The sequence below is a fragment of the Pristis pectinata genome, chromosome 20, assembly GCF_009764475.1.
Source record: "Pristis pectinata isolate sPriPec2 chromosome 20, sPriPec2.1.pri, whole genome shotgun sequence".
Taxonomy (NCBI): domain Eukaryota; kingdom Metazoa; phylum Chordata; class Chondrichthyes; order Rhinopristiformes; family Pristidae; genus Pristis; species Pristis pectinata.
The window spans coordinates 21,363,495-21,507,673 of record NC_067424.1 but is presented as its reverse complement, the minus strand read 5'-3'; the positions used below and the strand labels follow the sequence as shown (position 1 = coordinate 21,507,673).

General features: G+C 39.5%; 3 protein-coding genes across 3 annotated transcripts; 1 reads left to right on the top strand and 2 right to left on the bottom strand.

The window, feature by feature from the left end:
• Positions 1 to 36,883: 36,883 nt before the first annotated feature.
• Positions 36,884 to 38,045, bottom strand: gpr25 (G protein-coupled receptor 25). The gene has a single exon (XM_052035097.1). It carries the CDS (start codon positions 38,043 to 38,045, stop codon positions 36,954 to 36,956), a length of 1,092 nt encoding a protein of 363 aa, XP_051891057.1. The 3' UTR covers positions 36,884 to 36,953.
• Positions 38,046 to 48,678: 10,633 nt separating this feature from the next.
• LOC127581038 (protein FAM107B-like) lies at positions 48,679 to 84,511 on the bottom strand. The gene is made up of 4 exons (XM_052035095.1): positions 84,365 to 84,511; positions 61,706 to 61,887; positions 58,598 to 58,742; positions 48,679 to 48,786 (listed from the first exon to the last, which is right to left on the bottom strand). Exons 1-4 carry the CDS (start codon positions 84,509 to 84,511, stop codon positions 48,679 to 48,681), a joined length of 582 nt encoding a protein of 193 aa, XP_051891055.1.
• Positions 84,512 to 93,790: 9,279 nt separating this feature from the next.
• On the top strand, positions 93,791 to 102,223 carry tmem167b (transmembrane protein 167B). Its single transcript, XM_052034822.1, has 3 exons — positions 93,791 to 93,954; positions 100,855 to 100,986; positions 101,583 to 102,223. The coding sequence occupies exons 1-3, from the start codon at positions 93,945 to 93,947 to the stop codon at positions 101,663 to 101,665; spliced, it is 225 nt and encodes a 74-aa protein (XP_051890782.1). The 5' UTR covers positions 93,791 to 93,944; the 3' UTR covers positions 101,666 to 102,223.
• Positions 102,224 to 144,179: the final 41,956 nt, after the last annotated feature.

Sequence of the window (144,179 nt, the reverse complement as noted above, 5' to 3'; positions counted from 1 at the left end):
ACCTTGTCACTCTCTTAATGAGTTTAAGGTATCAGCTGTGGTACAGTTGTGCATTATTTATAAAATTATTGTTCTATGATTTTGATACATCCTTGCACCAGACTCTACTGATAACTTGAGACTTACTGTCATCAGTAAAAGGTGTTTTATTTATAGATCTATCTCTGCATTTGCAAGAAGCAACACAAAGGAACATTACAGACACTCCAAATTGGTTGCATTCTTGTCTGTGAGCTTGAAGTCCAGAGAACTTGAGAGCAAAATTCCCAGCTAATTTTCTTGTGTTTCACTGTTGAGATGCTTTTTTTGAGACGTTAAACCTGTTGGCTCAGGTGGATGTAAAACATCTAAGGTACTACAGTACTTCAAAGAACATGGGGTCTTATCCCCAGTGTCTGGGGAAATATGTATCCTTCTCTCAACATTATTGAACAGATTATCCGGTCATTATCACATTGCTATTTGTGGCATGCTGTGATATGCAAACTTCTGCCATACTTCTGAAAATACTTCCTCAGCTGTGAAGTATTTTGGGACACCCTAAATGGTATATGAAGGATATCATGTAATGAAGCAAGGTTCTGTACAATCATACCAGTAGATCAGTCCTGGTTTAATGAAGAGGGCAGAAGGGCATGCCAGGCACAGCATCATTGTGTCTAAAAATGCCAATCTGGTGAAGCTGCAATATACAATTAAATGAGTGCTAAACAGTAAAAATAGCATGCAGTAGACAGAGCTGAAAAATCCCACCACCTACAGATCAGATTAAAGTTCTGCAGTCCTTCCATATTCAGTGGGAAGTTTGTTGGTGATGAGGTGCAGAATTACAGTGAGAATGATTGATATAAGTATCTGGAGAACAACACAGCCTTGCTTGAGACCAGTCTTCACTGTGGACCTGCTTGTTATGTCATAATGAAGCAAACATAAAATAAAGACAAATATCTGGAAAATTTGAGGTTGCTCCACAGTCCCTCTCGAATGACAGATTCAAAGGTTTAGTGGGATTGAGGAAGGCCATATACAATAATTGGCGCTGCTTCCTGTATTTCTCTGGGAGTTGTGTGGTGAAGATCATGTCCAATGTGCCACTAGATGGACAGAACTCACACTGCAATTTGGCCAGTAGGAGAGGGCAGTTGAGGCGGACCCTAAGGATGACTCACGCATCTGCCCCTACCCCCACTCCCCAATTTTACAGGTGAGGTTACAGCAATGGCACTTTTTGTCGTAGTTGCTCCTTGTCACTTATGAGCCATGTATGAATGTATGAATGTTGTCTAGGTCGTGCCAATGTTGTCTAGGTCTTGCCTGTGAAATGAAACTGCACATTATTCTGCCAACAGGGATTATCCCTACTTCTGACCTTACGACAGAAGGAAAATCATTGATGACGCAGTTGAAGATGGTTGAGCCAAGATACTACCTGGAGGAACTCCTGCAGTGGTATCCTGGGAATGGGATGAATAACCTTCAACAGCCACAAAGCGTATGATCATGTTTGGCCCTATTCATCCTTCCAGTTTGCAATGCATTCACAATAGAAGAAGGTTTGGCTGGGGATAAACTGATTAAAGCCACCAAGACCAAGAACACATGGAATGATGGCATGACCAACATTCACTGTTTCAAGAATTAATATGCTTTCTAATTGCAGATTTCTATCTGCAGGTTGTTCTAATCAAATAATTGCAGACTGGTAATTTGCACTAGTAATAATAATTTGATTGAGATTTATCTTTATTTATTAACTCAAAATTATGAAATAAGAGATTTATTTATCAAAATCCAAATTGGAACAGTATAATTGTCACATGTCTCACATTAAGTTGTCAAGCACTCTATATATTTTAAGGGAGAGCCTTATAATTTGTTATTCAAGGAACCTAAAATAAATAACTACCCATTAGATCCTCACAAATCAATAAGCATCTGCTCACTTGATTAAAGAAATCACTTACTTGAACCAAATCAAAAGTACTTTATATTATCATTATAAAGCAAGTTATGTCTCTTGTGTCTGTGTGTCTCCTGTTAACAGCTCAGCTAGGAATTCTGATACAACAGTAGATCACAAAGACAACTTTGTTCCAAATTCACATTTATCTTTGTTGAAGGTCAGATGGACAATAAATGACCCAAGATAACCAACACAATCTGTATTTCTGTGTGCCGTAAGCACAAAACCCCTTTGTTCAGTAATTGAAACAGAGAGAAACATGTTATTTTTCTGCAGCATCCCAAAGACACCTACAATATTACCTAGGTGACTCATATGTAATATATGGTTCTTATAAAAGGGAAATAGGTAAAGCAATCACCTCTGTTCTGTACTGCCAAAGTTGCAAAAGAACATTTATTATCCTACCTTTAAGAAAACGTACATATGCAAATTGATTTGACTTTATTTTATCCAAAATAAAACTCCACCTCTCAGAGCTGAAGAATGTCAATGTTGTAACAGTTCAATACTCAGGTCAGCACTTATCCTACAGCAATTAGAATGGTCATATTGCCATAATTAAAAATTAGGATAAATTTAGTTTGTTAGTTTGTTAATGTAATTGTTAATGACTGATAAAATACAATTTTAATTTTAAGTGTTCTTAAAAACAAGTAAGTCATTTTGTTAATTGTTTCCCATATTGGAAAATTATCATAATACAGAGAAACATTCAAATTTTATTCACCCTTACTTTTTCCAAACAAAGCATTGTCACCACATGCAAGTTTGCAAGGAATCAACCAAGGTTTGTTGATAAGGAAGCTTTTACAACACCAAATGTTGTAGGTATTTCCCAAATTCTTAATTCCATGTTAAACATTATAGATTTTTTTCCATTTTCACATGACTCTGATTCATTGGCCCATCTATCTACACCTGTTACATTTACACATACAGCTCTCCCATTTTCCCGCATGAATGTTGGACCTGTTGCCTTCTTAGCAGCCACCTGAAAGTAAATACTGGAATAGTGGGCTAGTAACAACAGGACTGGGAATGGGAGCAAGACTGGGGTGATTGTGGTCATGAATGCTGTGTAGTTAGGGGTACAAAGCAGCTTCAAAACTTCATAATGGAGTCAGCATAAGCCACGACGGTTGACAACAGGGCTTACTCACAATTAAGGTGATCAATGATGTTCATTTTGGGGTCTGCCAGCACCACCTAGCTCTAGATCTCAACTTTAACCTTGGATGTAAACTAAATTCCTGAGATAAGTAGTGTCGCACGAAGGAGAACTGCTGGAACTGAAGTCAATAAAAATCATGTGGAAAATTCCCGAGTTGTTAGAGTTAAATGATTACATTTGTTGGATATCAATTATCTTAGCCCCAGTACATCACTGCAAGAGTTCCTTATGCTTCTGACTCCAACTGTATTTAGCCCCCACTGCAATGACCTTCCCTTCATCATAATGTCAGAAGAGGAACTGTTCACTGTTGCTTTCATGTTTGCAGCCCCATCAATAACTCCTTCGATAATGAAGCAGTCTGTGCCTACATGAAACAAGATCTGGCCACCATCCTGGATTGGGTTGATTAATGGAAAATAATGGTCACATCATGGGCAATGATCATCTCCAACAACAACCAGTATATCCACCATATTCAATTGCCTGACCATCACAAAGTTTTTCAAGGTCAATGTCAACATTCATGGGGGTAATAAGGAGAATGTTCACCATGGAGAACGTTCACCACCGACCAGACATTCAGCTGAAGCAGCCACATTGCTATTAGTGAATGTTAGCCGCTTAATAATAAATGACAAATGGCTCATGTCCTGATTTCTTTATATGTATCACCATCTATAACACAAATCAGGAATATGATGGAGTCCTTTCCATTTGCTTGGATAGTAGCAGCTGCAAAACTGCTCAAGAAGCTCACTGCCATCAAGAAACAGACAGCTTGGATGGAATCCTTTCCACTAGATTAAATATCCAGCCTATCCACCAGCAGTGTACCAGGCTATAGCCAGCAGTATCTACACAATCCACAGCGTCATTTCTCCTGAGCTTTTATGGTAAAGTCTCCCAAACCCTTGAGCTGTTTCATTACCTAGAAAGATAACCACAGCAGCTGCAAGGGGATATCAATCCTTTCAAATTTCCAAGCAAGTTATGTGTTATTCTGACTTTAAAAAAATAACTTGAATATCCTACAAAGAGCATTCAAGACAATATTGTACTTTGGAAATGTAGCCAATTAGCCAAGTGTTTCTGCTTTTTATGCCATAGACTAACCAGGCACAGTATGCTCAAAACTGGACCTGTTTTAAAAAGTCTTTCATTTGTTGAAGTTTAGATTCAAACTCATTTGCATCAGGTAGCACTTTAGAAATTTTTTTAGGTTTGCATGGAACACGTAAGATCCGTAACCTGGTGGAGTTTATATATATAGTTGAAAGTGAATTTATTAGAAAATGTAAGCATTTTTAACCAGAGCTTCTAAACCCTAGTGTGAGTTATCCCATTGTGTGTGTGTGTGTGTGTGTATGTGTGTGTTTGTGTGTATGTTTGTGTACATGTAAGAAATATTAATGTGTTAATTTCTCACCTGCTGTAACTATTAATTAATAGTGTATAAATTTTAAAGTATGTATTAATATTAGCTAATCATGCTGATACTAGTTCAATTGACTGTAAATAAAAACCTGCTGATTTTTAAAGATTACCTGTTAGCTCATCTGTGTTTCACTTTGTTGAAGGCTTACACATATGAGGCAAAAATTCTAATTGTACCTCCTTTGGGACAGATAGAGAAAGCCACAGGGGCAGAGTTTTTGTTTCTTCTTATGTGTTAAACTGGACCTGTAGATCACCCCTTATGTATAGAGTCCACCTGAAAAAGTACTATTAAGTGTCTCATTCTACTTTGATTAGTTTTAAAGAAAATTGTAGGATAAATTCTGCAAGTTAACAAAACCTCTGGCAAAATAGATGGGAAAATGGGAAAGAGTGAAATAGTTTGAGAGTCAGTCAATCTCTGGACTTCTAATTTCTTGATGCCCCCACTTTAGGAGAACAAGTAATATACGGAAAATGCATGGGTGTTTGAAGATGACAGAGGTGTAACAGTAAATTGAGAGGAAGATGGTAATATTGAAATCGCTTAAGCAGCTAAAGTAGGAATAATGATGTGCATGAAGAACAGAAGAAATCATGAGTGACTGGAGGAAGGAGTGGGATGAGAGCTGCTGAGGCTACATGTGCCATGCAATTCCTGACCCAAATCCAACCAGCAGCCATTCATGGTTCTGTTCCCTGGTGTGCTTATGTGATGCATGCTCATACCAGGTGGGAAAGAGGGTAAGAAAAAGAAAGGAGAAGTGAACAGGGAGAAAAACATAACAAGTTTTAGTGAGATTGAAGCAGAAAAGGAAATGACAGGGACAACAAAGGAGGAAAGGCAGAGAGAACAGGGAGAGAAAGACTTCACCTCATTTAACAGAGATTCATACAGCATGGAAACAGACCCTTCAGCCCAGCTCGTCCATGCTGATCAAGTTGCCTAATTGAGCTAGTCCCGTTTGCCTGTGTTTGGCCCCTATCCCTCTAAACCTTTCCTATCCATGTAACTGTCCAAATGTCTTTTAAATGTTGTAATTGTACCCGCTCTACCACTTCCTCTGGCAGCTCATTCCATTTACTCACCACCCTCTGTGTGAAAAAGTTGCCCCTCAGGTCCCTTTAAATCTTTCCCCTCTCACTTTAAACCCTTGCCCTCTTGTCTGGACTTCCCTAACCTGAGGAAAAAACTTTGGCTATTCATTTTATTTATGCCCCTTATGATTTTATAAAACTCAATAAGGTCACCCTTCAGCCTCCTACGCTCCAGGGAAAAAAGGTCTTAGCTTATCCTGCCTGTCCTTATAACCCAAACCCTCCAATGCTGGAAACATCCTCACAAATCTTTTCTAGACTCTCTCACATCTAAAACAGAATGAGGGAGCAACTGGGCTATAAAAACAAGACAGAAAGTCACATAAACTGAATGGCAGGGCTGGAAAGAGCAATGTCCTGCTGAAAATGAACTATTAGTTTGTTGGATTACTGGTCCAGCTGAGCTGGACATAATATACTCCAGAATTTCTGAGCTAGTGTGGAAAACATCAGTTCAGTGTTCTACTGTTCACATACTTTGTCAAACATCCAGTAACTTTGATTGCACACAACTGGAATGTTCTTGTTATGTTAGGATCTTTCCGACAAAGTTGCTAACGTCTTCTGGACTTACAAGGAGAATGTGAGACACCTATGGGTGGAACATGCTTGAAGTGATTGCTGGTGAAAGTCAGAGGTTACAGAAGTGGGTGGAATCAAGAGAAAACTGGAATAAATACAGGAGAAGTAAATGCATCAAAAAAGTATATCAGAAAGCAAAATAGAATTGGACAATGTGGATTAACAACACGGAAACAGGATAAGGAAAATGTTTAAAGAAACTAATAAGGAAAATGATAAAGAAGCAACCTTGTAGTCAAGATCCTGACCAGAGGAACCAGTTGCAGATTCAATAACCAAACTGTTTTGACACACACATATCAGTATTAAAGAATCCCTGTGAAAGTACTACATTCCATAAACTTACAGATCCTAAGTATTTCACCTGGGGTTAAAGAAAAAAACAATCTTCTTTACCTCACCTCTCCATGTGCATTGCACCCACCGAGTGATCAACTGATATCATGCACAAACTGACATATCTTCAGGGCTTTTCTAAGGTCAGGTTTACTGACATTACTTCCAGTTACATTGGAGCTCTGCCAAGCCAAATTTCAGCCAGCCCATCATCCATAATAAGCAGTAAATGAAAAAGACAAAAGGGCATTGTACTTGTACAAAACTTTGAATAGCTAGTCAATAACTGAACATTACTTTTATTTGAAGAAACACTGAAATATCTGTTCTAACTGAAACTTTTCACAGAAATTTAAACTAGTCTGTTATTGCTTGAAAATATAGGTACAATGTTTACAGTTAATGTTATAAAAGAATCAGGTCTCCTCTGTCAAGCAGACATTATTATAGGTTCAATTTCTCTTTTATCTGACTACCAGCTAAAAGCACTTTCTTTACAGGCAAGCAAATCTTACCGTGGAAAGACTTCAGTACTCTTCAGTAGATTTGGCAGCACTTACCTGACACACTAATGAAATTATTTGAAGGTTGCCATCAATTTATATAAGTTTAGTGAAGGGGAGCAAAGCAGTCACATCACTGAGTCAAGACATTGTAATGCACAGTTGTTCATGTGCTGCATCCCAACTGGTTTGCCACTAAGGACATCTGTCTCTGGAATGTACCGTGTCCCAGAAGAGGGGGAAGGGATCTCCAGTATGTGTTGCTGTGCATGCAAAATTGTGTATACTTACTATTGAAGAACAACAACCCCAAGGTCAACAGCGTTGAATCACTTCATTAACATTCTACAACTTGTCAGAAATGTATCCCTGCATGAGACAGTGCCAGGAAAGATGTCCCTCCACGTTACTGAAAATCTTCTGTTCCACAAGAACACAACTTACTGATTGAATGAGATCCTTCAAGCAGCACCTAAATCCCCTAGGGAGAGAATTTTCTTCTTTAAAATTAGTACAATAAAAAAGAATGACATCTAGCAAGATTATGAAAGGTTTCCCTCTGTGTGTTGTGAGGTAGAGTTGGGTGCAAGAATAACCATACTGATCTCTGGATTAATATTGAAAGCTGTATAAATTTCTGCTCTTTTATATAATATTTCTGCATTGAAGATTCACAAAATGAAGCATGTAGTTTGATCCAGAGATCACTGAGGTGTCATCAGGCACTGAGCATTTCAGCTGACCTTCAGAAATCTAATACTGCATCATTACTTAAGTGTAATGCCACTGTATTTTTACAGTCAAAATGATGCAGTGAGCTAGGGAAGTGTAGAGAGGTGCGTGACATCAAAGCACATTAAATACTTGCATTCTAGAAGCTGAGGCAGCTAAACACTACAGCCCTGTATCTGTTCTGACACAAACAATTGCCACAACAGCCAGCAATCAAATGAGGTACTGCTATAAGTAAAATCTAAGAAAATCCAGAATAGCCTGACATTTTGTCACAATAATTGATTTATCTTGGTAGGGGAAAAACCTGATGCAAATAATTTCATTGTGATAATTATTTATTTGTCCAATTATATGTAAAACTTTCGAGTATGGTTTTTAAAATGGAGATAGGGACCTCATGCTGATTAAGAAATTTGGCTACATTTTGTGTCTTAATTAGTCCTTGGTTCCCTACCCAGCCGGAAACATTGTGAACTATACTCATTGTACCCAGCACAATCCTCTATTCAAAGCACTGAGGCATCAAAGTGGAAAAGGAACAGTAAATCAACTTCAACTGAAAGCAGAATATTCTAAATGCATATTTAGTAAATGATGCTTTTAAGCAAGGTGTCAGCTAATGCAGGCTAATTCTTTTGAACTTCTGAACAATTTATAAATAGCTCAGGGATTGTAAAAATACAAATTATCTACCAATTATTGATGACAGTGGAAGTAAATAGGCTCAAAGCTACCTCTGCAACTTAGAAATCATGCATGCAATAGAGCAGATGTTGACTTTTCAGAAGCCCTACCCAGGGATAAAATTGGACAAAACTGAGCAGGTCAATGTGCAGCAGGAATTTCAGAAGCACGTTGTTTATGGAGGCTTTGGGCAAATTTATGAAACCATTCGAACACTTGAGAAAGGCTTAGAGAGTGTTTGGACCTTATGTGTTCTTTGTTCTGAAGCCCCAGTCAATTACATTTTCTAGACATACTGCAAGTTGCAAAACTTCAGCCCTTTGCCTCCTACCTATCCCCTCTTAGCTTCTTACATCTCCCCCTCCCCCACTCTCCCACTCTCCTTCCCCCTCTCACCTGGACTCACTTATCACCTGCCACCACATGTGCTCCTCCCCCTCCCCCAAGCTTCTTATTCTGGCTTCTGCCCTCTTCCTTTCCAGACCTGATAAAGGGTCTTGACCTGAAACATCGACTGTTTATTTCCCTCCATAGATGCTGCTTGACCTGCTGAGTTCCTCCAGCATTTTGTGTGTGTTGTTAAACCAGTGTGATGTTTGGAGTAGGATAACTGGTCAGATCCATTATTAAGGGAGACAACTCTCAGACCCACAGAGTTACAGAGTCATACAGCATGGAAACAGGCCCTTCAGCCCACCATGCTGAACATCAAGCACTAATCTACATGAATACTGCACCAATCCCACTTTATTCTCCCCACATTCCCATCACCTCCCCCCTCACCCGTCCTCCCAGATTCTACCAATCACCTACACTTTCACACTAGGGGCAATCTGCAGTGGCCAATTAACACAGCGACCCGCATGTCTTTGGGACATGGGAGGAAGCTAAAGAACCCGAAGGAAACTCATTCCGTCCTAGGAAGAAATCCTCACAGATGACATCAGAGGTCGAGATTGAACCTGGGTCACTGGAATTATGAGGCACCAACACTACTAGCTGCACCACTTTTCCACCCAGTGGGACATGGGAAGAGGGGGAAGGTGGTTCTAAGACCACAGTGAACAGAGGTAAACTTACTTCCACAACAATAATTCAGACTCTATTTATTATCCACCCTATTTTGAAGCAAAGAAAATGAAATCGAGCCTAATAATTTTGATAAACCTCTCTACATGTGGATCTGTTTTGTTTCTACACATAATTAATTTCATTAAATTCTACCAATGAATTGATTTCCTTCAGCTCCTTCATTCTGCATTTTCTGACATGATGTGATCCCTTCTAATAGTTTAACCTCTAAAGTGGCGTGGCTAAATTGAGTTATTTATAAAGTGGCTTTCACCACAGGAACAGTCAATTTCAGAGCTCTGACAACAGCCTTTAAGTGTGTTTGGAGAGACAGCTGTTCAGATGACAAGATTGGGAGCATTTGCAGGGAGGATGTAATGTGTCGTGGCGTGTTTGTTTTTTCCAACTCTACAGGAAAGGTCATTGAAAAATTAAATTTTCCTTTCATCAAAGACAACAGGGACCATTGAAGAAGCCTGACCCAGACAGACAAGGGCACCGGCCTCTTCATAAGCCTGCTCCCCAACCATTCAATAAGACCATTGCTGATTCAATCTTGGGCTCCACACCACTTTCCTGCTCTCTCTCCAAACCTCTTAACCTCCTCGTATTTCAACTTCAGTCAGTCTCCACTATGAGTATATTCTATGACTCTGCCTGTTCAGCTCTCTGAGGGAGACAACTCCAAACAGTCACACACCTCTGAGAAAAACTATTTCTCCTCACCTCTGTCTTAAATGGATGACCCCTTATTCTGAAACTATGTCCCCTACTTCTAGGAAAACTAGGAAAATTCTTCTCAGCATTCACCCTGTCAACCCCCATCTGGATCTTTTATGTTTATGGAAGATCACTTCTCATCTTAAATGTGGTACATATTTAAGACTGAGAGGGGGGGGGGAAGAGTTAATAAATAATAAATAATACACTTAACAAATGTTCTCTGCATTATCCTAATGTAAATACATCCTTCCCTCAAAACGGAAACCAAAACAGTACATTATCCTGTAGATGTGGTCTCACCAGTGCCTGTAAAGTTTCCCCAAACTTACTCTACTTTTATACTCCATGACTCTATTCTCATTATTCTCATGAATTCTCCCACTTTAGGTAATCCCCACACTCCTTCCCCACAAACACCCCACCCCCCAACATGATCCTTCTTTTCTTCCCTTTCCTAGCCTTTTTTTCCTCTTACCTTTGACCCATCCCCCAGTGGATCTTCTCTCCCCTCCTCCCCTGCACCTGCCTATCACTATCTCTTACCTGCATCCACCTATTGCCACCCTGTGCCCCACCTGCTTCCCCTCTTTTGTCCACCTATCACCGCTCTGCTTTTCCCTCCCATATATTGGTCTTCCCCTTTTACTATCTTCAGTCCTGAAGAAGGGTCCTGACCCAAAACATTGATCGCCTGCTTTTCTCCACGGATGCTGCCTGGCCTGCTGAGTTCCTCCAGCATCACCATGTTTTTCACCTTTTTATATTTCCTTCCAAAGTGGATAATCTTACATATGCCATGTTATATTCCATCTGCAAACTTCTCACCCACTCTCTTAACCTATCTATATGCCTTTGTAGGGTCTTGGCGTCCTACTTACAACTTGCTCACCTACTTATCTTTATATCATCAACAAAGCTGGTAACATCCCAGTCTTACATCCCACTAGTGAAGTCCTCTGATTCTTAAAGCATCCCACCGCTTGTTGATTGCCAATCTGATAATGACCACTTTCCAATGGCATTAGACCCATAATTAACAATATTTAAGGTCCTAGCTATCTACTTTAGTATGCCTGCTACATGTTTCCCATACATTCCCATAATTAGACAAATGCCCACACAGACTGATTGCAGACCATTCCACTGTCTGAAGAGTAAGCCCAAGTACTACCACAAACATCCTAATACGTATTCCCAGGGCATACATTACATTTAATATTAAACCTATCAACTAATTTATGCAACACCATATATCTGTACAGGTGATTGAACAACTGTAGGTTGTAGCCACAAAGTTTAATAAAAATCCTTGATTAGGTTAATGAACATGTTACTAAGAGCACTGCCAAAACTCACCACACACATTGATATTCAATCTTTTATTAGCAAGAAGCTGGAGCCTGATTACAATTTTTTAACACAATACAGACATTCACAATATGGAACAGAATAAGGCATCCTTAGCAACAGATGCATTCAGACATTGCGATGTATACAAACTATTTCTTCAGAGCAGACTACAGTTCAACAGTTGGTGATTAACACTCTGCTTCCAGAATACTATCTTGCTTTGTTTGTTGCATTTTAATTCATTTGTTCAATCTCCTATTCATGTCCTTTGCAAGGATGACAATCACATCCATTTCTTAACATAATTTTGTTTTTCTCAATATTCTATCCTGGTGAATGATCAGCAAGAAATGTGAATTCTCCAAGGATACTGGCTAACCTGCTGTGTATTCCCTGTATTTTTGTTTTATTTTACTTCAGATCTGTAGCATCCACAACACTTTTGTCTTTATGTTGTTTAATGCTACATGTAGATATTTCCAAACAAAACAAGTGAAGAACTTGTAAAAGCTGAAAGCTTGAGGCTGCTCCTGAATTCCTGCCTAATTTGGCTGCACCTACTTTCTGTATTTGGCTAATTGTTCACCCTTATTAACTACTCAGGTTGAAACTTGTGTTTGCATTGCAAAATAATAATGATGAGTCTCAATGTGGCAAGATGCACTTAATTACCTTTTCTAAAAATTTGCAGTACCTAACCCAGTGGGGGAAGGGGAGGATTATTTTCAACCTTGGCCCTGATGCCTTAGATGCTGAGAGGGTGTTTTCCCCTCAAGAAGAATCTGGAACTGGAGGACATGGTTTTAGAATAAGGGGCCACCCATTTAAAACAGAGATGAGGAGGATTTTATTCCCTCAAAGACCCAGAAATCTTTAGACTTCTTGTCTTCAGAGAGCTGTGACAGATGACTCATTGAATATGTTCAAAGCTTAGGTAGATTTACATATTATTGGACAATAGAGGAGTAAGGAGTTATGGAACTGAGGCCAAGGTCAGATCAGCCATGTTTTTATTGAATGGTAGACAGGGTCAAAGAGACATGTGGCCCACTCCTGCTCTGTCTTCTTGTGAAGAGCAATGAAAAGAATGGAGATGTTACTTGATGCCTGTGATAGGTGGTCAAGAGCATTTGAAATTTGGACATCATTTGAAAGCAAATGGTCACCAATGGACTTCAAAGTCAAGCATTGTGGCAGCTTCCTTGTCCTGGTTTATTCCTCCTGATGAAATAATAAATGGATATAAATATGTTTGTAGCGCTTTTATGAAATGATCCCTTTAAAGGTAGCCAGTTAAGCAGCTTGCAGCCTGCTCTAAGCAGATAGAGCAGGAATGGGGCACATCCAAGCAAAATTGCATTTCAAACTCTAGCTTTCTGTCACCTCTGCTGCTCCCTCTACTGCCTTTAAGTTGTCAGACTCCTTGCCCAATATATAAAAATCTAGGTTGACACTTCTGTACAATACTGAGGGAGTTCAGTGGTATTGGGGCTTTACGTGAGTGTGGTAACATCATGGTTGTGCTCTCAGGAAGCCTGGACTAAAGACTTCCTGAGACCCAGAAAGCCCGGACTAAAGACCTAAAGTTTAGAGTCCATATAAATCTAGTATTATTAAGCTACTACAGTGATCATGAAATTATGATTGCTGCAAAAACTCACTCACAGATATGCTTTGGGAAGGACTATAGGTAACTCCAAACCCATAGCGATATGGTTGATGCTTAACTGCCCTCTAAAATAGTCCAGAAAGCCAATCAGTTAAGATGTATTAGAGATAAATGTAGTGAAATGCTGGTTTTTGATCCTAACATCCTCAAAATGAGTGTAAAGTCTTTCTCATGAGCCCTCATTGTGGAAGATCCTGAGGCACTAATTGTGAAAGATCCCGAGGCACTAATTGTGAAAGATCCCAAGGAACTAATGTGAAGATTCGTGGAGTTAACCCTGATTCCTTTTCTGAAATTTATCTCTTAATAAACATCTTGGAATATCTGGCCTTAATCACATTACACAAAGTATTTAACATATTCCTCACACTATGTCAGTGGCTACATTTTATCACTACTTCATTGGACCATACATAAACGTTCCAACATTAGCCGTCTTGCTTCAGCCACCAGGAGACTATCACCAAACCTGTCCAACTCTCCAATCCTCTTACCTCTTCTAAGACGCTCTTTGCTCAGACTTTTGGTCACCTGCACTAACATCTCCTCATTTGTGGCTTGATGCCAAAATTTGTTTGATAACCCTCTTGTAAAACACCTTGGGACATTGTTAAGTTAAAGGTGCTACATAAATACAATTCATTCTTTTTGTTTGATGATTTAATTTTATTTTGCAGTGTTTGCAGCATTTTGTTATTCTGATCAGCCTATTCCAAAGTAGCTGGAACGTGACCCCATGGCTGTGTTGCTGACTACCTTTAAACTTTGAGAACAGATGGCTCTGCTTCCTTTCCTTTGTCGAAGGTTTGTAAAGACTTAAAAGATCTTTCTCCCTCTTCTTGCTAAGCCTCCAGTTAGCAGTCTGTGAAAATTAGCATTTCAAGAAAGGTTATTAAGAGAGACCTCTTAACATGTACATACTCCTTGGTCTGCACCAAGTTTCTGAATGAAATAGGCTGAGAACAGTAAATTTAGTGAGATCTTTGTTTTTAGAAGGAACAGAAATGTGATGCAAGTGAGGTCCCAGAGTTCAAACATTATCCTTTTATTCTTAGTGATTTAAGTCATACATCTTGTGGCAGTGTCTGCCTCATTGTGGCAGCAGCTCTTGTAAAAATAAATGAGAAATAGGTCACACTTTAAATCACTCGATCTGCCATTTTGATTATTGCAGGGTGAATGCATCAGACTAGTAACCCAGTGCTGTTAAGTTAAAAGCCAACAATTATGCTTCAGTTAGCCCACAAATCTCATTTCAGCAGAGAAGCAAAAAAAAAATTTCAAAATGCAAAGCTTAAGACTGTTATCTAAAAATAAATATTGAAGATAATACCTTTTTATAGATTGGCTAAATAACCTGCTAAAATGTTCTGTTTATTTGCATGTGAAGATTAACTACTCGGGTAAGATATAGCACTGTATTTAAGAAATGTGTCCAAGCATGAGTCAATGGGGAAGGAATTCAAATCACAACCACCCATTCTTCTCAAAGTAAAGTCAGTGTTAGGCTTCCATGAGACAATGTAATCCGCCAGGTCCAAACTAAGCCAGAATTGTACCAGGTGCCATGCTGATTTGGATGAATTTTTTAGTCATCCAAGTGACCACCTGAAGCAGACATAAGCCAGCTCTGCAAATTGAGATGCTATAGTAGTTGTGGAAACCTGAATGCAAACTTAAAGTACAATTGAACACACCAGGCAAAATCCCCAGAAGCAAAGTCTAGACATTTCCTGTCCTGGCCTGCCCTATTCCCCTTCTGAGACTTAACCTTCCCAAAGCCTCCATTCCAACCATTCCTTCTATCGGCCAACAACCTCTCAGAGCTCTAAATGATGCTCCTGTCCTCCAGCTAGCTCTTCTTTGGCTGGGGAACTAAGTGTTAGGGTGCAGACAAAGCCCATGTGATAATATTATCCAGTACTTTCGTGTCATGGTCTGGTGGTTGGTTTTGCCTTGCCTTCCCTCATCATCCTGAGGGTTAATGTCACTGGATTTGTTTAATGAAACAGATCAGCTGCTGATCTGGGAAGGCAGTGAGTATTTTATTTTTAAAGGGCTGTGTTATTGTTATGAAAGAAGTTCAAGTGAACGTTTTGGCTTGTTTCATCTACATCCACGCTCTAGTTGATAGTCTTCAATTAGTCTCTTTCCCTATTACTGATTAGTCACAAACCAAAACTTTTGCTCACTATATGGATGAACTTGGCAATGATGTAAATTCAGCACCACCACCCCAACACCAACTAAAGACCTGATTGATGATTGTAAACACCCCACTGTAAATAAGCTGCAAAGAAATGCTCTGCAATTCATCTGCTGTATTGTACAAGCCATTACTAGGATTACTCGGAAGTTGCTTCTTTTAAGTTACAAATTAGGCAATGAGCATATCATCAGTTCCAATGAGGCGCCAACAATGTGAAATCAAACAGAGAGTTGCTTTTTGACTTTTGTTGGTATATTGAAAGTAAGGGTGCATCATGTTGCTATTTGTAGGTTGCTTCAGAATGTGAATGAATGAAGTGACAGTTTAATTTAATCAGGTCCCAGTAATGACTTGTAGTTTTGCACAGTGTTGAGCCAGATTTAAAATGTGCATTTTGAATCATTTGAAACAATGTTATAGTTTTGTAAAAAAAAATAAAAGTTAAAAAGAAACAAGCGCTCTGGTTAGAGAGCTCAAAACACTGGAAACGCTTTAGTTCATTAAAGCTGAGTAGGTGATTGGGTCCACTGACAGAGTTCATCTTCCCAGTTTAATTGTCTTCACTATGTTATGCCCATGGCACCCAGTACACCAAGTTAAATAAAAGAGAAATCTGTCCTTTGGGATTTGGAAATGCCCATTGCACAAGACTTGTTTCACACAGAGGTGGAGCATTGAGATGTCTCAGTTCTGTTGCATGAACTTTCCATCACAACCTGGCCAGCTGTGAAAAACAGACTTTCTATTAAAATCACAAAATATGTGCAAAGAGTAATTTAGTTCACCTCAGCTCAGCTATTGTGAATGAATCTAGTTACTTTCATTACAAAATTGCAAATTATTTGACTTCTAACTCTATTGCCTCCAGCTGTGAGCTGATTCTTACATTGACCATTCTATGTATGATGGAGAAATTTCCTGCCATCATTTCTAACTTTTGACTCATTTGAACCTTTGACCCTCAAGCCTAATGTCATTGACTGAAAGGGCCAGGATTGCTTGAATGATTGCAGTCTTGCCCTTCAACCAAACATTTCTAAATTCATACCCCATTCCAAAGGTTTGAAGCGCAAAAGCTGGGTCACCAATTCAAATGAAGGGAATACAATATCATTCAAGCCTTTCCCCATCTATCAGTTTAACTTTACAAACAATACAACTTTAAGGCATCGAAAGATGTGATCCTAATATGGGCAATTGGGGTTAGTGTAGATGGGCAAAAAGATCAGCATGCATGTGGTGGGCCAAAGGGTCAATCTTGTGTTGTACAGCTGCATCACTCTATAACTCTATGACACATTCCTCTCAATTAGAAAGTCATGGGAGCAGAAGTTCTACAGCAGAGATGAAACATATCACAGGGGGATGAAGTAATCTTTAGGCCCCATTAAATCTAAGAAAATTCTGCATCAAAAAGCTCTGCACCCAAGTTATTGTTCATGTCTTCTTACAACGAACAGCATCGTGGACAATGCCTCCATACTTGGTCTATTTTAGTTTGCATTTATCTAATCGATATTAGAAGAATTACAGCAGGCTTTGTAGCAAAGACGGAGGGAAGGGAAGGGACTGTTGAGATAGCAATAGTCCAGGGGTTCGATGGAAAAGAGGTTCCACCTCAGCAACTCCTCAATTTGATCCGAGCATCTCTGATCACAACTTGAACCTATACCACTTGAATTGTTTGTAATAACAAACTTTAAGCGATTTCCCTTTGTTGCAATAAGTAAGCAATGAAAGATAGCAGATTCAAGGAGAAACATTTGCGTTCTAAATTATATATAAGAGCATTAGAACAAAACAGAAGCTGACATGAGATGTAAGGCCCTTCAACCGTGCTCTGCCATTCTAAATCATGGTTGGTGCTCTAACTCTGTGCCAGCTCATACTCATTCTGCTCTGCCAAGTTTGCTTGTATCTTGGCCACTTGAGTTCACGACTCCATGAAGTCCCAATGCTTGTCATATCAGAAACTTTCATTTGAATGGTCCAATTAAGTGAAGGCTCAAGTGCAGTGAAAACATGTTGCACAGACCTTGATCTGTCTCAGAGAGCACTGCAGGACATTGAAGTTTTCCATTGTTAATTTTTGAATGGCCATAAGTTGCTGGAACAAGTGGCAGAGATCAGAGATTCAGTGAGGGGCACAGTGATGGAAGGGAGCAGAGAATGCAAGGGATCTGGTATTTTACTGTTCTAATAACTAAAATGTAAATTAGTTTGTAAAGTTCTGAACAGTTTAAATTGAATGAACTGTAAATAAACTATTACTTGTGCAATTTATTGCTTTATAAATGTGATTAAACTTATCAGTATCTTTTTATGAATGGATAGAATAAAATTTGTTTCCATGAAATGCAATTTCTCTGGCTCTTCATTCTGTTCTGGACCATCTGGACAAAGGAACTCGCATGGCAGGCTGCTGTTCATCGACTACAGCTCAACGTTCAACACTATTATCCCATTCAAACTCATCATCAAGCTTCAAAACCTGGGCCTCTGTACCTCTCTACAACTGGATACTTGACTTCCTCATCAGCAGACCTCAGTCAGTGAGGATTGGTTTCCACATCTCCTCCTAGCTGATCATCAACACAGGTGAACCTCAAGACTGCATGCTTAGCTCCCTGCTCTACTTTCAATACACACAAGACTGTGGCTAAGCACAGCTCCAATGTCTTCTTCAAAGTCGCCAATGACGCTACTGTTGTTGGATGAATCAGAGGTGGCGATCAGTTAGCTTACCAGACTGAGATAGGACACCTGGTTGACTGGTGCCGCAACAACAACCTCTTGTTCAACATCAGCAAAATTAAAGAGCTGATTGTTGACTTCAGGAAGGGGAAGGAGGGCAAACATGCACCAGTCTACATTGGGGGTTCGGTGGTGGAGAGAGTCAGCAGCTTTCAATTCCTGGGAGTTAATATGTTGGCTGCCCTGGGCCCAGCAATATATTGCTGGCCTCAGGACGTACCTGGGCCCAGCATGTAGATGCAATCATAAGGAAAACACGCCATTGTCTTTACCTTCTTAGGAGGTTAAGAAGGGTCAGCTTGTCACAGAACACTCTAACAAACTTCTACAGATGTACTGTTGAAAGTATCCTGTCTTGTTGCATCATGGTCTGGTACAGCAATTCGAATGTGTGGGAACGTAAGAAGCTTCAGAGAGTAGTGGACTCTGCTCAGTACATCACGGGCACATCCGTCCCCACTACTGGTAGTATCTACAGGAGGCACTGCCTCAAGAAGGCAACATTTATCATCAAAGATCCTCATCACCTGGGCCATGCTATCGTCTCGCAGCTATCATCAGGCAGGAGGTACAGAAGACTGAACTCACACGCCACCAGGTTCAAGAACAGCTACTTCCCTTCAACCATTCAGTTCTTGAACCAACCGGCAAAACCCTAATCGCTACAGTTCAGCAACACTAGGACAACTTTGATCACTTCACACTAAAATGGAATTTGTTTATAAACCAATACCAATAATTGTGTTTCTTGTAAAAATTGTGAAAAATTTATGTTTAATTGATGTTTTTCTAGTGAATGCTGCTTATCTGATGCTATGGGCCTGTGATGCTGCTGCAAGTAAGTTTTCATTGCACCGGTGCACACATGTGCTTGTGCATATGACAATAAACTCGACTTTGACTTTGACTTTGGTCCAAGGAAGGGTTTGCATCGTCAGTCTGATACTCCCCAATAAGTTGTGCACCACCAATCTAACTCAAGTCAGCATCCTTCCTCATCATCACAGCCCTTGATTTCCTCAATAACAAAGAAAACATGATTGATCTCAAACTTGAATATGCCCAGTGAATGAACATCTCCAGTCATCCAGAAGAGTGAATCCAAAGATTCACAACTCTCTGCATAAAGCAGTATCTTCTCATTTTTGTCTTAACCCTAACACTAACGCATATATTCTCCAGCTTGAAGGAATAACATCTCAGATTCTATCCAATCAGCCTTCAAGTGTGTCGTCTATCACAATGAGACCATCTCCCATTCTTCTCAGTTCCAATCAGTATGAGCAATCAAACTTAGTCTCACTTCAGCAAAAACTCTCTCATTCAGCCAACAATCTAATGAATAGATGCTGCACCAGCATATATCCGTAATTAGGTACAGTAACCAAAACTGCACCCAGTACCCCAGGTGTGAACTCACCAAAGCCCTGTGCAATTCCAGTCAGGCTTCTTTACATTTGTACTCCAATCCCCTTGCAATAAGAGCCAACACACCACTTGCCTTCTCGATTGTTTGCTGTACCCGCATGTTTACTTCATCTCGTGAACCAGCATATCAACATAACTCTCTATACCAATATCTACTCCTTGCTCCCTGATGGAAAGAGAACCACTTTTCTACCCTTTCTACTGAACTGAATAACCTCTGTCACTTTCAGAACATAAGAACATAACAAACATGAGCAGAAGGAGGCCATGTGACCCCTCAAGCCAGCTCTGCCATTCAATAATATCATGGCTATGTGACATTGGCCCCTGCTCCTGTTTTCTAGTAACCCTTGACCCTTCTATAGAATATCTTCAATGATTCATCCTCCAGAGTAGAAATCTCAAAGATTTACAATCCTTTAAGAGATTAAATTTCTCCCCATCTCCATCTTAAGTGGGTGACCTCATCTTAAGTGGGTGACTTATTATTCTGCATCTATGCCCTCTTGTTCTGGATGGCCCCGTGAGAGGAAACATCCTCTCAGCATCTACCGTGTCAAGTCCCTTCTGAATCATATATGTTCCAATCATATGTATATGTTTCTCTCATTGTTCTAAACTCCATTGTGTAGGTCCTGCTTACTCAACACCTTAACCCAGAAATGAACTGTTTCCAATGTGAGCATAGCTCAGGCTGAATATGGTGATCAAAAATACTCCAGGTGCAGTCTTACCAACATCCTGTTCAGTTACAGCAAGTCTAGTCCACTTTCATATTTCACAATATGAAATAGCCCTTCTCAGCAAGGGCTAACATTCCATTTGCCTTCCTGATTACTTGCTGTATCTGCACATTAACTTTCTGTGTGTCATGTACAAGGACAGCCAGATTCCTATCTACTGCAGCATTCCTGGTCTCTTCCGTTTAAACAATATCCCTCTTTTTTTCCAATCTTTCCTCCCAAAATGGACAATCTCACATTTCTCCACACTTTACTCATCTGACAAATTGTTGCCTACTCAACTAAACTCTCATCCCTTTGCAATCAACTTGCATTCTCCTCACACCTCACTTTCCCTGGTAGCTAACTTGGATACACTACCCTCTATCTTTTCATCTAAGCCATTGTTATAAATTGTGAAGAGCTGAGCCTGCCAACCTAAAAATCCTATTTATTGTTATTCTCTCTTTTAAATAAACCTCAGTGCTAAATAAAATATTGTGGATGCTGGAAAGCTAAAATAGTTAAAAAGGATGGAAAAATTCTGCAGATCACACAGCATCTGCGGGGAGAAAAACAAAGTTAACATTCAGCTTTTATTCAAGCAGAGATGAAGCATTATCTGTTTCTCTCCCCATAGATGCTGTCTGATCTGTTGAGTATTTACAAAGTGATCAGTGTTTAATTCATGATTTCATGCTTTCCCCCATATTGTGAGGCTTTTCTTCTTGTAACAACTTAAATGGCTGAAACAAATGTAATAAAAATTATGAAATAGTTCACAATAAAGTGTTATGGTGTTCTGTATATCCAGCAGACAGATGTATTTCGATGATTGCAGTAACTGCTAAGTTGGTGTTTCATACTGATTGCAGATAGCAGATAGCTGCACGCAATTTTCTTGTTTCAGTTTACAGTGTGGGAACATGTTCAGTCATGGAAGGGAATGGTTTGTGGCCTCTGAAAAGGTTTCTACCACTTCCTGTGCTGAGTAAGAATGGCCCTCGGATGATGGTGTTTATGTGTGGGAACCTTATAGTGAACAGCACAGGTTAGAGCTGAAATGACTATTTGCCAATCAGTTTGTTTCACTGATACAGACAGATATTAAAAAGTTCAATAGTTCATCAGTCTACGGAGCACCTTAAGTAAAAGCTGTACAGAAAAGGAGAAATTGTTCCAAAGGGATCTTGATTGGATGGTGAATGCTCTGTTACCATAGAAACAGATTTTTATATTTACCTTAAAATATATAACGACTTTAGTTGGCTCTAGCTCCACCTTTGCCATACCGCTGACTGGCACTTGTAAAGCGGTTCATTTCAAAATAGTGATTATCATAGAACAGTATGTTTAAATTCAATATTTGCATCAATATGGGAATGTAACGTAAATGCCATTAAAAGGTAAGACCGTTGACCTATTATTTCTTTGAAAGATGTTAAGAAATTAATTTTCCAAACTGCTATTTATTCTGTCTGGTTGATCTGCAGTGTCTGGGAATTTATATTTCAGGAGCCCTTTACGTTTCTTAATTAATTGGGCAAAAAAATGGCAAATAGAGTTTAATGTAGGAAAGTGAGAAGTCACGTACTTTGGTAGAAGGAACCAAAATGGAGGGAGACTGAAGATGAGTGGAGTACAAACAGAATGTGGTGCTTCTATGCATGAAACATAAAAGGGTAGTGTGCTGGTACTGCACACTGTAATTAAAAAGGCAAATGGCACATTGATCTTTATTGCTAAGGTGTGAAATTTAAAAACAGAGACATATTGTTACAATTGTACAGGACTTTGGTGATGGCTGCCCAGTGTGCAGTTTTGTTCTCCTTACTTAAGAAAAAAATATACTAGCATTGTGGGCAGTGCAGAAGACATTCACTCAGCCATTTCCTCGTATGAGGGGTTGTCCTAACATGAATGGCTATATAAAGTTTGACCTGAATTCTTTGGAGTTTAGAAGATGAGGGATGATCTTACTGAAACATATAAGGTTCTAAAGCGACATGACAGGGTCGATATTGAGATGTTTCCACCAGTGGTAGAGTCTCTCACGAGGAAACATGTAGGCCATCGCCAGGTTAAGAACACCCGATCTATGGACACTCCTACCTACAAACGAGCTATCATAATATTAGTAAATTCAGAAGTCTGAAGCATCTACAGACATTCATTCTTGCAAACGGCAGAACTTGTTTCCTCTCTCTCTCCACTTTTCATTATTGTTCTTTCTTATCAGTCTTATGTGCTTTTAATGCCATTCATTACAATACTCTGGAGGTATGGTTACAATATCGAGCAATTTTTGTGTCTATAAAATCAACTGTCTGTAAAGATGGAAGCCATTCAGTTTTCGGGGATGGCTTGTATTTGAAGATACGGAGCAGTCATTTAAAACTATGGTGCGTAGGGATTTCTTCTCATAGATGGTGGCACATATCTGGAATTCTCTATCCCTCTTGGTTGTGGAGGCCTGTTGATTAGAATATTTAAAGATAATTTTTTGAAAGATAGGGAAATAGAGGGCTATGTGGAACTGGTACAGAAGAGAAGCTGAGACCTGGGGAAAATCAGCCATGATCATAGTAAAGGTTCAGGTGGCCCACTCTTGCTCCTATTTGCTTGTGTTCTTATTTACTTTCCTTCTCCCTTGAAAAAGGTGAGCATTGAGCTTTACGTCTGTTCAAATCCTCCAGTAACTCAACTAACTTATCAATCTTCATATGTCAAACATTAATGGTGAAATAAACTTGGAGTACACAGGTTAATCCTATATTGTCCTCAACCGGCATCCATGTATGCAAAGAGTTTTCATCAGTGTTCATGAGATAGTTATCAGGAGCAAGAATTTATTTATTACAACACAGATGGAGACCATTCAGCCCAGCTGGTCCACACCATCTCCCAACAGATCAATCCTATCAGTTCTATTCTCCCTCTCTTTATATCCCTGTAGCCACCCTCATTTTATTCTCTCCCAAATGCCCATCAACTTCCCTTTGATTCTTTTGCCACTTCCCTACACTAAGGAGCAATTTAACCTAACAGGGCAACTTTAGGATGTGAGAAGAAACCTGAGTACCTGGTGGAATCCCACACAGACACGGGGAACACATGCAAGCTCTACACAACACCCTAAGTCAGGATTGAACCTAGGTCCCTGGAGCAGCAGCACCACTATCTGGTGCACTACCATGCCACCATGAAGCACTCTATTGCTCTTCTGGTTGAGATCAGCTTAACTCAACAAGACCATTACTGACCAAGATGGGCACATGGGACGACTCTATTACACACTGCTCAGCTGTATGGAATTTGCCTACATGCTGAGCCATTGTGAGCTTTTCATTTCTTTGTAATTGAAAGCAATTTTACACATTCCCTGATGATAGGTCTTGGGACAATTCTGACCTGATGGAACACACAGTATGTTTCCAGAGAGGTATGTTCTAGATGGCTATAAAAGGAGGCAGTATTGTGGCCTGCTATTAATTGGTGTAGTGTAAATCACAGCAGTGTCCCATGGCACATTACAGCCAGAGATTTTGTTTCACCAGGTTCAAGAAATCTTGGTGTAAATTGTCATTTTCACTGAAGTTTACTTCACCAGTTTACTTACAATGTAGCAAAGACAAACATCTCCCCCTTTGTATCCAACTAATAGTTCAGAGTGCCCTGGTTATAGCCTTTGGTTCAATTTGTAAATTATTGCAAGTTGGTCCAATAATGGTTCATTTAGGTTTATCCAAGTTTTCACATTTCTGATCAGCAAATCTCTTTCAATTCCAATAAATAGGACCTGGAATAAGAATAATTCCTGAAATTGACTATGAAAGTGAATCCCTTCCCAAAATCACCATTTCAAATTCACAGGAAGAATTTGATCAATATTCTGATTTTACAAACATTCTTATTTCTTATGATTAGAATTACTTCCTGTCAATCAGCATAACCCTATTACAGAGTATTTCCATTGCAAAACCAGATATCTAAAACACAGAAAACAAACTCAGCTCTCCTTTTAGTCACACCACATGGAGCTAAAATACAAAACCATTTATTTTCACTTTGAAAATTTACCATTGATAGAATGGCTGATTTAGAAGTGAAACAAAGGTTGGCAGTCAGTCCGTGTTCTCAGTTTATTTTTCAAAACTCTTCTAACAAAGCTGCAAACTTTAAAAGTCGTGTTCTTTTGAGGTGTGAATTTGTGAGAGTCGTTAAAGCTGCTTTGCTTAACCACCCAGATCCTACCACCTGCACTGATTAATTCATAAGCAGTTATTTCACCAGCTCCTTCCTGATTAATGTGCGGGCTCGATGGCCAGAATTAGCTACAGTTAGTTTGGGAGTAATGATTATTTTCTCTCCCTTCAGTTTGGGGGTTTTGGCAACACAAAGGCCAATTCCATTTCTCAACCGCCAATCTGACTAGTACCACCCGATTTAACTGGGACCAGACATTAATCATTGTTTATTACTGGTCTGCAGAATACAGTATCATACCAAAGGATTCATTAGCACATGAAATCTTAATACACCAGATTAGGTATGAGGGTAAAAGGTTAAATAAGCTTCCACGTTCCCAGTGAAATAACAGATTACACTATTATTCTTTAAAGATCATAATCATTTGCTATGACTGATTTTCTTTTGTAAAGCAGTTAATGTGCTGTTCATATCATTGCAATAAACATAATTTCACCACCACCTAATCCCTCAATGCTGTCTTTGTAGGATGTTCAGAAAGATTTAGATGGTAACTGAATAAAATGGATAGACTGAAATAATTTCCCGTATGAAAGATATGTATTGAAATAGAATGAGGGAGAACCCTAGAACAGCCTGACTAAGAAGCTGGCACATGGCAGGCTAGTGTAGTCAGAATGAAAGTCTCATTTCTGAAAGTATGCAGTCTTCACATACCTTCAGTTACTGTGCCCTGTTCATGATGAAGAGAATATATTGAATTTTTTAGAAATACCAGGTATTCATCCCAGTAATAGTTTATGGTATGGATACTTAGATGGTGCAAAATGCCTCAAGTACATGATTTCACTTTAATTAAAAACATTATTTTCCCTCCTGTGTTTCACAGACTTTTCTTCCCTAACTGATGAGATGTGTTTGGATTTTCAGAAGGCCTTGATAAAGTGGCATATAGGAGATTATTAATCAAAATTAGAGTGCTTGGAATTAGGGACAATATACTTGTGTGGATAGAAGATTGGTTAACGGATCTAGAACAGAGGAGAGGCATAAACAGGTAACTTTTGAACTTTTGTACGGAGGCTGTGGGGTGCTACAGTGATTGGTGCTGTGACCCCGACTGTTGATAATCTACATCAATTAGTTGGACGAGGGGATCAAGTATAAAATATCCAAATTTGCTGATGATACAAAGCTAGGTGGCAGTCTGGGTTGAGTGATTCAGAGATAAATAAATGGGCTAGGACAAGGCAAGTGGAACTTAAAGTGAAAAAACATAAGGTCATCCAATTTAGTGGAAAAAATAGAAAGTGGAATATTTCTTAAATAGTGAGAATTTGAAAGGAACTTAGTTTAAAGGAACTTGGATTTTCTTGTTCACTAATATTTGAAGTTTAACATGTACATACAACAAGGAACCAGGTAGGAAAATGATATGCTGGCATTTATTGTGAGAGGATTTGAGTTGAATAGGAGTCATCTTGCTCCAATTATATTGGTCTCTGGTGATCCAGCATCCTGAATTATCATGCACAGGTCTGGTCTCCTTGTCTAAGGAAGGATATATGTGCAATGGAGGAGGTGCAACAAAGGTTCACTTGATTCATTCATGGGATGGGTTTTCATGACCTGGTACGTTCATTGCTTTGATACTGAAACCATATTATCACAACATAAAATAGATAGAAGATCATGCAGAGAATTGGGGAGCAGATTGGGGAGGAGGGGGCGTGTGGGTTATGGACTGGATTGGTGTGGGAGATGAGGAAGGGGTTGCAGGAAAGCAAGAAGATGTGAGGAGGCTGCAGTGAGAGGTTCACAAGGGTTGGCAGGAAGGTCAGAGGGATGGGGAATCGGGGGAGAAGACTGCAGGTAGTTTCTTTGGGGAGATGACTGGGTGTGGGCATTCATTTGGGATAGAGCAGGGAGAAGGTCAGGAAGGGGGTGCAGAGAGAGGTTCATTGGGGTAGTGATTGGCTGGGGACAGAGCTATGTAGAGGGCAGGGATAGTTTCATGAAGGGGGGTTGGTGACAGTGTAGTGGAGGAGCTGGGAGAAGATTTTGGGGGAAGGAGAAGAGTGGGGTCGGAGCACTCAAAGGGGAAATCAGGTAAGAGGAACCTGGGAAGACAGTGAGGAGATGAGGCCCTGTAGATGAATGTTGGTGGAAGTTCTTGGGGGGACGGGTGGGGGAGATAGCCAAAGGTGGACTGTGAGGTGGGGACTTAAGAGAGCTAAGGAGGGGAGAATCTGGCCATGAGTGGTCCAAACAGTGAGGAGGGTAGCAGAGATGGGTGGATGATGGAAAGGGTGGGCAGTGTATGCACTCTTGATCCATTCACTTCTCCCATGCAACATTCTTCATGTTCTTTCAGTTCAGTAAATTTTCCCAGCACGGGTCCATCTGATGGTTGACCTCTGCTCTCTGTGATATACTTCAACGTGTCCTTTTTAATCTCAGTGATCAATACCAAACTCCATGCCCAAGAGGTGGCCTGGTCTAATGTCCAGTACAATCGGATCACAACACCTTTGTATAATAACTTGATTGCTCAATGTTGTATTAGCTTAATTAATAAGTATTTTGAATTGGTTGGACATGTTCAGCATCAAGTCTGTCAAAGAGGTCTTCCAACAACTGTACTATTTCAACAACTTTGCTATAATGACTGTGCTATTCATTTTCTCCCCATGTGCAATGTGACACCATTGTCTCCATTGAATGTTATCGTACATTTACATGTTTTGTTGAATTCACCTTACTGTTTTTGTGCTGAAGGAGATTAATGAATATTTCACGAATATAGCAAATTTTAATACATTTGTAAAAGTGAGAGAAAAAGGCTTGTGCAATGTGTCAGTAGTGTGCAAAGCTCAGACTGGTATGAGATGCCTGGGGTTATTCACAACCCTATATTAAAGGCTATTTATTTAAAACTTATCGGCATTGCCTTTCATGTACCTAACCAGCAGGTGGCATCTATAAGCAACTGATCCACAAAAGTCAGACAGTTCAGATCAAGGGTTCTTAAAACTTTTTACAACCCAAAAGCAATGGGCCAGGTGGTGCTAATCTCTGCCGTCGCGGCACAGTGACTATCAGCACCAGCACTGTGGCTGCATGAAACGTTTGCAGCCTGCACCACTGCTGCAATGAGTCCCAAGAAGTGACCACACTGCAGGGTGCAGGAACTAAGCATCTGCCCATGGACAGCCCTGTCGATTGGGGGTGGAGGCCATGGGAGAAGATGAAGATGAAGATGATGGCACAGTAGTGCAGCTGTTAGAGCTGTTGCCTCACAGCTCCAGTGACCCGGGTTCAATCCTGACGTCGGGTGCTACCTGTGTGGAGTTTGCATGTTCTCCCTGTGACCCTGTGGATTTCCCTGGGGGGTCCGGTTTCCTCCAGCATCCCAAACGTTTTGGTTGGTAGGCTAATTGGCCACTGTAAATTGCACCAGTATGTGGATGAGTGGTAGAATTGGGGGGAGTGGATGGGAAAGTGGAGAGGGTAAAATGGATTAATGTAAATGTTGTTAATGTCAGCATGGACGGTGGGCCGAAGGGCCTGGTTCTGTGCTGAGTGACTCTAACAATAATAGAGTGGGAGGGGAGAACAGAGGGAGGTTCATGAGGATAAAGTTTGACTGGGGAGAAAATAGCGTAGAAAGCAGGGAGAACTTCCTATGAGGGTTTGGTGCCAGTGTTGTGGGGGAGCTGGGAGATGATCTGAGGAGCAAGAAAAGAATGTGGGAGTGTCCACTGGGGAATATGCAATAAAGGGGATGTTTGGAGATTGTGAAGGGGTGGGACCCCAGGAAATGGAAGAGTGGGAGAAGATGAAGTGGGGGCTAAGGGAGTCAATCATGACTGGGAGGCCCGAGGGATTGGTGAGGATTGGTAGGAATGAGAGAGAACTGGGGCAGGGGCCTGGGGTGGTGAAGCTGGGGTACAGATTGGTGTGAAAGGATCAGATCTTAAGGAACACTTCAGAAAGGGGAGAGCAAAATTAGTATCTTACAGTAAATGCAGTTAGCCAAGACGATTCATTGTTTTAATCTTGCTGCTGAAAAGTAAGATTAAAAAAAATTAAAAATGTGAATCCTTTGAAAATGCAGCTGTGAATATTGGGTGTGAATTTTCTGTACTACAACTGTTGGCTGTACAGTCAGATTCTTTGGATATTGTTTTATGCCTGTATGATACATTCTAGTGGAGCATTTTCTTATGCACTACTGTTGGGTCATATCAGTTTTGAAATCATCTTGCCTAACCAGAGTGCAGTAAAGTTTAACAGCACCCAAGGAGAATTTAATCTTAACCTCAGTATAACTAGAGTACAATAAACTGGCCAATTAAAAGCATCTGTTTGCATAGTGCTGTATATGAAGGGCTAGAGTGTCACTTTTGAATTTAGAAAGTGCTGTTCACTTTGTAATAAAAATAAGTGTTAATATTATCCAACATTTCTGCATGAATAAGTGAAAAAGAGCACTCTGAGCAAAGATTAAAAATCAAAACACTGCTGATGCTGGAGATCTGAAGTAAAAACAGAAAATTTCAGATATGTTCAGTAGGTCAGGCAGCATCTATGGAAAGAGAATCAGAGTTAACGATTCAGGTCAAAGACCCTTAAATCAGAACTGGCAAAGTGATATAAAAAATAAGTAACAGAGGGTTGTTGCCTGACCTGCTTGGTCTTTCCAGCATTCTTCTTGTGGCTTCAGATTTCAGCAATAGCTCTGACCTGTTTTACATGTTTACTCTCTTTCTAACTGCCCTCATTAATCTTTGTTCTTTCACTGGGAAAACATGACCTCATCCTGTCAGAGACGTTCACTTTGCCTTATCCATCCATTCCCCACCCTCTCTGCAACTTAAAACTAACTTGTTTTTTGACCTTTTTTTTCCCAGTTCTGATGAAAGTCCTTGACCTGAAGTATTGACTGTTTCTCTTTTGACAGGTGCTGCCTGACTTGCTGAGTGTTTCCAGGATTTTATGTTTACCCTGAACAAGTATCCTGTTCATATTAGTGACATTTTTCCATGTTTTGAGTATTTATTTTGTTTCCTTCAACTTTGGTTTAATAATATGAAAATGTATAGCTCAAAGTAGTGCAGTTTGTGCCCATTTTTAAATGGGCTCTCGTATTATTTGTGGTTTGAAAAGAAAGATTAGCATTAGAGAACATTATTCACAACCTCAAATGTCCCAAAGTGTCTGACAGCTAATAAAGCATTTTGAAATATAGTTGCTGTTGTAACATAGGAAACAATATATTTTGAAAGAATTCACATTTTAAATACTTTTTACTCTTGTTTTCCGGCTGTGTATATCTTGTTATATGCAATAAATAATTATGATCAATTTTAAGATATAGATCTGCACACAGTAAGATGCACAACAAGCAAAACATCCATTTTAGTGTTGTTGTTTGCACCATAGATAGATTTTAGTATACTGGTGAAACATCTATTCCTTTTTGAAATAGGTCATGGGGTATTTGACCTTACGTAAGAAGATGGGTTGCTGACGAGGTTCAAATTCAAAATGTGTTTTGGAATATTATGGATTCAAAATTGATGTGGTGGTCAACACTAAATTAATCAGCTTCATGTAATTTTCTCATTCCTTTAAATGTACGGACTTTAAAAAAAATCAAAACCCAGCCTTCCATTAGTTGCACATGACATTTGCTTCTATACTTGCAGCAGAAACACTTTTAGTTCCAGATTAAGTAAAGCATGTAGCTGTGCTGATTCCATTGTAAACCAAGTTTTGTTAAATATGAGCACTGGTTCGTAAAAACAGCATTTATCAGTAGTCAGAATGTGGCTGAGTGTCAGCTTGTCTGAGATTCTCAGTTCAGAAAGTGTGATCTGAAACCCAACTGACAAAACGAGTATCACCAATGTTTTGTATTCTCACTGCACAGGTCTTCCACAGCAAATTAATTAAGCATACTCTCAACGTTTTATTAAGTTTATTAACTTTTGTTTTTGCTTCTCTTGTTGAGAAAAAAAACTTTATGAAACTAGCATTGAAGAAATTTATATGAGTAATGCCATAAATATAACTTTCAAAATTTATTCTACCTTGATCTTCTCAATAATTTGATTAATTCAGAATCAAAGAATATTTTAATGAGAATTTTAATCCATGGGGAAACAGTCTTACTTGTATGTTAGGTGCTTGCTGCTCGGTCTCTTCGTCTGTGCTATGTGTGGCCCTGCCTTTCCTCTTAATTTCTAAGGCAGTAGAAATCAACCTTTACCTTAATGAATAATTTTAAGATGTTCAACTTTGCATTTGATACTTCAGAACTTATTCTGACAAAAGTTAATTTTAGTTCCCACTTTACATCAATTGCATGAAAAATTTTAAAAATATAACTAATGAATTATTTTCTGAATTCATCACATGCCACTTCAATTGTGGAAGTACAATGAATGCCTTTGCATCTTTCACACTTAATCTCATAGCCAATTGCTTAACTCATTAATTTAAAAACAGAAATAATTCATAAAACCTGTACATAGGTACAGTGTTTATTAAAAAATAACATATAACAAATATAAGTGTGTTCTAATGGATATTCAAAGTTGAGATAAGCTTTACTAAACACAAGTAAGGGGAGAAACATTGTGAAAAGTAAGTTACTGTGAGAGTAAGTAAAGTACAATACTGCAATAATTATGTTTCATTTACTACACATCCCCACTGTGAAATGATTGTTGTTGTGCAATAGGTATTTATCTTGATCTTTAGAGATTTGCAGCAAAACCTTTGAAACTGTTCTGTTATTGCTGTTTTATGGAAAGAAAAAGTGTGATTTCCCCAAATGATTCAGTAGTTAAATACAATAATGAGGAAGCACTGAGGGGTGTCTAGGAATATCACTGCATCGGCTGCCAACCCAAAACAATTGATGGTAATATCAGTGGTGATATATTTGGCCTCAATATCCACTGGGTGAGGGAGTAGAGGCATTGATTTTAGATTTCACCCCTCCTAATCCATCAGCCACTCTTCATAAGTTTAAAGGTCTAATCTCCCTTGTGTCTTCTCTCTAAAAATTAAAGCCCCAATCAATTTAATTTTTTTTCCAATGTCTGTAATAACTAGACAAACAATGGTAAGGAAAGAAAACTTTCAGATATTTTCATAACTGCCTGTCGAACCAAACTATACTAATCGGACATTTCAAAAATGGTGAATTAGGTGCTTTTTTTCATTAGTTTAATTTGAATGTAGGAAATTGGTGAAGAAAATGGTAATTTGATTTTTTTAACTTTGATTCATTTTCTCTCTTTTCAGTACTCAGTATAAAAAGTAAATGAGATAACTAACTATCTATTAAAGCTGGGAATATTTACACCCTCACTCAGAAGAAAACAAGTGTTGTGCATTTTCTCTTTCTTAGTAATTCTGTAATTAAAAAGTTTTCCTTGTAAAACAGTATAAATTCCATGTAAAACAGCAGAATTAAATTAGAAGTCCAGGTGAGTTTCTGAAATCAGAATGCATTATCATGAAGAGTGAAATACATGATATTTATTAGAGAAACAAAGAACTGCAGATGCTGGAATCTAGATGAAAAACATGATGATACTGGAGGAACTCAGCAGGCCAGGCAGCATCCGTGGAGAAAAGCGGGCAGTCAATGTTTTGGGTCAGGACCCTTCTTCAGGACATGATATTTACTTTTCAGCTCAAATAAACTCCAAAGTCTGACTTCTAAAGATTGTTGTTTTCCAATTACTTTGTAATTTCAGACAATTTATTTTCAATATCATTATTATTATATAGTAATAATGATATTGTCACCTGTCCATTATTTCTTGAAAGACACTTTAAAAAGCAATGTAAGACAATTATTTGTCACCCTTTTTTTCCCAAATCACAGACCTTGATTCTCATTGCTTCACAATGAAGATCAGTCATTTCAGCTCCAGTGGTTTTTAAAATCTTCTCTCCACACCTTAACGCGAACTTCTGAACTTGTAGAATGAGTCAATTTTTTTGCCCCTGATACTTCAGTTTCCTATAATCATTTCAACCGTTCAACCTTGCATTTGATTTAATGCACTGATAAATCAGTTTCACCTCAGGCTTTAAATGCTATTCTGTTGCTCATTTTTATTGACAAAGAATTTACATTCTAGCCTAAATTCCCTTCTCTTTTGTATCCCCCAATCTTATTGACTCTTTTACTCTAGGAATGCCACGTAATCTCATTTTTTGCTTCTGGGTATAAGGTGAAAAAATTAATTCAGTGCTTACTCACAACTGATTATATTCAGAATGGCTTCATTCATTGTGAATGCTTTGTACATGCAACTAGCACTATATTAATGTAAGTTCATTCCTTATGAAAGCAAAGTTTCACTTCAAAAGAATAGCCCTCAAATTACAGTCACAGAAAAGTTAATTGAATTCTTTATAGAAACTCTGCTAAAACAGTTAAGATAGTTCAAGCTATCTATCTGTTAATCTGGTGACTAGGTATGTTAAGTTGTGTCGAATGCTGCATGAATAACATCTGCAATTATTCATGACCCCAGGTTTTCCCAAAGTACTTCACAGCCAACAAAATGCCTTTGACGGCAAGCATCTGTAATGTGGGAAATATGATGGCCAAAATTGCACACAGCAAAATACTGAATTTTTTTTTATTTACAGCATGGTAACAGGCCCTTCCAGCCCAATGAGTCTGCGCCACCCATTTTAAACCCAATTAACCTACCTGTACGTCTTTACAATGTGGGAGGAAACCGGAGCACCCGGAGGAAACCCACACAGACACGGGAGAATGTACAAACTCCTTACAGACAGCGACAAGAATCGAACCCCGATCACTGGCACTGTAATAGCGTCGTGCTAACTGCTACGCTACCATGCCGCCCCAATGAATGAGGGTTAAGCACTGGCTAGGATACCAAAGGTACTAGCCTGCACTCACTTTCATAATAATGTCATTTATGTTCACCTGAGAGGGCAGATTGGGCTTCATTTTAACATGTCTATCAGCACAGCCTTTCCTCGATACTGTGCTGGAGGGTCTGTTTTGCACAAGTCTCAGGAGTATGATTTAAATGTAAAATCATCTGACTCAGAAGCAAGATTGCAAGTAACTAAGCCATGGGTGACACAGGCAGCTGTTACATCATACATCAGGTCATAGACATTTATAAATTTTGTCTTCTAAACTATTAATGCGGTAACAGCTTTAAGTGCTGATAGCACAAAGTTGGATAGCAATGTAGTCTATGAGTAGGATGTAGATAGCTTCGGGGTGATATAGATAGGTTAAGTGAACAGGCAAGTTCATGGCAGATGAAATATAATGTCGAAAAATGCAAGGCAGAAAAGTAGAAAGGCAGAGTAACTTCTAAATGGTGATAGTTTTGAGTGCTATTGATGTTCAGAGGCACCTGCATGTCCTTGTAGATGAAAGTTAATATTCAGGTTCAGCAAGCAGTCAGGAAGACAAATAGTTGGCACTTATTGCAAGAGAATGTAGAGATGTTTCGCTCCAGTTATATTGGGCCCAGGTGGGAGTGCTTCTGGAATACTGTGTACAAGTTTGATCACCAACCAAAGGAAGCATATCCTAGTGATTGAGAAAGTGAAGTTGAGGCTCATAATATTGATTCCTGGAATAGCAGGTTTATCATATGAGGAAAGATTAAGCAGACTGGGGCTGTAGTCTCTTGAGTTTAGAAAAATAAGAGGTGATCTTTTGAAACAAAGAAAATTCTTACAGCCTTTAAATGCAGGGATGATGTTTTCCTTGGTTGGGGTATGCCTCTACTTCTACAGGAGGCTAAGGAAATTCAGCATGTCCCCATTGACCCTCACCAATTTTTATAGATGCACCATAGAAAGCATCCTATCCAGATGTATCACGGCTTGGTATGGCAACTGCTCTGCCCAAGACCACAAGAAACTGCAGAGTTGTGGACACAGCCCACCACATCACAAAAATCAGTGTGCCCTCCATGTATTCTATCTACTCTTCTCACTGCCTCGGTAAAGCAGCCAAAATAATCAAAGACACCCCCTCACCCCAGACATTCTCTCTTCTCCACCCTCCAATCAGGCAGAAGATACAAAAGCCCGAAAGCTCATACCACTAGGCTCAAGGATAGATTCTATCCCATTGTTATAAGACTAGTGAACGGACTTCTTGTACAATAAGATGGACCCTTCATCTCACAATCTACCTTGTCTTGGCCTAGCACCTTATTGTCTGCTGTATTGCTTTTCCCTTGTACTACCTCGATGTACTGATGTGCAGTAATAAACTAATTACCAATTAGTACCAGGAGTCACAGTATCAAATTCAGCAGCTGGTCACTCAGCACGGTGGTAAGAAGAAATTTCCTTAACCAAATGATAGTGAATCTTTGGAACTCTATACCCAAGAGGGTGGTGGTCGCTCAGTCCCGAAGTATACTTAAGAGATTGATTGACTTTTAGATGTCATGTGAATCAAGGAAGTTAATGCAGGACAGTTGGACTACCATAAACGATCAACAATGATCTTACTGCAAAGCAGTCACAAGAGGCCAAATGGCCTATTCTTGCTTCTATTTCCTATAGTCATCTTCATATAGCAATTTGCTTAAACTTTAGCCATGATATCTTATGGAAGACTTTATCATATGTCTTCTCAGAATACATATACATAACATTCATTGACATCCTTCTGTCCATTAATTTGGTCACCACTTCAAAATATTCATTCAGGTCCTCAAACATGGTCTATCCATTACTAATCCAAGTTGGCTGTCCATGATCAACTAAAGATCAGTCTTTCCCATTTGCACATGTTTGTAGGTGTGATTTTATATAGGGGCTGTTTTGTGCACATTAGATTGCACAATGAGTCACTTCAAAATTGATCAGCAATCATTGAGAAATAGACCCATTCTCTTATCAGCTGATATAAACCCTGTCTCTTATTAGATGAGAAGATTTGTATCTCAACCCATTTATCTCTCTTTGATCCAATTCATTTGAAAGCTTTACTCATGTTCATTAATCACACTCTTGAAAGCTGGTAAGTTTTATATGTTTCAGCATGGTGTGTAATGTCGACTGTGTGCAATGTCCACGGAGAATGGACTTTGGTGAAGGAGGAACATGAGTGAAGAAAGAGCTATTGTGCAACTATATATTCAATGAAAATATGCTAGAATTAAAAATACATTGTTTATTTTTGGTTTCATAGTTAAACTGAAAAAACTGACTGATGAGATTTTAGTTTTCTTTGTCTTAAAGAAAGAAAGCTGTTAGCTGTAATTTACTGAATACAGTTAACTTGATGAATTATAGGCTCAGTCTGGTTAAAAGACAAGCCCACCACCCCAGGAATCCATGTGGTGAACCCTCACTGCACATCCTCCACTTAAAGTACATCCCCCCCTGCATAGGGAGACCAGACCTGCACATAATATCTCAGATGTGATCCCAATACAATTGGAGCAGGAGTCTCTATTCTTGTACCTAAATCTTCCTGCAACAAAGGTTAACATATTGTCTGTTCTCCGAATTACCTGCTGTACTTGGATGCCAGCCTCATTGATTCGTGTACAAGGACACCCAGGTTCCTCTGCAAACCATCACCCTTCCCTCTCCCACTATTTAAAAAATATTCTGCCTTTTTATCGAGGTGGATGACCTCACAGCCCTCCACACAATGTTCCATTGGTCATATCCACCCAACCTGTCTATCCGTCTACATCCCTCTGAAACCTCTCTCTTCACAAGTTTATCTGATAAAGTTTCAAGGGTGCCTCAGAAGTAGAAACAAGACAAGAAAAATGGGTGTCTGATGAAAAAGGTACTTTTATTTAATTCAGTTTAAAACATTTAAAGCAGCCAGAATACATGGTATGAAAGACATCACAATTTTACATTTAAATGAAATAGCAGAATTGCTTGCATTTATAGAACTATAGAACCATAGAGCAATACAGCACAATACAGGCCCTTCGGACCACCACGTTGTGCCGCCTAAGACTATCTAACCCCTTCCTCCCACATATCCCTCTATCTTAAATTCCTCCATATGTTTATCTAAATTTATATATCATTACACATCCTATGACCTTTAATGCAATTCGTATTATCACTCAGACTCACCAAGGTTCAGATATATTGGCATGAAGATTCTACAAATGTCACTGTTTGAATCAGAGCACTGAAGGTCTAATCATGAAGTACAGAGATTTAATCATCAGCATTGGAATGTCTGGGTCCTTTCAAGCAAAAACGTTTATTTGTATGTTGCATTAGTTGCTAGAGAAGGTTTGATTTTGTAGTTTCTGCAAATGTGCTGCTCTCTGTGGCTATTGACAAAGAGGCAAAGCTGTTTCTTCTCTTTCTGACGTTGCCAAAAATACAAGAAGATAACCGACTAGTTCTCAGCCGGAAATTACGATCTAAAAGAGCATAAATGATTGGATTCATGCAGCTATTAATGAAAGCCAGGCAAGAAGCAATGGCCAAGCCATGGTTGACAATAGTCCAGCATGACAGGTCAATGTTGTTGAACTTTAAGCACAGGCTTATAGCCTTGAAAACGTTAAAGGGCAACCAAGACAAAATAAATCCAGACACAATAGCGAAGATGATTTTTAAGGAGTTTTCTCTTCTCTGGAGAGTCTTTTTGCTGTGATCATAATGAACCCTTAGTCGGTTAAGAATGGAGCAGTAGCAGAACAGTATGACAACAACAGGCAGGACGAAGGTCAGGCATATAGCAATCAAATTAAAACCTGTGTAGAAACGAGAATTTGAGTCCTCTCTGCAGTAGATTACGTTACTTTGTTCAAGTCTTCTGAAGTAGGCAGAAGGAATGGCTAGAAGCATGGATGTGATCCAGACCACAGAGCTGATTTTCATAGCGTAATTCTGCGTCCTGATATGCTTGAAGTCTAGCATTTTAACGATGGCCAAATAGCGATCTATGCTCATGCAGGTGAGAAAAAATATGCTCGAGTACCTGTTGACAGCAATGATGTAGCTGCTAATTTTGCAGAGTTCATTACCAAAGGTCCACTGGTGATTGTTGCCAGCCGAGGATGCCCATAAAGGCAAGCTGAAGACAAAAATTAGGTCTGCAATTGCTAAGTTGATCACAAAGGTATCAACCAGTCTCCTCCTTCTCTTCTCTTTGAAGGCCATGATTAAAATGACAAAGATATTACCCAAAGATCCAGTAACGAAGATCAGATAGTAGAGAACTGAGATAGAAATATTTGGTGAAAATAATTCCTCATGTAAACAGATATTTTCATTTATGTCATCGACATAATAGTAACTTGGAGCAGAAGTTTCAAAAAATGAATAGTCACCGCTCTGATTAAAAGATCCTTCTTCAGTGGACATTTTCGTTCAACTTGTCACAAACTTGCTCTTACTTTAAATCTGTGATATTGATGAAAGAAAAGCCTTTGCTATTTGCTTTGTTTTGTCCCACAGAGGTCTCACAGGCGTTGTTTGAAGACCTGAAGAGGTGTGATTTATTCACAGGAACAAAGACCGGGTGATCTTGAGAAGAAGAGTAAGAAGTAAAAGTATTGAGCTGCCTTTTTAAATTCGTTTCAATCTAACCAATGAGATGCTGTTTACAACACAAATGTGTCAGACTAGATTTGGTGATAAAGGATGTGTCAGTTAAAAAAGGGGGAGGGACGAAACAAGCACTTCATTATTTGAAGCATTAATTGAGATAAACACTTCAATTGTACTAACCTCTGTCACTCCAACTCAAAGTTAACATTTGCTGAGCAATTGTTTATTTGGGACAAAATGTGGAACTAAAGATTCTATGAAAATCAGAGAATGAACTGAAAGGAAATATTATGCCTCTGACTTTGCTATAGAAGACAGAAAAAGTGCTAATGATCTGCAATGTTAACAACACACAAAGTAGCTGAAAAGTTCAGGATACTGAAATATCCCATGAGTTGCAAATCTCTAGTTGGTCAGTTTAAACACTCAGCAATTTGCTTCCCATAGATAATATCTCACACCAAGCATCCCTGTTATTGTACAAGGACTTTACAACTTGGACATTTATGTCCATTTACCTTGAAAGCAGTGGAACTTAATAGCCTCATCATCTTTTTTAAATGTCCTGTTAATTATCAATACAATACCAAACAATCTATTGGGCTGAGGTAGAATCACAGTTAAATAGTTCTTTTTCATTCTGGCTAGAATGAGTTGTTAGTATAGGTTTTAAAAAATTAAAATGCAAAATTTCATATTTCTTTCTTTTGGTCCAAGTGTCTTCATTTGTCTCTTTCATATTCCAATTATTCTTGCCCTTGAGTTAGGTAACTGATTTGATTCGTATTCACCCTCCTTCACCTTCATAGACTTTTTTTCCCAGTTTTTAAATCTCACTGACTAAGGAGACAGGCCATTGGTTCAGTAAGCTCCCAAATACCTTTTCACCCTCAGCGAGCCATTATTACTTTACATTATTATCAGATTACAACACAAAAGATTTCAAGCTGAAAGATGAGGGAAAAGTGGCATATTTCACAAGAAATCCCACTCCTGCACTATCCAGCCCATCATTTTGTATTATCATGTCTTAATAAAGTTGACAAGAAATGCACAGCCTTCTTTGTATGTTTCTAAAAAATATTAAAATGTTAATTAATTTAAATTTCATTCTTCAAAAACTTATATTAGCTGGACTTTCAGAGTTTTGATGATATTTCTAATGAGTGTTATTACATAAATATAATTCAAGAAGCCCAAATGTGAATGTTTAGAAGACCAGATCTGAGTAGTAGTTAAAGGGCTTTGTACCAGTATCATTATACTATAATTACATTGTTGAATTCAACAAGTATTTACTTACTTCGATGAACGAAAATTTCAATTACGTGGAGAAACCTGACAAATTGCTGTTCTTTATTTTGCATTCTGTTATTGTTTTACCTTGTACTACCTCAATGCACTGTGTAATAATTTGATCTGCAAGAGCGGTATGCAAAACAAGTTTTTCACTGTACCTCGGTACATGTGACAATAATAATAAACCAATTCCAAAATTATGTAGCATTGTGTCAGAAAGTAAATAAGGAGAAACTATTATTACTTGCAGGAAGGTGAGTGGAACAAGAGCAAACAGATTTTAGATAATTGCCAATAGAATTACATGGCAGATGAGGACTTGTTTTTTATACTGCAAGTTGCAATGATCACAACTGTGCCATCTCAAACAGTTGCAGAAGCAGATTCACCGTAATTTCACAAAGGGAATCTGATTAATAATTGAAATGGAGTCAATTTACAAATGTAGGGGGAGAAACAAGTATATAGGAATAAATAGTGTTTATGAAGTGTAGACATGATTGGCTGAATCGCCTCATAATTTGTACAATGACATGATTATACCATATCTGCAAATCTCAAGACTACAAAAAAGCAATACCAAGAAATCTGCAGGAGTGCTTTAGTTATTTACAAAGCCGGAAAGTGACAGAATGAAACCTTATAACCACAGTTCATATAGCATGTTATTCATCAAAGTGTCATGAGCCAAGATGTAATTATCTGTGGCCACGAGTGCAACCTCAGTTTGGTACAAACATTGAAATGTTTGCCCTATGTAATATTTCAACTCTTGTTCACAAACGCTTTTGTTCATTAGGCAGAAATATACCTATAAGTATATTGGTGAGATCTGCTTATCATTGTCCTTTTATAATATAATGTTAACTTATATTCATATTAAGTATATGAAATCAATGTTTTATCTGAGTTCTTATTGATAAAAAACAAATGAACAAAAGACCATTGTTAACATCAATATATCAACATGCAAATTAAAAATGGATTTATTTATATAACAAAAACAACTCTGAATACCTTCTTAAATGGGGAGAAACTATAAGAGTCATAGAGGAACAAAAGAATTTAGGTTTAAAGTGAATTTGAATGTACAAAAGCTCACTAAAATATGATGCACATGTACGAAATTTAGTTAGAAAAGGTAATGAATGCTGCTCCTATCTCAGGGATTTGTAATAGAAAAGCAAAGAAGTAATTTGAGTTGTATAGAGCTTTGGCTGGTCATCATGTGAAGACCTGTGTCAAACCTTGGACACCAAATCTCAGAAAGAAGGTGTAAATGCTGAGAATTCCAGGAAACTCCTGCCAAATCCTGAAATTTGCCACTAATAGCAAGAGTAAAGGCCATCGATTCAATGTGTAATTGCAGGTAAATTGGACTAAAATTCACGCCATTAGTTTCTGACACTGTCGATTTCTTCTCCATATATACCTCAGGCTTCAACATTGCTGACAAAGCTATAATGTGACACGACATGAAATCCCTTTTAGAAGTCTATATACAACTCATTAGCAGCATTGCTGTCTTCATTGCTCTCATCTAACTCATCAAAATACTCAATAAACTTAACACAACATGACTTACATCTCACAAGTCTGTGCTGGCTTATATGCTTCCGAGTGACTATTAATCTTGTCCTGAATTAATGCATCTAAAAGCTTTTCCACCACTGAGGTTAATCTAACTAACCTAGAGTTGTAGAGTTTATCTTTACTCCTTTTTTTGAAACATTAACAATTTCCCAGCACTCTTGCACTTTTTACCACCCAAGGCTGAATAGAAGATTACAACCTCTACCTTTGCAATTTGCACTCTTGCATCTTTTAGGATGCATCCCATCCAGGTTAATTGACTAATTAAGTACAGCTAGCATTTATCATGCTTCCCCTTTATCAATTTTTGGTCTATCCAGTTTCTTACTATAACCCTGGTAGCATCTTCATCCTTGATAAAAATCAATGGACAGGATTCATTTCATACTTCATACATACCTCTGCCCCCAAATGGCCACAACCTTCCTCTTCCTACCCTATACTATTTAAATGTCTACAGAAACCTTTTAGGCTACATTTCAAATTAGCTGCAGATCTGCTCTTTCCTCTTTTTATTTCTCTTTTCACTTTGCAACTGAGTTTTCTTTATTCAATCTGGTTCTCTCATGGTGTCAGCTTTATATTTATCAAACACCAAGCTTTATTTTCTGCCTCATCTCACTCACTTTGTCCTCTGTGGAGCTCTGGGTACAGTTGCCTTACTGTTGTTATGCAGCCCTAATGTTAACCTATTATGTAACCCTAATATTAACCTATTCTTTACATGAACAAGTTGTGGTTCATTTGAAGGTCTTGCCTACCAATCTTTGATTTCAATTACCCTGGTCAGGTTCAGACGCAACCTACTAAAAAATTGGTCCTCCTCTAATTAAAGATTTTTATAGTAAACACTTCTTGTTTCTTTCTGTAGCTAACCTAAATTCTATGATGATATGATCACTGCTCCTTCAATACCATCCCCTCCCCCTCCACCTCCGCTCACCTCGACTGATCAGCCTCATTTCCCACAACCAAATCTGGCAATTCCTTCTTCCCTTACAGGACAAGAGCATACTGATTAAGAAAGCACACTTCAGAAATTATTTTCCTTCTTTGCTTTTTACATTGCTATTATTATCCCAGTTTACATTTGGGTAATTGGTGCCCCAACATCCTTGTTCTATAGTCCTTCGACCTCTGCATAATCTATATCCTTCCTACTAAACAAAACTGCAGATTATTAATTTACAAGCATAATTAGTCCATGAATTAAACTGTATCCATATAGTAAAGTTATTGCACCAGATATTCAAAACTTAAATAAAGCAACAAAGATTCGAATTATGAAAAACTATTGAAAAAGACTAAAAATAGCAAATCTTTTAAAATTTAATATTTGAGTAAGGTACATGTGAGTAATAGATATATAAAAACTCTAAAGTACCAAAAATTTCAAATTTTTAGGATTGAAATTGCACCCACATTAGTGCATTTTCTTAATTCAAGCACAATGTCTGTTTCAGAACTACTTTCCTTTTTTCAGATCCATGCCCTACTTTAAGCTTTTGTTTCCTTCATGGAACTCTCCAAATCATTCCTTTAATTTTAACCCTCTGCTGCCAATCATGGTCTTCCATTTCAACCCCTACAATCCCAGATGAATTTTCAATCATATGCTCGTTATAAGAGTTATGTTTTCTTGGACTGTGTCAGCTCAGTCCTCTCATTTTCATTTTGGTTCTCTGCTTAAGTTTCTTTACTGTTGCTTCATTTCTTCCTTCTTCAGTCTTCGTAGTCATGTTTGCAGCTCACTTTTTATGCACCAGCTTCAATCCCCTTAGTTTAAAATTTCTTAAGAACCTTAAAGATCTAATTGTGAGACACCAGTAGGCTTTAAAAAGATTGACACAAATATCTCTCAGCACAAGCAAAATCTGATCATATTAAAACCTTCAGTATGTATAAATTCAAGCATTAAACCTAAAGTTTCCTCAGAAATTACCAAGTGCTGAAAATCAGATGGAAAATTAACAACAGAATTCAGAAAGGGTTGACATGAATTCCCCAGAATTAAATCCAGCAGTAAGAAACAGTGAAATGGCCTTGACTGATGTGTAAGACAAATAAGAATGAATTAAAAAATTAAAATTATGAAGTTTTTTTTATCTAACAAAGAAAATCATAAAATCACATACATCACACAGGATGTGATTTTGTGATTTTCCTTATTTGATTAAAATATCTTTAGAATCTTATTTTTTATTTTTTTATTTGCTTCATTAGCTAAGGCTAATTATGAAGAAAGAGAGGTTATCACATCACCTCTCATTCTCAATGATTAGTCTCTTCACAGTTTTGTTTTACCCATCCAATTCTTTGGTGGTGTGACTATTGAAATAATGTTCCCTGGTTATGTGAGTTAGCTGATCTCAGTTGTTGTTTTGGTAAAGCTACTACAAATAATCTTTAGGAAGAGTTAAATCATTTAGGATTCTAATGGAGTTCAGTTGTAAATTATCAGATGAAATTACTTGCAGTATTCATGATTAAAATTCACATTAGAGAATGGGAATTTCCATGTGTCCAACTAATGAGAGAAGATGTAGATAAACAAAAAAACAACAAATAAACAGCTGGCTTTGAATTTCAGCTCACGTGATTAAAAATTTATGCAGTCACTGTCATTGAAAGAATAAGACCAAAGTATCTGTGAATGTCTTAAAATGCAAAAGAGCAAAAAATAGTGGGAAATGGAAACTTTTTGGCTGAAGAAACAGACAAAGTATGAAGACATATAATGTATTGCAAAGAGTAGCCAAAATGAGTGGTGGGGGGAGCATTTTTTTTCTTTGAAGTGATAACAAATCGTATCTGTTTTGTAATCTTGTTTACTGAAAAATGTTGAAGGATCCGTGGCATTTATTTTCCCCTACAAAACAAATCTTGTAATGTTATCTGTCTAAGTATCTAAATATCTTCCATGTAGGCTCTGCTGTGAAGTTGTAAGTTAAGTTATAGGACACATGTTAGAGATAGAGACTGACTATTTCTCCTGTGCATCCTTTCACTCATTCTTTGGAGAGAAAACATGTATTCAGTTTGTATGTGCATGAGGTAAACTGCCATTTGCAAACAAAAGTTATTTCCTGAATGATGTTGAGATGTGATTCTCCAGTGCAGACTGAAAGTTGTTACGCACAATAGCAAAGGAAAGCTGACAATCAGGAAAAGGAAATGAGAGAGAGTGAGATGGATAAGAAAAAAGATTAAGGAAGAGGAATAATGGATATGAGGTATAAGGAGAGAGGAGTTTCAGAGAGTAACGAGTTATGAAGAGTTCAGAAAGAGTAAGAGGTCAGGAGTAAGAGACTAGTTCTCCCTGATAAACACAAGGACAGTGATGAGGTGGGTGGTGGTGGAGTGGGGCTGTTGAAAGGACAATCAGCTAAAATTTTCTATTGAAGTAACACTAAGCTAATAACACTTGTTGTTACTGATATGAAGATGATGACGAATCCTCAGGCAAAACACAGATAGATGCCAATATTCAAGTTTTGCTGTCCAAGGTACACTGCTCCAATGCTAACATCACAGCAGCGTCTCACCTTTGAACATGTTGAATGTATGAAATATACAGGGTAGGCACAAACTAAACAGGCCAAAAAGTTGTCTTTTCATTTCAGGACAGATTATCCTTTTCACACTCCATTATTGGCAATAAGCCTCCTTGTTATTGTTAATTAACTAATGCATGTGAAGTATTATAGGAAAATAATTTTTCTCTATTTTACTATTGCTTTTTGTACCTCAATCCCATCTTTCTTCTCCTCCTTATTTTTCCTTATAGTACAGGATTCTAATTTGAAGCCATCCATTCAACTTTACACTTTCTTCTTGGTCATTGTACTGCTAGTTTCAGAATTCTTCATTTTGTTTCGTTAAGGGGATACTTTATGGTCATACAGGTATCCATTTTCCCTTGCCACAACATCATCAACAATTTCACGTGCAAAAAATTAAAATATTAGGCATGCAAGTGAAAATCTAACACGGTGGATTCTGTTCCGACAATGGGTCTTTGACCTGAAATGTTAGCTCTGTTTCCCTCTCCACTGATGCTGCCTGAACTGATGTTTTGTTTTAAATTTTCAGCATCTGCAGTTTTTTATTAGATGCCATTTGATGCCCTTTCTCTTAAGCTTGAATATTGTGGAAACAATATGAAAATCTTGTTTCCATAATATTCGATATGAAGAGAAAGTTTTTTTTTAAATCTTTGTGGAGATGAAGGAGGGTGCTATCCTCTGTATAGAGGGAGGTGATTTTTAATTAATTGTGGAAAGAGGTTGTGCCAATTTTATATTTGTGCCTAACCCATTTTGTACTCGATGCATTGGGACCACGGAGCACTTACAGAACTATAATTGGGTTTCCTCTGTGAGGTTTATGTAGGTGTTGAACCTGACATGTACAATGCAGTCAACGTGACTGGTCAACCAAAGGCATTTTTGAACTCTTGCCACAGGTGTTTAATATTGATTGAATGTGGAAGGATCAAAGTTTTCTCAGTTGTTGCGCTATGTTTGCCTTTATTAGAGGGTAGGTTTTAACCCAACTATTAAGGGTGAAAAATCAGTGAATATCACTGATCCCTGTTGTAAAGGGATGAATGGGAGACACTGGGATCAGAAAAGAGGATATTCATGTTCAGCAATTTGTATTTTTTTACAGATGTGCCACTTCTAGGAAGCTTGCTTTGCTATGGTACTTGTGATCATTGTGGGTGTTTGCACTTCTGCATTGCACCTGTTACTGGTTTTGGTTCTGTCTCACTTGTGTTGTTTTGATTTATTTTCAGTCCCCTGTGTTCTGTTGATTGCTAGATGAAACGGTTTTATGTTTGCAAACCACAATTTTGAAGATAGGCATCTTGCTCTGCACCCCCCTCATTCCTCCTGCCTTTTTTAAAGTGAAGAAGTTAACAAAGAGAGCTGCTCTGCATAAAACTGCACCCATGCTTACCCAACTCCCTGTATCTGGACAACTTTGAGGAGATTTGCTTTCACTAGTCAGGCAGTCATGCTTTTGCGCTGTTTCCTCAAGCCAGACCCTCAGACAAGTTCCAGGACCAGTACAGCTATTGATTTGTACCCAACATGATGCACAATTTGATAGCCAATGACTTTGATTCTACTGCAGCACAAGTGGTAGCCACCTAGTAATGCCCAATGAAAAGCTCAAATCTTTGCCATGCAAAGTCAACTTGTTACCATCATGACAGTGGATATATTGATAATCTTGAACATGTCCTCCTGCAGATTACACAGATTACTAAAGTGCACCTTGCCAATGGTAGTGAGTAGCTGGAATGTAATCCATTGTCCTCTCTCAGGAAGACTGAATTCACTTTCCTTCCACTCTCTCTCCACCAGTGTCCTTACCGACCAGTCAACTAGCCCAGACTGCCCCTGTTCAAGATGAAGTATGCAACTTTGACTAAATCTTCTTGAACCTGATGTGTTAGTGATCAATCTCCAAAGCCATGTGCAGTCTCCACCACTGGCAAAATACTGCGTTGGAGTTAAAGGACAGGAAATGCACATGTATATTTAGAAAACTTCTGCATGCATTTAAGGTAGTTTTATTTATAAATTAGGTCTGGAATATTTAAATTTGGAATATTTATTTTGTGCTGGCTTTTATTTTTCCATTGTCCTCAAATGGACTCTGTGGTCAGTGTCAGATGGAAGTTATGGTGCAGGATCATTGATGAGTGGAAAGTTTGGATTGTGCTCATTTGAATGGCATTTGGGTGAATTTTTCTTGGGAATTTCAACCAGGAAGGGGCTCTTTGGGTTGCTTCATCCCTTCCTCTTCCTCCTTTATGTCTCCTCTATCTTCACATTTATGATTCTATGCACAAGCAGTTTGTCATGTGTGGGAGCCAATTATTCTCTGCCAGCATTGCAAAGTGAAAATTCAGGACGACAAACCACCTTTAAAGCGCAGTTCATGTGGTCTTAAATAAATGACACATGTGGCATAATTTGGAGCTAAGCATTAGGATCAGGTAGAAGAGAGTGGAATGTGAATGGAGAACTAATCATCTGAGCAGAGAGGGATTGTGTGGAGAGAGAGGAGAACAGGAAGAAATAGGATTTCAAGGGAAGAAAGGATTACATGGGGAGAGAATGCAATGAATGGGAGAGAGAGGGTCACAAGGAGAGGGTGGATCAGTAGGACAGGTGGTTGCATGGGGAGAGGGGATTGCATGCAAATAGTTTCATAGCTACTGCTACAGAGTAGGGTTTTCTTTAAAATAATTAAAATGCTTATTTAATTACTCAAATTTCATGATTGTAATGATAGGATTTAAAACTTGGAAAAATGATCCAGAATTCTAGCTGCTAATCCAGCATCCTAACCACTGTTACACTGCACCTCATATATTAGCTCAGATGCATACCCTAACTGTTTTCTTAATTAACTCTTATACATCATAAATGAAAATGAAGACAAGTGGGTGCATTTATTGTTACACCCCCCACACTCAAACAAGATGATATTCACTGATACAAGGGAAAATAAATTATCACTGAAAAATCTATCATTGAAGACCAGATTGAGGGTAACAAATGATCTAAAATTCTTTGTATCAAGCAAAACAGTAAAAGCTTTTCACTTTGGGCACAGGTAGATGGTATCAGATAAAAACAAGTGTCAAGTGCACAGAAGAGTTAGATGCAGAGTAAGGAACACACTCTGCTACAATAATATTTAAATCTTACCAGCTTCTGCACTAGTGTGGCATAGTTGTATTACCAACCATTGAGCTCTGTGCTCAAAACTGAATGTATAGTACTAATTAGCATCCAATTGAGTCCAGTGTTGGTCCACTAGAAACTAAATTGAAACTAGTGTACTCATATTTTATGTAGACATTTCAGAAGAGACATTTTTTTTCTTGTCAGTTTTAGATTTCTAGTGCAATGTTGTTTCAGTCAATTCTTAACCACAGTTTGGCCATGATGTAGTTCTCACGTAATTGGAAAGCAAGACGTAGAAACGTTAATAAAGCAAGTTATTTTAATTTGTTAAAGGAGGTGTACAAACAGCTAATTATACATTTTTTAATCTGCTGAATGCTATATTTCTACATTGTTCCAATAAACCCATTTAGTAAATTATCTCATTCAGTAAACTACCCCTGCAAATAGCTATGAAATCATTGGGAAGTGTATATAATGTGGTATAATGTTGTTCAATAACAGTCATTCCTGACCATAGTAGATTATATCATTTGAAAAAATGGTTCATGCCTGTTTAAAATGACCAAAACAAAGTATATAATAGTCTGCTGCTGTGGACAAACAGACATATAAAAGTTGAGAATAACAAAAGTAGTAAAATGACTGACAGAAAATATGCTAAAAGTGATTGCTCAGTTTTGAGAACAGTTGTGTTGTAAATGAAAAATGAGCCAAATGTTGGCAGAAATCAATCAATTCATTTTTGGAAGCTGCAAGTTCCATCTTTTCCATCACTTCGTGGGCTAGAATAAATACCGATGAGGCACAGCTTAAGTTAATAACCATGTTTTTCTTGACTCGGTCATCTAGCCATTCGCTGCATCTGCTTTCTTTGTTGTCCTCAATGTTTCTTTGATTTTGACAAATTCTGGGACATTTTCTTGTTCTTCCAGCTTTTGGTGTTCCTGTTCATACTGCCAAAGAAAAGGGAAGTAATTTACATAAGCAATGCTATTCCATAGTAGGATAAATGTAAAATTTAAGCAGTTTGAAAGAACTACTTTGCATAAGTTACAAGATCCCTCTCTGTAAAGCTGAACATTCAAAATTCTTGTTATGCTTAACCTAACTCTCACCAAAATCTGTTCACCTGTCACCTGTGTGCTCAATAGTCAAGCTTTGATTTAAAAATTCTCATTCATGTTTACAAAGCTTCCCCTGGTCTCTTCCTACCAATCTCTATAAACTCGTCCAAACCTACAACTTCTCAGATTTTTGCACTTCCCTAAATCCAGCCTTTTGCACTCATAATCTGGCTTTAGAATCTTCTTCTTAAATCTCCCTATCTTCCTTTTAGCCACTGATTAAAACTCTCTGTAACTAAATATTCTCCAACTGTCCTAATCCCTCATTTTGATGGGTTATTATCATTTTGTTTCTATAAAATATTTTGGGATGATTTTCCACATTAACAATATAAATATAAATACTGGTTGTTGTTGTGTAACTAGCCAGCCAGCATTCTACAGATTAGACCTATCAACATATTACACATAACAGACAAATAGTAGTGACCAGTGGTGTTCCGCAGAGGTCGGTGTTGGGTCTGCTACTTTTCACGTTATATGTTAATGATCTGGATGACTGAATTGATAGCTTTGTTGTCAAGTTTGCGGATGATACAAAGATAGGGAGAGGGGCAGGTAGTGTTGAGGAAGCAGCGAGTCTGAAGAAGGACTTGGACAAGTTGGGAGAATGGGCAAAGAAGTGGCAGATGGAATACAGCAGATGGAATACAGATGGAATACATAGTCATGCACTTTGGTAAAAGGAATAAAGAGATAGACTATTTTCTAAACGGGGAGGATTCCCTCAAGGTTAACTTGCAGGTTGAGTCAGTAGTAAGGAAGGCAAATGCAATGTTAGCATTCATTTCGAGTGGACTAGAATATAAAAGCAATGATGTACTGCTGAGGCTTTATAAGGCATTGGTCAGACCACATTTGGAGTATTGTGAGCAGTTTTGGGCCCTATATCTAAGGAAGGATGTGCTGGCATTGCAGAGGGTCCAGAGGAGGTTTACAAGAATGATCCCAGGTATGAAAAGGTTAATGTATGAGGAGAGTTTGATGGCTCTGAGCCTGTACTCACTTGAGTTTAGCAGGAAGAGGAGGGGATCTCATTGAAACTAACCGAATATTAAAAGGCCTGCATAGACTGGACGTGGATAGGATGTTTCCAGTAGTGGGAGAGTCTAGGACCAGAGGGCACCCTAGAAAAATGTCCCTTTAGAACAGAGATGAGAAGAAATTTCTTTAGCCAGATGGTGGTGAATCTGTGGAATTCATTGCCACAGATGGCTGTATATTTAAAGTGGAGCTTGATAGATTCTTGATTAGTAAGAACATCAAAGGTTATGGGGAGAAGGCAGGAGAATGGGTTTGAGAGGGAAAAATAAATCAGCCGTGATCGAATGGTGGAGCAGACTCAGTGGACAAAATAGCCTAATTCTACTCCTATGTCTTATGGTTTTATAATAGTCACAAACAAGGTGATTACAGATAAGCAGATCCTTCCAGATTAGAAGACTTTCTGAATTTGTATATGAATGAAAAACCTACACCACATTTCCAGCCTGTAACCAAAATGAAAGTCTTTGTGCCCAATTCAAGATCTGCAGCAAGCAATCATTGCTCTCCCTAGCCAATGAAATGTTTGGAGTTACCACAAACTGTTCCCAATGTGGGAACAACTTGCAGAGAGATACTGATTCCATCATGGACTTCCTTCAATCCCCACCCTCCACACTGGGCACAGATCTTTCTATAACCCCACCACCAAGCCATGGTCTTTCTTCTCCAGCTCCATGACCCACTGTCTCCATCCCACTACCAATCACTGTCTTCCCACTCCTTGCTCAATCTACCTTTGGCAAGGCCAGAGCTCTGATAGCCCCACCTTCAAATCTCCTGAATACAACACAGCCCAGCTGGACACTTTTTGCTGACTTCCCGAGCAAGCACTGGTGAGAGGAATGCCAGGAAGTACATTTTTGACTCTCAGCTCTCAACTCTGAATTGTCCAGTCAAGGGCCAAAATGCTGCACTTGTCTGGTGCTACGAATGGAATATCTAGGTAGTTCAGTTTTTTTTTCTCTGAGATTCAGAGCTGGATGATAATTATTAAGCTCACCATAAATCTGGTGATTGTGTCCACCTATTTAACACTGATATAGCTGTCTCTGAGTTTAGGCAACCAAAGTGAACATCACCATAGAATTCAATGCAAATAATTAGGCCAACTGAAGTTTAACATGAAAGCATGTAACAATGTATTTCTGTTTTGTAGTTTGCCACAGCTTATTAATGGGGAAATGACTCTTGGTACTGAAGGAAAGGCCCAGAAATAAAACAACTCTTGAACAAAACATCTGAAACCTCAGTGCATCTTTTACATTAATTGCAGTAGTTAGAAATAACAATTATTTATACCACATTCTGAAACAGTTTGCCTCATAGGGAATGGTGTAATGCTTCAGTTATCATACTTTAAGTAAACACGAACAAAACCTCAAACACCTTGTATTTATGCTACGTTACAGAAAATGCCTTTACCACAGAATATGTCTTAAGGCACTTGAGGAAAAACAAACAAGGAATGAGAAGGGGATTGCAGAAGGTTATCTCAAATTAAATTTAACTGCATGTAAAAGATGTATAGGGTGAGGGTTTTTAAAGTCAAAAATGCAAAAGGTTTTTTTTTATTTAAATCCAGATTGATTATGAACAGCAGAGCTTTGGGAATATAAGATATAATTTGGGATAGCACATGAGCAACAAAGTTATCCATAAGTTAAGGTTTATGGAAGAGGAAGAGGAGTAGGCAGAGAAAGCATTTGAATTAATAGATAGAGAAATGGCAAAGGAATATGACAATTTCAGTGGCAAATAGAGGGTCTTGGTAATGTTAGAGCAGAAAAACATGACAGTTTTATTGACAGAAGAAATATGGGGTTAGAAGCTCAGCTTACAGTTAATAGGATGCTTACAATGCAAACTACCTGCCTTGATTACAGTGAAGTACGATATATGTTTTGTGGCCTATTATTTCTAACGAGCAACAGATATTGAAGAGAAGCCCTGTATAAATAACTCAAAAAAGAATTGGACCTTTTACTGATAGGGAAAAAAATTGCAGGACTATGTGGAAAGAGCATTTTTGATAGTCAATCTAATGAACAAATCCAGCATTTCAGGACTACATTTTTCAAAATCTATTCCTATGTGTTTAAAATTTCTCCTTTGGCTTGGGTTTGAATAAATACCTTGCAATTATACACAGTTTTCAAATAAAATGTATCTTTTATATATATATCCACGTGCAACACATTGGTAAAGGTACAGCATTTCTTGCCTTACAACTAATAATATTCTTGATCAATAAAAACATGCTGAGAGTTCTTTAATGTTTTCCATATTTTATGTAAAACTGTTTCCAACTATCACCGTAAGAGTTTATCTAATATCTCCCTAAGATATCTTATGTTCCAGATGGTAAACTGAAACCTAGATAAATGAGCCCTATTGCAAACTAAGAGCCTGCATAATTTTGCACGCTGTGTTGAAATAAACATAATGCATCCTTAATGCCTGCACAAACCAGGAATAAATTATACAAATTTAGAATCTAGCAAGAGTCTAGCTTCATAGCTTCACTTTAAATTTCCATATTTAGTGACCTGAGTAGCACTATCTTTGAAAAGAGTTGACTTGGATCACTTGGAATTCCAAACTTCTGCACATTCCTTTCTTATTGAACTTTTCTAGGAACCAAGTTTTGAACTTTGATCCTCTTGCAGCTCAGTCAGGAATTGGGTAGCTCACTTCCAATCAACAATGTCTTTGTTATTGTGGCCGTGAGTTTCCTGAGAGCCATATTATCTACTCAGCATTTCAGCCTCTCACTGCCCCTCCTGTGTCTGTATTCTCATCTCTCAGGTTTCTCTGTATCTCCAATAATGAATTTCATTCTTTCCATTGCAAGAAAAGTCAGGTTAAAATTGGGAGGAGTACTCAGGTTAAGAGTACAGGTCCTCTTCAGGTTATGAATGCCTGACTTGTGTATTGCCTGTATGTATAAACACATGTCTGGGACACCAACGGGATGGATTTGCCAACTGCTTTGGGGCTGCAGGCATTGTCTGCCATGTGGGAACTCGGTTTGCAGCCAGATCTGAATGGTTGAATGAAACACTGGTTTAACTACACATTGCCCTAGGTTGGCTTATGTTTTTATTTACAGATATTGTCAGGTGGACGCATTTCTGACTTGTGAACTGTCCTCAGGAATGGAACAATTTACCAAAAGCTGGAGGAATTCTGCTGGTCAGGCAGCATCTGTGGAAAGAAATGGACAGCTGACATTTCGGGTCGAGACCCTTCATCTGTCCATTTCCTTCCATGGATGCTGCCTAACCCACTGAGTTCCTCCAGCTTTTTGTATGTTACTCCAGATTCCAGCATCTGCGGTCTCGTGTGTCAGGAGTGGAACCCTGTTGTAACCTGGACAGGACCTGTCTTTTCGATTGTGACTGAAATTTAGGGATTAAGATTTAGGGTTTCAGGGTTAGGAGTTTGAGAACTGGAAATTAGAAATTAAGGGATGTTTTAGAGGTTAGAGATTGCTTTCAGCTGAGGAGTTGCTTTGTGCTGGATGTAGAATTAAGAGTTAAGTACATACCAAGCAATATTTTATTTTCATCAAAAGCTCTTGGACTTATTTCTATTGACTAGAGAATAGGAGAGAAATTTTCCAGGTATTTTTTTCCATTTTTTGCCTGAGGCTTTTTATGATTTTTTTTGTTCCTTCCAAGGAAGTGCGTGGCAAGCAGTGGTATGAAATCTTTTGACCCAATGCATAAGGCATCACAACTGCAAAGAAAAGGTTGAGGTTACTTCACAAAAGTTTGTTTATTAGAAAATTATTTAATAATATATTCAATTCTAAAGTATAAAGTTAAGTTCAAGGGCAATGATTTCAAATGGTAAAAGGTGCTGCAAATTTCTATGCAAAACAATATGTGGTCTTATTTGTTGCCAAGTATTATGTTAAATGTTCCAGAGGCAGCTTTAGTGAGAGGCTTTATTGAATTACACATTACTGTGTGGTTTATATTTGGAAATATGGTCATCTACAAAGCATAAGATATTCTGAAATCAATTTTTTATTTGGTAGTTTATTAAAGAATATAATAATAGGATAAAAATTACAAACAGAAGTGGAAAATATTTTATACTGTGGATCAACTTTTCTTAAATTAAAAATCCTAAAATGCTTCCAAATCAGTGCTAAATTCAAAATGATTCTGTATTACATTGTCATTCCATTTCTTTTCTCAGATTGTATGAAAGAACTGCTGATCGTAATTAGGGAGAGCCTCATCAGTTGTCTCAAGTTATGTGGATGACAACCACAACATATTAATTATTACTAGTCGAATTGAGTTTATGTATATTCAAGATATCTCACCCAGACATAAGTTAAAAATCTAGCTGTTTGTGCTGTATAAGAACAATTTCTTAATAAATTCAATCAGACAAATTGAAAAAACATTCAATAAAGCAGTTTGCCATCTCAGGTAAAACAGTTAAGCACAGATAAGCTCAGCCGATCCAGCCTGTTCCTTTCTCAGGTTATATAAAAAATATATCTAGCAATGAACTTCATTCCACTTTTTCCACAAATTCAATTCCAAAGCAGAATAGTGTAAATTCTGTTGATTCAGTATGGCTGAAATAAACAGAGCTGATTAGTGAATGAAACTCAGTGGTGAGCCAGGATACAAATCTTTCTCCTTTTATGGGCAATGTTGACTTCCAGTTCTTTTGTGTCTTCTATGGGAAGTCTTATTTTACTTTCCATTTTTGGCTCCCTATTTCTGCCTTTATTGCACTGCTATTTGCTCAGAATTCCCTGATTTGTTGCCTCCAAATCTTACTCCTTCGAAAGCTCTCTTGCTCCCTCCTTATCTACATTTCTTCCATTTAGAACATAGAACATAGAACATTACAGCACAGTACAGGCCCATCGGCCCACAGTGTTGTGCTGACATTTTATCCTGCTCTAATATCTATTTAACCTTTCCCTCCCACATAACCCTCCATTTCTCTATCATTCATATGGCTATCTAAGAGTCTCTTAATTGTCCCTAATGTACCTGCCCCCACAACCTCTGCTAGCAGTGCGTTCCATGCACCCACCACTCTGACCTCTGACATCCCCCTTATATCTTCCTCCAATCACCTTAAAATAATGCCCCCTCATGTTAGCCATTTTTGCCCTGGGAAAAAGTCTCTGACTATCCACTCAATCTATGCCTCTTATCATCTTGTACACCTCCATCAAGTCACTTCTCATCCTCCTTCTCTCCAAACAGAAAAGCCCTAGCTCGCTCAACCTATCCTCATAAGACATGCTCTCCAATCCAGGAAACATCCTGGTAAATCTCCTCTGCACCGTCTCTGAAGCTTCTACATCCTTCCTATAATTAGGTGACCAGAGCTGAACACAATACTCCAAGTGTGGTCTAACCAGAGTTCTATAGAGCTGCGACATTACCTCACGGCTCTTGAACTCAATACCCCGACTAATGAAGACCAACACACTATACATCTTCTTAACAACCCTATCGACCTGCATGGCAACCTTGAGGGATCTATGGACATGAACCCCAAGATCCCTCTGTTCCTCCACACTGCTAAGAGTCCTACTATTAACCTTGTATTCTGCCTTCAAATTCAATCTCCCAAAGTGTATCACTTCACACTTTTCTGGGTTGAACTCCATCTGCCACTTCTCAGACCAGCTCTGCATTCTATCAATATCCTGTTGTAATCTACAGCAACCTTCTACACTATCCACAACACCACCAACCTTTGTATCATCAGCAAACTTACTAACCCACCCTTCCCCATCCTCATCCAAGTCATTTATAAAAATCACAAAGAGCAGGGGTCCCAGAACAGATCCCTGCGGAACACCACTGGTCACCGACCTTCAGGCAGAACATGCTCCATCTACCACCACCCTCTGTCTTCTATGAGCGAGCCAATTCTGAATCCACACAGCCAAGTTTCCCCGGATCCCATGCTTCCTGACTTTCTGAATGAGCCTTCCATGAGGAACCTTATCAAATGCCTTACTAAAATCGATATACGCCACATCCACTGCTCTACCTTCATCATTGTGCTTTGTCACATCCTCAAAGAATTTAATCAGGCTCATGAGGCATGACCTCCCCCTCACAATGCCATGCTGACTGTCCCTAATCAGCCTATGCTTCTCCAAATGCCCATAAATCCTGCCTCTAAGAATCTTCTCCAGTAATTTGTCCACCATTAAAGTAAGACTCACTGGTCTGTAATTCCCATGGTTATCCCTACTCCTTTCTCCTGTGGCCAGTGAGGACCCAAAGATCATTGCCAAAGGCGCAGCAATCTCTTCCCTAGCTTCCCGTAATAACCTTAGATATTTCCTGTCTGGCCCCTGTGACTTATCTATCTTAATGTTTTACAAAAGTTCCAGTACATCCTCTTTCCTCACGTCGATATGCCCCAGCATATCAGCCTGTTGTATGCCATCCTCATAATTGTCAAGTTCTCTCTCACTGGTGAATACTGAAGCAAAGTATTTGTTAAGGACCTCCCCTACCTTTTCCGACTCCAGGCACACGTTTCCTCTTTTATCCCTGATCGGTCCTAACCTCACTCTAGTCATCCTCCTATTTTTCACATATGTGTAGAATGCCTTGGGGTTTTCCTTGATCCTACTCACCAAGGACATCTCATGCCCCCTTCTAGCTCTCCTAAGTCCATTCTCAAGCTCCCTCCTGGCTACCTTGTAACTCTCCAGACCCCTGTCTGATCCATGCTTTCTAAACCTCAGGTAAGCTTCTTTCTTTAGCAAATGGTTTATTTCTGTATCCATCTTGGTCAATGCCATTTTTGTACACCAACGCACACGTCTGTCAGTCTCCATTATTTCTCTTCAAAATCTCTTAATTTCTGTGATTCTTTTTTCTACTCTATTTTACTATACATGCACTTTAGTTTTACAATTAGATAAATGGCTTTGACATTAAACTCGGCCAAAATTTAATATATTTGCATGAAGTTCCTTTGTCCTTTAATGCTTCAGTTAAAACAGCAGCAAGTGAGTCACATAAGCAAATCGGCTAATCTTCAAAGAGTGGAGTTTAATAGGATTAATGTTCAAATTTCCTAATCAATGCTCACAGACACAGGAGGGTGTAGAGAAAGGTTATTTGGATTTGGCTGAAGAATGAAGCAGGTGAACATAGTCAGTTAAAGCCTTCTTGGAGCAGTGTGGGGAAGTCAGCAAAATAATGCAAAGCCAATTTACTGAGAGAATAGGCTGCATGGAAGTAAATGGGGGACTGGGACAGGGCTGAGAGCTGACCCAGACTGCCTATGTTGGGTGAATATATGAAATATGAAAAATAAAACAGAGGACATTAAAAAAAATGACTTGAATGGCGAAGTAGGATCTATGCTTTTATGGTGATCTCAGATCATGGCTCAGTGCACAATGCTGAAGGCTCATGAAAATCATGCATTTATAAAGAGAGCTTTTAATCAAGAGGTATGTTGTTTATTGCATTGCTCAATGTACTAGGTACTAGGCATGTTTGGTTCCTTAGGAATCCTGATCTCTCCAGACTAATTTTCTTAGTAAATAAAAATGATAAATAAATACTGTAAATGGACACATTATTTTAATACTTGATACAAAAATCAGGGGTAGAGTTTTCATTCTGGGCACAGCTAGGAACATGAGCCTAAAATGTGCTTAAAATTATGCTTGTTAGATTCTCACTACATCTCAAGTTTCTGCAATATCACTTTCCATTAACAACTTCACATGACCAAGAAAATGAATTCAATTTGAGGAACCTTCCTGATTCAGTACAACTGCTGATATCTCATGATTTTGATCTAGGGCATCCATTTTGTGGAGGGTGGATCATTGTTAATACTAAATTTCAAAAAATAAAAGACAGTTTTCTTAGAACCCTACTCCACCTAGTTGTTGACAAAAATAATTAATTCTACTCATTTACATTTGTCTGAACCTCAGCAGTTCTTGTTCTTCTTATATGGGTAGAAATGTTTTTGCAGAATACTGATTTAATACAGGGCAGTTAATTTTTGATCTAAATGCAGGTTGTCCCTTCAGATATAGCAAATGTAGGATCATGGGATAAATGTGGGAAAGTTTAATAAAGCACCAGTGTTAAATGGTCACAGAAAAAATGAGCATTAAAAAATTTTGGGTGCAGCTCATTGAAACTTCTGTGATTGTATGTATTGATTTGGACACTTCCACTAAATAGCATTGATAGCATGGAAACAAGTGGAAACTTGATCCTGCGTACTTACTTTTGTACACTTGTTGGTAAAATCCAGAAAACAATGTATACACAAGTGTAAATTGATTGCCTTTGGTGACTTATTCATTCGTTAGTGAATGACACCAGATTGTTAAGCATGCATTTGAGAAGAACATTTATTTTACAGTGTGGTTGGAAGTGAAGCAATTTTTACCATAGCTAGCAAATATAATCTGTATTAATGCATACACAAATGTAGACACACCTGCACCTTATTACTAACTTTAGTTGAATGCATTGCCATAGAAACTTTGAATAATTGATACTAGATTATTGATATTAGATTTAGTGAAATGATACAAAGGATCAAAACGTACCTGCTCTAGTTTCTGGTGCCTTTTATTAAGTTCCTGTTCAAAATCTGTTTTGGGTCTCTGGGCTTTTTCCTGTTCCCTTAATAAATTGTATTTTCTTTGTTCCATCACCCGTTGGAGTTCAGGTTTGTTTGGTAGTGCAAAGCCTCTGAGAGGAAGTAAAAAAAATATTCTATTCTATATAGTAACTTCTAAAATACTTTGCTTCAATGGACCCTTAAAGTCCAAATTCAAGTTTTGTTAAGTCAATGTTAAGTTACACAGTAATGCTGCAAACTTCTCATTTTTGTTTTTAAAAAAGGACATTTAAATGTTGAACAATAAAATAGAATTCATGGTTTCTTGTTTACTCCATCAGAGACAAAACCACACCCTACTATATGAGATAATAGTTGAGATATGTGCTGTTGCCATACGTTCAATCGCCCCCTTCCACCAGTGTCATTATATTTACAAAGGGAATTCCAGTATTAATCTTATTTGTACTGTGATGAGTGAGAAGCAACTACATTTTCCAAGAATTCTATAAATGGGGCACATTTTCTACCCGGGCATTAATGTTCACACTAAATCATGCATGCATTCCTCCATCGAAGTCCCGAAGCCCAGTGCTGGTGTGACTATAGTCTTTGCTTTCTGTGTCACTGGCTTCTCCTGCACTGGCTGGATGGACTTCCCATGGAATCCAATGGAACTTCTACACATTTCCCAGCTCTCAGGCTGAAAGACCTGCCCACTGAGTCTGTGTGTGAACCTCATCGAAATGAATTGGAAGAAATGACTAAGTTCTAACAGACAATTTTATTTTGTTTAATTCCATTACATAAAATGAATTTTTTAAGTGTAAGTGTTTATTACTGTTTTTCTTAATTAATTATTTTAAGTTTTGGTGTGCCTCAGGAATCAAGGACACTAACATTCAATTTTTTTTGGATGTTTTGACAGTTAATAAGCCTGGAACAAGGTCTCGCCATCTGTGGGTACAGCTGGTCACTTACTCCAGCAGAAGCCCTGCATGCCCTATGCTGCACTGGGTCGGGGAGCTGCCTCCTAGCAGAAGGCTGCACCTGGGACCATTCTGGAAGAGTGTTTTTTGAATGTCTTTGGTGCTTTATTCTTTATCTAGTAAATGAAAATCTGCCATAATTCATAAGTGGTTCCCAGCAAATCTTCTCATAGAGAAAGAGTAGCAACAAACGTCGAACCAAGCCATCTTTCACAAGGTCTGCCAGTTACAACAAGACTCCACTATCATACATGTACTCCTCTACCCCTTCCCTCTCAGCATTTCAAAGGAATTGTCTCCTTCACCACTCCTTGGTTGGCTCTTCAGTCCCCACCAGCTACTCCCCATCTTAACACACTTTCCCACGCAAACCAGGAAATGCAACACCTGTCCTTTCACTTCCTCCTTTCCCACCATCCAGAGACGCAGACAATCTTTCCAGTTGAAGCAGTGGTTTACCTGTGCTTCTTTCAACCAAGAGTATTGCATTTGGTCTTCATAATGTGGTCTCCTCTACACTGGAGAAACAAAATGCTGTTTGGATGATAACTTTGTGGAGCACCTGCATTCAGTCCGCAAGGGTAACTCTGAGCCTGCCACTTTAATTTGCCATCCCACCCCCACTTTGACCTATGTGTCAGTAACCTCCTGAATGTCACAATGAGGCCCAACACAAAAACAGCATTTCATCTTTCATCTGAGCACATTGCAGACTTCCAGAAGCAATATTGTATTTGCCAATCTTCAGTAACTTGCTCGTTCTTTCTGCCGTTTCTGCCAGTCACCTATTTGTGATCTTGGCTCATTTTTACTCTCTCTGCTCGTGTATCCTCGCCTGTTGGTCATGTCCCACAGCCCTGTTATTAGCAATACATAACACAGACAAAGAAGCATAATCTGCTTCTAACTGCCACAGTAATTAATTTGGTCTCACCATTTCAGCACCAGAACAGTTGGCCCAGTTGGTGTCTGTTTGTGTTTATGCTCCAAACCTGTCTACTCTAGCCCCTCTACAACCAACACCATCAGCATATCCTTTCTTTTGCCTGTTCTTTTCCAGCTTTCCATGCAATGCATCCATGCATTTTGCTTCAACTGTTCCTTACACATTGTATATTCTTACAGTAAATGAAAATTATGCTGCATATTCTGGAAATCTGAAATAAAAACAAAGTGCTGGAAAAGACTCAGTAGGTCAGGTAGCATCTGCAGAAGGAGAAACAATTGACATTTCATATCTGATGAAGGGTCTTGAACCTAACATTTTAACTCTGTTTCTCTTTCCATAGTTGCAGCCTGACCTGCTGAGCATCTCCAGCACTTTATGGTTTTATTGTATATTCTAACCATTCTTTGAGTAGAATTTTTTCCTAAATTCCCCACACAATTTATTAGCGAATATTTATAGCCTCTGGTTTTGGTCCACCCCATGGATGGAAATGTTATTTCCAAATCCCTCCTAATAATGCTTTTACTATCATAGATGCTTCTATTACATCACTCCTCAACCAGTTCTTTTCAAAGGAAGAGATAAAACCTCTTTAGTCTTTCCCAATGATTCTAATCTCTCAGGTGTCTGGATATTTTCTTCCCTTGTCCATTGACTTTATATTACTTTTTATAATGTGCAAGCTAGAATGTTTCAACAAACTGCATCTCTGATCCAACCAAGTTTAATATGAATTCCCTGCATTTCTATTTTCTGCAAATGTAACTAGGGGTCAGTTTTCTTTTTCCATGATCATGTAACCTGCATCTCTACATTAAGTGACTTATGAAAGTTTACCCTTTGTTCTGCACCCATATTAACTTCTTATTTATTCTTCTTATGTAAATACACATGTTGCAGTTCCCTTTAGGAAAATTAATTTGCCAATGAAATTCAAATTCCGAAAGTTTATTTACTTTTTGTGTGGTCCTCTTCTTCTCACTATTAATGGTATTACCTGATTTAGTGTTAACTACTGATCTCTGAGTCATTTATGTAAACTGTGGGAAGGACCAAAGGTAATGGTTCTATCTTTGAAATGCTTAACTGGGAAACATTCAAAAAATGAAAACTTACTATAAGATTTTTTCAAAAGCGTCTATTAAACAGGACTCACCTCTTGTGGCTTAACACTAATTCACGATGAAGAGCCCGATAACTCTTGGAATCTTTCACAGGATTATTGAGCTTCCGGGGCCTAATGAGCTCAGTATTGCCATCTGGCTGAGTTATATCAGTTTTCTTTAACCCCAGTTCTGCTTCCCTGTTACCACTCCAGGCATATCCTGCAGTGAAGAACTAGTGTTATGCAGACATAGAGAACCCGTGTCACGCACATGTTACTTTTGCTATAGAGTTGGTTAAAACCATTAACATAGATAGAAGACTTAGCAATAACTTTAATAACATCAGTTCAATTCTGTTTATGAAAGTTGCTTATCTTGTATTTAATTAATCTTATATTTAATCAAAGACCTCACCCACCCAGAACATTCTCTCTTCTCTCCTCTTCCATCGGGTAGAAGATACAGGAGCCTGAAGACACGTACCACCAGACTTGAGGACAGCTTTTACCCCACTGTGATAAGACTATTGAACAGTTCCCTCATACAATGAGATGGACTATGACCTGACGATCTACCTTGTTGTGACCTCGCACCTTATTGCATTGCACTTTCTCTGCAGCTGTGACACTTTACTCTGTACTTTTATTGTTTTTACCTGTACTACATCAATGCACTCTGTACTAACTCAATGTAACTGCACTGTGTAATGAATTAACCTGTACAATCGGTTTGTAAGACAAGATTTTCACTGTACCTTGGTACAAGTAACAATAATAAACCAATACCAATACCAATAAAATCCACTAATAACTTTGAAAAATTAACATTCCTTTATTAACAAATTTATAGAAATAATGTGTAAACCTAAAATATTGGTGTGACCCAGTGTTCTTCATTGCAAGCCACCCTAAAGCCAATAGTGGCTCCCTTCAACCCCAAGTACAACTCAAGAGCCAGGGACTGCAGTACAGCAAAAATTTACCATGCTTTTTGTATTCTCTTGCAATGAATTACTTTTAAAGGGAAAACATAGTTATGTACTCGGATGTGGTTGCAATTTATGTAAGTTTTCCCAGTAAAGTAAGTTAAGACCTGGTAATCTGTTGGCAGAGCTGTTAGGTGAGGAATAGATACTGGCCAGGGTAGTAGGGGAACAACCTGACCCTTCTTCAAACAGTGAAGTAAACTCTTAATGTCCATTGAAACATGCAGATGAGACTTAAGCTTACATTTCAAAAGAAGTCACTTTTTGCTATTCTGACTGCATAGAGGAGTCAGCCCAAGTTATGTCCTCTAAGTAATTTTTTAATGATATTGGCAGTTTGACAACATAACTTTTGACTCAGCCACAGAAGGGTTAAAATTAAAAACAAAACCGAAGATGCTGGAAATTTGAAGCATAATTTCTGGATACACTTGAGAAGAAAGAAAGGGAAAACGATACGAGTGCAGGCATGCACCTTTGCGCACAAACGCGCACACGTACACATATACACACATTCATGTACACATAAATGCACACACAAATAAACACACTTAGACATGCACAGTGCAAGAGAAAGAGATACAGCTTTTTGTAAATTGCTTTAATTATAGTCAAAAATGATATTATTAAAGAAAATATGCCACAGAAATAAATGAAATAAGACATTTAATAGACTCAGCTTGACCAGCAGCATGTGCTTTTCACTTCTTCTTTGTTTAATTTGAATTATTTTCAATGGTAACATCTCATCAATAACAAAAGAAAATCAAGAAAAAAATTGCAGATGCTGTAAATTGATATAAAAACAGAAAATTCTGGAAAAACTCAGCAGGTCAGGCAACATCCATGGAAAGAACAGTAGAGTTAATTTTTAAGGTTGAAAACCCTTCATTAGAACTGAAAAACTAATCTCATCAAACAAAGCCCAATGTCTCCTGATAAAGAAAATAAAAGTCTCAGTTGGTAATTACCGTGGACTCCATGGCAGACCATGCATTGGGGATGCTCTTGTTGGTTAGGAGTTGCCAAATTGGTTATGAAACATTAACTGAATATAGCTTTCTTTGCAGGGTCTTTGAGTCGTTTGATATTGAATTGCTTATGGCTACATTCTTGAGCCTTTTCTACTTAGGGGCTAGGTTGATTGAAATGATTTGCTGGAGGGAAAGAGAAATGGAGGGAAAGAGAGAAAAAGAGGCAGTAGAAGAAAGGTTATGAGAGGAGGGAATGTTGTCCCTGAAGGATGCAAATTTAACTCCAGTGAACTGTGAAAGCTTCTTGATGGGTTTCATTATGTAAGATATTTTATGTTAAGTATATCACACTGAATAACTTTTGCATTTGCTGAATTTGCTTCTTAGCAATCCAATACATGGCAGTGGTTTGATAAATATTCTCTGTCAGATTGGTATTTATTCATTAATCCTAAATTGGGAATTACTGTTTCTACTGCGCATTTAAGGTTAATTGTTGCCCTAGGACACTTTATCCATTAAGGTGACATTTGTTTCAAAAGAGACATCAGCTTACTCAAGGGGAAAAAATACCTGCCCTGAGAAAACAAGGAAAAGATGATGTGCTCCACATTGTAATAGCTCATTTGCCCTTAAAATTGTGCATATAAAATATTTTGAAGAGGCAGTAATCGCATGAATTAGAATAAAATATTTATATTAACAGAAGCATAAATATAAATTCATCTAGGAATTGGATTAGATCAGTGTATTGACCAAGAGTCCTAGTCAGGTTACTTCTAAGATCTGCTCACAAACTGGCTGATGTCCCACCCCTGATATTAGGAAACAGTGATTTCCCGCTTTATTTGATTTGATTTTTGATAAGGCAAATTTAAAATGAAATGCTATGGACCTTAGGGAAAATTCTTTGTTCAGGAGCTGCATTGCAAATGTACTTCACCAGCTCACAGCAGGAGAACTTTTTTTGCACACTGATTTGCAACCCTTCTAGGATATGGAACAAATGTAAGATGTAATTTTTCCTTTGATTAAGTATCACAAGCTTTTACAACCGGGGAAGCGTCACTGCCACTGAGTAAAACCTATTTCCCAAATTAGCAAAGTTAGATCTTTCAGAAAATCAAAGAGTCTGTTTTTACTTTATATTGAAGACAAGATGGATGTACAATTCTATGGGAATCCTGTGACCATTTTGTATTCTATGTCCATTCATGTGAAATGTGAATAAGAACTGCAGGAAGAACTCTTCAGTGGCTCTCGGTACTTATTGAAAAGAATCGAAATGATTAAGTTTCTTTTTACTTGCTTTCAAATAGTTTACATGTTAACTTTGTTTTATTGTATTGCACTATCACTTCTACTTGCTTCTGGGTGTTATCTTGAATATTATTGGTTTGGTGGCTTGTTATTTTCTGAGGTTATGAGGTGAACTACATACTATCAAATTTTTAAATCTGGGCACAATAGCACTGAAGAATGAAGATACAGGTTTCAGTTCATAAGAAATTTAATGGACTAATCCTAAGTTTTTGCTGTAATAGTATTTACAGAAACTAACATCCAGTCTTTACCATTTCTACAGAGGTTAGCATGGACAAGAAGTTCTGAGCACTGTACTATACACTGTCAGCCAAAGTGGGATAACTATCACATGCAGAAACTATTGAATGCTTGGATTAAAATAAATGTATGTTACTAACCCAGGATGCTACAGGTCTTTATATTTGTCCACGTTAGGAGAGATATGAGTACAGGTCTCAACATTATGGAAAACCATATTCACACATGGACATAACCTCACACTACACAACCATTACCCTGCGAGGCACATGCCTTGTTACTAACACATCATGACCTAATTTCTCTGGGCAACACTCACTGCTGTGGAAAGATCCACTGAATATGCATCTTTCACAAAATGTAGCTTATCCACACAAGCGTGATTTGCTAGAGCAAGAGATTGAATTTCTTAAGCGGTAATTTAGCTTTAGAACAATATTAAAAACAAATTGTACTTCTGCTCCAAAACATAATATTTTTTGCACAAGTGTCTCAGCCATCCTTTGCAAAACTTGACTGGACAACAATTGGAACTTGCACATGCGTCCAGCCTTAGTTTCTTAACCTTTGGAATCTCACAAAAATATACTTCGGCTGTCCTCCTCTTCATCAGTACACTCAGTTAATTGTTTAGCCTTTCTGTTGACATTGACTCCTGATCCCCTGGTACTTTCAATTTAAAATTTCCCTCCAAATTTAAACTCTGCCTCTTCATATTCCTCTATAATCTATTTATTCATGGCCTTCAACTCCCTCTGTGCTTTAAGCACAGTAGACCACACACTATAATTCCCTCCCATGCTTCTCCATGTCTCTCAGTTCTTTTAAGATTTTCCATCCACAATGGATGGATGACCAATAAATTGATAAGGAAAGGGAAAGTAGACTACAAGAATACTCTTGCAGACTGTAAAAGCTTCTATAAGTATGTGAAAAGATAATAATGGTAAATGTGGATCTGACCAAGACAGGAGAAATTATATTGGGGAGAAAGGATATGGAAGAGAAATTAAACAAATATTCAGAGATCACAGAAGAAGCCACAGAAAACATCACAGAAATAGTGGAAAACTGTATGTCTGGAGTAAGTGAGGAGCTAAAAGAAGTTGGTATGTGAAAAAAGAAGTACTGGAGAAATAAATGGGACTGAAAGCCAATTAGTCCCAGGACCTAATGACATGTACACAAAGGTTTTGAAAGAGATGACTGCGAATATAGTGGATTCACTATTTCTCATCTTCCAAAGCTCAATAGAATCTAGAATGGTTCCCAGAGATAAGAAGATAGCAAAGGTGACCACACTACTTAAGAAATGAGGGAGGAAGAAAACTGGGAACTACTGACCAATAATCCTGACATCAGTAGTTGGGAAAATGCTGGAATCTATTAAGGAAGTGGCAACAGGGCCTTTAGAAAATAACAATAAGTTTAAGCAGAGTTGACAAATCTGTTGGAATTTTTTGAGGTTGCAGCTGGCACAGCGGATATGGTTAAACCAGCTGATATGGTGTTTTTAGACTTTCTCAGGTCTTTCAATAAGGTGCCACACAAGGTGATTTTGTGCTTAAGTGGTGAAAGACTAAAGGGTGTTGGCATTCAGAAGAACCTTGAAGTCATTTAACATGAATCACTGAAAGTTAACATGCAGGTACAGCAAGGAATTAGGAAGGTAAACGACATATTTACTATGATTGCAAGAGAATGTGAGTGCAAGTATAAAGAGATTATACTGTATTTATATGGAAGCTGGTCAGACTGTACCTGGAATATTAGGCTTGCAATGGGAGTGCAACAAAGATTCACCATACTGATTGCGGGAAGAAAAGGGTTTGTCCTATGAGAGATTAAGGCAGGATAAGATAAGATAAGGTAAGATATATTTATTAGTCACATGCACATTGAAACACACAGTGAAATGCATCTTTGCGTAGGATATTTTGGGGGCAGCCCGCAAGTATCACCATGCTTCTGGTGCCAACATAGCATGACCACAATTCCTAACCCGTATGTCTTTGGAATGTGGGAGGAAACCGGAGCACCCAGAGGAAACCCACGCAGTCACGGGGAGAACGTACAAACTCCTTACAGACAGCGGCCAGATTTCTCCGGCCCTAAGTCTTGAAATCCCTGACTTCCTGAAACTGCCCAATCATCCTGCATGAAGGAACTGGCCATTTAGAATTCCTACTGACTTTGCTGCAATAAGCCTGGGACTGAAATGGTACCCAGCATACCAGGTAAGGACCTGGTACCATAACTTTCAGGATGCTTATTTGGTTTTCATTGATGATGCAGTTATTCATTCTCATCAGTAGGTGGTGATACAAACCAAACCCCTTACATTATCCTCTTCGTCAAAATCTTATGTTGTTTTTTTGAAGGAGAATGATTCAAGTCTTTGAATTTGAATACAAATAAGGATTACAACTCATGAAATACATTAATAAGAGATAATATTTTCTGCAATTGACTTTTAATGAGAGGATGAAGAAAATCATTGCTTTGGCATCTAAAACAAACTTTTTGAAACCCTGATGCCAGGTCTTGACCTGAAACATTGATAAATTCCTTCGCACCCCCCCGCCCCCCGCCACCCCTGACAATGCTGTTTGACCTGCTGGGTTCCTCCAGCTGATTCCAGCATCCACAGTATCTTGTGTCTCTCTTTTTTGCAAACATAACTTGTTGCTTACCAGATCTTGGCCCATCTCTCATGCTTTTGAACCCAGTCTATAATGGGTGACAAACAGAAAAAGAAAAATTAATTATACTGATTACTTTTAACACTAGGTCAGAGTTGCTGCTGATACCCTTTGCAAAACTACCAAATTATCAAAGGTTTGTGGAATTTTGAATTCGAGTTACCTCCAGAGTAATTTTTAAATTCTGGTTTAAAAGCATTGTGCTTGTAGTAAGCTTGGTCCATAAAATGAGTCAGTCCTTAAAATCTGTATGATGAATGTGGCCAGTTTCAGCTGACTACTTTGTTTGCAATTGTTTGAGGAAGTTCTTTAAATTAAACTATTTATTTTAGATTGACAGGCAATAGCAGAGACATTTAAACATTTTAAAATATTAAAATATATTTCAAATATTTTAATATTGTCATAGAACTATAGAGTCTTAGAGTCATGCAGCACGGAAACAGGCCCTTCAGCCCAACTGATCCATGCCGACCAAGATGCCCTATCCAAACTAGTCCCATTTACCAGGGTTTAGCCCATAACCTTCTGAACCTTTCCAATCCATGTACCTGTCCAAAATGTCTTTTAAAAGTTGTTATTGTACCTGCCTCAACCACTTCCTCTGGCTGCTCATTCCACATACGTACTACCCTTTGTGTAAAAAGGTTGCCCCTCAAGTTCCCATTAAATCTTTCCTCTCTCACCTTAAACCTATGCCCTCTGGTTCTTGATTCCTCAACCCTGTGAAAAAGACTGAGTGCATTCACCTTATCTATGCCCCTGAATGCCATCAATTTATTCTCCAGAAACAATCAAAATTGATAGAGGGACCCTCTATGTTATCAGTTTAACAATGCAAAATACCTTTTCAGCACTTTATAACCAGTCAATTGTCTGTAGTCAGTGAATGGATATTACTATTATAAAGGGAAGTTAAGCAATTCAGTGAAGAATTTGGACAGTGTTATAAGTTTGGTTTGTATCACCACCTACTGATGAGAATGAATAACTGCATCATCAATGAAAACCAAATAAGCATCCTGAAAGTTATGGTACCAGGTCCTTACCTGGTATGCTGGGTACCATTTCAGTCCCAGGCTTATTGCAGCAAAGTCAGTAGGAATTCTAAATGGCCAGTTCCTTCATGCAGGATGATTGGGCAGTTTCAGGAAGTCAGGGATTTCAAGATTTAGGGCCGGAGAAACTTGGATAATGAAGGGGTGATCCAAGAGGTGAGAAGAGGTGGATAGTGTGGCAGATAATTAATGGGACTTACATGAGTGGAGTTCCTGTCCACCATAGTGCTATTCAAACCTAGTGGCTTTCAGAGTGCCACGTAATGGGCAGTTTTCAGTGCAACATTACTAATTTTTCTGAACGGAGATTACGTCATTTGATGCATATCTGAAGCAGATTATTTTTCAGATGCACAAGGAAGGTTCACAACAGGATGTGCCCTGTTTAATTTCCAGAGTGGCTCAATTCAACCCGGAAATGGTCATAATCACTTTCCACAGGAAAATAATTAATTTTTAGATGCACAGCATTGAAAGAAAACACACAAAATATTCTTGACCAACATTTCTAATCTCTTGCCTACAATTTGAAAGTTACCTACTTAGTCACATTAATCAATCCAGCATGAATCACCAACAAATACTTTGTCTGAGGCCCTGCCAAGCCTTTTAGTTTAGTTAGTTTAGATTAGTTTAATTTATTGTCAAATACACCAGGTACAATGAAAGTCCTTGCTGGCATGAAGCTGACAGAGTAAACAGTATGCACGGTGATAATAAATACCACACTAAATACAGTGAAAAGTGAAAAAGAACAGAATGGTGCAAAGATAGAAGTGCAATCGCTAGTGCAAAAATAAATGCTACAGTGTGCCAGTGAACAAGCCTTGCGCAAGGAAAGGCCTATTCTTAATATAGAACAGTACAGCACAGGAACAGGCCCTTCGGCCCATGATGTTGTGCCGAACGAATTCAGCTATTGACGGCTAAACTAATCCCTTCTGCCTGCACATGGTCTATATCCCTCCATTCTCTGCAAATTCATGTGCCTATCTGAGAGCCTCTTAAATGCTTCTATCATATGCCTGGGGCCATTCCTTACCCATGTGGTCGTTCCCTACCCCTGTGGCCATTCCCCTCAATAACAGGTATACCGCTTTGGATACTGTTGGGGAGGACGACCTACCAGGGGAAAACCAGAGCAGTCAGGTCTCTGGCACTGAGACTGGCTCTGTGGCTCAGAAGGGAAGGGGGGAGAAGAGGAGAGCAATAGTGACAGGGGACTCTGTAGCTAGGGGAGCAGACAGGAGATTCTGAGGACGTGAAAGAGACTCCTGGATGGTATGTTGCCTCCCAGGTGCCAGGGTCAAGGACATCTCAGATTGAGTCCACAGCATTCTAAAGGGGGAGGGTGAGCAGTCAAAAGTTGTGGTACACATTGATACCAACGAACTAGGTAGGAAAAAGGATGAGGTCCTGAAAGATGTATATGAGGAACTAGGTAAGAAGCTGAAAAGCAGGACCTCAAGGGTAGTAATCTCTGGATTGCTGCCTGTGCCATGCGCCAGTGAGGGTAAGAATAGGTTGATTTGGCAGATGAATGTGTGGCTGAGAAATTGGTGCAGGGGCCAGGGTTTCAGATTTGTGGATCATTGGGATCTCTTCTGGGGAAGGTACGACCTGTACAAAAGGGACAGGTTACACCTGAACTGGAGGAGGACAAGTATCCTTGCGGGCAGGTTTGCTAGAGCTGTGAGGAGAGTTTAAACTAGTTTGGCAGGGGGATGGGAACCCAAGTGATAGGTCAGGGGATGGGGCAGTTGGTGTACAGGTTGATGCAGCATGTAGAGAGACTGTGAAGAAAGATAAGCAGTTGATAGGGCAAAATTGCTGCCAGTTGGATGGGTTGAAGTGTGTCTATTTTAATGCAAGAAGTATCAGGAACAAGGGTGATGAACTTAGAGCATGGGTTAGTACATAGAACTACAATGTTGTGGCCATTACAGAGACTTGGCTGTCACAAGGGCAGGAATGGCTGCTGGAGGTTCCAGGGTTTGGATGTTTCAAAAGGGACAGGGGCAGAGGAAAAAGAGGTAGGGAAGTGGCTTTGTTAATCAGGGACAGTGTCACAGCTGTAGAAAGGGAAGACATTCTGGAGGGATCGTCCACTGAGTTGATGTGGGTGGAGGTCAGAAACAGGAAGGGAGCAATCACTCTATTGGGAGTATTCTATAGACCCACCCTCCCCCCCCCCCCCCCCCCCCCACAGCAACAACAGAGACACTGAGGAACAGATCAGGAGGCAGATTTTGGAGAGGTGCAAAAATAACAGGGTTGTTGTCATGGGTGATTTCAACTTCCCTAATATTGATTGGCACCTCCTTAGTACAAAAGGTTTGGATGGGGCAGAATTTGTTAGGTACATCCAGGAAGAATTCCTGACACAATATGTAGACAGGTCGACTGGAGGAGAGGCCATTCTGGATCTGGTACTAGTCAATGAGCCTGGTCAGGTGTCAGATCTCTCGGTGGGTGAGCATTTCGTAGACAGTGACCACAACTCCCTGACCTTTACCCTTGCCTTGGAGAGGGATAGGAGCAGACAGTATGGGAAAGTATTTAACTGGGGGAGGGGGAATTATGGTGCTATTAGGCAGGAAATTGGGAGTGTAAATTGGGAGCAGATGTACTCAGAGAAATGCACATTGGAAATGTGGAAGTTGTTTAGAGAGTACTTGCATGGAGTTCTGGAAAGGTTTGTCCCATTGAGGCAGGAAAAGGATGGTAGAGTGAAGGAACCATGGTTGACAAGAGATGTGGAATATCTAGTGAAGAGGTAGAAAGAAGCTTACTTAAGGTTTAGGAAGCAAGGGTCAGACAGGGCTCTAGAGAGTTACGAGGTAGCCAGGAAGGAGCTTAAAGAATGGAATTAGGAGAGCTAGTAGGGGGCATGAGAAGGCCTTGGCGAGTAGGATTAAGGAAAACACCAAGGCTTTCTACACATATGTGAAGAACAGGAGGATGACTAGAGTGAAGGTAGGACCGATTAGGGATAGAAGAGGAAACATGTGCCTGGAGTCAGAGGATGTAAGGGAGGTCTTTAATGAATACTTTACTTCGGTATTCACCTGGGAGAGAGATCTTGACATTTGTGAGGACAGCATAAAACAGGCTGATAAGCGAGAGCATGTTGATGATAAGAAGAAGGATGTGCTGGAACTATTGAAAAACATTCAGATAGATAAGTCACTGGGGCCGAACGGGATATATCCCAGGATACTACTGGAAGCAAGGGAAGACATTTCTGAGCCCTTGGCGAAGATCTTTGCATCCTCACTGGCTGTCGGAGTAGGACCGGTTGATTGGAGGGTGGCAAATGTTATTCCTTTGGAAAGGGAGTAGGGATAACCCTGGGAATTATAGACCAGTGAGTCTTACTTCAGTGGTGGGCAAATTATTGGAAAAGATTCTTAGGGACATGATTTATGAGCATTTGGAGAAGCATCGTCTGATTAGGGATAGTCAGCATGGCTTTGTGAGGGGCAGGTCATGCCTCATGAGCCTGATTGAATTCTTTGAGGATGTGACAAAACACATTGATGAGGGTAGAGCAGTGGATGTGGCGTATATCGATTTTAGTAAGGCATTTGATAAGGTTCCTCATGGAAAGCTCATTCAGAAAGTCAGGAAGCATGGGATCCAGGGAAACATGGCTGTGTGGATTCAGAATTGGCTCACCCATAGAAAGCAAAGGGTGGTGGTAGATGGAGCGTATTCTTCCTGGAGGTCGGTGACCAGTGGTGTTCTTCAGGGATCTGTTCTGGGTCCCCTGTCCTTTGTGATTTTTATAAATGACTTGGATGAGGATGTGGAAGAGTGGGTTAGTAAGTTTGCAGATGACACGATGGTTGGTGGTGTTGTGGATAGTGTAGAAGGTTGTCAAGGGTTACAACGGGACATTGATAGGATGCAAAGCTGGGCTGAGAAGTGGCAGATGGAGTTCAACCCGGAAAAGTGTGGAGTGGTTCACTTTGGAAGGTTGAATTTGAAGGCAGAATACAGGGTTAATGGCAGGATTCTTAGCAGTGTGGAGGAACAGTGTGGGGTCCAACTCCATAGATCCCTCAAAGTTGCTGCATAAGTTGATAGGGTTGTTAAGAAGGCGTATGGCATGTTGACCTTTATTAGTCGAGGTATTGAGTTCAAGAGCTGCGAGGTAATGTTGCAGCTCTATAAAACCCTGGTTAGACCACACTTTAGAATATTCTGTTCAATTCTGGTAGCCTCACTATAGGAAGGATGTGGAAGCAGAGGAATGGTGTAGTGGAGATTTACCAGGATGCTGGCTGGATAGGAGAGCATGGAGCATGTCTTATGAGGATAGGTTGAGCGAGCTAGGGCTTTTCACTTTGGAGCGAAGGACGATGAGAGGTGACCTGATAGAGCTGCTCAAGATGATAAAAAGGCATGGATCGAGTGGCCAGCCAGAGACTTTTTTCCAGAGTAGAAGTGGCTAACACAAAGGGGCATAATTTAAAGGTGATTGGAGGAAAGTTTGGGGGATATCAGAGGTTAGTTTTTTACACAGAGTGGTGGGTACATGGAACGTGCTGTCAGGGGTGCTGGTAGAGGCAGATACATTAGGGACATTTAAGAGACTCTTAGATAGGGACATGAATGATCGGAAAATGCAGGGGTATGTGGGAGGGAATGGTTACATTGATCTTAGAGTAGGTTAAAAGGCTGGCACAACATTGTGGGCCGAAGGGCCTGTACAATGCTGTAATGTTCTATGTTCTATATCTGCCTCCACCACTACCCCTGGCAGTGCATTCCAGGCCCCCACCACTCTCTGTGTAAAATAAACTATTCCCCCCTCTCCTTAAATGCATGCCTTCTATTGTTAGACATTTCGACCCTGGGGAAAAGATACCGGCTCTCTATTTATGTCCCTCATAATCTTATAAACTTCTATCACGTCTCTCCTCAGCCTCTGCCGCTCCAGAGAAAACAACGTCTCCTTATAGAATATGCCCTCTAATCTACGCAGCATCCTGGTAAACCTTTTCTGCAGCCTCTCCAAAGCCTCCACATCCTTCCTATAATGTGGTGACCAGAACCGAATGCAGTCCTCCAGATGTGGCCTAAGCTGCAACATAACTTCCAGACTCTTGAACTCAATGCCTCAACTAATAAAAGCAGGCATGCCATACACTGTCTTTACATACATCATAACTGCAGAATGTATGAAGGAAATTATATTTGGACCAAGTTCATATCTAAGGTCCAGGAGAGGAAGAAGCCATGGTGCAAAATGAACAGAAGGTTTTGGACATGGATTGTTGGGTATCAGAAGTGGTGGGGCCAGGGGTGGGTCAACCCCATCAGTTGGTGGAGAGGTTAGGACCAGGGTTCAGTAAAGGATTGGGCTGGATGGTAGTCATAAGGTAGATTTCAGTAGTCACAGAAGAGAATTAGAAAGAGTGATGGGGAAGGGAGTTGTTGGTCGTAAGAGGGTATTGGTAGAAAGGGAGGGTCAAGTAGCAGTTGTGGTTCAGTGACTGCAAGTTCATTAGGCGAGCCAGCACTATGCAATCCAATTTCTACATGTGAGTTTTTATATAATTAGTTTGGAACTTAAATGTTGATAGACAAACACAGCCAAAAACTGCAACAACTGACATTGGACAGAACATGTACTTGATTGCAAGATGTTTAATAGATCTAATAGCTGGAATTGATTTGCTGACAATCAATTGTTAATTATCTATTAACAATTTAATAAAAGGAATGCTACTGGAGAATTAGTGAAAAGCTAATGGGATTTACAGTATATAAAGGGAGCAAGATCAAATCCAGAGAACTATCAATCAGTGGTTTCTGACAGCAGAAATGTAATGGAACTCTTCTACATATCCTTCTATATAAAATCTATATTTTATACATTTACTTGAAACAAACAGAAAATCATATCTGAATTAGTCCACTTAATTTAAAATTGTTTATTTCAGATTTTCTGATTAAACACTTCAGGATTAAATTCCCATTGCTTTGCTAGTTATCTAGCTTGTTTCTATTTGTAGGATAATTAACATTTCCAGTGCCAAAACAAATTATTAGAGACAAATTGTAACTTAAATGAAGCATGCTTTTATCTGGGTCAACAGGTAAAAGCTTCTGCAAATGGCTTAATATCTCTTTAGAATATTCAGGTCTGCAGGTACCATCTTTAAGCAGCAGAGGGACTGAGTTTGGTGTAAATGCAGTCACTGAGACAGGAATAGAAGGGGACAATTTCTGCAATTTAGCAGATTAAGGAGTTGTAAACTCAGTTGGGATCGACAAGAGTGCAGAATTTGCTAATTGGACATGTTCTCACTTGAAAAGAAATTATTGTGCTTGAAATTCTAAAGAGATTAGATAGTGCAGACCATGACAAGCTATTTCACCTTGTTCAGTGCAGCAGAACCTGAAGACACAGCCTATGCTTGAAGGGATAAACTAATTTGCAGAAAACTTTGAAAGGAATTTTAACTGCAGGGATGGATTGGGTAAATTGGAGTAAGTGTTAAATTCTTTAAAATGAGAAAGTCAACTCAAGAAAATTTGAACATAGTAGTCCATAAGACCATAAGATGTAGGAGCAGAATTAGGCCATTCAGCCTATCGAGTCTGCTCCGCCATTCAACCATGCCGATTTTCTCTTTCCACCCCATTCTCCCATGTTCTCGCTGTAACCCTTAACCCCCCTACCAATTAAGAAGCTATCAATCTCTGCCTTAAATACACCCAATGTGTTCCACACCCCTCTGTGGCAATGAATCCCACAGGTTCACCACCCTCTGACTGCAGCAATTCCTTCAGGATTCAAAGCAGACATGGTAGTTTAGCAGTTAGCGTAACGTTATTACAGCGCCAGTGACCCAGGTTCAAAGCTGGCCGCTGTCTGTAAGGAGTTTGTATGTTCTCCCCATGTCTGCATGGGTTTCCTCTGGGTGCTCTGGTTTCCTCCCACATTCCAAAGATGTACAGGTTAGGAAGTGGTGGGCATGCTATGTTGGTGCCAGAAGTGTGGCAACACCTGTGGGCTGCTGCCTGAACACTCTACGCAAAAGATGCATTTCACTGTGTGTTTTGATGTACATGTGACTAATAAAGGTATCTAAATCTAAATCTAAATCCTCGTCTCAGTTATAAAGGGATGTTCCTTTTTTCTAAAGCTGTGCCCTCAGATCCTAGACTCTCATACTAATGGAACCATCCTCTCTATGTCCATTCTATCCAGGCCTTTCAGAATCCGGTAGGTTTCAATGAGATCCTGTCTCATCCTTCTAGTACGGGCCCAGAGACATCAAATGCTCCTCATAGGTTAAGCCTTTCATTCTTGGGATCATTCTTGTGAACCTCCTCTGGACCCTCTCCAGGGCCAGCACATCCTACCTTAGATATGGGGCCTAAAATTGCTCACAATATTCCAAATGTTGTCTGATCAATGCCTTATAAAGCCTGGCAGTCCATCCTTGCTTTTATGTTTTAAACTTTACCACGTTATTTATATGGCACGGTAACAGGCCCTTCTGGCCCAATGAGTCTGCGCTGCCCAATTACACCCATGTTATCCTCTCAACCTGTAATATCTTTGGGATGTAGGAGGAAACTGGAGCACCTGGAGGAAACCCACACAGTCACGGGGAGAATGCACAATCTCCTTACAGGCAGCAGCGGGAATTGAACCCCGATCGCTGGCGCTGTAATAGCATTACGCTAACCACTACGCTACTGTGCCATCCAATATGTTTTTTAGTCCTGGTTTAACTGGTAAGAGTTTGCAATTGGGTGCCTAATATGCTCTCAAGAGGTAACTCAGATACCTGCCTCTTCCTTTCCTTCCCCAACCCTTGTGCTCTGGACAGGAACCAAATGAGAAATGGAAAAAATAGTTTCAGATGAGCTCTTCCCTTTAAATTCAGCAAGCCGATCATATTTTCTTATTTAAACTTATCATAGGAACATAAGAAATAGGAGCAGGAAGCTTTGAAACTGCTCTACAATTCATTAAGATCAACTCCTTTCTCCTTCCCCAATTCCCATTGGTTGGGATCATTATCTTAATGAGCAAATGGTAAACCAATGGACTAGGCTCCCTTGGAAGATGAAGGTAGCAGAGAGAATTGATGTATTCAAATATGGACAGTCTTCTTTCAGAAAATAATATTTAGATATAGAGTGTGTGAGCAATTTGGAGTGTGGTAAGAATAACGTGTTTGGGAGGAGCAGGTGACTTGAGCCTATGGTTCACACTGTAAGATTTCCTTGCCTCATGATTGGATCCGTTATAAATGAATTGACGGACATTAATTCTCATGGTTAGTCTTCAACTGTATTAGCTTTGAATCATATGACTAACTCAATGGTAGAAGAACCAGATGAACCATGCTTTTTTTTGGTCTAGAAATTTCTATATTTCTATGTATGGTGGCTAAGCAGCTTTTAAAAAATTTCCTGATTACCCAAATTAGAAATTTTAAAATATGACTTCACACATGGGTGCACTTGTTTTACATTTGAAGCCAAGTTGTGTGAAATTCTCTCCTAGAATCAGTTTCACATTTTTCGAGGTTATCCTCTTGTTTTGCTCTAATGCACACAAGGAATCTCTTTACATTTACACAAGAGTGGAAGTACAAACCACAAGCTGCAATGGTAACAGCATTATCCCCTGCCTGAAAACCACATCAATCATGATGATACCTCAAGAGAATTCTAAATTGATTACATTTTGTACTTGTCAGCCTTTTAAGAAGTGTACTAATTAATTGGACAGATTCTCTTAGCTTGAACAAGTTTAAAATAAAACACAGCAGATGTTTCTTGAGATTAATATGATCATCTTAAAGCAAATTCCTATCTAATCAATGTAATTGGAGCGTACAGTAAAATTACTTCCAGAATGAGAGGATTTCTGAATTTACAACCACTTTATTGTTACAATTTTTCATTTGTTATATAAATTATATCGGGAATCTTGTACTCTTGAGAGGTTTTCTGCATGATGCAATGGATAGTTTAAGTAGAACAAAACATTGGTTAGTATTGATCGGAGAAATAATTTATCTTTGCATTCAGGCTTCAAGACTGGAAAAAAAGAGAACAGTTTATACAGCAGTCAATATTTAACTCACAGCTTTTTAGTTTCACCCAATGATGATCAGAGTTGTTCATGCAAAATTCAGAACTAGTTAAATTAAAGCCCCTCTAACTGACACAGCATTACAAGAAGCAGAAGCCAAAAACCTGAAAACAAAAATATAAAAAGACATTAAAAATTCAGCAGATCAGGCAGGAATTATGAAATTAAGATGGGTTTACTTTCAGACTCTAGTTCCTGAGGAAGTGTTTCATATTTGAATGGTTTTAACAGAGTAAATAAGGAGAAATTGTTTCCATCGATAGAAATGTTGGTAACCAGAAGAAATAGATTTAAGGTAACTTATAAATTAACATGATGGGATGGGACGAAAATTGTTTGAATAGTTGTGGCATATTTTCCAAACTGGGAATGGGCAGAGGAGTAAAAGGATAGCTCATTCAAAAAGCTGGCAAAGATAGGATAGGCGAAATGGAATTCTTCTCTTCTATAGCCTTCCATATATCTACAACAGACTCTGTTTCTCCACAGATATTGTCTGATCAGCTGAGATTGCTTAATTTTTTCTACATTTGCTCTCCGATTGAAGTTTGTTTGAAATTTGTAAAATAAAACATAACATATATATAAAAGCTTCACCCAAAAGTTTTCAGAATAGATGAGGAATAAGATACTGGAAAGATGGTAAAAAGCTTTCAACTCAGATCCATTGTGAAATAATCTGATGATGCAGCCTTGTCCTGATCATTTCATTCTGCTGATTCCTTTCCCAACCCAAACCACAACTGTGGAGTGCTAAGGAGTGATAAACTGCTGATAGGAGATGCCTAGATAAGTGCGTAGGAGTAGTAAGGTTGGAAATAGTTTCTATATGGGTATTCATCTTTAGATCCGTGCTTAAACAAATGGATAATTATTATTCAGGTAAAATTAAAAAACTGAAAAACTTTAAATGCTGGAATTCAAAAATGTCAGAAGTACTGGAATGATGAATGCTACCTTTATGGCAAATTCATTTTAGTAAACAATGGTTTAAATAATATCTGTGGTTATAATTATAGAAGCAAGACACAGTTGGAAATACACTGATAAAGACAAGTTATAATATTTATCTGTCCAGATTTCATCAGATTCTCATAACAGGTTTATACCCAGGTAAACTAACCATGTGCCAAACATACCAACTTAAGCTTACTTTCCCTGTGCATTGGACCATATAAACCATCAATGGTTACCAAATAATGTTCAAATGAATAAATAGATATGGCTAAAATATTACAAATTAGTAACCAGTTTTGCTGAAATAATTATAACTGTAGCTGTTATTTAAGACATTATTTATTAATGCAATTTTGCCATTGAGGTAGCATTCAGCGTGCTGTGGTTGAATTGTTTGCGACACAATCCTATCAGGTGTTCCAGAGTAAGTTAATAGCCAACAACCTTGTACTTTAACAAAATGTATGGACACAACCTAGTGAGATGAAGATTCTGACTTACAAATTGAAAATTCCTCGCTATGGACAAGTAGGCAAAAAATGATAATGGGGAAAGTACATGGCATTCAGATTAATTTGACAATGTTACACCAGTGACATGACAGGCCACGTACAGGGTCCTTCTGTGTTATGTTATTCTGTGAAAGACCATGGAGCTAAAATGTAAAGAAGCAAAAGGTGGGTCCAGAGGATATTAGTGAATAGCATAGGTGATATGAATGGGGAGTAGCAGAGTAATGATTGGTGGAGATGACTGCGCGAATAGATGGGGTAAGAGTTTTTTCTCTCAGACCTTGCCTGATCTGCTTGGTTTTCAACATTTCTGTACCTGTTAAAATAATAAGTTATTTTTATTCATGTTCAATTTTCAAACCTGTTAGGAGATTAAATTTTGTAGGTTAGCTAACTGTGAACTAAATTGAAGTTGCTTAAACCTTAGCATAGAAAAGACTTCTGTATCAAATTTCTGAGCTAGAGTTAAACTCAGATTTAAAATATGATAGATATCATTAAGTCAAAGAAGAACCATGAACAGTTTTTTTTCACTTTATAGCAAAGTATAACATCTAGAATTTTGAAGATTAATCTGATGATGGATTAGTCTAGTGCAAAATTTGTTCTCTGGTGGACTAAGCTCTGTGTCTTCTAATACTGATCCACGCAAGTAGAGAATATTCCATCAGTTGGGAATGATGGATAATGTAGATATAGGTCCACACAGGGACAAGATAGTCTAGTAATTGGGAAGGGGATCCTTAGTGAAGGGCCTTTTGCTGCCCTGTTTAATTCAAACCCCCTGTTAGATTTTGACCTCCCTGGGACAGACTTCTGTTCAGGAAGTCAAGGTGGGGTAGGGGGGAAGGGGAAGGTGGAGTGTTTGGGATTATTTGGGATATCCTTTCAGAGTTATGGAATGGGGGAACCGGTAGTTAATTAAACAAGAATCAGTCTTCAAAATAAAACCTGTTCACATTTTAACTTCCACTGATACTTACAGGCCATCAAAACCAGTCATTGGGTGTGGGACATTCTGATTCTGTATTACGGTAACTACGCAGGGGTAGACAGTAAATGAATGTTCATGTTAATCAGCCCTCATTGAAACCCCCATGATGAGATCAGGGAAGGCATTAAGTAGCCATCTCCTGCATTAACACATTGTTAATGGCTTATCCTTGCTACTTAATACACAGTTCAGGACATGTCTGTTTTGTCACTTAATACTCTGGTTGTGTGTCAATCCAGGGAGCCATCCCTCAACACTGTAACAAATGCAGTATATCTTGGGTGAACCTCTCAAACCAGAACCTTCAAAGGGGTTCTGCCAGTTGGGTGTGCTCTCATTGTAATTCTGCAAAGTTACTTGTCTGCACTCGAAATGTTAAAGTAGGTCATTATAACCATTGAAACTGTAGTTAATCAGTTATTGTTGTCTTTGTCATAGAAAGTCATAGAGTCATAGGGCATGGAAGCAGGCCCTTCGGCGCAACTGGTCCATGCCAACCAAGATGTCCTATATAAGCTAGTGTAGCGGTTGCTACCGTGGAATAAAACAAGACTCTATTCGGAGGATTGCCAAACAGAACTGGTTTATTTTCCCGCCTTGTGCGGGCCCTTTAAGGGAGAAAAACTCCCACCCAAAAAAAACGGCAATGACGTAAGTCCTACGTCATCAGGACTTTCCCGCGCGCGGGTTCTCCCCGTCGCTCGGAAAGACGAGGCCCGCCGCCATCTTGGGCCTCGTCGCTCCGACGCCGCGCGACCCGACTGCCGAGCCGGTTCGCCCGACTAGACGGTGAGTCGCCACACTAGTCCCATTTGCCGGCATTTGGCCCATAACCTTCTAAACCTTTCCAATCCACATACCTGTTCAACTGTCTTTTAGAAGTTGTTATTGTACCTGCCTCAACCACTTCCTCTGGCAGTTCATTCCACATGGATACCACCCTTTGTGTAAAAAAGTTGCTGCTCACGTTTCCCTCTTACCTTAAACCTATACCCTCCAGTTCTTGATACCCCAACTCTGGGAAAAGGACTGAGTGCATTCACCTTATCAATGCTCCTCATGGTTTTATACACCTCTATAAGATCACCACTCAGTCTCATACACTGTAAGGAAGTCCTAGCCTGTCCAACCTCTCCCTATAACTCAGTCCCTCAAGTCCTGGCAGCATCCTTGAAAATCTTTTCTGCACTCTTTCCAGTTTAATAACATCTTTCCTGTAGCAGGGCGACAAAAACTGAACACAATACTCCAAGTGCAGTCCCACCAGTGTCCTATACAACCACACTATGACCTCCCAACTTTTATACTCAATACTCTTGACTTATGAAGGCCAGTGTGCTGAAAGCCTTCTTCACCACCCTGTCTATCTGTGACTCCATTTTCAGTGAACCATGTACTTGTACTCCAAGGACCCTCTGTTCTACAACACTCCCCAGGGCCCTGCCGTTCACTGTGTAAATCCTACTTGGATTTGACTTTCCAAAATCCAACACCTCATACTTATCCAAATTAAATTCCATTTGCCATTCCTTGGCCCACTTACTCAGCTGATTAAGATCACCCTGTAATTTTTGATAACCTTCTTCATTGTCCACTATGCCACCTATTTTAATGTCAACTGCAAACTTGCTAACCATGCCTTGTATTGTCGTTGATATAGATGACAAACAACAATGGGCCCAGCACCAACCCCTGAGGCACATCACTAGTCACGGGCCTCCAGTCCGAGAAACAACCTTCTACCAACACCCTCTTCTTTCTACCATCAAGCCAATTGTGTATCCAATTAGTCAGTTCTCCCTGGATTCCATGTGATCTAACCTTCCAGCAGCCTATCATGTGGAACCTTATCAAAGGCCTTATTAAGGTCCACATAAACTGTCTACCACCCTGCCCTCACCAACTTTCTTGGTCACCCCATCAAAAAATTCAATCAAGTATGCAAGGCGTGATCTCCCATGCACAAAACCTTGCTGACTACCCCTAATCAACTCCTGTCTTTCCAGATATACGTATATTTTATCCCTCAGAATCCTCTCCAGTAACTTACCTACCACAGATGTTAGACTTACTGGCCTATAGTTCCCAGGTTTTTCTTTGCCACCCTTCTTAAATAAAGGCATAACATTCACTGCTGTCCATTTTACTGGCACCTCACCCCGTGGCTAATGCTGATGCATATATCTCAGCCAGGGCTTCTGTACTAACCCAATGTAACTGCACCCAATGTAACCCAATGTAGCTGCACTGTGCAATGAATTGACCTGTACGATCGGTATGCAAGACAAGTTTTTCACTGTACCTCGGTACAAGTGACAATAATAAACCAATACCAATTTGTTCTCTAGCCTCCCACAGTGTTCTTGGATAAACCTGATCAGGCCCTGAAGATTTGTCTACCCTCATACCTTTTAAGACATCCAGCACCTCCTCTACTGTAATGTGGACCTCCCCATTTATTTTTCCTACTTTTGTATTTAAAAGGTATAAAACATCACTATACTGTTGAGTGTCGGGAGAGGAGAAGTAGATCCTCCAGAAGGCCTGTTTGTGATGAATAAAGACCATTTAAAGACCAGCTTCAGTCTTTAGTGACTCAGACTCGTCACAGTTACAAGTCGATCATGCCCCGACTTAATCCTTGTATATTTGCTTTGGGACATCAGGAAGTGAGTGTGACCTGCTCTTGTGACCTCAATAATTATATCCCTGGTTCATTTCTGGTCATTATCTAGGATGTTGATGGTGGGGGCCTCAGCAAGGGTAAAACCATTGAACATCAAGGGTAGGTAGTTGGATTCTCTATTGGAAATGGACATTCCCTGGGTTTTACTGGTGCAAATGTAATCTGCCACCTATCAGCCCATACCTGAATGTTGTCTAGGTCTTGTGGCATGCAGACATGGACTTCTTTACCTGCTGAGGAGTTGTGAATGGAATTGAACATTGTGAAATTATCAGCAAACATCCCCACTTCTGGCCTTTTAATTGAGGGAAAGTCATTGATGAAACAGCTGAAGGTGATTTGGCCTAGGAACCTCTGCAGTGAAGGTGCTGGGGTTGGGATGACTGGCCTCAACAACCACAACCAGCTTTCTTGGTGCTACATATGATGCCAGCCACTGAAGTCTTTTCCCCTTGATAACTCTGACTTTTTACCAGGGCTCTTCAATGACACTCTCGGTCAAATGCTGCTTTGATGTCAAGGCCAGTCACACTCTCCTCACTGGAATTCTGTTCTTTGGCCCACACTGCAATCATGGCTGTAATGAGGTCTGTAACTGAGTAGTCCTGTCAAAAATAAAACTGAACATCAATGTACCGGAACAGCTTAGAAAGTGATATACTGTGTTCTGAAGTACAGGTCCTTGATATTACAGATAAGGTGCTGTCGAATACCATGGTTTGTATCTGTGTTCGATGTGCTCAGCTGTTTTACACAGCACATGAATGAATCCAATCGACAGTTACTAACTTCTGTGATTGTAGGTGCCTCAGAGGGAAGGCAGTGCAAACTAAGCACTTGTCTGCCTTTATTGTGTAAGATGCCTTAATCAATGCAGGTGGTCTGTATGGCAATACATTCAGCTCTAGATCACCTCGCCAGGAATACATCATGATGCTATTCATTGATTACAGCTCAGCCTTCAACATGATTATGCCAAATAGGCTTCTCTCTAAACTCCTGGACCTTGGCCTTGGGGCCCCCCTACGCAACTGGCTTCTAGACTTCCTGACCGGCAGACCTCATTAGGCCTCATAATATTTCATCTATCCTGACCCTCAACACTGGTGTTCCTCAGTGTTGTCTGCTCAGTCCCCTGCTCTACTTACTCCTTGTTTACCCATCACTGTGTGACCGGGTACTTCACCATCTCGATCTTTAAGTTTGGCAATGATACCAATGTTATCAGCTGTGTCGTAGGGAATAGTGAATTCTTGGCTCTGCAGCGCAGCAGTAGAGAACAGGGGGATAATCATGTAGCAGAGAGCTAAAGGGGGACTCTACATGGTTGGTGACAGGCAGTGAAAGTCTGGAACAGGTCCAAACCAGCCCGAACCACAAACTGCAGGCTAAAGTAAACTATAGTAAACTCATACCTGGTTACCAGCCTAACAACAATCCCATAAACTCCAGGACAGAAGCTTGCCATTGTACATATAAGGTAAAAGCGGAACTGCACACAGCTCATGTAACAAACAAAGCATTCAAGTTTGAAGGCTCATGTAGCACACAGGCATGTACACTTGACAATGCAAAAGTATTACCTCACTCTATATATACACAGTGCATGTGGGGTAGAGATAGTGGGGATAAAGGTAGATAAGAAATAGTATAAGAATAATGAAAACTTTGGATTGGGGAGCATTCGTTCCAGGACGAGTGACTCCACTGTTGAGGTCAGCTTGTAATAAAGAGGAAGTTTGTTCTGAAGGTAAACCCTGGATTCCGTGTGAATTCTTTCCATTTACAGGCTGGATCAGCAACAATAATGAGATAGAGTACAGGAAAGAGATTGTGAACCTAGTCTCACAGTATCAGAACACCAACCTAGTCCTTAACCTCAGCAAGACGAAAGAGTTGGTTGTTGACTTAAGGAAGTGGGGGGTAGGGTGTGAACACAACCCTGTCCTCGTCAATAGGCTACTATAGAGATGGTCAACAGCTTCAGGTTCCTTGGCATCCATATCACCAGCAACCTCACCTGGTCCCTTCACACTGATGTGGTGATCAAAAAAGCACATCAGCGTATTTACTTTCTTTGGCATCTGAGAATATTCGGCATGTCCACAAGGATTCTCTCAAACTTCTACAGATGAACTACAGGAAGTATCCTGACAGGTTGCATCTCAGCCTGGTATGGCAACGGCTCTGCTTGGGACCAATGGAAGTTGCAGAGAGTGGCAAACACTGCCCAGTCCATCACAGGCTCATTACTTCTTTCCATCCAGTCCATCTTCTCAGTGCATTGCTTCAGAAAGTCTAACAGTATTGTCAGGGATGCCTGCTACCATGGCCACTCCCTTTTCTCTCTTCTACCTTCTGGAAGAAGATAGAGGAGCTTGAAAACCCAGACACCCAAATTTAAGAACAGCTTCTTCCCCACTGATATCAGACTTCTGAACCAATCAGCTCTTTCGCACCCCGTTCCTGGTTGTGTTGCCACATTCTTGTTCTCATAACTCTACCTCTCTCAGTTATTCTGATACTGTAACTTTTGTGTTTCTTTTTGCACTACTTCAGTTTGCACTACAATCTTTGCACCATTCTGCTGTTTTGCACCCATCGGATTTATTGTTGTATTTATTATTACCATGTTTACTCTGTGAGCTTCATGCAAGCAAGGAATTTCATTGCACCCTGGTGTATATGACAATAAACTAATCTGAATCTAGGATTTTTCTGATTTTTTTTCACATTGTAGTAATTTGATGCAACTGTTTGCTTGTAAACCATTTTAGTGAGTAGTTTAGTCAATCACTTTGTGGTGGTTCTGGAGTAACATACAGGCCCAATTTTAGATTTACTTCCCTAAAGAGCATTGGAAATCCAGATGTTTTTTATGACAATCTAATAGATTATTGTATGAGCTTTTCATTTAGTTTTATCATTAATTGAATTGGAATTTCTCAGCTATGGTGATGGGAAATCAATTCCTGCCTACATTAATCCAGGTCTCTGAATTCATTGTTCAGTGATAGATTCACTAATCCACTGTTCCCGTTTATGCTTTTGATTTTTTTTAAAAATGGTTTGCTTTAATGTAAATGACCTGGAATCATGAACAAAAATAGATGCCCAATAAGGAGAAAATAATCCAAGTATTTTTCAATCAATTATGCCACATGATTTGTCTTTACACCAAGTAAGAATGTTCAAAAGCCGACATTGCAAATTATAGACAATTGTTCTGGGGAGCCTTCTCTACTGAAAACACATTTAAGCCCTTGAAACATTTTATTTTAGGCTTTTAAAAGTAACCAAAAAAAGGACTTTCTTGTTAGATCTCTGAGTTTGATTCCATCTAAAGTTCCAAAAGTCAATGCATGAAATTGACATTCTTGACAGAGAGCCTCTGATCTTATAAATCCACTCAAAATCCCTCCTTGATCGGGCCTTTAGACCTAATTGCCCTGTGCCTCAATGATCTTTCACTTTCTTTTCTCCAGAAGTGAATATAAATTCAGGTTGTTTCTGTTGAATCAACGAAGGGGTTTAAATGGTCTTTAGGTATTATTTTAACTAAATATATGTTGAAAATAATTTGACGTACAAAAAAGTTGCTAAATATTTTGAAGTATGACTCAAATTTTACCAATAAATTAGACATTAAAATACACAATTTTATTATATTTATTCATGTTGTAAATATATTCTGCCTTTATATAGTTAAATTATTATAACTTGGTCAAGGTGCATAACATGGCATAAGTGTGATGTTGGATTATGGGATGTTTCTATTTATCTCTGTTCATGGTTGCAGGTCTTTTACATAACAGTAAACCTATATTTTCTTTTTATCTGCAATGCAAAAGAGAACAGTTGTATATTGGATATGTTACTGAATGAGAAATCCAGAAATGTGGATTAATAATCATGAGCAGGAGTTTATCTGGCATTGGTAATTTTGCACAGCTGGGTTTCAGTAACCCCTACTTTATATAAAGATTTCTTCTGCACATTGCCCTAAGGTTTCGCATAGAAAGTTTATATGATTTTAAACTGAAGTGGTTCAGGTGAAGCTGTACAGAAGAAGCACTGATGAATAACAGTATAAAAGCAGCAGATACTTACAGAATATAAAACTCATGTAAACAGTAGCCTTAAAATGATCGATTCTCCCAAGCTTTATCTAAGTATAATGAACTGCTCTTTTTTATAGTATCAGAATAAAATAATAGAAAATAAAAAGTGAAAAAATAATTCTAACCATGTACTTATAATTATGTACTTACATCAATAACTAAATAGAAACAATAAAATTATACCATTGGTCTAACTAATACAATATATTATAAAACAGTAAAATTAATCAATATATAACATATGCTTCTGGTAACCTCCATTAACTTACCTTTTTGCCTTGGGATCCTCCCATATCTTGGGGTTAACCTGTATTTTAGCTTCTATTTTGGTACAGAATCTTCCATCAAAAGATTTATTTATCAATTTCTGATATATTTATCCAGTACTTAGCTGTCCATGTAAACAATCATGACTCAGGATGGCAAAAATTTGAGCAACAGGTTTTATCAATTACTTGTATAAAAACGATTTCTTCACCCAATGCAGAGTAAGCTTTTATATTGTGCCTGAAGCCTAACATTGATATGGGTCAGGTTTTCCATCAGTTGGTCCCTTCCTATGATCAACATGTATTGTTAGACAGTTGTATAATGACTGTAATCGCATTAGCTCAGCCACATCATTCCAGTACATCTGTTCCAGGCAGTGGATACACAAACACACTGGAATTATGTTAATTGTCCATGACAGAACAAGACATCACCATGGTGCACTGAAATGATCAACTGCAAGACTCTCACAAGCCAGATCCCAGTTCAGTGTTTCTGGATAAAACTGTGCAAATATTCATTCATTGGACACTCTGTAATAAACCTCACAACAAACCTACATATACTTTTTACATTCTTTTCCTTCTCACTCCTGTGAGTGTTTCTGTTGAGAACTAATTAATTCCATAAATGAAAGAAATGGAAGATGATGACAGAATATAAAACTCATGTAATCTTGTTTGTATTACAGTTTGCAGATTAAATTTAATTGATGCATGTAATGTAACTAAAAGACTGAAAATTTGATTAATTAGCAAAGTTTTCAAAATATGTTTCAAAGCACTCATTGAAGTTACAATAAAACCTTAAGGGGAAAAGATCAGTCTTTTTGTTTGAGAACAAGATTATAAGTTAATTTTTAAAATTTATTAATTTAAAATTATGAAGGAAAGAATAGGGTTGATAGAACAATCCTTTTTCCAGGAATTAAGATATCAAATATGAAACACAATTAATTAAATGTAAGGAATTTAGAACAAAGGTCAGGAAAGCTTCTTTGTACAGAGAGTTTTGAGACTATAGATTTCACATTGGGAATTAATGGTCAGAGTAGAAACTATTACATTCAAGATTACATTGAATAGATGGCTGAAGAAAAATAGGTTAAAGAGATTAAAACCAGGGATGTGATAGTCTAATGGCTTCATTCCTCGATGAGTAATCTAGAGAGCTGGACAAAGGAGATTAAAGAAATGAACTTTTATCCCACCATCGTGACTGAGAAAGTTAAATTCAGTAATTAATTAAACCTTTAAAGGAAAGCTTTTGCAGGCATATGTTTCAAATATGGGCACTGAATATCTTGTGCCCAGTTCTAAGGATGAAAAGTGAAGCCACACGACTAAAGAAGATGAAGACAAGATTCTGCTTTGGTTGCGAGACAGCAGAAACAGTGTCAGTAATGTTGTTCGGAATAGATGGAGTAAGCAACATAGCTTCTAAGGGGATTTTTTTTTTTATCTTGGGTCAATGTTGAGAGTAAAGGGATTATGAACATTATTGAGAAATATGAGGGGTATGGGAAATGAATGGTTAGGGATGTGCTCGCTGATGCTAATAGTTCAGAGGCCATAAATGGCAAAAGATTTTGCTTGGAGAATTCATATGAAGGTTAAAACTAAGCCTGGATAGGAAGTGAAGACAAAGAGGGAGGTAGAAAAGTTTTTCAATGGAGGAAGCTCAAGGCAGAGTTGTCAAGACATGCAAGGTGACAATTTTGAATGCAAGGTGAGAGAGATGGAAGATAATGCTGTAGTCAAAGGATGGTGGCTCCCAGTCAATTCTCATTATCTTATATAATGAGAATCAAGACGAAGCAGATAATTTTAACTCCAATTGGAGTAACACCTTGACATCAGCAAAGTGGGACCCAGATTTAAACTGTAGACATCACCTTTCCCCAGGACAGTTTTCTGCCTCACCAACAGAATGTGCCAGCTGGTTGGTGGCAGGAATCCAACATCAGACTGCAGAAAAGAAGCAATCCCTGCCATTCAATTATACCATTTTGAGAGAAGGGGAAGAGCAGGTGGGAATTTGGGTGGCTGTGAGGAAGCAATACAGTCTGGACAGGGGATGCTTGAACTTTCCTCAACAGTCATAGAGATTGTTTTTCCTTAGGAAGGATTTAGAGAAACAGTTAATAATGGATGTCTGTCTCAGCTACTCAGACCAGGTTGAACCTGAGTTCTGTGGGATTAGTGGTGATTATTGGTCATTTTTGCCCAAAAGAGAAGGTTAACATCATCTCTTAACTGCAGTATTTAGATGAACCTCAGACTGAGAGTGAGGGGAGTAATTTTCCAGGAGATACTGTTGGAAGTTGGTCTCTATTTTCAGCCCTTTTTAAAAGTTGTGTTACAAGTTCCTTCACTCACATCCATAACAAAAAATGTCAGTTGAAATTAGTCACATTATAATTATGAAGTCTCGCCCCTCATGCCCTGGCAGAGCCTCTGCAGGGCTGGCAGCTGGGATTACATAACAAGTTTACATAAACTGTTTGTGCCAGGTTTATTATGGAAAAATTAGCAGGATGGTCAGACTTTTAATACATTGTAGGTACAATGAGGTGGTTCATTTGCAAAGCAAAACCAGAAGAATGGGAATATGAAATAATATGAACAGCTCATTATGATCTGCAAATACCATAATTTTGACAGAAGGAAATGGTGCCTAGAGCACAATAAAATCTTATGAAAATAAATATTGCTTTGGTTTGTTTTTTAATCAGATATGTGGTTATTAATAATTAATTCAGAACTGTGAAATCAGAGAGCAGAAATTAAAACTGTGCAGAACTATCAGTATTAAAAATGAGCAGAATGATTCACTGATTTAAACAGACTTAGTTACACTTCAAGGAATTATCAGAATCAGAATCAAGTTTAGTATCACGGACATATGTCACGAAATTTGATATTTTGTGGCAGCAGTACAGTGCAAGACATAAAGACATAAAAATTCTTATAAGTTTCAAAAATGAATAAATAGTGCAGAAGAGGAATAACGAGGAAATATTCATGGGTTCATGGACCATGCAGAAATCTGATGGTGGAGGGGAAGAAGCTGTTTCTGAAACGTTGAATGTGGGTCTTCAGGCCCCTGTATCTCCTCCCCGATGGTAGTAATGTGAAGAGGGCATGTCCTGGGTGGTGAGGATGCCGCCTTCTTGAGGCACCACCTCTTGAAGAGGGCTGTGTCTGTGATGGAGCTGGCTGAGTCTACAACCCTCTGCAGCCTCTTTCGATCTTGCACATTGGAGCTCCATACCAGGTGGTGATACAACCAGTCAGAATGCTCTCCACTGTACATCTGTAGAAATTTGCAAGAGTCTTTGGTGACATACCAAATCTCCTCAAACTTCTAACAAAGTAGAGCCACTAGCGTGCCTTCCTTGTGATTGCATCAATGTGTTGGGCCCAGGATAGATCCTCCGAGATGTTGATGCCCAGGAACTTGAAGCTACTCACCCTTTCCACCGCTGACCCCTCAATGAAGACTGGTGTGTGTTCTCCCAACTTCCCCTTCCTGAAGTCCACAACCATTTCCTTGGTCTTGCTGATGCTGAGTGCGAAGTTGTTTTTATGACATCACTCAACCAGCCGATCTATCTCGCTCCTGTACACCTCTGCATTGCCATTTGAGATTCTGCAAACAGTGGTGTCATCGGCGAATTTACAGATGGCATTTGAGCTGTGCCCAGCCACACAGTCATGAGTGTAGAGAGAGTAGAGCAGTGGGCAAAGCACGCCACCTTGAGGTGCGCCTGTATTGATTGTCAGCAAGGAGGAGATGTTACTGTCTGCACTGTCTGTACTCTCCCAATAAGGGAGGTACAGGGCCCAGGTTTTGAAGCTTGTTGATTAGTACTGAGGGGATGATGGCATTGAACGCCAAGCTGTAATCAATAAACAGCAGCCTTATGTATGTTTTGCTGTTGTCTAGGTGCTCCAAGCCGAGTGGAGGGCCAGTGAGATTGCGTCCATTGTAGACCTGTTGTGGCAGTAGGCAAGCTGCGCAGGTCCAGGTTCTTCCTCAGACTGGAGTTAATTCTAGCCATGACCAACCTCTCAAAGCTCTTCATCACAGCAGATGTGAGTGCTACCAGGCGATAGTCGCTGAGGCAGCTCACCTTGCTCTTCTTGGGCACTGGATTGATAGATGTCCTTTTGAAGCAGGTGGGAACCTCTGACTGCAGCAGTGGGAGGTTGAAGATGTCCTTGAACATTCCAGCCAGTTGGTTGGCACAGATTTACAGTACCCTGCCAGGTACACCATCGGGGCCTGACACCTTGTGAGGGTTCACCCTCTTGAATGATGTTCTTAAGGTCGGCCTCCAAGACAGAGATCACAGGGTCGTCAGATGCTGTGGGGATTTGCACAGGTGTAGTGTTATTCTCCCTTTCAAAGCACAGATCACTTCTAATCCATGTACTCTAACCTAGTTGACCAACTTTCTTAATGGGAGCCTTTCAAAAATCTACATATACCACATCTACTGATTCCCCCTTCTCTATTCCACTTGCCTCTTCCTCAAATAACTTCAGTAGATTAACCAATACAGCACAGGTTGAAGCTACCCAACACATTGCTCTTGCCCCAGAGTTTTGTTTTAGCTGTATAGCTACTTCAGCTTGATCCTCTTTCCTAGCAATTCCTTGCAATTTTTCTGATTTATTCATTTTTTCATATGTGGGCATAGTTTATATTGCCAATATATTGCTTATTCCTAATCTGCCATGAAAAGGTGAGTCAACTTCCTCAACTGCTACCGTTGTTCTGATAGTGGTAGTCATTCAGGTGTTGCTGTTGGGTTGGTGAGCCACCTGGTTTTGTACCATCAACAAACTTGGAAATATGTCATTTGGTCCCCTCATGCAAAATAGAATATTTGAATTTGAATGACTGGCACATGTCCTGATCTCTGTGATACCCCATTAATCTGCCAACCTGAGAAGGACCCCTTTGCTTTCTGTCTGTTAGATAATTCTCACTCCATGCAGTAGATCACTCCCAATCCATGTACTGTAACCTTGTTGACCAACCATCTTTATGGAACCTTATCAAAAATCTACATAGACCACATCTACTGGTTCCCCCGATCCATTTGCCCCGTCCTCAAATAACTTCAATAGATTAACCAAACATGATTTCCCTTTCAAAATTCCATGCTGACTCTGCTCAACCTACTTTTATCAGATTTACATTTATCAGATCTGAAGAACAAGGCAAAAGAATAAAAGGAAAACCCATAAGGCCATAAGATATAGAAGAATTAGGCAATTCAGCCCGAGTCTGCTCCACCAATCATGGCTGATTCTTTTTCAACTCTATTCTACTGCTTTCTCCCTATAACCCTTAACCCACTTATATATCAAGAACCCATCAATCTCTACCTTAAATACACCCAATGACTTGGCCTCTACAGCCCTCCATTGCAACAAATTCCACAGATTCCTCACCCTCTGGCTGAAGAAATTGCTCCTCATCTCAAGTTTTAAAGGGATTTTCCTTTATTCTGAGGCTGTGCCCTTGGATCTTAGACTCTCTTACTAATGGAAACATCCTCTCCACGTCCACTCTATCCAGGTCTTTCAGTATTCAGTAGATTTCAAATGAGATGCCCCTCATCCTTCTGAACTCCATTGAGTACAGGCCCAGAGCTATCAAACACTCTTCATACGTTAAGCCTTTCATTCCCAGCATCATTGTTATTAGAGAGAAGAGCAGAACTTCTTTAACGTGCACATTCCTGGTTGAGCATTGCCAGTGAATTTAGCGATGAAAGGTCGCTAACATGTAATATTAACGGTTTTGTCAGTTTTCTCATTTATTCATTCTTTGTTGGGGGATGTGGTATTGCTTACAAGGCTAATACATTGCTTATACCCAATTGCCCTTGAAAAAGTGACCCAACTTCTTCAACTGCTGCTGGCTGTGTTTAATCACAATGCTCTCAGGCTGCTGAACATTTTTAGCATTTTCTGCTTTGATTCACATTCCTAGCAACCTGCAGTATTTTGCTTCTGCATACATTTCCTTTATTGTTGCCCCTGTTTAAGATCTTTGCACTTCCTCCACTGAGCCCGGCTCTGCAGCGTAATCACTTTCCAAAGACCAGCGCCACAGCGATGACAAGTCAGCAAATCCATCTGAACATCCGCTGCGTTGCGCGCAAGGCATGAGTAAGCGAGCGTCGCAGGGATCGATGCAGCCTGGCGGACGGGTTTGATTGCGAGCCCTTGTGTGTTCACCCCAGGACGGGCTGAGGCACGAGCCGGGCCATGAGCGCGTGAGGAGGGCGCGCGCGCAGGAGGAGGACTGGGTCGCCGACATGACCAACGGTAATTCCCTCAACCCCCCCCCCCCCTCTCGCCCCCAATCAGTCCCCGGCCCGCGGTGACGGCGTCCACCCGCCGCCGAGTGAGCGACGGCCAGCTGAGGGATTTGAGGACGTGGCCAGTCGGGAGAGTTAGGCCCCGGCGGCGGCGGCAAGCGGGCGGACGGTAGGGGCTGCGAGCTGAGCCGCCGGCATTCCTTCCCCCGGCGACGCTTGTGGCCGCCCGGTTGGCACCGTCCACCTTGGGCTTTTGGGTTTGACCCGAGTTTGCAACCGTGCTGCCAGACAACCGAACTTGATGGCGGAAGAGTGCGCGGCGCAGCTTGAGTGGCAGCCGTGTCGTCCAATAGGCAAGCGGCCTGCTTCCTACCCTTGGCTCTTTTCGCCAATGGCTGCACTGGAGGTCGGGAAGGCGGGGTTAAATTGAAATGTACCTTCCCACCCACCATCAGGAGAGAACTGTTTGATGTGGAACAGTACAGCGTAATATAGGCCCTTCGGCCCACCATGTTGTGCCGACCTTTAAACCTTGCCTAAGACTGTCTAACCCCTTCCTCCCACATAATCCCTCTATTTTAAATTCCTTCATATGCTTGTCTAGCAATCTCTTGAATTTGACCAATGTACCTGCCTCCACCACTGCCCCAGGCGGCGCATTCCATGCCCCAACCACTCTCTGGGTAAAAAACCTCCCTCTGATATTTCCCTTGAACTTCCCACCCATTACTTTAAAGCCATGCCCTCTTGTATTGAGCATTGGTGCCCTGGGAAAGAGGTGCTGGCTGTCCAATCTATATTCCTCTTAATATTTTGTACACCTCTATCATGTCTCCTCTCATCCTCCTCTCCAAAGAGTAAAGCCCTAGCTCCCTTAGTCGCTCCTCATGATGCATACTCTCTAAACCAGGCAGCATCCTGGTAAATCTCCTCTGCACCCTTTCCAACGCTTCCACATCCTTCCTATAATGAGGTGACCAGAACTGGACTATTTATTTGGAATAATATTTTTGCAGTTGGGGTAGGTCTATAAAATCCAAATAAAAGCCTGGCATTTGTAAATCTCCTTTCACTGATTTTATTGCCAGTGATATACTCTTGAGGTGTAACCATTGTGGTGCAGGAGTCATCCAAGCAGCATATCAGTGACCAGATCAGAAGAGTATGAGGGTACTGACTGGATTTTCCTAATGGCCCAATCACACTTAAAAATCAAATGGCAAAGATCTGTGTTTCATTTCCTGCTTCTTAGACCAAACTGTACTTAATTGACCTGCTGTCTTTTGGATGTATCGAGTTCCTAAAGAAATGCTAAATGCAGTGTAAAAGTATAACATGCCATAGCTAATTTCAATGTTATTCTTGGCTTTCTGCTGACAATTGCTATCAGTGCTACTCCAAATGCTCAGTACATGCCATGGCATTTTGTGATGGCAGTAGAAGGAATGTAAAACAAAATTAAATTATTATAACAAAAATGAGCAGATTGGTTCAATGTTAGACCATAAGATATAGGAACAGAATTAGGCCATTTAGCCCATTGAATCTGCTCTGCCATTCAATCATAGATGATTTTTCTTTTCTCAACCCCATTCTCCTGCCTTCTCCCTGTAATCCTTAACTCCATCAATCTCTGCCTTAAATACACCCAATGACTTGGCCTCCACAGCCCTCCGTGGCAACCAATTCCACAGATTCATCAGTCTCTGGCTAAAGAAGTTCCTCATCTCAGTTCTAAAGGGATGCCCCTTTATTCTGAGGCTGTGCCCTTGGATCCTAGACTCACCTACAAATGGAAGCTTCCTTTCCATGTTCACTCTATTCCAGGTCTTTCAGTATTTGGTAGGTTTCAATGAGATTCTTTCCTGCCCCCACCCCACCTCACCTCACCCCACCCCACCTCCCAATCCTTCTATACTCCAAGTACAGGCTCAGAGCCATCTAATGCTCCTCATGTAGTCCAAACATGTAGTGACAGATATATATGACACCATTTTCAGCCCTTGTATGTTCTAATGTGATTTATTTCTGTGATACAGACTCCACCATTGCAGCATTATATCGGTAAAAGATTGCCTTTAAAATTGATCTTTAAACTGCACATTCGGTTTCTTCGTTCCTTCACAGTCTAGTCCAATTCTTTGTACCGTACACAAAGTCTACAAACAACTTGTACAGATAAACTATTCAAGAATCTAATAATAGCGTTGCACTGCTTATATTCTCTGAGGCCTTTATATCACCCATTATATAAGAGGACAAAATGAGACACAGAATTTTAGGTGGAACCATTGCAAATTGTTATCCAATGGTGGAATGATATATTTCATTTATATGCCATCATTCTGCCAATGCATCCCCATTTACTTTGTTTCATGGTACTGATCAGGAGCCTTTAGAAAACGATTCCTCTTTCTCAATTCTCTTTATTGTTGGGTGTCCTTTGTAATTTGGTCATGCCTACATGTACCGCTATATTTATTTAAGTTATATGCCACTTGCCAGCTGTGGACTCATTCAAGCTTTCCATTATTCTTAATTCCTTCACAACCATAAACAATCAATATCACTTGTATCACTATGCTTTGCATTTTCTAACTTAAAGCAAAATACACCTACTGAAAGTATCAAGTAGTGAAACATGGTACATTGAGCAGTGGTCACAAGAAATTTGTTAGTATACTATATTGATGTGTGCCAGTGCTGGAAATTGCTGTCCCACTATTCCAACATAATGGTGAATGCTCATTGCATCGCTGTTTACCACCAGCTTAAGGCTGTTAGTTCTAGCAATTGTGTTCAATTGAAACAAATCTTCTTTTGATCATATAAGCACTTTTGATAAAAGCCTTAGTCAAATAATTGAGTAGTTACTGGCTATATTTTTACAAAATAGTTTGTGTATTTTTTTAAAGAAAGAGAAGAATTGCTGTCAGTGTATTGTGCACTCACCATTACAGTTGTACATTGACTAAGTGGTGCATTCACATTGTTCAATGTTCTTTTCCACATTATGTAAAAAGGAGTTTAGGTGGGTGTAACATTCCACAATGACTATTGTGTACCCTTTAGGCTATAAAGATGAATTGGATAAGACTTTTCTAAAATATGGTCCAACTTCATTGTCATTGGCCAGAGTGCCAGCTCCTAGCTGATTGGATGGCCATACACTATGCGGAGCCTTTCTGAATATCTGTTAAGTTTCAATCCAGCAGAATGGTTTTAACTGCCATTGTACCCCTAGGCTTGCTAGTTGTCAAAGCTACCATTTAAATTAATTGTTTATGAATACCAAAATCACCTGGATACTATTTTTATACAAGAATTTTACTAAGTGAGAGCATTTGCAATTGATTAAATATTTAAATTAATTGGGTTAAACAAAATTTTAAAAAAAATAAACTTGTTCCAACTTGGCTGTTGCAAAACAGCTATTTCTTCCCACTGATTTCATTAGAGCCATAGCATTGTCTATCCTAGTGCAGGGTCAGGGAACAGATTTCCCAACCTAAGTACTGGAATATCTTGTGGTTGGGATTTACCCTGGAGTGGAGGGCAGGCCTTCAGCCTGCATTCAGGAATCCTGAGCTTCTGCTCATTTAGAAAAGATTGGAGCCGGTATATTACATTTAATGCACTGTTTTTTTAATAATTTGCTGTCTCATCAGATTTTTGTTCTGACAACATCCCCTAAGATAATAGCTGGCAAGAACATCAATCTGTACTTAAGTATAGCTATAATAAGCTCTTGCTTAACAATGCATTTTGCAATAATAATTAACTCTGTATACGATGCTGCTACTTTATATACAACAATGTTTTGTGCTGCTATATACAGGTGACCCCTGTGTTATGGCTGTTAAGGTAAATTCGCCCTTACAGAATTCACAAATCGGTACCCAAAACTTTGAGATGGAGAATAATTGGAATTGGTTTATTGTTGTCACTTGTACTGAGTACAGTGGAAAAACTTGTCCTGCATACCGTTCATACCGATCAATTCGTTACACAGTGTGTTGCGGTAGTATAAGGTAAAACAATACAGAATGCAGAGTAAAGTGTCACAGCTACAAAGAAAGTGCAGTGCAGGTAAACAACAGAGTACAGGGTCATAACAAGGTAGATTGTGAGGTCAAGAATCCATCTTATCGTACTAGGGAACCATTCAATAGTCTTATAACAGCAGGATAGAAGCTGTCCTTGAGCCTAGTGGTATGTGCTTTCAGGCTTTTGTATCTTCTGCCTGATGGGAGAGGGAAGAAGAGAGAATGTCCCAGGTGGGTGGGGTTTTTGACTATGCTGGCTGCTTTACCAAGGCAGCGAGAAGAAGAGACATGGAGTCCATGGAGGGGAGGCTGCTTTCTGTGATGTGCTGAGCTGTGTCCACAACTGTCTACAGTTGCCATGCCAAGCTGCGATGCATCCAGATAGGATGCTTTCTGTGGTGCATTGATAAAAGTTGGTGAGTGTCAAGGGGGACGTGCCAAATTTCTTAAGCCTCCTGAGGAAGTAGAGGCACTGGTGAGCTTTCTTGGCCGTGGTGTCTACGTGGTTAGACTAGGACAGGCTATTAGTGATGTTCACTCCTCGGAACTTGAAGCTTTCAACCCTCTTAACCTCAACACTGTTGTTGTAGACAGGTGCATGTGCACTGTCCCCCTTCCTGAAGTCAATGACCAGCTCTTTTGTCTTGCTGACATTGAGGGAAAGGTTGTTGTCATGACACCATGTCACTAAGCTCTCTATCTCCATCCTGTACTCTGACTCGTCGTTATTTGAGATGCAGCTCACTACGGTGGTATCATCTGCAAACTTGCAGATAGAATTAGAGCAGAATCTGGTCATGCAGTCATGAATGTATAGTGAGTAGAGTAGGGGGCTGAGGACGCAGTCTTGTGGAGCACCAGTGTTGAGAATAATTGTGGCAGAGGTGTTGCTGCCTATCCTTGCTGATTGGGGTCTGTTGGTCAGGAAGTCAAGGATCCAGTTGCAGAGGGGGGTGTTGAGTCCCAGGTCTTGGAGTTTGGTGGCGGGTTTGCTTGGAATTATAGTATTGAAGGCGGAGCTGTAGTCAATAAGCTATAGTCTAACGTAGGTGTCTTTGCTGTCTAGATGCTCCAGAGATGAGTGTAGGGTCAGGGAGGTGGTGTCTGCTGTAGACCTGTTTCGATGGTAGGCAAAATGCAGAGGGTCACAGTTTTCTGGGGGGCTGGAGTTAGTGTGCTGTGACCAGCCTCTTGAAGCACTTCATGATGGTGGATGTCAGAGCCACTGGGTGGTAGTATTTAAGGCACGTTACCTTGTTTTTCTTGGGTACCAGGATGATAGTGGTCTTAAAGCAGGTGGGAACCTTAGATTGAAGTAGGAAGAGGTTAATAATGTCTGCAAATACCCCTGCACAGGATCTGAGGACGTGTCCAGGGACACAATCCAGGCCGGGTGCTTTCTGCGGGTTCACTCTCCGGAAGACTGACGCTGCATCCTCAACAGTGACCATGGGTTCAGGTTTATTGGAGGCTGTTGGGGTGGGTGGTGACATACCAATCCCTTTCTGTTCAAAACGTGCATAGATTGTGTTAAGCTCATTGGAAAGGGATGTGCTGTTGTTGACAATGCTGCCTGACTTCGTTTTGTAGCCCACTATAGCATGTTAACCCTGCCACAACCGACGGCTGGTCTGGGACTCCATTTTGGGCTGATGTTGTCTCTTGGCATCTCTGATAACTTTATGGAGGTTGTATCTCGATTTCTTGTAAAGGTCAGGGTCACCTGATTTGAATGCTGCAGTCCTAGAATAAAATTTGCTCTGGCAGAATTTATGTGAGAAACATAAACAAACACAATTGTTTTTCAACTCTCATCTCTTGATGCATGTCCAAATGACGGGTGGCTTCACGTTGCAGAAAATCTAGGAACACAATGCAATCCTCACCCACCCCCACCCCAGTAACTTGTCGGTCACCTGTAGAAGTTAGAGCAGCCTAATTAAAGACAAATTCATGAAATTGCATGGTAACCCTTTGTAAATGACAAAAGTGATACAGAGCAGCATGTATGATCATTTGATTTTCTTAAAAGAGAAATTTTCAACACCCTTAATGGATAATATCTTCAGTTCATTATATTATGTCAAATTATTCTACTGCATTCTACATTATCCTTGGGCCTTTGTAGGCAGCCAAATCCAAAATTTATAACATTGATGATATTCTGAACAAGAATTCTTGACATTCAGGTTTTCTTAAACCATGCATTTGTTCATCATAAATTGCAGAAGAAGAAATATAAAACTTAAAGCAAAGTTCTCAGTATGTTGCCAGTTTCTTTTTAAACACCAAAAAGTCTAACTGCAGTGAATCCAAAGTTTTTTTTCTCATCCTGGAAACTTTCTTTGAACCTTTCAAATGACTCCTATTGTATCTTCATGCCTATTTTATATTTAAATAGGAGTGCAATAGGCAAGAATAGAAAATTGCCATCCTAAATGTACCATTTTTATATTGTTAATCAAACATTGTTAAATTGTCATCTTAAATGTGATGTACCCAGTTCCTTCAGGTCAAAGCCTCAAACATAAATATTTCTATTTGTGCACTTGATGAATTGGCACATTTACTTGTAATTTGAATTCCACTGAAGTTTGGAGCAATGTTGCCTGACCAGTTTAAATCAAATACTCTTCTATGGGCTTCTTTTGTGCTGTTGTCTGTAACGAATGATAAATCAACAGCATTAATGAAAGAGTGAAAGCATTCTTTGTGGGTTTCTTTTATTCTTGGTACTGTTGAGTGGCGTAATACATAAACAGTCTGCTTGTATATGAGAATTTGTCATATAACTCACTTAAATGTCTGTTAAATGCAGTGTTTGATTCTTCATTTTTAACTAACCTTCTTGTGTTTTACAGTATATTCTTTCGATGGGCTCCTAGTTTTTGGCTTGCTTTTTATATGCACCTGTGCATACTTGAAGAAAGTTCCGCGGCTGAATAAATGGTTACTTTCTGAAAAGAAAGGGGTTTGGGGTGTATTTTACAAAGGTAAACTGATTTGTATACCATATTTGATAAACTAAATCATACAAGTGTATCATATTGGTAAAAATATAGAATGACTATAGTAAAATATTAACCTTGCTCAAATACAGCAAGTATTTGAGAAACAATTATGCTAAGGCCTGTATTGAGTATTAAAACTATTTAGTGTTAGCAAATTCATTTTGTACAAATGAAGGAAGAATAAACTTTTTTAAATGATCATTTACTAAAATAATAAACTGTTGGGATTTATATATCCTTTGCTTCATCAGTATTATGTTTTCGCTGACTTGAGGTCATCTATTGTTCTCAGTCAAGATAAAAAGCAGTAACTCCAACTTTGACTAGTATTACTCTGCACAATTCTTTAGACCCATGTGCAAAGTTAACTTGTAAACTACTACCCTTGTATCTCTCCCAAGGGAAACTGAGAAATGTGGGGTAAATTGTAGATATCAAGTTCCAGTCATCCCTGGGTCTTGAGGTATTCCTAAACGTGACTGTAGTTTGTTCAAGTTTCCAGTGCTTGTAAACAATATATAAACAAAATAGTTAACATCATTGCATGAATTACTAAATGAAACTATGTTTCCTTACAGCTGCGGTAATAGGAACAAGGCTTCATGTACCAGTTGCACTGTCTTGCCTTGTCACGGGTGTTTATGTTTTGTTTATTAAATGACATCAGCAGTCCAAAGTTGACCCTGACTCTGAGAGGAACAATATATTTTGCAAAATCATTCAATGAGGATTAAGTTCAGAAAATGTTTTCTTTCTGTAGAAGAACCGAACACTATACCATTTATTCTCTAGTGCTATCCTGGAGGTGCTTGGAAGAAATACTGGCAGATGGGAAAGTAGTTAAGTGCTGGTCTATGTAAATGGTCTGTATTAAATCTGTCCCTGAATTCCACGATGTGTGCACACATCAAAACTTCTGTCTCACTTAAAAATGTCATGAAGGACTAGTCAGATAATTAAACAAGATGTTTGGTTATTCCACTTTTAAAGGAAGTCTGTTGTTTGGTAACCTTGCTAAATTCTTAATGGAAACATCTGATTTTTTTTAGTTTGTAAATTTAATAAAATACCAATTTTCCATGTTAAATTAAAAGTTTGTTTTGACTTCTTTTGTCTAAGATAATGAGATTGTTGTACCTCGGTCCAGTTGACTGTTTGCACCTGTCTTCCTAAAATGATGTATTATAGGTTAATAATAAAATTAATGCTGTATTCAGAATTTAGTGCTGTAAAGTTTTTAAAGTGGGAAACGTAGAGAATATAAGTTTTGATTTTTGGATAAATATTCCAGTGGAATCTGTTATTGACATTGTGGCAAAGAGAAATCTGCCCAACCTGCCTTAAAGTAGTCAGTTACCTGGAGCATAGTGACTGCACTGGTTACTGGAAGTTAAAGTGGTTATTTCCTGGATGTTGCCTCATTCAAGTTTCCTGTTCTTTGTATTAGAGCTGCAGTATATATTCTTGAGAAATGTTAACTGCATGTTGAGTCATTATCATTTCGACAGAAATATGCTGCTTAAAAAAAATAAAAGCAACCATTGCAGGCAAAATTGATTTCAAATTTTAATACTGATGGTCTTCTTTGGTCTTTCAAGAATGACATCTGAATTTATATTTTGTATCTTGCACCTATGTTTTTTTTTAAGAAGAAGTTGATTGATTATTTCTGCATCTGGTACCAGCAGCTGGTTTTTCTGTTTCAAATCTGATCTGAAATGGTGTTTCTCTGTATTGCAAATATGTGTCAAGATGATGCTTCCCCAATTGATTATCTGCAAGTTTGTAAACCCCTTTCTGACATCGATTTTATTTTTCCACATCCAGATCCTCAGTAGCTTTCTATGCATAATGGAAGGGTACTTGTACCTGGACTGCTTTGAATAATTCTAGATGGATATCTGCAGAATAAGGATGGTGAACATGGGGGGGGGGGAAGAAAAACTGACTTGCATTTATTTAGTGCCTTTCAGAACTTCGGATGCCCCAACTTGCTTTGAAATAATGGATGTATTTTGCACATGGGGAGAACTCATTGACAGCAATGTCATAATTATCAGACACTTGCCTAAAATTTGGAAACTGCAGTGCTTGTTTATTCACTGTTTCAGAATATAAAATTGATTTGATTGGAGTTGATTATAATTTTACCCAGAGATGAGTGCTATTACAATCTTTGCAAAATTGGTCCAGACACTTTGGTCAGGATCTGTCATATCTGACCCATTTTACAGCATCAAACACACATGCAATTATATAACAAGTTTGGAACTCTCTTTCAATCCTATTATCCAAAATTGGATCTCCCTTACTGAGAGAATTATTGATTTTTCATTTAAAATTACAAAACAAAATATAACCTACTGAGATTGCTAACGAAGTGGGGAATTCGAGGTTCACAGTTCTTGCATCAATAAACTGAAGAGTGTCTGCCAGTCTCCTCTTGCAATGTTCAAGAAATTTGGAAACTCATTATTGTTTGGTCTGTCAATGGTTACAGACTCATTAGTTTAAGCACTTCACTGCTACATGCTCTGATCTGTCTCTCCTACTCTCAGAATAGAATCGGACTCCAGGGCAGAGAATTGCACTGGGGTAGTCACTTGCATGCTTACTCACCATTTTCCCACCCATTTCACTTCCCCTTCCTTTTCCCTCAACTTCATGGAAGCCTCTTGTACAGCTGACATGAGGGAGATCCTTTAAGCTCTGATGGTCTTCCCAGTGCAGCAATGACAGAGCAGTTGGGCACTTGATTTGCAGCTTCCATTGAAACTTGCCACTTCTCTCTCGGTAGGAAAAAAATAATTCAAGTTTGGAGAACTCTTCGTACAATTTAGTGATTTGTTTTTAAATAAGGGAACCAAACTGGCTCTTGCATTACATGCATTGATGCTTCAACATGTCTAAATGATATTTAAGCTATTGCTGAAAGTATGGCTTAAAGAAGGGCAGGACTGGAAGCTTGATATTCCTGGTTACCGGGTTTTCAGATGAAATATTGAGTGAGGGGTCAACAATGTTGGTTAAACAATAATGGGTTTGAGAAGGGACAATGTACAAGGATAATGAAATAAGTCTCTACAGGTTGAGCTAAGAAAAATGGCAATTGCACTCTTGGGTGTACATGATTGAGGGAGATAGAAGTTAGGAATTTATCTACAAGTTTATTCAAGTGCAAAAGTACATGGGTGATAGTTGTTGATTTTGATTATCCTATTAACTGGAATACACAGTGTGAGGTATAGAGGGCAGAGATGCTAAATTGCATGCAAGAGAACAACTTTTAGCTTGTGTGTTTTGAAGAGGGGCAACATGAATTTAGTTTTGGGGAATGAAGTTGGGCAGATGAAAGGATTATCGGTGAGAGCGTTTTCATGGCAGTGATCATAATTACCCAAAATCTAACTGAATTATTGAAATAAAATTAAAATAAAAAAAAAGGTCTTGACCCATTTTGGAACCTTATTAGACTGAAGTGACCTAACAAAAGTGGATTGGAAACAACTGCTTGAAGACAAATTGGTTTCAAAGCAAAGGAAGACTTCTAAGGAGATTCAAGCAGTTGGTGGTAAACATATTCCATCAAAGATAAAGAGTGGGATTACCAAATTTAGAGACCCGTGGATGATAAACTGCATAGAGGGTAAGGCAAGAAAGGGAAGTTTGTGTCCGATGGGAGCTTAATACAGGAGGAAGACCAGAAGAGTATGGTAAGTGGGAATGAAATTAAAAGGAAAATTCAGAGAGCAAATCAGGGACATGGGGAGAAATATCGTAAGTAAAATAGAAGGCAATGCAAAGATGTTTTAGTTGCATAATGAGCAAGAGGATATCTCAGTAGTTTATATTAGGGGCCTGTGTGTGGAGATGGAGGATGTGGAAAAAGTTCTTCACAAATGTTTTACAACTGTCTTCAAAAAGATGGGGATGATGCTGATATTGTAGCTAAGGTAAACAAGTGTGAAATTTCAGATGGGATAAATATTGTTAAAGAGGATGTGGGATTGTAGGATGTGATTTGGCATCTTTGATAGTGGATGCATCACCAGACCTAGATAAAACAAAGCAGGCTGGCAAAAGAAATGAGAGATGATATTGTGGAGGCTCTGACTACAATATTTCAATGCTTTCTGGTTTCAGGAGTAATATCAGTGTATTGGTACACTGCTAATATGTCACCATTGTCTTAAAAGGGAAGAAGGGATAAACCAAATGATAACAGTGCAGTTTATCTTTGCTGTGAATAAAGTATTGGAATCTATTGTATGTGACAGTCTAAACCCTTGTTTAAAAGGTATTCATTTCTGACTGATGTTAAAACCTGTTTTGAAAATGTAATGGGGGGTGGGGAGAGATGTCAATTAGGATAGCACATTTGATGCAAGTTTTGTGGAGCTTAACAAGGCTTTTGATAAGGTTCTATATGCAAGCCGGTGAGCACAGTAAAAGCCAAGGGAGGCGCATAGATGCAAGATGCTGGAATCTGGAGCAACACACAAAGTGGGTGTTAATACAACAGAACTCAGCGGGTCAGACGGCAACTGTGGAAGGAAATGAATAGTTGATGTTTTGGGTCAAGACCCTTCATCTGGACTTTGGATTCTCTGGGAGCCAAGGGAGAGTGGCAAAGTGGATTCAACTCCGTGAGAGGAAATGTGAGTAATGATCGGTGTGTGTTTTTGTGGCTGGAAGTTGTTACTAGTGGGGGTTCTCCAGAGCTTAGCACATCGTCCTAATTTTTTTTAGACCTAAAATGTAGAAAGCATGATAAAGACATATGCAGATGATGTAAAAATTGGTCAGATGGTTGACAGCGAGGAGAAAAACTTGTCTGCAGGAAAGTATTGATGGTCTGGTGGTCAGTTGGGCTAAAAAGTGGCAAATGGAATTTGATCCAATAAAGTGTGAGGTTTGCAGAGTGCTATAAAACAAAGAAACATAGCAATAAATAGGCTATTTAGAGGTGTGGAGGAACAAAGTGCCAAATCCCTAAAGCTGGTAGGCAGGTCAATAAGGTGGTTAAAAAGGCATCTGGGATGCTCTTATTAGGCAATGCGCAAGACATAAGACTGGGGAGGTTATACTGTATGCAACACTATTTAGGTCACAGCTTGATTAATATGTACAATTCTGGTCACCGTAGAGGAGATCTACAAGGATGCTTCCAAGACTGTAAAATTGTAGCTCTGAGGACAGATTAGATATGCTGGGATTATTTTTTTAATTGATGAGGCAGTGGAGAGGCCTGAGGTGAATAAAATTATGAGAGGTGTAGAAAGAAAAGGTAGAGTGGTCTACTTTTCTTAACCAAAGGCTCAAATACCAAGCGCCATAAATTTAAATTAATTGGTAAATGATTAGAGGTGAATGAGAAAAAGTTTGTTTTTCACCCAGGAGGATATGGGGGTGGAATTCACTGTCTGAAAATATAGTAGGGGCATAAACCAAAATGTGTGCTGAAAGAACCTGTAGGGCTATGGATGAAAAAACAAGATGCTGGGAGAACTCAGCAAGCTAGGCAGCATCTGTGGAGAAAAACAGATGGTCAACGTTTTGAGTTGCATTCGTGACCCAAAGCATTGACTGTTTTTCTCCATGGATGCTGCCTGGCCTGCTGAGTTCCTCCAGCATCTTGTTATTTTTTTTCCATCTAGATTCCAGCATCTGCAGTCCTTTGTTTCTTCTGTAGGGCTATGGACCTAGTGATGGAAATTGGGATTAAGCTGGGTAACTCTTTTTCAACTGATATAAATGTGTACTGTGGTGTAAATTTTTCATTATTCTATGATGAACGGGTCCAATCTAATTTCTAGGCAAATTAATTTTAGTAGTATTACTCATTGCTAAATTTACTTCTCAAACAGTCTCTCTGTACTGTGGGCTCTGAGGTGGCTGAATAGTCATATGCAGAAAATATAGACTCTGCATCAGTTAGGACAGGTGGTGCTTGATAGGATGGGTTGGTGAATTGTTTGGGTTGTCCACTCCATGTTCTCTCACTGTAGAATGTTCTCTCATTCTCTCAATGTAGAGTCACACGTGACTCGGGAAGAACCTCTTCAACCATTGGGAGGAGCCAGTTGAGCAGGATTCTTGCAATGACTTTCCCTATGGTAGACAGCAGGGGCACCGTAATTATCATGATCCGTTCTTGAAGTTGGTCACAAAATATTCAGCAGGACATTAGGAGGAAATGACCTTGCTTTCTTATTCAAAATAATGCCATAGGATCTTTACCATGGGCCTGTGCTCCCTTGAGTTTAGAAGAATGTGAAATGATTTCATTGAATCAAACAACATTCTTAAGAGACTTGATTCCCTGGATAGGATGTTCAGAACAATGTTGGCCATTCGGGATATTCAAATTATGGAAAGATTTGCAAAACAAGAAGGGAGCATTTGTTTTCTGTGTAACTAGGGATCATAGATTTAAAATGTATCAGCAAATAATGAGAAAGAAGAATATTTTCACATAAAGGAATTTTAAGAAGAGAAGTTTCTTCACCCAGAAGGTGACGAATCTTTGGAATTCTTCACCTAAGACTTTGACTGGGTATCTTCCATTTGCAGGTTAACAGATTGTTGGATTTTAAAGGGACTAAGGAATATTTCAGGTTTTCAAGATGCAAGGCAAAGTCGGTAATAGATCAGCCATGATTGAATGATGGACTAGGCATAAGAAGTTGAAATGTTTCCAGTTCTTACATGATTTTTGCAATCGGTATGGAGCTTTGGTTTAACTTCTCATCTGAGAAACGGCATCTACAATTAAGCACTTGTTACCATCAGTCTAGTGTTCTAGAAGATCCTATTCTGTTGCAAGCCTCTTCAGTGAGCCCATTGCCACAGCTGAGAGTGCTACTGGTAAGCCATAATGTTGATACCAACATAAAATTTGTTCCTTAAAGAAGACATTTCACAAAAGGTTATGTATGAGTTGCTTAGAAAACTACTAGAGAACATGTTTAGTTATATATACACAAATAATATAAAAAGAAAAGATAGAACCTTGGTAGAGACTGAGGCACAACCCAAAACTTAGGTTTTTTCCCCCCAATATTCTGTTCACATTAACAAGAAGTTACCATGAACGAAAACTTTGACCCAAGATTCTGATTTTATGCATGAGGTATATGGGTTAAAATGTTGTTAGATCATCAGTTTTTCTTTTATTGTAATTTATCACCATATGGTATGATTCATGGCCCCTTCCTGTGGGCACTGAGGAATGAGAAACAAATGCAGCCTTTCTAATGCATTCTATTCTCCATGCAGTATTGTATCATGTCTATAGCTCAAAACTTAAGACAAAGAAAAAATAAATTCTTTCAGAAACAATTCATACACTTCCATGTAAACACCACTGCAATAACTTGGCTACTATTCCATAATAAGGTAAACAGGAATACAATATACCTTAATACAAATTGACACCAAATACTCAGAAAAAGCTAATGGGAATTTAAAGCATCTGGTACGTGGGAGTTCTTTTGAAGTTGAGCCATGTTATTGGAACAGAGCACAGGGAAGTAATATGCAAGTATTCATATCCAAAAAGTGTTCAATACTCACACTGATTCAGTACCGACTTCTCTCATTTTGATGACTGGTGATTCTGAAATGTTTGTTTTTAAACAGCAGTTAGCTACTTTATAAAATATATCATTACATCCTTTAAATGGCGATGGCACAACCTATGTGGTAGTTGAACTAATTCAGATTATCGTGATCATCTTCTAATGCCATGGGCTCAAGATTCTATCTGTTACATTAACAACTTCCATTTGAAATCAACCATTATTGATCTAGATTGTCTAATAACTTATCAGAATATGGCCTCTTATCAATTGCCAACATTGCTATGCTCCCATCACCAACACTTGATGTCTTCATCCCATACTGCTTCTCAATTTGCGTTGACGTGCAATTCTCAATGAATGTTTCAAACAGGGATGGTAATTCCTGGTGCACGGTTATGTGTTGTTGTTTATCAGGTTCTTGTTCTGTGAAGAGCAAAGGTTGTAGAGTATAGACACATAAGCAAACTTCTCCTTTTGGGTAGTTTGCCAACATTATAAGTACGATTATGCATTTGTTCAATGTGTGTATATGTACACACAGCATTTTTAAATCATCAAATACTTATATTTGAGTTTTATCTAGAAAAGTGTCTCAACACACTTCAACTTAATCACAAAAACTGGACATGGAGTCAAAGAAGAAGATATGAAAAAGAAATCATTAAGAGAATTTTTCAAATTATGGAAGGTTTTGATAGAACAAGTAAAGTGAAACTGTTTCCTCTGGTACACTAATCAGTAACCAGAGGTCACAGATTTAAATAATATGAATATATGTAGGGGAAAGAAGATTTTTTTCACATACAGGGATTTTAAAATCTGATTGAGTACTGGCATCAGATATTGTATAAACTTTTGAAAGACATTTGGATGTGTATTTGATGAGAACCAATTTATAAAATGGCATTAAATTGGATGGCTTTTTCAAATTGCTGAAAAGCCTCCATTGTGTTCCAAGATTCAACTGCTTGCAGTGCCTTAGTAACCACTTTCTATTCTCAGTTATTCCAATTATGTTATGACATTGTTCAATAATTAGATGAACTTAGCTGTTTATGCTTTGCTGTACATGGTGACTTATTTTCACTGTTTGCAAGTAATTGCATTTTTGAGTATTGCATAGTAAAAGAATAAAAGTCATAAGCTGAGAAATTTAAAGTGGCACTATGCAGGTGTGAGGAATCCAGGGGTGGGGTGAAATGCTGGTTTTGTGAGAACCCCCTCTTTCCCCCACACCCCCCATACACAAAACCAAATGCCTGTACAATACAACAAACTTTGAGTGAAGCTTGAGCTCACAGAGGATCACATTGGGGTGAAGGAAACAATCAAGGGAATATGGTTTTGTAGGGAGAGAGGCTGCTTTGGCAGAAGAGTGGAAGTTGAGAAATAATCAGAAAGATGTTTGGGCTTCTTGGGGAGGGTTCTGGGGGCTCCCAAGGATATTTGCAGCAAGGAAGGTTTGGGTGGAAACCTTCTATCTCAACCTTAAATGTATCTCAAGTTCTGGCCTGCACCACACTCAGGAGCAGAGCATTCTAGAGATTCACTACCCTCTCTGAGGGAAGAAATCTTTGTGCACCTCAGTTTTAAATGACAAGCCCCCTATTTTGTAGTTATGTCCCCTTGCTTGTGACTCTCCCACTAGTGAAAACACCTCAACATCTACCCTGTCAAGTCCCCTCAGGATCATGTATGTTTTAATGTCACCCCTCATTCTTCTAAACTCTAAGGAATAAAGACCCAAACAGTCTAGCCTTTCTTGACAGGACAACCCTCTCATCTCAGGAATTGGCCTGGTGAGTCTTTGCACTGCCTCCAATGCTACTATATCGTTTTTTAGGTCAGGAGACCAAACTGTGCACAGTATTCCAGGTGTGGGCTCACCAATGTCCTGAACAAATGTAACAAACCCTTCCTATTTTTAAATGTCATCCCCTTTGCATTAAAGGTCAACATGTCAAAGAGTCATAGAGTTGTGCAGCAAATAAATGGACCCTTTGGCCCATCACGGCCTTGCTGATTTTTTGACCATCTGCACTAATCCCATTTGTCACATTGGGCTTGTATCCTTCTATGTCTTGCCTATTTAAGTGCCTGTATTAAAATGATACACACTTCTGTTTAAAATTTAGGAAGTCCGAAGTCATCATCTATAACACTTCACATCCTTTGTCATTGATTTTATTCCTCACCGCAGTCATTACCTAAAGGCAAACTAGACTGTTTGGAGCCTTGACAGAGAGATATTTCTGAGCACATTTACATTTCATCACAAATATCACCTGTTTCCACCTGAAATACACTACCTCTCTCTGCTTCTGTTGAAGTCCATATGCTGTAGGAACGTATACCCATGTCTTCACTGCCCCTAGATAAGTCTATTCCAATGCTCTCCTGACCGGTCTTAATACTTTATAAACTTTAGTTTTATCCAAAATTTGCTCCTTCTCTGTTACACACCAAGCCCCACTCCCTCTTTACCTCGGTCCACAATTGTCCATATTGGCTCCCAGTCCTGAAGTCTCCAATTTAGTTCTCATAGTAGTGCTTAATTCCTCCCTCTCGGGGCATGTAAATTTGGATACGTTTGTTTTCCATTTTGTTGACAGTCAGGAATGGATAGCAACATGCAGAAAAGGGTAGCAATTACAGTCAAGATCATTTATTTTGGTTGCATCATCATTATTAGATTGAAAAGCCTCACTGTATGGAATGTGTTGGAGAATAAGAATGAGAAATAGAAAGGGCCAAATCAAAAAATAACTGTAGATGCTAGAAATCTGCTGATGCTGATTTTATTTTATAACAACAAAAAGGTTGAGTAAGTCTGAGGGTACAGGAGAAGGATCTTTGTCATCCACTCCTAGCTCAGTAAAAGATACCTACTATTATGGAGCCATTTAAATCTTAGGTGGAAGCAAGGTGGAAGCTAATTATAAGGAGGGTGGAGGCTAATAAGGAAATCCCTTGTAATCAGACCTGCATCTTAGGTACAATATTGGAAATAAAATATATCTGTTACCATTACTCTAGTTTGTTTGATTTGGGATGGATTATTTCATTTGTGCTTCACCACTGAATTACTTAGATCACACACATAATGCACTGATCCAACATATTAACATATGTATGAAATTAGCACGAACATGCTGTATGACAAGAACACCATTACAACTACATATGTTTACAATAGGCAGGGATTGAACTACCTCTGACAGTACAAGAGTTTGATTTAAGAAATGAAAACAAACCAGAATTTCTCATTCTGTGATGATTTATCTTTACTTAAAGCATTAAGAGATTACAATAACTTAACATGATAACTGAATTGCAAGTTCCAATACTTCCTATCTTTAGGTTATGAGCTTAACAGCATGTACTTGCAACCATCCAGTGGTCAGCATGCTGATAATCCAGTGCTTTATGGCCTCTGGTGACTGACCAGTTTGCCGCCTCCTGATTGCAGTGCTTTGTATCTGATGTAGTCAGGTAACTGTCTTGGCCAATTTGCCAATGATTATGTGCCATATTGTCATCTGGTGACTGACTAGATCACCAACTGCAGTGCCTTCATCGCTGAGACCCGTTCTTCTAAGCTCAGTTGTTAATACAGATTCACTTTGTTCTTCATCCTTCTATACTTTTCTACATCCATAGGCTGTTTTGTAGAAAACAAAGTGGTCCAGGACTTCCTACAGTTGTAGAATAAAAGTGTTTACTTCTGATGCTCTCTTCATTCTCTCACCCCTGGACTTGAATCATTATATCGAAAATTAGAGCAAATCATATTGTGGTTATTTTGAGCTTTGAGTGAAGTTTTTGTCGCCATGTAGAACCAGGCCCTTCAGCCCACTGCACCGACCGTGATACCAATTTAAACATCCCATCTGCCTAAACGTGGTCTATGTCCTTCAATTCCCTGCCTGTCCAAATGCCTCTTAAACATTGTTATCACATTTGTTTCCACCACCTTCCTTAGCAGCGCTATGTGGGAGACAATACTTATTTACAAATGCCATTGCAAAAGGTAGAAAGAATTCTTATGCAAGGTTCCTCAGACTACAGTTGTACCATAGACAAAAACTTGGTGACAACAATATTGGGAAATTTATTCTTCAAAAGAATATCACACCACAGTTCAACAGCTTCCATTTGGAGCCCCTCAAATACATTTATGCACATTGTCAGAAATCTCAAAATCCACTTTACAAATCCTAAAGGCATGAACATTCTTGAAGTTGACTGGGATTTCCTGAGTACAAGAGGCTTAGGTAGGGTGGAATTTCTTCAGTGCATTCAACAGGGTTTCCTGAAATAGTACATAGGTAGTTCAACTAGAGGAGGGACCACGATGGAGACACAGGAGACTGCAGATGCTGGAATCTGGAGCAACACATAAAATGCTGGAGAAACTCAGTGGGTCAGGCAGCATCGATGGAGGAAAATGGACAGTTGACGTTTTGGGTCGAGACCCTTCATCTGGATTGAAAGATAGAGGGAAGATGGCTGGTATAAAAAAGGTGGAGGGAAAGGGTGGAGCAAGAACTGGCGGGTGATAGGTGGGTCCAGGTGAGGGGGGGGTGATAGGCAGGTGAGGATGGAGGGAGAGTGGGAATGGTGTCAGAAGCTGGGAGGTAATAGGTGGAAGTGACAGATAATGGAATCTTATAGGAGAAGAAGGTTGAGTTTGGAATAAAGGGACAGAGGTGGGGAGGGGAATGAGTGGGAGGAGTGTGTGGGTGATGGGCAGATGGAGAGGGTGGGGGAGGGGAAAAAGATGTGATGGGCCTGGTCGATCAGGAGGAAAGAGAAAAGGGACAGAAGGGGTGCAGTTACCAGAAGTTGGAGACACTTCAATGTTCGTGTCGCCAGGTTGTAACTTCCCAGGCAGAATATGAGGTGCCGTTCCACTAACTTGCATCCAGCCTTGAGTTGGCAGTGGAGGAGGCTGAGGACAGACACGTCGATGTGGGAATGGGAAGGAGAATTAAAATGGCGACTGGGAAATCCAGATGGCCATGGCAGATGGTAGGAAGTTCTTTGTAACTGCCGCCATCTACAACGGAATCCCATCACAAACCACATCTTCCCCTTCCCTCCACTCTCCACTTTCTGCAGGGATCACTCTCTCTGTTAGTCCCTGGTCTGCTCATCCCTCCCCACCCATCTCCTTCCCCCCACCCCCCACCCAGGCACTCTCCCCTGTAACTGCAAGAAGCCTAACAGCTGCCGCGACACCTCCTCCCTCACCACCATCCAGGGCCCTACACAGCCCTGCCAGATGAGGCAGTCTTTCACATGTAAATCCCCGTCATTACATATTGCATGCAGTGCTCCCATTGTGGCCTCCGCTACACTGGTGAGGCAGGACTCAAATTGGGTGATCACTTCGCCGAGCACTTTCGCTCCATCTGCTGTGGTCGTCTGGATCTCCTGGTTCTTCCATCACCTGGCTAACCTGGCAATTTAAATAAAATTTATAGATTTTATAACAAAATCTAGAACAAAGTTAATTTTCCATGTTTTACTGCCCAAAGTTTCTTGATGAAAAATGTAATGAAATAACAAAATTGATTCTTTGAACTTTTGCTTTGATTCCAACTTTCTACTGAGAGTGCATTGTCTGTTGCCAACCTCACAGCCCTTCTCCAGTCTGTAATTTACACCTATGACAATGACAACATTTTAATGGCTTATGCCAGAAGCAGGAATCTATCAATGTGCAGAATTGGTTTTAACCATGGAGATTCTCCACAGTATAATGTGATTAACTAAAAAAAATCCTGGAAGATAAGATAAAGTATCTTTATTAGTCACATGTACATCGAAACACACAGTGAAATGCATCTTTTGCATAGAGTGTTCTGGGGGCAGCCCGCAAGTGTCACCACGCTTCCGGTGCCAACATAGCATGCCCACAACTTCCTAACCCGTATGTCTTTGGAATGTGGGAGGAAACCCATGCAGACACAGGGAGAATGTACAAACTGCCGTTTCCAGTATTTTGTTTTTAACAATGCCATTTTAGGAATATACCAGAAGGGAGCAGCACCAGGTGTACAATGTTTTGTTAAGATTTTACCTTCCTGCAGCTCAGAAGATATAGGTATGGCTGCTTCTTGCTACAATAATAGGTAGATACATTTTGCAGTAATTGCAGAATTAGACAATGAATTAAAAATTTTAGGGTTTTTTTTGTGGATAATGTTATCCCTAAATGTATTATCTGTGGTGTCTCCTTCAAAGATTGAAACACTATTAGTACCAAAATAGATCATGTTAAAAAGGGAAGAGCATAGGCAATGGCTTTAGCTATCAGCTTTATAGAATCATAATATTGTTGGATCACAGAAGGAAGCCATTCCCCTTCCTCCACTCCTTCCCTTGGAGCTCTGCAAATTCTTTTCCATCATGCTAATCCAATTCTCTTTAGAAAGTCCTTACACCTTCCTTTTACACAGTGAGTTCCAGATCATATCCCTGCATGAAAAACTTGTTATACAAACATACCATGCATCTTTTGTCAACTATTCTAAATCTGTGATGCTGGTCTTTGCTTAAACTAATGTTAACAAGTTTTCTCTATTTACATTACCTGAACCCATCCATATCTTGTACATCTTCATCACATCTCCTCTCAGCTCTTGATGTTCTAAAATCCCTCATCCCTGGGTTCATCCTTGTCATTTTTTCTTGAACATTCTCTGGGACGTTCACATCCTTCCTAAAATGTGATGGCCAGAATTGGATGTAATTTCCTATGGCCTTAGCAGTGTTGATAAAGATTGAGTAAAACTTCTCTGCTTTTTTAATATATACCTCTATTTATGAAGCACAGGGTTTGAAATGCCTTACAATTCTCTCAATATGTCTTATTATCTTCATAGATGAATATTCATATATATCCAGGTCCTTATCTTCCTGTGCACCCCTTAAGTCTGATACAGTATATATTTGGCACTTCTTCAAAATTTACACATCTCTGTATAAAATTTCATCTGCCAATTGTCTTGGACCTCTTTTCCAGCCTATGTTCTATTGTAGTCCATGAATATCCTCCTCGCCACTTATCGTACCATAAGGTTTTGTGCTATTGAAAGTTTAATATTATTGAAAATCTTCCATCTTATGAAAATTTATTTTATCATTATGAGCATTCTAAAATTCTCCACAAGTAACAAAGAAAGTAAACTTATTTATTTAACATCTTTCATCTCCCTTTGTATGTTCAACAGCACTTACAACCAAAGAAATTTCTTTTAAACTTTGGTCCTTTCTCATTGGCATTCATAGCAGACAATATGAACATAGATAACTAGGTCCCACAAAAAGACATATTTGAACCTATCCAATTAGGATTCTGCTATGCCATAACACTAAAATACCTTTTAACATTAATTACATCCATGGAATTGTAATTGAGGGTCCACTACTTCTCTTCATCCTTCTCCACTCCACTGTGGTCTTTGCTATGGTCTGTCACACCATCTTCCCCCAATACCACTCCACTGTTGTCCATCTGAGTGAGATCTATTCCATCTGGATTCATTCTTATTCTCTGTCTGGAAGTGGATAGATATCCTCTTCATACTTTCTTACCATATCTGTGTTGTTTGGAGTGCCTCAGAAATATTTCATAGGTTCCTATTTTTCATCTTCATCCTGTTCCTTTGCAATATGACTTCCAGTTCTATCCCTCCACCAGCTCTCTCAACAATATTTTAAAGAAGAGCAGTAGAGTTACCCTGACCAATATTTAACCCTCAATCAGCATCACTAAAATAGAAAATCTGAATTGTTTTTCTATGTTGCAGTGGGGACTACACATCAAATGTACTTTGGGATGCCCTAAAGCCATGCAAGATGCAGTAGGTGAAGTATGTCTTTTATCCGATGTCACATAGTTCAACAAATATACACATACAAGTTTTACTTTTTATATTTGACCCAAACATTAGGAAATGTTTTCAGCTTTTACACATTAAGTCAAGTGATCTGTCACAGTAAATATCGAGTGGCATATCCTACAAGTGGCACAATTTGTTGCATATTGTTTTTGCATAAAAAGTCCCAGCAGCAGAGAAAGTGCTGGCCTCTAAGAGAATTTGGGCATAAGCAAATCACCTTCCCCAACTAAAAGCCTGTGCTGCTTTTGCATTTATTCAATCTGCTGCATTAAGGAAGCATTTTAAAACCTGTTGATCAGGTTTTGTTAGTTTTCTGGGTTGGAGTGTGTTCATCCTAGAGCAATGCACAAAAAGTGCTGGAGGAATTCAGCAGGTCAGGGAGCATCTTTGGAGGGAAATAAATAGTCGACGTTTTGGGCCAATTTGGACAGTTTATCAGGACTGGAAAGGAAGAGGGCAGAAGCCAGAATAAGAAGGTGGGGGGAGGGGGAGGAGCACACACAGGCAGGGGATAGGTGAGTTCGGGTGATAGGCAAGTCCAGGTGAGAGGGGGAAGGTAGGTGGGTGGGGGGGGAAGATGTAATAATCTGAGAAGTGATAGGTAGAAGAGGCAAAGGGCTGAAGAAGGAATCTGGTAGGAGAAGGTAGTGGACCGTGGAATAAAGGATGGGGGAGGAGAGGAGATGGGCAGGTGACAAGGCAGGGGAAGGGAGCCACAGGAATAAGGGAAGACAAAGGAGTGGTGGGGAGGGGGAGAAAAAGAAAGGGTGGGGTTACTGGAAGTTGTTGAGGCCATCTGGCTGGAGACTCCCAAGGTGAATATGAGGTATTGTTCCTCCAACCTGCGCCTGGCCTCAATCTGGCAGTAGAGGAGGCCATGGATAGAAATGTCAGTATGGGAATGGGATGCGGAATTGAAGTTGGTAGCCACCGGGAGGTCCTGGCTGTTGTGGCGGATGGAGAGAAGGTGCTCGAGGAAGTGGTCACCCAATCTGCGTTGGGTCTCACCGATGTACAGGAGGCTGCACGGGGAGCACCGGATGCAATAAATGACACTCTCGGACTCACAGGTGAAGCACTGCCTCATCTGGAAGGATTGCCTGGGACCCTGAATGATGGCGAGGGAGGACGTATAGGGACAGGTGTAGCACTTGGTGCGGTTGCAGGCATAAGTGCCGGGGGGTTATCAGTGGGGAGGGACAAGCGGACAAGGGAGTCGTGGAGAGAGTGATCCCTACGGAAAGCAGAGAGAGGGGGTGAGGGGAAGATGTGCCTGGTGGTAGGATCCCGTTGGAAGTGGCGGAAGTTGTGGAGAATGATGTGTTGGATGCGGAGGCTCGGGGGGTGGTAGGTGAGGACAAGGGGAATCCTGTCCCTGTTATGTTGGTGGGGGGAGGGGGTGAGGGCAGACGTGTGGGAAGTGGAGGAGATACAGGTAAGGGTAGCATTGATGGTGATGGAAGAGAAACTTTGGTTACTGAAAAAGGAGGTAGAATGGAAAGCCTCATCATGGGAACAGATACGGCGGAGGAGCTGGGAGAAGGGGATGGCATCCTTACAAGTGACAGGGTGGGAAGAGGTGTAGTCAAGGTAACTGTGGGAATCAGTGAGTTTGTAGAAGATGTCTGTGGTTAATCTGTCTCTGGAGATGGAGACAGAGAGATGTTGGAGATGGACCAAGTGAACCCGAGGGCAGGGTAGAAGTTGGAGGCAAAGTTGATGAAATTGACGAGCTCAGCACAAGTGCAAGAAGCAGCCCCAATGCAGTTATCAATGCAGCGGAGAAAGAGTTGAGGGGCATTACCAGTGTAGACTTGGAACATGGACTGTTCCACATAGCCGATGAAAAGACAGGCATAGCTGGGGCCCATGCGAGTGCCCATGGCTACACCTTTAGTTTGGAGAAAGTGGGAGGAGCCGAAAGAGAAATTGTTGAGGGTGAGCACCAGTTCCGCCAGACAGAGGAGGATGGTGGTGGAGGGGAATTGTTTGGGTCTGTTCTCAAGAAAGAAATGGAGAGCCTTAAGGCCTTCCTGATGGGGGATGGAGGGGTATAGAGACTTGACGTCCATGGTGAAAATGAGGTGGTCAGGGCCAAGAAACTGGAATCTGTTGAAGTGATGGAGAGCATGTGAAGTGTCATGGACATAGTTAGGAAGGGACTAAACCAAGGGGGACAAAATGGAGAAGATATGAGGACATATCTTTCCTCCTAGACTATTTTTAATTGCATCAATTTTTCCACCACACTTCCTTTTTTTTGTCATCTTTCCAGAAACTTATTACTCATGTGATCCATATAATTTAAATTGTGGTTCTTTATTAGGCATGTGGAAATTTTAATGAAAGGTTTTTATGCTTACTATCCTCAAGTTGCTTACTCTCATAATTTTCTTTAAACTGCAACTAGACATGGTCTTAAAGAAAGGTAATGCTGAAAATGCTCAGCAAGCTGAATGATGTTGGCAGAGGGAGAAACAGGGCCAACATTTCAGGTCAATGCGCTTTTATTAGAGGCTGTTATATTTGCTTCTCCTCTAACGTGGAGTGTAAAAATAAGAGTAAATATCTGCTAAGCATTTGTTAGTCAAATTCAAAGGTAAAGTCAATGAGTAAAGGGAAATTCCCAATCCTACCACAGTAAAGATAAATGATTAGGGAGTATATTTCAAGATATTGTTAGATAAGAATAGTCCATATAGAAATATTTCTGACATTTTAGTAAAAATGTCAAGATTTGAAATGAAGTTATATGAAGAATAACATCCAAACATTTAGCATTTTACTTTAAACATTATATCAAATGAGTTAATCGTTTAAAACAAAATCAGCCAGAGAGCTACTTATGAATATGGAAAGCATTTACATCCACATATTGTATCCTACCAAAGCATGAGTATTGTTATTAGCAAGAACACCCTTGAGTTAGCTTTATAAGCTACCTTGCCTATTAGTGTACATGACGGGATGTTGTTCAACTTTTCTGATATTGCTTTATCTTTATGATGAAAAAAAGTCTCAGCAAAGCATGATCATTGTCCAAGGTAACCTTTCCTTAAAAGTATTTTATTCTATAAGAAGAGGTATAATTTTTAATTTCATAATGGTGTAAAATCTATGCAGATGTGTTACATTTACCATGCCTTGAAGGGAAATCATAGTTTTCTTTAACTTTCTTTAACTATTATGAATAAAAATTGTTTACTCCTTAATGTGGGACTGACTGTTTTACTATTTCTATGCCACTGCTTGGTCTCTGAGAAGTGTCATATGATTATTATTGCAGGGGGACTGGGATTGATTGTCATTCACTGTTGACACTAAATCTAATTATAACATATCAGCTATTATAAATTGTGCATGGCACAATCATAAAACTTTATAAAATAAATATTTGAATAAAGAGGAGAACAATATAGCCAGACTTGTTAAATGACATTTATTTGACCCACTGATGTAAGAAATATATTTTTTTAAATATAATTTTTAAATGTTATGATTAGAGATTTATGCCTGGAAGCTTATACCCACATTGTTAGCTGAAATATAGTAGTGACAGTGCTATCTGTATCTAACACTATTTTCATTCTCAAATAGCATTTTTAATGCTATTGACCAAGGATGAATTTCTTCGCATCAATTCTTTGAATTCATTCTCAGATGTACAAAGCTGACAAGGCAAATCTACATTGTTCACTGGAAGAACAATTGAAAGACTTGCTAGGTCACTTTGAAGGGTGGCTAAGAATCTCAGAAAGCCTGGATTGGAGAAGAAGGGCAGCTTTATTTCCCTGGAGAACATTAATAAACCAGTTTCAGTTTCCCACACTGTTTCAGGCAGATCTTTCCATGACATTACAAGGGTTGAGCTATGATGCAGCGGTGGTGCTGCTGCCTCATAGCTCCAGTGATCTGGGTTCACTCTTAACCACCTTCATGTGTGGCTGTATCAGTCGGTGTGTGGACACAAAGTGCATGGGCACTAAGTGTCACTATGTGCTGAGGGTCTGCCTGCCCCTGGTGTTGCAGAAGATATAGGCCTGGCCCCTCTACCGCGCAACGTCCCAGTCAGCTGGATGCTGCCGTACTACCTGTCTTTTGTGGAAGAATTCTTCCAAGTAAACACTTCTGACCACAAGTCCATCAGGCAGTGGTCAGTGCGGAATTTACTGCAGACACCGCGGGACACGGACACTACGGACTCTGAGGGTTTGTTCCCAGAGCAAACAGTCCAAACCATATGGCAGAATGCCTCATTGCCATACCTGACCAAAAGGTACCAAAATCTTGCTTGGCTGGCAGTTAGAGGTGCCCTGCCAGTCAGAGCTTTTCTCTACAGATGACACATCACCCCCAACGTATGCTGCCCTCGGGACAGCTGCAGTGGGGAAGAGACGATCACCCACCTTTTTGCAGACTGTGGATTTGCTAAGAGGGTCTGGAGATGGATGCAAGGGTTCGTGTCCCAGTTCATCCCCAGCAGCACTGGACGTAGGGTCAATGTGGCCCTATATAACTGGAGCAAGATATCTCTCCTCTTGTAATTAAATCCTCTGAAAATAAATGCAAATATGCCGTTTGCCTTCCTCTGAATCTGTATGTTAACTTCCTTTGATTTGTATACAAGAAAACCCAGGTTTCTTTGAACACAAACACCTTTCAATCTCTTACCATTTAAGAAAGTACTCCACCTTTCTACTTCTTTTTCTACCAAAGTGAATAAAAGGAGAATAACATGTTCCCATAGCATTTCCATGGCATCAGAACTTGCTTCATAGCCATTCAAATATATATATATACTTTGATTGAGGCAAAAGAACTGCAGATGTTGAAAATATGAAACAAGTGGATATAGTGATAAAAAAGACATACAGTATGCTGAAGTGGATTGGGTGATAAAGAGGGCACACAACGTGCTTGCCTTCTTCAGTGGAGCCATTGAGTATAAAAGTTGGCGAGTTACCTTGCAGCTGTATAAAACTTTGGTAAGGCCACATTTAGAGCACTGTGTGCAGTTCTGGTCACCACATTATAGGAAGGATGTGGAGCTTTGGAGAGAGTGCAGAAGAGGTTTATCAGGATGTTGCCTGGATTGGAGTGTATTCGCTATAAGGAGTGATTGGACAAACTTGGATTGTTTTCTTTGGAGCATTGGAGGCTGAGGGGCAATCTGATAGAAGTATATGAAATTATGAGAGGCATAGACAGGGTAGATAGTCAGCGTCTTTTTCTTAGGGTGGAAGTGTGAAATACTAGAGGCATAGGTGAGAGGGAGAAAGTTTAAAGGAGATATATGGGCAAGTTTTTGTTTTAAACACAGAGCATGGTAGGGTGCCTGGAAAATGCAGATACAATAACAAGGTTTAAAAGGCATTTAGACAGACACAAACAGGCAGGGAATAGGGCGAGACACAAGAGACTGTAGATGCTAGAATGTGGAGCAACACACAAAGCGCTGGTGGAACTCAATGGGTCAGGCAGCATCTATGGAGAGAAATGGACAGTTAAGGTTTCACGTCAAGACGCTTCATCTGGACTGGAAAGAAAGAGGGGAGATAGCTAGTATAAAAAGGTGGAAGGAAGGGGTGGAGCAAGAGCTGGCTGGTGATAGGTGGATCCAGGTGAGGGGGGGGTGTGGGTGATAACCAGATGAGCAGCCACTGATAGCCAGATGGCATTAATATAACCAGCACAATGATTATAGGATAGAAAATTGTGAATTGCACACTGTTTCAGTTCCATTCACTTTTTTGAACTAAACTTTCACTATCTCCTCAATAATCCTGGGGTGCATCTTCAACTCACAACTTCTTATCTCTGGTGCCAGAATGTTACTACAGAGTTAAAACTGACATACTTGGAAGGAAGTTTCAGACAAATGCTCGAAGTTTCATTTTATAATTCACAAAAAATCACGAGACCAAGATTATATCTAACATGTATTGATAGCTGTAAAAACTGGAAACCTCATTCACAGCACTGAATTACTTCATCTTTTTTACCTCCCTGGGAAAATAAATATAGGAGTCACAGGCAGTTGCCTCATAATAAAAACTTGGCGATGTTATAATGCTTTCTTTTACCTGTAGTGCATGAAATTTCCCACAGCCGTGGAGACTAAGAATAAAAGAGGGTGTGAATTGGCAAATCCAGACTTGTGACTAAATTTCATTCCTCTTGGGCAAACAATCCAAAGACATTAATTTGGAAATGGCTTGGATCTGGCTCAGCTATATTTATACACATGAGAAAACTATGGTCTGGAAATTCAAATGTGCACATCTTTAATATGCAATATCATTGGGATTCTTGTTGAATTTATTGAAGATGAGAGAGGTCAGAGCCTGGAGGAGGTGAAAGGGACAGGAGTCAAGGGGAAATCAGCATCTGCAGGGGTAGAGAGAGAAGTTCTTGGGGATTCAGAAATTAGAGGAAAGAATGGGGAGAGGGGAGTCGTTCCAAGTTTGTGAGCTGAGGTTTGGATTTGAGGGTTGGGGCAATATAGTGCAGGTGATTAATTAAAGTGAATCTACCTGAGTCAAGCATTCAATGCCTGGCTGAGACCTGCTCAGGAAGGTACTCTTTAAATCGCACTGCCGCAGATCAAGCAGCTCTATTAAAAACTGCTTGTTCCGAGAGTAACTAACAAAAAGCATACCTAATCTGCAAAGGGAATAACATCAGATGTGTGCATCAGGCACAGAGAATTCATCATTGGTGCAAGTGTTACTTGTGAATGGATATTGTACTTAAAATTTCAGTGTGGCATCTCAACCTGGGAACCATCAAGATTGTCTTTCATTCTGGAAAAAGGATAATTTCCATACACTTACTGCTGAAAAACTGCAGCTATTTGATTGTATTACCAAGATCATATATCTATTTTAAAAATAGCTGATGCTAAGGTTGCTAATGGTGACATTACTATTCTCAGCCAGAATAGAAATGATGGGATAATTCCCCTGTCAAGCACTGCTCTAAGTAACTAGGATTAACATTAAATACATAATTTGTACGTAACTATAGTCTGCTCGATGCATTTATCTGGAGAAATAACTTTTCTTTTATAACTCAACTCCATTCATGGCACTTCACATCCAGCTCCTTATCTTTGAATCCTCTATTCGTTTAAATTGGACTGTTGACCTTCATTAAAATGTGAGGTAAGGTTAAGTCTCAAATTTATTTTTCTTTATTTCATTTTGCATTACATTTTTAAAATTAGTAGAACATAGAACAGTACAGCACAGGAACAGGCCCTTCAGCCCACAATGTCTGCACTAAACATGATGCCAAATTAAGCTAAATCTCTTCTGCCTGTACATGATCCATATCCCTCTATTCCCTGCATATTCATGTATCTATCTAACAGCCTCAAAAGCCACTATCATATCTGCTTCCACCACTACCCCCGGCAGCCCATTCCAGGCACCTACCACTCTCTGTGTGAAAAAAACCTGCCTCGCGCATGTCCTTTAGACATTCCCTGCTCACCTTAGATGCATGTCCTCTAGTATTTGACATTTCTACCCTGGGAAAAAGATTCTGATTGTCTACCCTATCTATACCTCTCATAATTTTATAAGCTTCCATCAGATATCCCCCCAGCCTCCGACACTCAAGAGAAAACAACCCAGGTTTGTCCAACCCCTCCTTAGAGTTCATACCCTCTAATCCAGGCAGCATCCTGGTAAACTTCTTCTGCACCCTTTCCAAAGCCTTCACATCCTTCCTGTAAGGGTGTGACCAGAATTGCACACAGTACTCCAAGTTCAGCATAACCAAAGTTTTATAAAACTGCAACATGACTTGCTTACTCTTACATTCAATATCCTGACAAATGAAGGCAAGCATGTCATATACCTTCTTTACCACCCTGTCTACTTGTGTGACCACTTTCAGGGAGCTATGGACTTGGATCCCAAGATCCCTCTGTACATCAATGCTGTTAAGGGTCCTGCCATTAACTGTATACTTTCTCCTTACATTTAAAGTCCCAAAGTAAAACACCTCACACTTGCTTGGATTAAACTCCATCTGCCATTTTTCCTGCACATATCTGCAACTGATCTAAAACCTGATGTATCCTTTGACAACGTTCTTCACTGTCCACAACTCCACCAATCTTTGTGTCATCTGCAAACTTACAAACCCACCTATCTACATTTTCAGTAGATTTATAGATATATATAGAATTTATAGTAGATTAATGTAATTTAGCTAAATTTATTTTTATTTATTTAGATCAAGTTAAATCCTTTTTAAATACGTCTAAGAGATTTGAGAGCAAAGACACATGTCTATGCCAGTGGCTGGTCAACCTAATGAAAGGGCTGTAGAATGGAGTCTTCTAATCCAATCGGTTGACACACATTAGTGGGATTAGCAGAGGGTGGAGATGGTGGTTAAACACAAAGTATAGGGTAGATGAGACACAATTTAGCCCAACATTGCACATACGGTGCATTGTTGGGCTAGTCATCTACTTTCTGCACCTCTGCTCTCAGCCCCTCCTTGAGAGTAAGGATAGAGATCATCTGGTCCTCACTCTCTGCCAGCCCACCTCCCTCATCCCACTCAGCTATTGCATTTAACAATTTCTTCTATCTTCAATAAGATTTCACTACTTGACACATCTTCCTCTTTGAGCATTTCAAAGGGACCATTCCCTTTGCAACTCCCTGGTCCACTCTTCCAACCACTCCCCTTCTCACTACACTTTCCCAAGCAACTGCAGAAGATACAACACCTGTTTTTTTCCCTCATTCCTTCCCACCATCCAGGGACCTAAATAGCATTTCACTTGCACTTATTCCAATGCAGAGTTTTAAATCCAGTCTCACAATATGTTCTCTTCTACTCAGGAGAAACCAAACATGGATAGGGTGACAATTTTGCAGAACAGCTTCATTCAATCCACAGGGTCAATCCTGACCTTTCAGTTGCTTGTCACTTTAATTCTCCGTCCCACTCCCACTCTGACCTGTTTGTCTGTGGGCTCCTGCACTGTTTGAATGAGGCCCAACATTATCTTGGGGAATAGCACCTTATCTTCTGCTTGGGCATGTTGCAGCCTTTGGGACTAAAAACTGAATACAACAGTTTCAGGTACTCAGTTGTCTCAGAACTGGCCAGTTCTGATGTGGGTTGTCCATCGGTAATATTAATTCATTTTATCTTTCTCCACAGATCAAGCATTCTTCTTTTGATTTCAGTTTTCAACAACAGCTCTGGCCCACATTTCACATCATTTGCATGTCCCTTTGTTTCTTTTCTCTCTCTCCCTCTCTCTCTGACTGCAACCATTAATCTATCAATGAAATGGCTTCTTCAACAATGTATCATCATAGCAACTCCGACCTCACCTGATCAGAGGTATTCCCCTTGTCCTATCTACTATCTATTTAATCTACCAACTAGCATGTCTTTGGATGTGGAAGGAAGCCAGAACACCAGGGGTACCCCCAGGCAGTTAACATTCTGAACCTTTGTAAAAACCCATCTAATTCCCCATACCCTTCAGCAGGGAAAATCTGCCATCCTTAACTGGTCTGGCACATGAGTATTTCCAGATCCACAAATGAAATAGTTCAAGGAGCGGCACGGTAGCGTAGCGGTTAGCACAACTCTATTACAGCGCCAGCGATCGTGGTTTGATTCCCGTCGCTGTCTGTAAGGAGTTTGTGCGTTCTCTCGTGTCTGCGTGGGATTCCTCTGGGTGCTCCGGTTTCCTCCCACATTCTAAAGATGTACAGGTAGGTTAATTTGGGGGTTTAAAATGGGCGGCGCAGACTCGTTGGGCCGGAAGGGCCTGTTACCATGTTGTAAATAAAATTTAAAAAAGAAGTCAATTGGGGACAGAGAGTAAAGGCTATCTAAAAAGATGAATAAATTTTTAAAAAACTTAATTGTTTCCTGTTTTTCATGACTATCCAATTTAACCTCCAATTTATTTTGAATTTCACATTTGAGAAGTAATTAAGTTAAAAGTCTTTGGAAACTGTATCTGTTTCAGAGTAGAAAATGCCCCAGAGATACCTTAGATTAACTGTAATTGACTGGAAAGAATTTTAATGATGGTTCACACTTGAAAACATTTTCTGTTATGAGCATCAACAAATCATTTGTCAGATGATGGATTTTCAACTAGTTTTGCACCCTTCACCCCCCGCCCACAAGCTTTAAGGTCTAAATTAATCAGGCATGAGTCAATAAGTGTTCTTTCCCTTAAAAAAACTGGTCAAGCTATGATATGTTGTTTGATTTTATTTTTCTTAAAATATTTGATACTGGTTATGTAATATAACAAAATACTTCAAATTCAATAATTTTCAATCGTAACTTGTACTTGAATGTTTGGTAGATTTTGGATATTAATTTATTTTATCATGCACTTGAGTCCATCACCACTACTTTATGTTTTGAGTTTCATATAAAATGGTTAATAAAACTGATGGCTCATATGTTCTTTGGATATTCTATATCCTTTCCAAGTAACACCGATATAAACAGTAACTAGAATAAATACAGTCAAAGGAGAGAAATCTTTTTAGAAAGAAATGCTTGGACATTCTTCTGATATAAAGTTGGGGGGGGGGGTAGAGTAGTTATGCATGATGTACTTATGACTTTTTGTAAACATATCTTCCAAGCCTAAACATTAAAATAATGTATATTTTCTAAAAAAAATTCAGCTCAGTAGCTTTGCTGGCAGTATAAATTCAAACACCATGGTTCTACCTTCAACAATTTGCCAATTGAAAAGATAATTATAAATTTTCTAAATTTGTGATACAAATACACTCCTCCTACTCTCCCAAGGGTGTTATTTACAACATGTACAGACAAAGCACAATATAGTTGTACATATTCATCCAACTGTAGCTGTTTTTAATTTATCATTGTCTCATTATCACTACCAGGCTCACTGTCATGTTGGTGCTGGCGTCGGATTTGTCACTCTTCATGTTGCAGATATGCTAATGTATCTTCTAGGTGGATGAACTTGAAATGTTTCTTTAATAATTTATTTATATTAATAGCTTGTTGTACTGTGCCCATTTTTAAAAGAATACCTCCCAAAAGAACTTTCTTTTGAAAGTGAGAAGATCTGAGAAAGGTTTTTCAGTTTATTCTCTAACAAACCTGTTTTTCAGGCTGATCCCTTTAAATACCTGTCCAACAATAGCCTGTATTATTAAAATGTAAAAGAAAGCCTAACTTTCCTAATATATGCAGATACATATATAGACACACAATGCAGACCTGTGTAAATTTATACTATTTGAACAATGCAGTGCAGCATGAGATCAGTTTTTTGCAGTACAAGCAAGCACAGTGTAATGGTGCTAACAGTGTAAGGGTTTCTGTATTAAATAAAAGGTCGAGAAAACACTCGCATTCAATGTCAATGAGAGAGCCATTTAGAATTACTGAACATTCTATTGCTGGTCTGATGAACTTTAAACCTTTGGCGGATAAAAATCTCTTCAGCAGTTGCATTGTAATTCCAAAAGGTTTATTGCAGTACATCAGCATAATAAATGGCTGATGCCTTTCGCAACTATGTGATTGGTGAGGACAGCCGCATGTTGTTTTGATACACTACAATCTCTCCATGGACGTAGTAATAAATCTGTATAGAATATCTATTCCTTCCTTCTCTGTAAGGAGGAAATAACAGATATCCTGTTACAGGCCTTTGGATGTCAGGTCATACTCTGAATTTGAGAAGCTATTACATAATTTTTAAAGCTGCCCCTGGGATAACAACTGGATGCAGCTTTTCAGTTAACTACCAGCAAAGAGATTAATTTTGTTGGCATCAAAATCCTTTTCTACTTCAAGAGAAAATATTGTATGACATCCATAGGGAATGCCAATATTTTTAGATGGATGTGGAAAGCCATTGATAAATATGTGGAAAGAAGCATAAGGAACACCAGGAGCAGGAGTAGGTCAATTGGCCCTTCAAGTCTGTTTTGCCATTTGGTAAAGGTCATGGCTAATCTAATCTTGGCCCCACTTTCCTGCTTTTTCCAATACCTTGCCTCCTTCATTATTTAAATGACTCCACCTTGAACATTGTCAATGACTCTGCCTCCAAGCTCTCTGTGGTAGAGAATTCCAAAGACTCATGACCTTCAGAGAAGAATATCATCCTCAATCTCAGTCTTCTGAAACTAGGCTCCAGATTCTAAATATTCCCACCAATGGAAACATCATCTCAGCATTCAAAGTGTTGTTCTCCCTAAGAATCCTATTGTTTCAATAAGATTGCACTCTTCCAGTGAGTATAAGGCAATGTGCTCAACTTTTCTTCATATGTGAACCCCTTCGTTCTAGGAATCAACCTAGTGAATCCTCTCTGCACTGCCTCCAATGCAAGTACATCCTTCCTGAAATATGAAGATAAAAATTAAATGCAATACAGGTGGGAGCTCATCTTCCTTATTTTATACTCCATATCCTTTGCAATACAGGCCGACAGTCCTTAGCGTTCCTAACTGTTTACCATACCTGCATGCTAACTTTTTGTGTTTCATGTACTATGAATACCTGATCCCTTCGCACCACACCACTTAGTAGCCTCAGTCCTTTTAATTAATTATTTGCTTTTCATTCTTCTTTCCAAATTGGATAACCCCACATTTTCCCACACTATACTCCATATGCCAACTTCTTGTCCACTCGTTTAACCTATCTAAATCACTTTGTAGATTCTTTCTGTCCTACTCACAACTTGCTAATGCAGATATTTTTTTCCAACATCAGCAAATTTAGCTGCTCCTTCCCTCATCCAAGTCATTAGTATAGGTTAGGAGCAGTTGAGGATCCAGCACTGATCCATATGGCATCCCGTTAGTTACTGTTTGCCAGATCAAAAATGACCCATTTATCCCAATTCTCTGTTTTCTGTATATTAACCTCAATATCATGCAAGGTATCTTGTGCAGTAACCTTTATGTACCCCCTTATCATTTGCCTTCTAGAAATCCAAATCCAAAACATCTACTGTTTCTCATTATCCACCTGTTTATTATATCCTCCATGAAAATAATTGTCAAACGCAATTTCCTTTTCATGAAGCGATATTACTTCTGCTTGATCAACTTATTATTTTCCAAATATCCTACCATTGCCTCCTTAATAATGGATTCCAGCATTTCCCCAATGACTAATTGCCAATTCTAATTGTCCTACAGTTTCCTGCTTTCTGTCTCCCTCTTTTCTTGAGTAGTGTTGTTATATTTGCAGTTTTCCAATCCTTTCAGATTCTCCAGAATCCTGGGCAGCATTCTCATTGAAATTAAACTAAGGTCATTTTAAACTGTACATTTTGTTAATCCAAATATTAGCCCAGAGAGATCTTTAGCCAGTTAGTTGCTTGTGTTTTGTACAAGCTAAATTAAACACACTAAAGAAACCAAGGTGATGTAGAATAAAAATGCTTCTGTTAGCAAAAAGGAAAAAGAATCACTGTGATCAAATTAAAGATTTGCCAATAACACGTAACATGGTAGAGGATTACTTGATACTAATGTGCATATTTAACCAGTATAAAAATAAGTTCTCCTTTCAATAAAACATGATGTATCTCCCAAAACAAAAATGAGCCAGAAATTCATTCGTGCTGGTCTTGAACATGTTGGTCCAGGGAATGATTGCTGTATCTGGATGGATAAGCCCAACTGCTCTATTATCAGGTCTCAGATTTCATTGCATTTGAACTGGTGAGCTGTGGAGTTCTATTTTTCATCCCCAGCCAACTCACTAGAGAAGAGGCCTCAAAGATAGAGCTGCCACATCATTGGCAGTTGACCCATTCAAGTCCATAATGGTAAATAGGAGCATGGTGGGTGGGAGAACATGTGAATGAGGTGGGGGAAATCAGGAGATGCAATGACTGGAATTGAAGAGACTGATTGGGAACAGGTGATTGCAATGATGAGGATGGCAAAGGATTCATTTCAAAAATGCAACATTCTATTGATCTCAAATCTGTGTTTCCCAACAAAGTGAACTTCCTTTATCAGTGCACCATAGAAAGCTTCCTATCTGGATGCACCACAACTTGGTACGGCAACTGCTCTGTCTGGGACTGCAGGAAACTGCAGAGAGTTGTGGACACAGCCCAGCACATCACAGAAACCAGCCTCCCCTCCATTGACTCTGTCTATACTTCTCGTTACCTTGGTGAAGCAGCCAGCATAATCAAAGACCCCACCGACCCGGGTCATTCTCTCTTCTCCCCTCTCCCATCAGGCAGAAGATACAGGAGCCTGAGGGCACATACCACCAAGCTCAAGGACAGCTTCTATCCCACTGTGATAAGACTATTGAATGGTTCCCTTATACGATGAGATGGACTCTTGACCTGATAATCTACCTTGTTATGATCTTGCACCTTATTGTCTACCTGCAATGCACTTCCCTGTAGCTGTGACACTTTACTCTGTACTCTCTTATTGTTTTTACCTGTACTACATCAATGCACTCTGTACTAACTCAATGTACCTGTACTGTGTAATGAATTGATCTGTACGAATGGTATGCAAAACAAGTTTTTCACTGTACCTCAGTACAAGTGACAATAATAAACCAATACCAATACTACCTCAATGCACTGTGTAATGAATTGCTCTGTACGAACAGTATGCAAGACAAGTTTTTCACTGTACCTCAGTACAAGTGACAATAATAAACCAATACCAATGTACTTGTACAGTCATGGAGCTGTGCAGCACAGAAGCTGTGCATCACTCATTTCAACTTGTCCCTGTCGATCATAATGCCTATCTGCCCTAATCCCACTTGCTTGCATTAGGTCCATATCCCTCTACCCCTTTCTAACCAAGTACCTTTTAATTGTATCTGCCGCTACCACCTCCTCTGGCAGCTCAGTCCATATAACAACCCCATCTCTGTGTGAAAAACTTGCCCTTCATATCACCTTTAAATTCATCCCCTCTCACCTTGAACCTATGTCCTCAATGTTTGACTGCCCTACCCTGGGAAAATGACTTTATCTACCCTATCTGTGCCCCTCATAATCTTGCAAACCTCTGCGATTACTTCTGACAGACCAGTAGATCAATATCTAACACATCAATGTAATATTTCTTTGATGCTATTTTAGCAGAGATAGAAAACCACTTAAGATATAGGGGTTATTGCCAGCATGAAAATGGAAGACAGAAGGATGTGTTAAAAATCAATACCACACCTGGGTTTTAAGTTCTACAATCATGTTGGTATTAATAGGCAGGATTCAGTTATGAACCTTGTGCTCATTAAACCTTGTGTTTCACACTCTCAGATGAAGCTTAAATCTCATTGCTGATTAGAAATACTGAACATCTTGAAAATCCGTGGATGGCTATAGCCATAGGAAAATATAGGATTCTCATTCCCACCGGCAATGATTTGTTTCACATATGTATAATTTAGTTTTTCTTGTTGCTGTGAGAAGTAATCATTTGAATTCTGTTGGGAAATGCTTTCTCACTTTCAAAATATATTTGTCTTTTAACTTTCTCTTGAGATTAAATTAGAGGTTGATCTTTCAGTTTGCAGAGAAGGACCATTTTCTGGGAAGCAGCATAGTGGAAGAGAAGCAACAGCTATCTTCTAATTAAACACCTCTAGATTTATGACACTCACCACTTTTTTTTTCTATGGGCATATTAATTTCCATTATTAGCCAGAATTAAATCATTGCTGCAAATTAATAAACTGGCAACTGGGTCAGAAGCAGAAACTGCAAAATAAAAACAAGATAAAACTGGAGGATTGAACTAACAAAAAAAATTGATCCCTGAAGTTGATCAGGGTTCACTTTAGCACAGGCAGTGTGGAACTCCAAGTATCAGTAAACCACAGAGTTGATACTGTCCCAAATTTCAGGGATGGTTCATTTTGCAGTCAAAGGCCCAAGTTTTGCCAAAGATGTCATTAATTTTTCTATTCTCACCCTTGTTCTATGTAGTTTCAGGCAACCTCAACTCTCTACAGCTGTTTTATGTAAGACAGCAATACCCTGTTGTATTAAAACAGAACTCAGGTTCTTTTGGGTTCCTTTCAAACGTCAGAGTTGGTAATGAAAGACACTACAATTTCTCAGGAAGTTCAAGTAACTTTATTTAACACAACTAAAAACAAAGGAAACTGCTGCTTTAATTTGACGTCTAAAGCACAGCTACAAATCTAATCTAAACTAAAAGAACAAGACCAAATTCCCAAACTCTTTCACATAACATTTTTCCCCGGTAAAATCGAGTTCAAATTGCATACAATTCATAGTAATACTTAGCAATGTTGCGTTGTCCACCACTCAGTCTATCGCCGAAGGGGAGCCCCAGGATACTTCAGCAAGACGTGAAGGGGCTTGAAAGTCGCCAGGTGTTGGCCACGAACCAATCCATGGAGAAGCTCCGAAAGGGCTTTCCTGCAGGGCGCATCTATATAATCGAGGAGGGCTTTGCACCTCGCTTGGTCCTGGCATAAAAAAGGATTTCACACCTTTTGCTAAACCTTCCCGTTGTTTTCGAGAGTCTCATCAATCATTGGCGTAGAAAAATCCATTGTTAATGCATACTGAAACAAATTAAAATTCCGGTCTTCCAGAGAGAGAATGGCTCCATGGATGTACAACGGAGACAGTTTCGTGACAAACTCAAACAAGGCACCGGGATCTTGCCTAATGGGGTAAATTAACCTTCAATATTGTCTTGCTTGGCTGAAGTATACCATGATTGTTCTGCAAAGCTGCCCGTTTAACTGCTCCTGATTAATGCTTGGGAGCTGCATTCCACATTAATGTCTGCTGTTTCACGTGGTTCCAATAACTCCTGGGAAAACAAATATTTCCAACAAAGAAAGATGTTTCTTCTGACTCTTTAGCTACACCCAGCTATTTCTTAGCTGTTGCAACAGGGAAATCATTCATCGTGTTTCACCTTACCACACCTGTTTACTAGAATCAATAAGCATACCAGCTGAAGGAGATTTGGCATTTGTAACGATGACTGATTTCCAGGGTATAATAGATTGCAATCACTTGGCTATCCAGAATCAGACAGTTGTCTGAACAGGAAGGACCTTCACTGGCATGCATTCACACAAGAATTATATAAACCTCTGTCAGTTTCCATAGTGACAGTCATGACACTTTAATTCAGCAATACTCATCCATCTCTCCAATTTTTTTTACATGCCTAATAAGCATTAAAGAATGGATGCTGAGGGACCTGGGCTAACACCACCATCCCCCCACCTCACACGCCAAATTGCTTGAGTATGTCCTCCATGATCTCACTACACACATGAGTATAGTTCAGAGACATGGGACATGGAGTGTACTTTTGGCTTACTGAAGCAAAGATTCAAGTATCGTGACATGGCCCAGACAAGGTGTGCTCCGTCATTGTATTTTACTGCATTTTACACAACTGGAGAATACAAAGAACACTGCAGTTGGAAGAAGTAGAGCAACAAGAAAAACATTATCTGATGAGGAAGAAATACCTGAAAGCAATTGAAAACTAATAAAAGGAAAATTTGCTTCATAAAGGGGTACTTCTCTTAGATCAGAAATGACGATGGCTTACTTACACTCTGGTTTGGGGGTACTGGGGTAGTTGATGAGATTAATATGGGAACCGCAAACTCTTCCATTGATGGATCAGGTGATGGTTTACCATAACACACCTGTTTTTAACTAATCCTTCACTAATTTAATTGTTTTTGTTCTCCCCACATTCCATCACTTCCCTTCTGAATTTACCACTCACTTTCACAACAGGGGCAATTTACAGTGGCCAATTAACCTACCAGCCCACATGCTGGAGGAAACCAAAACACCCAGAGGAAACCCAAACAGTTACAGGGAGAACATGCAAATAGACAGCGCTGGAGGGTTAGGTTTGAACTTAGTTCTTTACAGTTGTGAGGCAGCTGCTCTACTAGCTGTGCCATCATCTCACCTAGTGGGTAGTTTGTGAGGTGATGCTCTCTTTACATCACTTACTCAGGGCTTCTGTTTGTTGCTGGTGCCTCAAGTTTCTCAAAACTATCCTCAATGCTCCTTCTCCACTTTGAGAGGTCATGGCCAGATAATCCTGGGAGTTGATGGGTTAATTGCCTTTCTTCAAGGAGGATTTGAGCACATTCTTGAATCTTTTTCTTTGTCCACCTGATAACCTATACCCATGATGGAGCTTGGAAGAGGGTTTGTGTTTCAGTGGTCTGATGTTGAGTACGTGAATGATGTAAACTGCCCAACAAAGCCAACTGAATAAAACTAGGTCCCCATTTGTGGGGACATTGGCCTGGGCCAGATACCGACATTACTTCATTTATTCTTCCAGTGAGTTTGGAGGACTTTGCAAAGAAAGCATTGGTGATATTGAGTTGCCTGCCTGGAAGAGGTACAAGTAATAATAAACAGACTTAAAAGAAAATACCACTCAGACTTGAAATCCACAATGCACAGACTTTTGTGAGGGCTACTTATTTCAAGAGCTTGCGACAATGACCAAGATATTTGTTGATCTTCCTTCTGATTTATTTCACATTCTTGTATTTGGCACCAACTTCACCTGTGAAGAGAGAAGACCTGAATGAGTAAATTCTTGTCTTCAGAATAGGAGTGCAAATGTGAGGACTTTCTGCTAGCAGTACACATGAAGGAAGATGCAAGCCAGACTCAAAATACTGAAACCAATTGTCTGCAGTGTGAAGTGAAGAGGGAGTAACATGAAGTCTGTGCAGGTTATTAGACAAGTAGAAAGAGAATACGGGAAGTGGTGGATGTAAAATGAAGAAGGAACATATATTGGGAATGAGTGTAGGTTAGTGTGTTCTTGAGAGGGATATGAAGCAGGCACACTTAAGCATCTGTTCTCAAGATGAGGTCTTCTGCTCTAGGGCTTCTGAGATGTCGTCCTTCTTCCTAAAATGTGGCTTCCCCTCTGTCATAGTTGATGGATTTTCTCCATTTCCTGCATGTCTGCTCTCACCTCCCCATCTCCCCAGGCAGAGCAGCAACAGGGTTCCTTGGTTCTCACCTTTCACCCCACCAGCCTCTGTATCCTGCATATCATCCTTTGCCATTTCTGCCAGCTCCAATGTGCTCCCACCCCCAGTCATATCTTCCCCTCTCCCCATCTTTCTGCTTTCCACAGGGACCACTCTCTTTGCAGCTCCCTGGTTATTTCATCTCTCCCCATCACCTGGCACTTCCCCTGCAACCATAGTGGGTATAACACCTGACCCTTCACCTCCTCCCTCAACACACCATCCAGGGACCTAAACAGTCCTACCAAGTAAGGCAGAGAATCATCTGCACCTCTTCCAACCTGGTCTTCTGTATTTGGTGCTCATGATGTGGTCTCCTCTACATTGGAGTAACCAAGTGTAGACTAGGCGATTATTTCGGTCCACAATGGCCATCTCAAACTTCTAGTTGCATGTAATTTTAATTCTCCTTCGCACTCCAACACCAACCTGCCTGTTCTCAGCCTTCTCCATTGATATAGAGAGGCAACATTCAAATTGGAAGAACCACATCTCATATTCCCCTCGGCTAGCTTACAACCCAGTGGAATGAACATTGTACTTTCCAATTTAAGGTAACCCACACCTCCAGTGTTCTTCTCCCACAAATAATTACCCATCCAGCTAGGCTTCATCTCCCTTTGTTCACCTTTCCCAACCTTTCCACCCTCCCCCTCCCCCACCTGGTTCCATCTGCCCATCAGCCCACCCCTTATCTGGTTCCACCTGTCACCTACCAGTCTCTGTCCCAGCCATCCCTCCTATACTATATACTGGCAAACTTCATTCTTCATGCTCAGTCCTGGTGCAGGGTCTCGATCCAAATTGTCGATATACACCTTTTACCTCCATGGATGCTGCTTGGCCTGCTGAGTTCTTCCAACATTCTGTTTTCTTTTGTTCTAGGTTCCAGCATCTGCAGTCTCCACCCCTTAAACATTCATTCTTTCCACCATAAGCACACCATGGCTGCAATGTGCTTTGTAGTTACTTGTCTGGGCCACTTCGACAGCACCTCCCAAATCCACAATCTCTACCACCAAGAAGGGCATGAGGACACCATCACCTGCAGTTTCCCTTTCAAGCTGCGTTCCAGTCTTATTGGGAAAAATTCTCTCATCTAGACTAAATTTTTATATCCCTAAGCAACGGTATTATGGGAGTACTTTAACCAGGAGGATTGCATTGAGAAAGATACAATACAAAAATAAGCCTTCTCCCCGTGAGTCTGCATCAACCACCCATTTACACTAATCCTATGTTAATCCCTTTTCTAAATAAAAAATAAAAGTTCTCCCTACATTCTCATCAACTCTCCCCACATTCTGCCACTCACCTACACACCTTAAGCAATTTATAGTGGCCAATAACCTACAAACCAGCACATACCTAGGATGTAGGAGGAAAACAGAACACCCAGACGAAACCCATGTGGTTACAGAAAGAACATGCAAACTCCACACAGACAGCACCCAAGGTCATGATTGAACCCAGGTCTCTGGCACTCTGAGCCAGTGGCTCCACCAGCTGCACCATTCTGTCACCATTAAGAATATAACTTATGATTCAAGAATATATGACCACCTTTTTAAGGACAATTAGGTACAAGTCTTAAAGGCAACACCCAAATCCCATATAATGAATAAAAGAAGCGAATTTGTCCGAGTGCTGCTGAAAAACAATGGGATATTTGGGGTCAGGCGGAAATGTAAAAACTGCACTCACTCATTATGCCCTAATGTGGTAATGAACTTCATGTACTGAATTCCATTCAAAATAGGTTTAGAGACACTTGAGGATAATTGCATTCTGATCACCAATAGCTAGCACCAGGCACAAAGCAACGTCTTTCCAACTTAAGGATTGGCTTTTTTTCCTTCTGATTATGCACAAGGATGTGGGTGTCATTGGTAAGTTCGTGTTTTGCTGTTCACCTATAATTCCCCTTGTAATGGTGGTGATGAGTCATCCACTTCGTGCTGCTACCAGTGTAGTAAAGGTTCTCCTATGGAGGTGGGGGGGATTCAAGGTTTTGACCCAGCAGTGCTGGAGGAACATTGATATATTTCCAAGTCAGAATGGTGCATGACATAAATGGTCACTTGGCAATGATGCTCCTACACACCTATTGCCCTTGTTTTTCGATGATGGAGATTGTATTCAGATGCCAAAAAAAAAATCAGAAACCTTCATCACATTTAAGAATTGCATACATGTGTACTTAAAGAACCATGACCAAGGATTTTGTGCTATAAGGTGAATTAGGCCAATAAATTCTTTTATCATTGAAACAGATATGATACTTGAATGGTCTCTTCACCATTATAAATTTTCTATGATATCATGAAGTGAATCTGGTGTAACAAGAAACATTGGGATGAACAAATGAGCCCACTTCTCCAATGGTTTTAGATATTGTGACATCAGAGATGGACGTCCTTGACTTTCCACGCACAAAGCCATGCTGACTCTTCCTAATCAGACTGTCTATCCAAATGCTGGCAGATCCCGTCCCTCAGAATTCCTTCCAGTAACTTCCTCACTACTGATGTCAGGTTGACCAGCCTGGCTTGTCCTTGCTACCCTTAAATAACAGAACAACATTAGCCACCTTCCAGTCTTCAGGAACTTCACCAGAGGCTAATGATTAAGCAAATATCTCCATAAGGACCTCTGCAATTTCTCCTCTAGCCTCCCACAAAGTCCGACGATGCACTCCGTCAGGCCCTGGGGATTTATCCACCTTAATGTGCCATAAGGCTGCAAATACCTCCTCCCTATTAATACAAACATCCTCCAAAACATCTCCACTTATTTCCCTTATGTCTTGAGCAACCATGATTTTCTCTTCCATAAACACAGAGGAGAAGTATTCGTTAAAAATCCCACCCATCTCCTGCAGCTCAAGACATAGGCAGCCTGTTGATCTCTAAGGGAACCTACTCTCTCCCTAGTCACCCTTTTACTCTTAATATAGCTATAGAATCTCCTGGGATTTTTCTTATCCTTATCTGCCAGGTCCATCTCATACCCTCTCTTTACCCTCCTGATTTCCCTCTTAAGAGTACTCTTAATCTTTTATTTTGGTCATGAAGGGATTCACTTGTCCCTGCTTCCTTCTTTTTCTTGACCAGAGCCTCAATATCTCTCATCAGCCAAAGTTCCCTAAACTTGCCAGGTTTGCCCTTCACCCTAACAGGAACATGCTGCTCCTGGACTCTTGATATCACACTCTTAAAAGCCTCCCATTTGCTATTCATTCCTTTCCCTTCAAACAGGCTCACCCAAATTGACTGCTGTTAGATCCTGCCTAATTCAAATTAGCCCTGCTTCAGTTTGGGACCCTAATCTGTCCTATCCTTTACCAACACTATCTTAAGACTAATAGAATTATGGTCACTAGAGCCAAAGTGCTCCCTGACTGCCACTTCAGTTACCTGTCCTGCCTCATTCCCATAGTGAAGGTCCAGTATTGCACCCTCCTAAGTAGGGCCCTCTATATATTGACTCACAAAACTTTCCTGGACACATTTCACAAATTCCACCCCATCCAGGCCCTTAACACTCTGGGCAGTCCAGTCAATACCAGGGAAATTAAAATGTCCCACTAATACAACCCTACTATTCTTACAACTATGAACAATTTCTCCACACACCTGTTCAAGTTCCTGCTGACTACTGGGGGGGGGGGGGGGTATAATACAGCCCCACTAGAGTGACCCTCCCCTTCTTGTTTCTAAGTTCTACCCATATGGCCTCACCGGACAATCCCCCAAGATTGTCATCTCTAAGTACTGCTGTTATATCCTCCTTTATCAAAAAGGCAACACTTCCCTCATCGCTTACCTGTAACTCTGTCACACCTGTAACATTTGTATCCTGGAATATTGAGTTGCCAGTCCTGCCCTTCTCTCAACCATGTTTCTGTTGTGGCTATAAAATCCTAGTCCTCACAGCCAATCCACTCTCTGAGTTCGTCCACCTTACCTGTTAAACCTCGTGCATCGAAATAAATGCAGTTTAACTGGGTATTCCTTTCCCTGCCTTTATTGTGCCCCTGGCTATCCTGATAACTAAACTTGCTCTCCCTGGCTACTGTTTTATCCAATGACTTGCTCCTGCTCAGAGTTCCACCCCCCTGCCAATCTAGATCAAACCCTCCTGTGTTGCACTAGCAAATTTCCCTGCAAGGATATTGGTCCCTCTCTGGTTCACATGCAACCTGTCCCTCTACCCCAGAAGAGATCCCAATGGTCCAAGAACCTGAATCCTTGCCCCTTGCTGGGATTTTTAGTTAGCACCCGCTCTTCCTTCAATTTGTTTTGCATTTCATTGTTGCAATGGCATTGTAAATCCTGTGTTACATGCTAATATGCTCAGTCACAATGTATTATGTGTACATGGAAGTGCTGATCATATTACACAATTGTATTTGCACCTGTTCATTAACATAGCACATAAAATGCCGATGTCACATGATGAATTTCCTTGGCTATAAAGTGTTAACTTGTGATCTTTGAGTTCATATATTGTAAACTGTGGTGTTCCTGCAGTTAGTATTGAAACCACTGCACTTTACAAACAATATCAATTATCTGGACATGAATGTAGGATACTCTGCAACTAAAAATGTTCCAATACTGACATGAGAACCACTAGAAGTACTACGATTACCTAGTCACAGAGTCATACAGCACAGAAACAGGCACTTCAGCCCAACTGGTCCATGCTGACTAAGTTAGTCCCATTTGCCCATGTTTGACACATATCCCTCTAAACCTCCCCTATCCACGTACATGTCCAAGTGTTCATTAAATGTTGTTAATGCACCTCTGCCCCAATATTCTGACAGAATGAGTGGCATCAGTCACTTGCTCATTGAAGTTCCTGCTCATGATGAAAACAGCCTGAAGATTTTCAGCATTCAACATTTGCCAATTCAAGAAGCAAAAGATTCTATGTTCCAAAGGTCTCACTATGTCCGGTCTAACTTATGATAGTTAGAAATGTTACCAGAATACTGGTCAGAAACATTACTAAGGTGCAAAAGATTGTTTTAATCAGATAATAAGAGCGGTAGTAAATTATAATGTTATAGTAATTCCTAGATACTGCATACTTCTCAACTTCAGACTGAAATTCAGAAGTGTGTTGGACACTTTCCATTTCCCTGACCAAACAATTAAACTGGGAATGAATGACCTTTGTGATTTTGCAGTAGCAATGATGGAAACTATCAGTATTCACCATCAGTGATTACAACCAGGATTTCCATGCTTCCAAAGTTGCTGCCAACATGCCTCTGCAGACTGTATTCACTGAAATCAAGATGCAGATCAATGAGTGAGTGAAAACTTTTATCAATTGCCCAGCACATACAAAAGTAATTTGGACCAAGTCTGTGGAGGTGCAAAAGGTATGTTTTTTCATCACAGAAGATAATAATGGCAGATTTTAAACAGCATGTTAATTTTTAAATAATTTTAAAGAATCCTTCCAATGGCAAATTAATTTGAAAATACATCTTAAAATATTTCTGATTTTTAAAAATTATTTACAACAGCTTACTAAAAGATTTCTTTTAAAAAGAGCTGCTGTGTTTAAATCATTCAAAAAGGTTTGAGAGGTTTCTAAATGCTTTTAATATTTTAAATTACACTTCCTGCCAAACAATTCAGGCCAGATCTGGGTGGGTCTGTTCAAGCTTATTGAATTTTTTTTCCTCCTTTCATGGGCAAAGCTGGAGTTGATCCACACCAGGTGGCGTAACCTTGAAGACTACTTGAAATGACTTTGAAGAGCTTGCCACAGAAAAATCTTGCAACCCTTTGTCCGAGTCCACATTGGAAGGATTGCAGAAGGTTAGTGTGCTGTTCTTAATTAAGTTCCCTCCAACCCTTATGCAAAGAAGATAGATGGTGTTAATTGTCAGTTATACTCATTCAATGCAAGTAAAGAGATCAACACCCACTTGGTGAAAGAGATGCACATGAGAATGCTTATTGCCTGGAAAACATTTGCCCAGTTCTTACGTAAATTTACAACTGGATTTTTTAAACATTGTTATTTTCAGTAGCTACTGAACTGTGTTGAAGGAGTCATACCTGACACCGGAAATATTATTGAGCAACACAAGTTTTTCCTTTTGGCTATTTTGAAAGGAAAACAAAAGCCAGCAAATATAGAACAAAATAATATCAGTGAATGATGCCACCAAACTGCTATTATTCCAAGCAAAAGATAAGCAGGCCCTACAATTATAATGGGGGGACTATGCGGAGAGCTCAGCCATTGGTGATTTTACTTTAATAACAGCTCCCGAATGAGCAATACAATTTTCTGCGCTATGACCTGCAATCAGTTCATCCATGCAAATCTAGCCCCATTTTTACACCACAGCATTCCATTCTGACGGCTAATTTTGAATGCATGATATGTAATGAGATGAACAATATGCTTGTATAATCTACATTGATGCATTGGCAAGTCCAAAAGATACCAGCTAATTCAAATAAATGAGTATCTCCTTTTAAATAGGTACACCCAATAAAGAACTTAACAACAAAGATAAATGGAAATATCGAATTAAATTATAATATTACATCATACATTCCAGAGTCAATGTGAACAGAAAACCACAAGCTACCCCATGTATAGACAAGACTATAGCAGAGGCAAGCAGCCAGAGGAACCATCCTTCATGGTCTGTAATAGCATTCCTGACTAGGCTTAGAAATAGAGCCAAATGTTGGTCCTCTCTCTTTCCATCAGCCCCTCCCCTCATCAGCTCCCCACCAGATTCCTGCCACTTTACATCAGCACTGCACTAGGCGTTCAAAAATAAGAAGCAATCAATATGCTTGTCTAAGTCTTATGACATACTTAAAACAGATGGAACATTGAACCAAATGTTAATTAATCACAGAAAAATAAGTCTTATTCTGGACAAATATTCAACCACTAAAAGAACCCAACATATTTCAACTGTTCTTTGCTAATATTGAGATAACCTGGACTCTCACCAAGGAATGAAGTCAAACAACTCCCAAGAAACTGCCCTAAGCAGAAACAATTAAACCCTGTTTCACACAAGAACGTTCTAAATTAGTCCACTTTCTCATAGGAAGAAGCATAACCATATCATTAAAAGGGTAAATTGAACAACTTCCATCTTATTGGAGAACCCCAGTAAAAGCACAGCACACTCTTGATTGCCTATAAGTAACATCACAAGATGTGAGACTGTATTATCAAATTATTCACATTTACAAAATGACTAATCACTTTGAATTTGAAACATTTCAAAATTAGTTATTGTTTCTGTGCAGTGATTATGGTCATGTATGCAAATAAAACAGTCAATCCTGCAACACCCACATCCACAAACAGTTGGCAGAGGCATGAATGATTAGATTAACTATTTCTTTGGTTTGGGCTAAGGGATCAAGATGGGCTAGAACACAAAAATGATTCCTGAAATGGGGCGAGATCTTTTACATACAGACAGATAAGGTTTTTAGTTAAAGCTTTAATTAAAAGGCCACAGAAGTGTTTCTCCTCTTAATCATCGATTTCAAGGTGGATTTACAGTAGACAAAAGGAAAATTACTTAAAAGGCTACGAGTTCAAATACAGCACTAAAAAACTATATCACGATTCACTTTTAGTTCCACTATAAGCTTAGACCAACCAAGGGGATGGGAACCAGAGCACAGGGTCAGAAAGTAGAGGGATTTAGAGGAAGGTTGAAGTCAGGACCAGTATAAATAGTCAGGAGCAAAGTAATAGACATGGTGGGGTGGACAGTTTGAAGTGTGCATATTTTAATGCTAGGAGTATTATGGGTAAGGGTGATGAACTTAGAGCATGTATCAGTACATGGAACTATGATGTTGTGGCCATTACAGAGACTTGGTTGAGAGACGGACAGAAATGGGTGCTTAATGTTCCAGGGTTTTGATGTTTTAGAAAAGATAGAGAAGGAGGTAAAAGGGGGGGGGGGGGGTGTGGAGTTTGGAGTTGCACTACTAATCAGGGATAATATCACAGCTGCACTCAGAGGGGACATAATGGAGGGCTCATCCACTTAATTTATATGGGTACAACTCAAAAATAAGGAAGGTGCAATTACTCTGATGGGATTATACTACAGACTCCCCCCAATAGCCACTGGGACATTGAAGAACAGATATGCAGGCAGATTAGGGAAAGCTGTAAAACCAATAGGGTTGTTGTCTTTGGGGACGTCAACTTCCCTAATATAAACTAGGACCTCCTTAGTGTAAAAGGTTTTGATGGGGCAGAATTTGATAGGTGTATCCAGGAGGGTTTCTTAAATCAATATGTAGGTAGTCCAACAAAAGGAGGGGCTGCACTGGACCTGGTGTTGAGTAATGAGCCTTTCAGTGGGAGAACAGTTAGGGAACAATGATCACAACTCCTTAAGCTTTAAAATAGCTATAGATAAAGATCAGTATGGACCTTGCGGGAGAGTATTAAATTGGAGCAGGACAAATTACGAGAGCATTAGGCAGGAACTAGGGAGAGTTAATTGGGGACAGCTGTTTTTGGGTGAGTCCACATCTGACGTGTGGAGGATGTTTAAAGACCAACTGCACAGGGTATA

What these genes read in the sequence shown, in the direction of transcription:
- gpr25 (XM_052035097.1), bottom strand. Translation starts at nt 38,045, where the DNA reads ATGTCCACTGAAGAAGGATCTTTTAATCAGAGCGGTGACTATTCATTT.
- LOC127581038 (XM_052035095.1), bottom strand. Translation starts at nt 84,511, where the DNA reads ATGATTATCCCCCTGTTCTCTACTGCTGCGCTGCAGAGCCAAGAATTC. An exon ending in CAGTGATGGGTAAACAAGGA is followed by an intron (nt 61,888 to 84,364) that starts GTAAGTAGAGCA and finishes GCATAACACTAG; the next exon opens with TTCTTCACTGCAGGATATGC. An exon ending in TTAGTGTTAAGCCACAAGAG is followed by an intron (nt 58,743 to 61,705) that starts GTGAGTCCTGTT and finishes ACTTCCTCTCAG; the next exon opens with AGGCTTTGCACTACCAAACA.
- tmem167b (XM_052034822.1), top strand. An exon ending in TTGGGGTGTATTTTACAAAG is followed by an intron (nt 100,987 to 101,582) that starts GTAAACTGATTT and finishes GTTTCCTTACAG; the next exon opens with CTGCGGTAATAGGAACAAGG.